Below are 144,179 nucleotides of genomic sequence, written 5' to 3'. Positions count from 1 at the left end.
AGGGGAGGAACATAATGAGTCCTGCTCAGGACATTTTGAGATGCCCTTGGCTGCAGAATACTCAAATGGAGACCCATCAGGTAGTTAAAATTCAAGCAAAACACTCACTGGCGAGACCAGAACTGAGGTGTAGAATTTGGAAGCATCGGAACCGGCGTGTTGACTTGTATATAAGCTAATGTCATCCTGACTCACTCGAGGGACTACACAGCAGGGGCCAGGAAGACGCGTTGTACCTTCTGTTATATGCACACTGAGGAGAGAGATGTTCCAAGTACATGTCAGAACCGTATGCCAAAGGGATGGCCAACTTTGTCTATAATTTCAAATCTCCTTCTCCAAGGGCAGTCTTTCCTATGAGACCTGATCTATAATGTCCTAAGATAAAACAAAGTTAAAGGTAAAACATTCTTGGGCTAATTACATTTTGCTCAACTGAAAAGTACTAAACACACACAAAAATAAACTTAATTATGTGGTTGATCCCAGATAATCATCTAGATGTTACTGAAGGGACAAACTGTCATTTTACCCTCTAGACAAAGACACAACTCTCACCTGGGAATCTCATAGGTTTTTAAAAAGATGTTGTTATAAGGCAAGTAATATTATCTGCCTTTGTAGAGGGGATCAGGCCACAAGAAGGTTAAGGGAATTCCCGAAGATTGAACAAAGTCAGAGGGCAACTCCGGGAACAAGTCTTCAAAATCTTGGATCCCAGGCCAACGTTCCCCAAACTGAGGTCATCCTTCTGGTCACAAAGGTTCAGGCAGAGTTATGAGGCCATCAGAAGAAAAGTCACAGCAGTGATGTTAGACTTCTTGGTTTAAAACATTAAGAGTTCACCCTTCTCTCTGCTATTTAAAACTCATCTCCTTTCATCTCTGCCTTTAAAAAAAGCCTAAAGTCTGTCTTCCACCTGCGTCTTCTGGTCCTGGACCCTTCTGGCCCAAACAGATTGGACGGAGGTGTCTTCCTGCTCTCTCTGTAATGGAAAAGGGGCTCCTATTTTTTGTTTCGTTTTGTTTTGTTTTGTTTTGTTTTCCTAGCAGTGTGAAGCAATGAGATCAGTAGCCAAAAACCTGAAATTCTGGCAAGGGTTCTGGTCCTAAGGAGCTGAATATAGCTGGGACGATTGGCCGTTTTTAGGCCCCAGTTTCTCACACTCAAAATGAGGAAGCTGACTGCCTTTGTAGCTGCGTCTTGCTCCTTGTCTTGCTCCTGAAGTCTATAACTCTGTGTTGGGTGAATAAGTCTATTTGAATGGCATGTCAAAATGTAGCCAACTCCATTCACATCAACCAAAATGAGCATATATAGATATATATTTTTTTTAATTTTTTAATGTTTACTTATTTTTGAGAGAGAGAAAGAGAGCGTGAGAGGGGGAAGGGCAGAGAGAGAGGGAAACAGAATCTGAAGCAGGCTCCAGGCTCTGAGCTGTCAGCACAGAACCCGATGAGGGGCTTAAACTCATGAACTGTGAGATTGTGACCTGAGCTGGAGTTGGATGCTTAGCCATCTGAGCCACCCAGGTGCCCCAGTATATATATTTCTATGTCTGTGATATTTTTGTCCACCGTAATCCTGGGGCTCCCTGGGCCAGACTGACCCCATGGAGCTGCTCCCCAGCTGGAAGAAGTGTGAGAGTTGGAGGCAGATGTCCGCAGCCATGGCAGGGTCAACATGAAGTGGGGAGGGTTGTTCCTCTGGCATATGGGCCTTGGGAAGGGTTGACAGCGAGGCTTGTGGGAAGTCTCTGTGGTACATGGTGGGGATCCTCTGGAACACCTCACATTTTCACTTCAACATCTCCAAACACGGAGAGGGAATATAATGCTTGTGGATTCTAAAGAGAAGGCAAACTACGTTCGGCTTTATGTCCACATTTATCTCAAGGTGGCACACCGAATATTCCATGGGCTCAGACACAGAAGCAGAGGAAAGTAAGAGCGAGATGTAGAAGTTGTGCAGAGGTCTGTGAATTACTCTGACCCTAAAGGAAGTTAACGTTCAACTTTACCTAAATTCATGTGTGGCAAGGTGGCCCCAAGGGATATGTAATGAAGAACTACTTTAGGCCAAAGCCAGAACTGTTTGACCCAAAAATTAATGTTAATTATAATATTTAGTATGTTCATATTATGCATTATTCTTTTAAATTTATATTTAATATAATGATTAACAATAGTTAATATTAACAATAAATATTAATAAATAGCACACCCAAGGAAATTTGAGTCCTACTTGAAGCATAAAATTAGATGAAATCATTATTCTTAATGACTGTAACTTTGTTCAAATCCAGTACTGAAACAATGGCACATACGTAGTATAAAACATCCCTAGGGGAGCCTGGGTGGCTCAATCTGTTGGGTGTCTGACTTCGGCTCAGGTCATGATCTCATTGTTCATGGGTTTGAGCCCCGTGTCAGACTCTGTGCTGACATCTCAGAGTCTGGGACCTGCTTCAGATTCTGTCTCTCTCTCTCCCCGCCCCCCCCCCCCAGCTTCTGTTCCTCCTCCACTCAGGCTCCCTGTCTCTCTCCCAAAATGAATACATTTTAAAAAACATTTAAAAAAAATTCCTAAAATCAAATACATGAAGTCATTACAGATGTTTGTGCGTATCTGTATTTATTGACAGAGAAGAATGACACAAGGTAGTGTTAAAAAAGAGAAAACCAAAACAAAACCCAAATGGCAGAGCAATTCGTGTAAATCTATTTTTCAAATACATCTGTGTATGTATTTGCTTGGGGAAAATATCAAGACAGGTTTACATGATATCCATATAGTAGCATCTATCTCTACATGACAGGATTTCAAGTTTTATTTTTTTTAATGTTTATCCATATATTCTGACCTTTTCACCATGTTTCTGTTTAGTTCAAATAGTTCATTACAACCTGAAATCAGAGACTAGAGAAACCCAGTTGAAGGTGATGCCTCCTCGCTGGCTTCTTCCCAAGGGGGCAGGGATAACCTTGTGTTAAAAACACAGGGCACCCAGGGCCACCTGGGTGGCTCAGTTGGTTAAGTGTCTGACTTCGGCTCTGGTCATGATCTCACAGTTCATGGGTTCAAGCCCCACATCTGGCTCTCTGCTGTCAGCACAGGGCCCACTTCGGATCCTCTAGCTCCCTCTCTACTCCTCCCCCACCCCCACATAAACAAACATTAAAAAAATAAACAAGTTACCCCAGCACCACTGTGCCCAGAGAACCCAGACCTGATTCCTGAAGCCAAAAGCCTACAGCTTCCAGCACTGCCCAAAAAGAGTGAGGAGAGGTGACCTCTCCGGCCCGAGTTCTTCTCTTCCTCCTCTCTCCCTAGGACTGAGTTCCCCACTGAGGGCTAAATAAAGTTCCAGGCTCCTCGGCATCTTCAGTGAACATCTTGGTTTAAGGGCTCTCCTGCCTCAGAAGCTGTTCTCCACAACGAAAGGAGAGGAAGCCAGCAGAGAAGGAAAACTGCCTGAAGATTATGGCTAGGATAAGGATGTGTCCCTTGGAGACCTATGGAAACATGAAAAGTAATGCAGGCTTTCTCCTCAGATTTAGAGACCTCTCATGTCAGAGTGTCTGATGTGTAGTCACGGAGGCCAGGGTTTAGGCTTCAAAGATGTTGGAAGTCCATGATTTATCAAAACAAAAAGAACTGATGTGATTTCAGGTCATTTCTGGGTTGCAGAAGGGCCAGTAGTCATCTTGGATGGAAGTTCCATATGGCCCTCACTTCAAGCAGAGCTAATTCATTTGGAATAGTCAAGGGCATTTATCAGCAATCAGTCAGTGAATATTTACTGAGCATCTTGGACAGGAACTGGCTCTCTTGTTTGAAACAGTAATGAAATGGTCCACAGTTGCATCAGAGAAGAGTTCCAGAAAGAAATCTCCAAGTAAACAGAGGGAGATGTAAAACCAGCCTCATTCTGCCCTATCTTCCAGCCTATAGAAGTTTATCTTCCCCTTAAGAATTATGGGGCACCTGGGTGGCTCAGTCAGTTAAGCGTCCAAAGACTGTTGATTTTAGCTCAGTTCATGAGATCATGAGATCAGGGCCCTGCATTGAGCTCTGTGCTGACAGCACAGCACGGTGCCTGCTTGGGATTCTCTCTCTGCCCCTCCCCTGCTCAATCTCTCTCTCTCTCTCAAAATAAATAAATAAACATTAAAAAAAGGATTTCAGTTACTTCTATTATAAAACCCACATATTCTTCCTTTAAGCCCCTGGTACAGACTTGGATTAAAATGCCCATTCTTTGGTTCCCTCAGTAAAGCCTAGACAGCTTGACATTGGCAAGAACAACTTAACCGAATGTTAATGCAGAACAAGAATAACATTTTACAAAAAATTCATCAGAAAACAAACAAAGAAAAAGGTCATGACTTCAGAGTGGGTCTGAGGCCACGATAGCTGTCCTAGCCACAGATAGCAGGCCAGACTTTGGGGCCATTTTACAGAAATTTCTTCGCTCCTGCTTGCCCCCCACAGCAGCCTTCGGCCGTCGCTGGGCATTCCTCATTCCGCTTCCCTGATGATTCCTAAGGCCTGTGGTTCTTTTTGTGTCTATATGCTGTTCTCTAGGGAAGTACAGAGTCTCTTTAACTGAGGCCATGACAAGTCATAATAGTTCGGGGAGCGTTAAAGGAGAGCAGTCTTGCCTCCTGGCCTTTCTCCTCATTTTAAATGTTATACAGGCTGAAGACAGAACTCAACTTCTTGAAAGATGACAGTTGACACTTTTTAAAATCTTGGTTCAGGTCAAACTGTAGTAGCAAATACTAACCTCAAATAGTATAAATAGTTTTAAATAGTGGGCATTGAATTCAAGTCAACAAACATTTATGTAATAACCAGTGCATACTCAGTAATGGATTAAATCTAGAAAGGCCTACAAAGAGAAGTAAAATGTGAATTTGTCCGTTAAGGAGTTGACAGTCTAATCATGGGAATGAGACACATATTGGCTTCACTGGAACATAGAGCAGAGGGTCAGTACTGCAAGAGTTTGGTTGTTTTGTTTTGTTTTGTTTTGTTATGGGCTGGGGCAGTTTAAGGGATAAAGACAGCATGTCCAGTTGGAGGCGACTTTTTGGAAGAAGGAATATGGAAGGATGAAGTGAACAGAAATGAAAGATTCTCCCAAAAGGAGGAAAACTATGAAGCAAGGCCCAGAGTTGAAAAGTGGGCCAGTAGCCCGGCCACTGGGTATGTGGGTGATTAATCAGGCAAGAGGCTGGAAAGCAGATTCCGAGTAAAGAGTTTATACTTCCCTCCGTAAGCGAACGTAAACTGCTAAAAACTTTTGAGCATGGGGACAGAGTGATCCGAGCTGGACACTAGGTAAAGTAACCACACATAAATACATAGGCCAGACTGCACGGAGGCGGGGACAAGAGGCAGGGAAGCCAGGTGAACTGCAGTCGTCCTGGTGAGAAGAAATCAAGGTCTGAACAAGGAGGTGCTTTTGGCCATGGAGGGGGGCGGGGGGGGTGAGAGCCCAGGAGAGCTGGCATCTGCAGGACCTAGAAACCATCACCCTGCGTGGAGGGCAAGGTGGAGTGAGGGGGCAAAATGATTCTGAGCTGCCCAGCCTGAGAGGCAGGGAGGGTACTGTGGTCTTGACATGGAAATCAGGAGGGAGCGCCTCTTTGGATTACTAAAAGTATAAAAAAACGGGCGCCTGGGTGGCTCAGTCGGCTAAGCATCCAATTCGGTTTCGGCTCAGGTCATGATCTCGTGGTTCGTGAATTTGAGCCCCACATCAGGCTCTGTCTGTGCTGACAGCTTGGAGCCTGCTTGGGATTCTCTCTCACCTCTCTCTCTGCCCCTCCCCTGCTTGCTCTCTCTCTCTCTCTCTCTTTCTTTCAAAATAAACTTTAAAAAAAATTGAAAGTATAAAAAAACAACCCCGCAAAGCAAGCTGAGGAGGACTTCTTACAAGGAACTGAGTTCCGAGGCAGTGGATTTTACTGCCTTTGTCTTTTCCCTCAGTGCAGTGTTCAAACACCATGACTTCCCGGTTTTAGTCCCTTTTTTATAGGGAGGGAAGCTGGAATGGGGACTTGCCATGGGTAGTTCCCATTCTTTCCATTTATGAACCAAGTTTGAGACTCTCGGGAGATTCAGTTCTCTCAGTTCAGCTCCAAGGATCACCTAATTGATGACAAGTGAGATGCAGCCTAGAGATTAGGTAATCAAAGCGTGTTAAAAGAAGTCATTGATTCAGAATCTCCTGCAAGAACAAATTTTCTGGGCAAAGATCTAACTTTGCAAATAGAATCTTCAAAGGAAGAGTCCCAGCAGAGAAAAGAGTAGCGTACAGGATGCTTCAGATTAGAGACGATCTCCCTCTCTGAAGTCTCTGATCCAGAAAATCAGCCCTAATGCCAGCATTACAAAGAACAACTGTCCTTCCAGCACTCTCTCCCACTCTCAGTGATGAGCAGGGTACCAGATGGGCAGACGTTCACAGACCTCATTTTTGCGATAACACCAGAAAAAATAATCAGGGCAGACCCAAAAGTCAGTGCAAGTCTGTATCATGAGAATCTCCTGCTTCAGAGTGGCCCTTTGATCACTGTCCCTCTTTGGTCCCTGGGGATGTGGGAAGGAGGCTAGTTTCTGTTCAATGATGAGCTGACTTTTTCCTTGCTTCTCCTACAAGGTGGGGACTCCTTGTCACTTTGCCAATCTCTTCTGGAAGCCTCTGGACTTAGTGACCGACCTTATGTCTCAGTTTCCCCAGGACCACCCAGGTTTAGGCATTGATCCCACATCTTTTGGGGTTTATTTGATCCCACATCTTTTGTAAGTTAAAAGTTGCGTACCGTAAGAACGCAGCTCATAAGTTCCACGACAGTAGGTTTTGACAAATGTATCCATCTGTAGAAGGAGCAACCGAGGCAAGATACAGAAAATTTCTATGATCCCAGAAATTTCCCTCATACCCTGGCCCAGCCAAACCTTCCCCCACACACATACATAGGCAATGACTGTTCTGGTCTCTGTCACCACGGATCACGTTTTCCATATCTTGGAATAGAAATGAGCTTCATATAAATGGAATCACGCAGCTTGTACTCTTTTGTGTTTGGCTTATTTTGCCCAACATAATGTTTCTGAGATTTAGCCATATTGTTGGTGTTCATTCTTTTTTATCGTCGAGTGTATTTTCTTGTGGATGGACATGTGTGTTGTTTCCAGTTTGAGGAAATTATGTACAAAGCTGCTATAAACATTCTTATACAGTCTTCCTGAAGGCGTATCTTTTATTTCTCCTGGATATCCACCTAAGACTGGAATTACCAGATCACAGGGCACGTGCAGGTTTAACTTTTTTTTGGAAGTTGGCAGACAGTTTTCCAAAGTGAGTGTCTAATTTTATACACTTAACCAGCAATATATGGGGGTATAGTTGCCCCACATCTCAGCCAATGTTTAGCATTATCGGTTTTTAAATTTTAGCCATCCTAGTGTATGAGAAGTAGCATCTCATTACATCTTTAACTTACATTTTCCTAACGACCAATGATACGCTTGTTGAGCCTTCACTCATCTTCTTTAAAAATATGTATTTAAGCTCTGGCCCATTTTTTAATTGAATTGTTTGTCTTTATTATGGTAATGTAGAAGTCTGTTACATATTCTTGATTCCACTTCCTCGTGAGATATTAATGTATTGGAAATACTGTCTTCCAATCTGTGACTTGAGTTTTTATTTTCTTACTGTCTTTCCAGAGGCAGAGGATTTTGTTGTTGTTGTTGTTGTTGTTGTTGTTGTTGTTGTTTTTAATAGAAACTCACAGGAAGGTGCAAAGATAGTACAGAGAGATCCCCTGTTCTCTTCAGCCGGCTTCTCCCAATGGTTGCTTCTTACATAACCATAGGGCGATGTCAAAACAGGAAACTGACATTGCCACAGTGTGCACGTAGTGTTTTATGTCACTTTAGCACAAGTGCAAGTTGCTGTAGCCACTGCAGAACTATCGCATCACTGCAAAGATCCCCCTCATGCTACCCTTTTACAGTCCATCGTTGCCCCCATTCCTAACCCTTAGCAATTTGTTCTCCAATTTGATCAATTTCTCATGTTGAAACTCTGTATCAATCAAATCATACAGTATAGGACATTCTGAAATTGGATTTTTTCACTCAGCATAACATCCTTGAAATCTATCCAGGCTGTTACGTGTGTCAACAGGTCACCCTCTGTAATATTCCATGCTACGGATATACCACAGTTTAACCTATCGAAGGATACTTGGGTTGTTTCCAGGTTTTGGCCAGATAGCTAGAGCTGCTATCAACACCCATCTACAGCTTTTTGGGTGGACATAAGTGTTCATGGCTCCTGGATAAATGCCCAGAGTGTGATTGCTAGGTTGAATAGTAAGTGGTATGCTAAGTTTTCAAAGAAACAGCCAAATTGATATCCAGAGTGATTGCACCAATGTTACATTCCCACTAGCAATGTGTGAGATCCAGTCTCTTCACTTCCTCACCATTTGGTATTGTCACTATTTTTTATTTTAGCTATTCTAATAGATGGAGGGTGACAAGATATACCTGGTGGCTAATGATCTTAAACATCTTTTTCATCTGTTAATTTGCCATTTGTATATCCTTCATGATTTGCAGGCATCTTTCTTGGAGCTTGTAGCTTATATTTTTGTTCTGTTTAACAGTGTCTTTCACCATGCACACATTTTTAATCTCGATGAATGTCAATTTATCATTTTTTTTTCTTTTACGGATCATGCTATTGGTGTCACATCTAAGAACTCTTAAGTAGCTCTAGGTCCTGATGATTCTCTTCTGTTTTCTTTTAAAAGTCTTATAGTTTCATGCTCTACATTTAAATCTATGATCACGGGGCGCCTGGGTGGCTCAGTCGGTTAAGCGTCCGACTTCAGCTCAGGTCACGATCTCACGGTCTGTGGGTTCGAGCCCCGCATCGGGCTCTGGGCTGATGGCTCAGAGCCTGGAGCCTGCTTCCGATTCAGTGTCTCCTTCTCTCTCTGCCCCTCCCCCATTCATGCTCTGTCTCTCTCTGTCTCAAAAAGAAATAAAAATGTTTAAAAAATAAATAAATAAATAAATCTATGATCAGTATTGTGTTGACTTTTATATAACATGTAAGAGTTATGTAATGGGGGTAGTGGGGAGTTGGTATTTAATGGATACAGGGTTTCAGTCTGGAAGTTAAGAAAGTTCTGGCGGTGAATGGTGGAGATGGTTCCCTAATGTGAATGTACTTAATGCTATAGAGCTGTGCCCTTAAAAACAGTTAAAATGGGAAATTTTATGTTACATATATTTAATAAAAGTTTAAAAAAATCATTTCATCCTGAAAGTGTGGGTATATTTCTGGATTTCTATTCTGTTCCATTCATTTATTTATCTATCCTTATGCCAATATAACATTCTCTTGATTACTGTATAAAACCAACATTTGTATAAAACAAGTATTATTATAGTAAGAATTGAAGTAAGGTAGTATGAATCTTCTAATTGGTCCTTTATTTTCATGATAACTTTGGCTTTTTAGGTCCCTTTCACTTCCATATGCATTTTGAAATCAACTTGTCAGTTTCTACATAAAAAAAATCTCGTTGGATTTTGGTTGAACTTGAGATCCGTCTTAGATCAGAAGAACTGGCATCCTAACAATGTTCCAGACCATCACGTGACGTATTTCTTCATTTATTAGGCCTTGTTTAATTCTTTTAAGCAGTATCTTGTAATTTTCAATGTAGCAATATATCTTTTGTTAAATTTATTCGTAAGTATTTTTGTTTGTTTGTTTTGGTACTATCGTAAATGGAATTGTTTTTATGTTATTTTCCAGTTGTTGCTATTAGTACTTAGAAATACAAACAATTCTTTGTCTATTCATCTTATATTCCTCAATCTTAACTGTATTAGTCTGGGATTTCCAAAGAAACAGAAGAAATGGTATATATAGAGAGATTTATTATAAGGAATTGGTTCGTGTGGTTATGGAGGCTGAGAAATCCCAGGATTTGCAATAAGAAAACTGGAGACCAGGAAACCTAGTACAGTTTCAGTATGAGTCTGAAAGTCTAAAAACCAAGAGAGCCAATGGTATAAGTTTCGATCAGAGTGTAAGTCCAAAGGCAGAAAAAGAATGATGTCCTTTCTCAGAGACAGTCTCACTACACCTTTTTGTTCTGCTCAGGCCTTGAGGTCACCCAGGTTATGGAGGGCAATCTACTTTATGCAGTCTACCAATTCAAATGATAATTTCATCTAGAAACATCCTCACAGACACACCAGGAATAACATTTAACCAAATATCTGGGCTCCCCATGGTTCAGTCAAGTTGACATTTAATATTAACCATCACACTGACTAAATCCACGAAGTAGTTGTTTTATTGATTCCTGAGAATTTTACACACACATTATTATATTATCTGCAATTTGCTTTCCAGTTTTATGCATTTTATTTCTTTTCTTCCTTCATTGCATTAGTTAGGACCTCTAATACAATACTGAATAGAAATGGTGATAGCAACATCTTTGTCTTGTTTTTGATCTGAAAACAAGAAAATATTCAATATTTCATCAGTAAGTATGATGTTATTAGCATGCTTTACTATACCCTTTAAATTTTTTTTTTAATGTTTATTTATTTTTGAGACAGAGAGAGACAGAGCATGAACGGGGGAGGGGCAGAGAGAGAGGGAGACACAGAATCGGAAGCAAGCTCCAGGCTCCGAGCTATCAGCCCAGAGCCCGACGCGGGGCTCAAACCCACGGACCGCGAGATCGTGACCTGAGCCGAAGTCGGCCGCTCAACCGACTGAGCCACCCAGGCGCCCCTACTATACCCTTTATAAGATGGAGGAAGTTCCTTTCTATTCCTGATTTGTGGGAGTTTTAATCATACATAGCTGCTGAATTTTGTCAAATGCTTCCGTATTTATTGAGATGACGATATGGTTTATTTCTGTGATGGTGAATTAGGCTGATTTTCAAACGCTAAATCACAAGCATATTTACTAAGATTTCTCTTGTTGCTCTCCAGAGTGTCCCATTTTTTACAACAAATTATATAGTTATTTTTTCTAGATTCCTCTGTTGGTTTTACTGGGCTTTTGTCAATTTGGAGCTTCAGAAATCTGCTCCTCCAGGTAAATGTGGGCTTATCACACAGCCTCAGGGTTCAGAGGCCTCCCTGACATTAGTGAGTAGGCTAGAAATTTGGGAACTTAAATAATATCTTACCTGAGGAGATATTAAAATACATAGAGTTTGAAATCCTACCCTGACTCAGCTCTTCAAGTGCTGCCATCTGAGTGTTGTTTAGGCCCACAGAAAAAATCCAAAATGTGGGCCACAAGAGAGAGTTAGTACTTATCCTTTTCTGTAGCTCCATTGCGCCTCACCCTATACATTGACAAATATAATAATCATAGTTACATATATGATTATTGTATATACACTTGAGGGTATACCATGTATATTATATTATATTATATTATATTATATTATATTATATTATATTATATATGGGAGGGACTACTCCAGAACTGGACTCAAAAGTGTCTCTTGGGGAGTCACTGTGGTCTGCTGGTGCTTCAGAGGTGAAGCCAAAGCCTTTGAGAATTGCTTCTTTCCTCCAGCCCCTAGTTTTATTGAGCTATAATTGACATATACACCATGTAAGTTTCAGGGGTACTGCATAATGATTTGACTTACATACACAGTGGAAAGATTGCAGTAAGTTTAGTTAACATCCATTCTCTCACATAGATACCACCCCCCGAAAGAAAAAAGAAAAACACTGTTTTCCTTTTGATGAGAACTCTTAGGATTTACTCTCCCAACAACTTTTATGTACACTATATAAGCATTTTAACTATAGTGATCACGTTGTTCTTTATAACCCCAATACCTATTTGTTTTATAACTGGTACATTTTGACTACCTTGATCCAATTCCCCAACCAGTCACACCCGCCTCTGGTAGCCACAGTCTGATCTCTTTTTCTAAGGGTTTGTTTGTTTTAGATTCCACATATAAGTGAGATCATACAGTGTTTGTCTTTTTCAACTGTCTGGCTTATTTCACTTAGCATAATGCCCTCAAGGTCCATCTGTGTTGTTATAAATGGCAGGATTTCCTTCTTTCTCGTGGTTGAATAATATCCCATTATATGTATTATATATTAATAATATCTCAGTATAGATATAAATATATTCATTCTCACAACTTCTTTATCTGTTTATCCGCCAGTGGACATTTAGGGTGTTTCCATGTCTTGGCTATTGTAAATAATGCCGCTATGAACATGGAGGGTGCAGATAGCTCTGTGACATAGTGATTTTGTTTCCTTCAGATACAGTTCCCAGAAGTAGAATTGCTAGATCGCATGGTATTTCTATTTTTAATTTTTTGAAGACCCTCTGTACTGTTTTCTACAGTGGCTGTGCACCAGCAGTGCACAAGGGTTTCCTTGAGAATTTCTTTTAAATACTACCTAAAATTAATATAAGAGAAATTACCTTCATGGAGTAAAGGTAAATGGTATTTTGATACCATCTTTATTTCATTTTATTTTTATTTGAGAGAGAGAGAGAGCATGACCCAGGGAGAGGGGCAGAGGGAGAAAGGGCTGGGGCCAGGAGAGAGAGAGAGAGAGTGAGAGAGAATCCCAAGTAGGCTCCACGCTGAGTGTAGAGCCCGACGCCTGTGTCAATCCCACGACCCAGGATCATGACCTGAGCCGAAATCAAGAGTCAGACGCTCAACCAACTGAGCCACCCAGGTGCCCCTTGATACCGTCTTTAAATGGAAACTTCTTTAGACTGAGATTTCAGAGACCTGGTTTCTAATCTGCTTTCTCAATAACTCAGTGTGTGATCCTAGGTAATTCTAGGTAATGATCCTTATATAATAATAATAATAAAATAGCTGCTGACATTTATGTAGAAGCATGCCAAGAATTCCACATATATTATTTCACTAATATAAAAGAGGAAAGATTGCCAAGGTGAATCCAAGAAAGAAATCCAAGAATAGAGATAATAAGAAATATCCAAAATAATAGCTTTCACTGTGATAAAGACTTGTCACAAAGTGTCTCATTGAAACTTCACAACAACTTGATGAGGTGTGTTCTATTACCCCAGGAAAGTGAGACTCAGGTTACCTTGCCCAAGGCTAGGCAGCTGGCATATGAAATTTGGCTGAAATTCAAATCCAGGCAATCTGACCCTACAATGTTTGTTAGTAATTGTGATGCTCATGTCCTAAGGAAAACAGATAGGCAGAAAAAATATATAAGCTTTCATCAGAGCATGATCACAGGGATGCAGGTCGAGGAACTATCTAAAACTCTTATTACTTTAACCATTTATCTCACTGCTGCTATTTATTGAGTGCAAATAGACAAAGAATTTTCCTGAAACACTTTACACGCATTTCTATTTTTACTTCTCAAACTGGCTCTTGCCATTGTCTGGTCTTACCTCGCTGGCTCTGTAACATTGCTCGGGCGCTATCTCTGACCCACCTTGGGTGGATGCCCGTTCAAATGCTCAGCTACTTAGGATTTAGCACATTTGCAAAGTTTTCCTGCTTTGCTCACTCCTGAATTTCTGAAAACCCATTCCCTTCACTGAGGACCATCCGATCCAGCCCTTGGTCCAGGAACCCTGACCACCTACTTTCCTGGCCAGTCTCCAGCCCTCATGGGTGGTGGGTGAGGAAATGATAAGGCAGTCTGCACCAGCATCTGCGGGAGCCCACGGGGGGAATGTTTAAAACCTGGGCTAAGCATTCTGAACTATATTTGACAATCTTGTGCTTCTCCTAAACCAGCTATGGAGTAGAACCCAGGGAAAACAGGCCCTCGTTTACTATCAGGTGGGGGCAGTAGCCAAACATCAAAGCCAGCCTAAGAGAACAGAGCACACAAAAGTACTGTTTTGCACCCTGCATCAGAGCAAGGTAGCCAGGTGCCAAGTGCAGTGACAGTCAGAGCCTGAGATGTAGATGAGAACCGAAATTTAGGTTCTGAATTTAAGTCCATGACTGATTTGATTTCATATTGGCAGACACCATTATTATGTAAAAACCCAGAGCCAGAAGCATAGACAAGTAGGAACCCAAGGCAGCACCTCTGACTGGGACATAACCTTGTTTTTTGTTTTTGTTTTTGTTTTGTTTTGTTTTGTTTTGTTTTGCTTTGTTTTTGTTTTTTGTTTTTTAAGGACCTATTTCCCTCAGCGGGTGACAAAAGAAAACATGAAATCACTCAGCGCACTTGAGCTCAGAAACTCTTGGGCTGGGGTGTGAGCGCCATTTTGGCCGATGCAAATTTTATGATCTTCCCACAATGTGTAATTATGGATTCTTGAAGGTCCCTGACTGTGGCCTGCAAACACTCTTTGTAAGCTGCAGCTGTGGTTGGAATACTATCCTAGAAGCGGCCAGCGTGATGATTTCTACATATTATTTTGGGATTCTTCAGATTCTAGTCCTTTAAGCAGCATGCCTGGGTCTCATTTTCATAGGGAATTCTCTCCCAAGTGTTTGTGGGTTCCTTGTAAAGTGATAGCAGGGACAAAACATGTCAAACTAGTCCAATGACTTTGGCATCTTCAGACCCAGAGCACATGTAAACATCTCCCTTGGTGGGGCTTCAAAGGGCTGAGGGGGTGACTACCAGACCTGCCCCTGTCCTCTGAGCAGAAGCGGATTCTGTCCCACAGACTCCTGGCCCAGACACAAGGCCTTTAGAACAGAGCCAGGAATGTTTCCTGAAATTTAATGCAGCCCGGAGGTCATGGGTGCGACGTTGTGCAATGATTAATGACAGGGAGCGCTTAGTCAGGATTATACTTAATTTATACTTAGGTGTTGGCAATTTCTTGTAGACAACTATTTCTCCCGGACATCTCCTCGTTGCCCCTGAACCAGATGATGATTACTGTTAGATGTGTACTTGGGATCCCAAGACTTTAATGAATGTTTGATGGAAGACACACACGACTGCCAGTGTGTCCCTGACAGGCACCTGTCCCTTATGATTCCTACGTTCATCCCTATTATATTTCCTAAATTGGTTCCACATTCCTCTACTTATAGGACTGCTCAGCTAATTGAATATTATCAGAAAAAAAAAGAAGGGAAAAAAATGAGTGTCCTCTTGTCCTGCCTTATTGTGAATGAAACGTGTTGTATGGTTCTGAGTGACTTTATCATTAGTAGCCATACATAATCTCATTCCTCTGACAATATTAGACTCAGCTCAAAATGTAGGTAGGTAATAAGCCAATCCCTTACATTTAAAAATAAATTTTTATATAAAATCTGAATCTCTGGATCTGCTTTTTAGAGGAAATGAGGCTTCTAGTAATTTCCTAAGGAAACTGAGAATTTCCTTAAGTTGTTTACTAAAATTGATTTATTCACTTAAGTAAAATAAGCAGCAAACAAAAATGATCATGGGTGAAAATCACTCTAACGTGATCGTATTGCCTTAAAGGCAGAAATCCTGGGATCTTTATGAAAATACCTGATAACATATGCTCCTATTGTTTAATTATTTCCTCAGCCTTCATCACCACATCTCGCTGTTATTCCCAGGCGAGAAGCCAAGTTTAGCGCTCACGCATGTGGTTTGGTCCTGATTTATCACATTCCTGTGAGGACCAGACTCCTTTCCGCATTCGTGTGGGTCGAGTGGAGACGTGATCTACTCCTTCCTCGCAGCACTGGAGCCAGACCATGCCCACAAGCATTTACTCACAAAACATTTGCTGTTTCATCTATGCGAGCTCATCCCATAGCTTTATTCTCTTAATATAATGAGGGTAATTTGGTGTTAAACTATAATTGATCTAACTGTTTCCATGTCAACTGACCTATGAGTTGAGGGGGAAAAATCAATCTCTAGAAATCTGAGGCAATGCATCTTATCTTCCTAGAAATTAGGCTCCATCCAACCCCCTCCAACCATAGGCGGTAGGTACCCTATCCTGGGGAAAATGAGACCAACTGTGTAGAAGTTAGTGTTTTAAAATAGTAGCTATTTTATACCTGAGAAGAGTTAATTGTCCAAATAGCATCCTAAGTTTGACTATGAAACCAGACTCATTATCCTTATTGAAACTGGAACTTCTGGATTAATTTTAATTACCAGGACTTTAGAGTACCTAGTGCTATGCAGAGGTAGAGGTACTAAAAAAAGTACCAATTGCCTACTTTAGACAAAGGAAACGAGTCTTGATTGCCTTCAGAAACTGGCAATATCAGTGGAGAACCAGGGCACCCAGGAACATAATGAAGGCCACCGAGATACTTGGAAAAGAAGGAACTGGTTTATTTGCTTTTACCTGTGGCTTTGTAGAACATATTTGGGTGATTCAGTTAACCTCTCCGAGCTTCATTTATTCATATATAAAATGAAAACATAATAGACCCTAACTCATTGGTTTGTTGTGGGGATTAAATAGGAGGATGCTTGAGTGGGTCATGGGTAAGTGCTCAATAAATATTAGCTGTTTTTTTAAATGAGGACAGAATAATGACATCTCCTGAACAGACTCTCTCTCTCCATTTCAAAGTGTCACGTACAATGTGACTCAAGTAGTAGGTAGCATCCCACTTGAAATTGAGGGTCCCAGGCTTTTATTCCAGAACTGCTCTAAAGTCCCATAGTGCTGAAGTCAAAGGGTCAAAGAGCTCCCAGAAGATTTTGGTCCTTTTAAAATGAGTCAGAGTAAGCTTTCTACTCTATCCTGGTAAAGAAAAACAGACGTAAGCTAAGCAGTGATTCATCACAGTTAGAGCTTATGGTACTCAATTCTAAGACATACTTTTTTTTTTTTTTTAACATTGTAGCATTTAATAAATCAATTTGCCTTAATCAATATTACTTTTCACCAATTGTGCCTTTAATCAATTTCCATGTGTAATTTAGAGTTTTTTCTCTCCTGCCTTACTCTCCTTTTGAATTGATGGTATGCCTTAGAATCATGTTGATGTAAAGTTAAATGCAAGGTGGGCATCTGTTATTTCTAAAACCTTTTGCAAGTTTTATAACTTTTTTAAAAGTACCTATTTCTTGGGGCGCCTGGGTGGCTCAGTCGGGTAAGCGTCCAACTTGGGCTCCGGTCATGATCTCGCAGTCCGTGGGTTCGAGCCCCACGTTGGGTTCTGTGCTGGCAGCTTGGAGCCTGGAGCCCGCTTCTGATTCTGTGTCTCCCTCTCTCTTTTCCCCTCCCCTGCTAGCACCCTGTGTCTGTCTCTCTCAAAAATAAATCAACATTTAAAAATGTTTTTAAATCAAAAAGTACCAGTTTCTTTTATTATGATTCATGGGTTATTGGCATTTATTATGATGACTATTGTAATATGGAGTTGATTCTGATGGAAATTTGACTGATTACATCTTGGGCCCATCTTGCTGTTAGTAATCCATGGAAAGCACACACATGGATGAGCCCCATGGGCACTTCTTTGAATCATAGGAGCAGTACTCAGGAGGAAACAATACTCTGGAAGGAAGCCTTGAAATCCCTGAAATGGTTCTCAGTGCCAATTCAGGTGATGACCCATCGTGACCCTGCCGCCTGCTTGTGCCAGTACCTGCCAGGCAAAACCTCACACCTGATCACGTCTCCGGGCTCTGCTTTTGCTCGCTCCTTTATGCTCAGGCCCAAGAAGAGTTGAGGATGGTTTTCCATAAAAACCAATATGTAAAGACAGAGCAAGACTCCTCTGGCTTGAAATATTTACCATTCCCTTCTTTTGGCATTAGCAACTCTTGGCTTTAGGTGATGTAACAAATGTGGATGAAAAACGTGTTGTCAATATAAGCATATTGATAAATATTAGATATATAAACTCTATGAAATATAACAACTATATATATCTAGAACTTAATAATAGATCTATATTGCTAATACTGTAGTAATCACATACACTCATTTTTATAATACCATTATGAGCAAATTCTACACCAGAATGCAGACATTACATGGATAAATACAAGTGAGAGTTATAGAATGTTAGATTGTATCACGTAGATCCATACACATCCTCAATTAATCCATAAACGTTTATCAATTAATTGAGGGTCTTCTCTCAATTTTCTTATTAATTTGAATTCATTCAATTTTTAAATGGGAACAAATTAAATTTTTTTTTTTCAACGTTTATTTATTTTTGGGACAGAGAGAGACAGAGCATGAACAGGGGAGGGGCAGAGAGAGAGGGAGACACAGAATCGGAAACAGGCTCCAGGCTCTGAGCCATCAGCCCAGAGCCCGACGCGGGGCTCGAACTCACGGACCGCGAGATCGTGACCTGGCTGAAGTCGGACGCTTAACCGACTGCGCCACCCAGGCGCCCCGTAAATGGGAACAAATTAAAATTATCAGTCAATGTTAAAATAAATATTACGATATTTGAGAATATTGCTTTTATTCTTGACTGTCAGCTCTATAAGCAGCAGAATACGTGACCAATTTTATAAGCAGTACAAGTCTCTGTTAGAATAGGAAGGAGACACCCTTCCTACTCCGTGGCTTAAAATTTTCACCTTGGGAGCAGAGCTCTGGTGAGCATAACAAAATTATGGATATGTAAAAATAACCTGAATCAAAAAATGTATAAGGAAGGATAATAAGTGAAAACAGAACAAATATATATGGTCAATTTATGTATGAAAAATGTAAACTTAATAATTAAAGAAATGAAATGAAAATCATAATTTAAAAGTATCACTTTAAGCTTTTCAAACACAAATGCAAAAAACTATTTTTTCACCTGATGAAAATTTTTCATCATGGTAAAAAAAATCTTTCATATATGTTCTAACCCCGTCTCATTGGAAACTTTACAGTATACTAAATGTCTTAAAAATCTTTCATCCCTTTGACTCCAGAAATCCATTCCTAGAAATGTATACCAAAGAAAAAAAAGAGAGAGAGAAAGCATGTTGGTATTTAAAGATAATCTGTACAATATTATTTGTAAGAACCAAAGTTAGAGGCATAATACATGTCTCACAATAGAAGAATAAACAAATTATAGAATATGCATATGAAATATTATACATTAATTTAAAACTATGTTTTCAGTTATTATTTAATGACATGGGAAAATGTTAATAATCCGTGAGAACTGAGATGTGTGAAGAAAGCAGTGACATAAACTAGATATACACACTATTTCCAATTTGTTAAACAAACAAATATGTAGAAGTTTGCCTGGGACCAACATTGTGGCCATATTTTTTAGGGACATGGGAATTTGTCACAATGGGTTAGATCCAGGTTCAAAAGTCCAAGAAGGCCCCAGGCACCATTTCAGGAGGACAGAATTGTCCTCCCTGACAAATGTCTTCCAAATAGTTTAGGTTTGTAACAACAGCAGTAACAACTTCTTATGCATGTGAAGCTCTTTAGAGTTGAGAAAATTTTTCAGATATATTTTCTCTCTGGATCCTCAAAGCAGTCCTTTGAGGCTGGCCACATAGTATTACCTCAATTTTATAGATGAGGAAATGGAGGCTCAGAATGTTAGAGAGCTGGCGAGCGACAGAGTTCCCAGCTTTATCGTCACCCCTCCCTGTTCTCCCGTTAGCCACTTCCTCCAGAGATATGATTCATAAATACCTTCCATCACCTGTGGAATGCATTTCTATTTCCGATGTGTACTGCCTCTCGAGAAGGTGCATTGCTTACGTTTAGTCTGCCCTATTTGTTCTCAGATTGCCTAGTTCCAGTGACAGTGGGTAGAGAATAGTTATGTAATTATATAATTTATAGTTAGACAGCAAGTATGGTAAGGGTGGGCCCCTAAACACCAACCACCACCATCAGCAAACATGCTTGCAACCACCTTAGGAAGAGGTAAGGTAGGTGGCAGGAAAGGCACCGTTAAGGGTACCTCGCTGGGGTCAGGAAAATTTCTAGGACAGCATTGGAGAATCAACAGTCATTATGAAGATATGCCAGCTAAAAGAGTTATAAACAAAAGCTGAACTTGGCCGTCTGGATGAAGCCTTTAGGAGGTATTCCCTACCTATGGTTATTCTGCTTCATCCTGTGGCTGTCTAGTTCAGGCTTCTCTAGCCTTGCTGTGCAGATGAATCATTTGGAGATTGAGTTGAAGCACAGACTGGTTCAGTAGGTGTGGGGTGGAGGCTGAGATTTTGCATTTCCAGCCCACTCCCAGTTGATGCTGATGCTGCTGGTCAAGACCGACCTTAAGTAGGAGGAAGGATCTAGATAACCACCAACTAGTGGGTTGGGGCAGAGGTTCCCCCAGATTCTCATTCCATAGGTGGCTCTTCTATAGCTAAGTCAGTGACAACTCACTTCTGTGTTTCTTCATCAGCAATTGTTCTATATTATCATGGAATTCCTTTATATGACTCTTGATCTATATTATAATCATCTAGGAGGCTTTTTAAAATTTCATTCCTAGGTCGCACAGTAGTAAAACCAAGTTAGAATCTCTGGAGGTGTGATGAGAATGTTAACCTCTCCCTGGGAGGGTGAGGAAGGCTGAGAAGATCCCCATAAATCTGGCTCCAGGCCATGCTACTGACATTTTTAAGTCTGGGCCTTGTCTTTGTCTTTAATGTTAACCTTCAAGTCGGCTAGAAATAATTCTCTCAGAAGCCTGTTTGCAAACAGAACTCACCTTCTCTGGAGACAGAGAAGATAATTTCAAGGAGACAACAGCAGAAGAAAGTCCAAACAAGACCTAAAGACTGAGTTTTTCCTTGTTTTTTTCTGAGATGGAATTATATCATAAATTCATTCAGGATTTTACTTCTCATTTCTGTATCTTATGGACCTACTCTTTGAATCGTTTTGGAAGAAACGAATGATTTTTTTTTCTTCAAGAAGGTACAACACTTTAAGACAAAAATCCAACTAAACATCCAGGTAATTAAATAATCCTTATAGGAGTTGATAGCACCATGAGACAGGGGTTTCAGATAGATGAACCATAAAAAGAGAAAAGCCTTTTTTTTCCTCTGAGGTTGGCTCATTCAAGCAAACTGAAAATTGAAACCACATTATTTTAAAAGCAAAACTGAGATGAGGAAGAGTCTAAAAAATGTAAAACATGATATTCATTACAGTTCTCCAGTTTTTCATCCATCTTTTCAAGTATCCCTGATTACTAGGATCATGACTCCTTGCAAACAGAAAGAGAAAGAAAGAAAAAGAAAGAAAGAAAGAAAGAAAGAAAGAAAGAAAGAAAGAAAGAAAGAAAGAAAAGAAAACTCATTTTCTACAAATCAACCATATGCGATACAGTATATATTGTAAATTCCAGTAATTCCTTTAAATCTTTTTATTCTTATGACCCTCCAGTTTTTTTCATAATGTCCCCATGATGTAGGTCACTAATTCATTTGTCTCCACTCAACAAGGGAAAGAGCAAGACTTGACAAGGAAACAACCACACCCAGGCTGAATAAAATAGCCTCATCTCAGGAATTAGAGGAAAGTTCACAGTTCTGAGCCAGTGTATTGTTCAGCCCGTTGAGCATCTCTAGCAATGACATTCACTTGATACCTGAAAATTAAGTTTTGAGAAATGCCCCAGAAAATATGCATTCATCCATCCATTCATTCATTTAGCAGGTATTTCTTGAGGGCCTGTTATGTTCCAGGCACTATTCTTGGGTGCGAAATATGGAAGTCACGGCCCTCCTTCCCAAGAATTAGAGACTATTGTGAGAAGCCAACTTATGAGCAAAGAGGCAACATGGTATAAAGATGAACTCAGATGCAGGAGTCAGACAGATGGATATTTGAATCCCAGCTCTGCCACTTCCTTTCTCAGCTGTATTATGTTATTTGCAGCCTCAGTTTCCACATCTGTAAAATCGACATAATAGCACTTACAACAGAAGGTTGTTGTGTGGGATCTATGAAACCTTCTACGTAAAGCCACTTAGCCCAGTACCAGATACAGACTAAGCAAGCCAGGAATGTGAGACCACGTAGAGCTGAGTGGTAGCACAAAGAAGAGGGATCGGTCTCAAGAGTTTATGAATATAAATAATACTGTGTTAAAGCCAGCTAGCCAAGAACAGAGGGGGGGATATATCTAGAGTAACTCTGTAGCCACAGAATATTCAACTTCTGAAAGACAGAGATACGTAATTATCTGTGGGGCTGAAATCAGAGTATTTTGATTAGCCTCAGAAGGTATAATAAGATTTGTCTCCTTTTGAATATTTCAATTCTGATAGTATATACTTCCTGCATATGTATATCCTCTTAGAAAATGGATATCATAATAATGGGCCTCATCAGAGTGTCATTCCTGTCAAATAAGAAACTGCATGCGAAATTCTAAACAGTAAAGCATTGTACAAAATACATGACTGCACTGATTATGCAAGATAAGACAAAGTTCTCTCTCCAAGAAGTATGCCAGGCAGTCCTGATCGTGGTGGCCATGAGTGCTTTTCCAGAGCCATCCAGCTGACCTCTGCTCTTCCCTGCCGCCCCCAATTCCCCGCCCCATCCAAATCTGAGCTTTCAAAAAAATCAGTCTTCTCACCTAGGGGCATAGGGCACAGCTGATGAGGAGAGGCCCTGAGAATAAGATAATAGAGTAAGAAAGAATGAGTAAAGAAAAGTCCACAGAAGTTAGAAATGTCTTAGGATGCAAGGACCCATTCCCCTGGAGACAAAGGGGGAAACATGCAAGGAGTGAGTGGCACCTCCATTTGCCTCAGGAGAATGAGTCCAAGATTAGAAGATTAAAAATACACTTTTCTGAAAATGTAAGAGTAACAGCCAGAGTAACAGTGAGCTAGGGCAGAGGGGACCCCAAACGAAAGAGCTCACATTAAATAGCTATAAAACCTAGGGCTGTGCTGGGACTCGTCCATAGACTGACAGGCCAGGACACTGTCACCAGGCCTGCCTGCCATCTGAACACCTGTGGGGAATCCACCATCCAATGAGCCTCGGTAGGAAGGGAGGTCCTAGGATTCTGAGTGTGGAGCAAGGGAAACAGTGCCAAAAGGAGTATGTTCCCTGCCCCAGTGTGGGGACATCCAGTGGCCAGTGACAATAACAGCATTTCCTAACCAGCCTTGTTCTTTGGTCTGGCCTGTGCAGAGTAGAGGTTCTGGATGCCAGTCGTTGTCTTATCTGACCTGGGGATCTGGCTTCTTCATGGACTCAGATTCTAGGCACTGGCTTCTTCCTCAACTTTTCACCAGCGCCCGCTTCGTCTCTAAAGTGCCTTTTTAGACTTTTTTTTTTTAATGTTTATTCATTTGTTTTGAGAGAGAGAGAGAGAGAGAGAGAGAGAGAGAGAGAGAGAGAGAGAATGGGGGAGGAGCAGAGAGAGAGAATCCTAAGCAGGCTCTGAGCCACAAGTGCAGAGGCCAACTCAGAACTTGATCTCATGAACCATAAGATCATGACATGAGCCAAAATCAAGAGTCAGATGCTTAACTGACTGAGCCACCCAGGTGCCCCATAGACTTTTTTTTGTCCTGATCATTCCCCTGACCTGTGACATTTTAATACCAGATACTGAGTATATCTGTTTATATACTACGGCCCTTTGTAGAGCTAAAGACCATTGTAATCGCTCAGCTTGTGTTTACTCAGCCAAGAATAATATTCACCTGTTTTCTGGTGGCCACCTGTTTTCAAGATTGCCCCCACAGAGAAGGCATGGAATCCTTCTGCTTATGTGGACCAGAGTCAGTCTCTTATATTTGCAATCATGAGCTTCATCTCTTGCTATTAAACCCAAATCCATAAAGTTGATGTTGTTCTCATGTACCCTACATCAGAGCTTTATAGGATTCTGTTAAAATTCTAAAATTTGGAAGAAATTACTTTTTTAAAAAAATGCTGATAACAGCTCCTTCCATGTATCTCTGCCAGTATTGTACACATTCCCTAGTTCAACCCCCATGCCACTCTGTGTATGTGTTATGAGCTCTGCTTTACAGATCAGGACCCTAGAGTTAAGGCAGCCCAGTAATTGGGACAAGGTTAACCCTGCTTGTCAGTACAAGAGCGAGAAGGTGGGCCTTAAACCACAGTGCAGAGTAAGACGTACTGCCTGCTCAGGTCGCTTCACAGGAAGTTTGCTTAGGAGCTTGAAATGGAGCTCTGCTTGCAGAGGAGGTAGTTGTTTTAAAAATATTCATTTGCTTTCTCATTTGCAGGCCTGTCTGCCTTACCTTCCCCTCTAGGCAGCCTGGCATAGGGAAATGGGGTGGGGGTGAAATTTCATTCAACGACTAGTGCTGTGCAGGTACCAGCCAATCAGAACAGACCAGGCAACAGCCAATCACAATAGGCTGGTCATCGGCCAGTAACAACAGTCCAGGCATCAGACAATCACAACAGTCCAGGCCAGTCTCCAGATGGAAGAGTCCCGTTGGCCCCTGATGTGCCCGGTGCTACCCTGGCCCTTTCCTCTTGAGGGGAAGGCACGTGTGGGGACCTGTTCCATGGGCTTAGGGCAGCATCTAGTCCGCTACCAATGTGGAAGTATTTTAATGTTTACCAGCTGATAGAGTCATACCTACTGTTTGTGGTTACGAAGGTATGTGGTATTTATATGAAGGCACTATGGAAGTTACAGTGAATGCAAAGAAATTTAGGAGAAAGAAAGTAAATTCCTCTTCTAACATTCACAATGACATCTTGGAGGCTCCTGCCTCTCTCCATGGTATACGGTGGCCCAGAGGGGATCCAGAAACTCCAGGAGTAGAGGCGTGGCAGAGTCCTGGCATTAAGACAGAGAAGCTGATAAAGGCAGCGTCTTTTAAGATGTGGAGCAGATATTCAGAACCACGGGTGGTGGGTGCAGTACCTTGTGGAAATGGATGAAACCACCCAAAGGAGAACAAGCAGAGGCTATTTATCAGAGTTTGCTGGAGCAAGAAGTGCTGTGTGACTGGCTAAGAGTACATGCTTGGCTCTCTCTGGTTGGTCCTAAGTTGGAAGTGATGGGGGTCGTGGGGTGGGGTGAGGACAAAGTGCAAGCTATGCATCCCCTCCCCCCAGGTGGGATGTGTGTGATATTCCTCAGTCACTCGGGCTGCCCAAGGACAAAGGAAAGAAAAGAAAAAAAAAAAATGGCCAACTGATAGAGACCACAGTCGTACAGGACATGAGTCTCCATCAGTTTACAAATATCTTAGTAAACTATAAGAAAAAGGCAATCTTATCAATAGCCTGATCTCTAGAAGCCTGTGGACTACTTCCTGGAGCCTCAACATCACCCCTCCATAGTGATGTGGGGAACAAAGGCAAGAAGAAAATGGCGGGTAAAATTAAATTTCCTTATAACCTGCAGCCCATTGACAAATATTTGAGGCAAATACAAAATATAACATTTCTCCAGGAAAGTGCCTTACTAGAGAGAAAACGACCTTAGGTTGACGATAGCAAGGCCTTAGAGTCCTCTTTAGCATATCCAAGTTCCTCTGGAGGCCTCATTTTTTACTTTACCTCCCCAACTCCGTAGTATAAAACTGGCCATTCTTCACAGCGCCAGCACAGCTCTTACTGTCCCCGGGTCCTGTCCCATGCTTTAATAAAATCACCTTTTTGCACCAAAGATGCCTTCAAGAATTCTTTCTTGGTCATCAGCTATGGACTCCCCACCATCAACCCAAAACCTCATCAGAAGCAGAGACAAAAATTAGAGAAGCTGTCAGTTTTTAATCAAGCCCTGGCCATTTGGGACTGATTCTTATGGAAGCTATTTTTTGGCTCCCTGAATTGTTACTAGAGGTTGCAGTCTGACTTTCTTCAAGTCAGACTTGAAGCAGGCTGGCTTCAGGGGCTGGTGATTGTGCACATGGGGTGGTTTCCTGGGCAGTTTGTTGCAGGTGGTAGGTCAGAACTCTCTTTTTATATATGGCCTGCCCATTGTCCGTTTGTGTGTTCTGTCTCCCAACCTCAACCCAGAAGCCCACACAAGATCACTCATGACTTCTGGTCACGAATTGGGTTGAGGACAGTCCAGCCTGTCCCCAGGAGAGAGCAGTGAAGATCCAGTGGAATAATGTAGAGCCAAGAACATTCCTCTTCAGCCAATACATGGACCACGATGTGGAACAATGCCCTTTCAGAGAGATAAGCACCATAGGGTTGGCAAAACTGTTACAGAGACTCTGCAGAGGACAGCCCCCCCTTCTATGTGTCCCTCCACCTCTGCCCACAACCCCTTTTTAGCCATCGGGCTCCTGCTGCCTCCCTGTCTCTTTGTCTCAGCTTAACGAAAAGACTCTGATGTTGGTCATTTGTACTCATTTCAAATGAGGGTAGGCACTGTCCTTTATTTTTTATCTATATGCTGTTTACTATTATTTTATAATTATTATTTCATTTAGTTATGAAACAGAAGGTCTTATGTGATATTAAGGCTATGGGTCTTTTTTCAAAGCTCCTGAAATCACAATGCACAAGCAGGCATTAGGCTCTTAGCTGATTTATTAGGTTGACTGTTGTGAAATTACCAATATTCAGTAGTTTCTCCCGCAAAACAGCAATCTCATAGAGTCCAACCAAAAAACAAACTAGTGTCGTGACTTTTACTTCCAGGAACCAACTGGGTGACTAGAAAATACTTTTAAAAGATTACAAAGCCGGGGCGCCTGGGTGGCGCAGTCGGTTAAGCGTCCGACTTCAGCCAGGTCACGATCTCGCGGTCCGTGAGTTCAAGCCCCGCGTCGGGCTCTGGGCTGATGGCTCAGAGCCTGGAGCCTGTTTCTGATTCTGTGTCTCCCTCTCTCTCTGCCCCTCCCCTGTTCATGCTCTGTCTCTCTCTGTCCCAAAAATAAATAAACGTTGAAAAAAAAATTAAAAAAAAAATAAATAAAAGATTACAAAGCCAATTTAAAATTCTCATTTTTGTGTAGGAAAACTGCTGATCTGTTGTGCCCTTCCCCCCTTCAAAAACACACGCAGTGTAACGGATCGCTCCTATTAATTGTGTAAAGTGTGGAGGGAGGGACACACTAAAAGCAACGGAAGGACTTAACCATTACAGGGGAACAATTTTCTGGACCATATTTTACTTCTTTCATTCAACCATTCTGGAGTAGAGACTGTTTTAGGCCTCACAGTGGTACATTTGAATTTCTCTCCACGATGTGATAATGAATAAAATTAAATGTAATCTCCTCTGCAGAGAGTTGGCGAAGGGAAGGCAGAGGGAGGTTAGAAACCGTGTTGTTAGCTGGTAAAGAAATATAGATGCTGGTATTAGGTAAACCACAAGTAATCACACGTTCCTCCCTCAATTCCTTCCCCTCAATTAAGGGGAAGCCATCACAACTCCCTGATGTTGAAGGGTGTTCTTGTCATTGATTTTCTAATGTGCTGGTGGAAATTTTGTCAGCCACTGTCAATTTAAAGCCCCATGTAATTACACTTCTTGCAAGAGAGATTCTGATTGTATTTTCTGTGCCAAAGCCTCGTCCCCAAGTATTGTTTCATGGCAAATCAAAAGGGAGGCTGCAGAAATTGGTATGACAAGGAACACATAAAGCTCCCTGAAGAATTTTCCTTTAATTAAGGAATTAGACACTATATCCCATGGACGGAGGCCATCTGAGCCATTTTTCTTTCCTTCTGGAGTGAAAACCTTTCACGTGTGGGACAAGTTCAAGGTCAGGGAGTACCGGCAGTGAAGTTCCTGAAGTAGCTTAGCTGTCTACCAGGCGACATCACATTTTTGTTTATAGATAGAAGGACACTCCATTGACACGATGATAAAGCTTTGATTCCTCTTGACTCTGATTATTTTAGACATCAGACTTAGCATAGATTACTATGTCTTCCATTCCCCCAATACTTAAAAGCAGCCTTCTGATGTCTTATATTGTTCATTTTTCATATTTCTCTTATATTGTAAATCCAGTGAGAGAAGAAACCAGGTGCTCTACCCCCGAGCATCTACTTCAATGCTGCCTGTAAATACATATCTGTCGCATAGTAAGTGGACATTCGTCTGCACAAGTAGGACTCCATGCAAGTCCAAGAACCCAGGATAGGCCACAAGTTAGCACTGTAGCTAAAAGGTATTGATTTGAACCCTGGATTCAAATTCTAGGCATTAAGTTTGACATTTTTCTCACAATAATGGGGGATTTTGAGGAGCCAGTGGAAAGAAAGCTATACTATGCGTGGATGTTAAAGAGAAGCTCCCGGGGGCCTTAGCCAAGGTTAGATGATTTTCAAATGCAAGAGTCAAAGGAAAGCAGATAACTAACACTGTCTCCTGTGTCCTCCCTCAGAAAGGAGCCCTGGGGTTCTGGCCTTTCCACATCTCTCCCACTCACAATGCCTGCTGTGTGCTACAAAACGGATTTTACTCTGGCCCCTTGGCAAGATCTCTTCTCTCTGAATCCTCTAATAATGTCTCTACGAGGTTTCTATACACCAAAGAAATAGAAAACCAAAGATATCACAGGAAAAGTCAGAAAAACCTCACCCTCAGCTTCACCCCTGGGGGCCAAACATTCCATTTCAGAATTTGGCACTAAAAAAAAAAAAAAAAAAAAAGAACACGTAAAGAAAAACAAAGCAAACAAAAGCAGACCATTGATTCTTTGTTCCTGTTTGTTCTCTCTTTGTTTGAAATGAAAATTTCACCTTGGAAATCAGGAACAAATAAAATGGCCAGAAAACATAAAATTCTGCTTGCTTTGCTTCCGGCACTGAGCCTCCCTCGGCTGCCCATTTGCCAGATAACCCATTATAGGCGTAAAAACCTCCAAACCCTGGCAAATACATCATTCTGAAAGCTGGGGCTTCCCAAGGGTAACATCAGAGATTATCAGTCAGGCAGAAATGTTAACATCCATTTTCCCATCATTGTGAAGCCTTTTGTTAATGCTGGGTTTTTTTCCCCCTCTATGCAGAAAAGGCACAATGGCCTGCATTCTGGGAACATTTTATGCAAAACAGACTATGTGAAACTGCTCTGTGTCAGTCGCTGTCCCTCAGGCAAATACCCCTCAATGAGGGATTTTGATCCCAGCGCAAAGTCACCTCCTATGGCCCTCAGGGACATTAAAGGGTCCACACAGCATGTCTCCACTCCCAGGTGAAAGGATCAGGCTTTGAGCTGACTGAGCTCTCAGTGGTGGGCCAGGTGAGGGGAGGCTCCATCCAACAGCAAGAAAGGGAATCTTTCCTGGCTCCATTCTGGAGGCTGAGAAGCGGGTCAGACCTTGGGTCAGTCTAACACGAGGAGGAGGAATCGTGGGATTTTTTAGCTGGCAGCAACATCTCATTTTATCTACTTCTATCTATAGAAGAACTGAAGCCTGGAGAGGGGGATGGGGCTTGCTCAAGGCCAGAGAGCCCATTTCTAGTGAATCAGAATCTAGATTTAGTGGGCCACATACTGTCTATACTCATTCATTTCTGTAATAAGTAAAAATACTAAGGCTGGATCACTGTGCAGTGTTCTGAAGAGATAATAATGAACCAGATACAATTTCTGCCTGCAAAAGACACTCACAGCCCAGAAGAGGAAACAGAAGTAAAGAGAGAGAGATGATGGCAACACATGGAACCTCAGTGCCTCTTATCAGGGAACGGGTTAAATCAGTGGTGGTACATCCATACCGTGGAATAATACGCTGTCGTGAAAACAGTCCTAGGCAGATCTCCAGTGATGTGGGAAACGAAGGCAGGAGGAAATGGCAGAAGCGAATAAATTTGCTTATAACCTACAGCCCATTGACCAGTCCTTGAGGCAGGCCAAGGTTTCTCCAGGAACTCCCTGCTGTCTTAATGTTAATGCTTTGCTAGAGGGAAAAACAACCTTAGCTTGACAACAGCTAGGCCTCCAGTATCCTGGGAGTCTTCTTTAGCATATGAAAGTCTCACTGGAAACTTCCCCTGGACTTTACCTCCCCCAAACTCCATAGTATATAACCAGTCTCTCCTCATGGTCCTGGGGCAGCTCTTCTTGTCCATGGGTTCTGTCCCCAGGCTTTAATAAAATCACCTTTTTGCACCAAAGATGCCTTCAAGAATCCTTCCTTGGCCATCGGCTCTGGACCCCACTATCACTCCAAAAAACCTCATCATCCAGCACCAGTGTGGAAAGATCTCCAAGTTGTATCGCTGGGTGAAAAGAGCAAAGTCTATTTTTCAAATGTAAAATGAAGGGTTTGGATTTTATCAGTGGCTTTCCAAGCCTTTTTCAAAATTATGGTAAAATAGGGGCGCCTGGGTGGCTCAGTTGGTTAAGTGTCCGACTCGGTTTCTGCTCAGGTCATGATCTCACGGTTTTGTGGGTTCAAGCCCCGCATCGGGCTCTGCGCTGACAGTGTGGAGCCTGCTTGGGATTCTCTCTTTCCTTCTCTCTCTGCCCTTGCCCGCTTGCACTGTCTCTGTCTCTCTCAAAATAAGTCAATAAACTTTTTAAAAAATACCATGAAATACATGTAACATAAAATTTACCAGGTGAGCTACTTTTAAGTGTCCAGTTCACTGGTGGTAAGTATATTCCCACATCGGGCAGCCATCATCGCTGTCCATCTCCAGAGCTGTTTTCATCTCCCCAAACTGAAACTTTGAGCCCATTAAACATTAACACCTCATTTGCCGCCACCCCCCCCCATCGCAGCCCCCAGCAGCCACTATTCTAGTTTCTGTCTCTATGAATTTGCCTACTCTACGTACCTCACCTAAGTGGGATCATACAGTATCTGTCCTTCTGTGACTGGCTTATTTCACTCAGCATAATGTCCTCAAGGCCCATTCACGGTTGTAGCATGTGTCGTAATTTTATCCCTTTTTAAGGAATTTTTAAGGCTGAATAATATTCTGTTGTGCCCACACACCACATAATATCTCATCCTCTGTCAGTACTTGGGGTTGCTTCTATCTATTGGCTATTGTGAATGATGCCCTTATGAACTTGGGTGTGCAAAAATCTCTTTAAGTCCCTGAGTCCAGCTATTTTGGTTGCACACAATCATTGGATCATAAAGTAAATCTATTTTTCACTTTTGGAGGAACCTCCATGCGGTTTTCCACAGTGGCCGCACCAGTTCACATTCCCAGCAACAGTGCAGGAGGGTTCCAGTTCCTCCCTGTCCTTGCCGATACTTATTTCTGTGTTTTTTTTTTTTTTTAATAGCCATTCTAATGGACGTGAAGTGAGCTTTTATTGTGGTTTTGATACGCATTTCCCCAGTGATTACTGATGTTCAGCATCCTTTCATGTGCTTGTTGGCAATTTGTAGATCCTCTTTGGGGAAATGTCTGTTCAAGTCCTTTATCCATATTTTAATTGGGTTGTTTGTTCTTGGATTGTTGAATTCCAGCCTTTTAAAAATCTGTGGAAACTACTACCTTTGATGAAATTGTTTACCCAAGCCCAATACACAACATGGGAAGAGGCAACGTTCCTCTGGTAGAATTGGATTCATGTGGAAGGCTTAGAGCTCTGGCCAGACCTTCCCAGGGGCTTCTTCATCCCAACTCTGTCCCCTCCCTCCCTCTTGTGCCTCCCTCCAGCAGGAGGTGGCCCCTGGGACACCTCCAGGTTATCTCTCAGGTAACAGGCTATGTGTATGTGAAAAACTTCCAAAGTTTCATTTGCATAAAGGAAAAGCTATTTAGAGTAAGGGAACTTCCACCAACACTTACTTTCAGAGACATTGCTGTGATGTTCACTTCCTTCCGGGAAGACCTTTTAGTTTCACGTGTAGGCCCGATTTATACAATATTTTAATGACTCTTTGAAGGTTTTAACTTATTCATGTATTTCCATTCTTGTAGTGAATCTGAATGCTCATCGTGGCCTTTGGAGTGGAGTGCTTCGGCACGTCTGTTTGCAAAGTGTTTTAAAAAGTAATATGCTACTAGAAATATCCCTGTACCACATTGATTGCAAATTTTCCTTAATTTCATCTCCCTTCCCTATATCCACCCCTCTCACTTTGCAATGTGACTTTGTGGTTCCTCCCGTTAAGAAGAGGGTCTGCTTAGAGCGCCTAAGTGTCCAACTCTTGATTTCAGCTCAGGTGCTGAGATTGAGCCCCTGGTCATGTTCCACAATGGGTGTGGAGCCTGCTTAAGATTCTCTTTTGCCCTCTGCCTCTGCCCCTCCCCCACTCACAAGTGCAAATGCATGCTCGCCGTGTGCTCGCTCGCTCGCTCTCTCTGAAAGGAAAGAAAGAAAGAGAAAGAAAGAAAAGAAAGAGAGAGACAGAGAGAGAGAAAGAAAGAAGAAAGAAAGAAAGAAAGAAAGAAAGAAAGAAAGAAGAAAGAAAGAAGAAAGAAAAGAAAGAAAGTCTGCTTTTCCATTCCCTGAGTCTGTGCTGGCCTTGTCATTTGCTTTGATTAGTGGAAAGAAGTGGAGACTGTTGGGCCAGGTCTGAGCCTCATTTCTGCCCTCCTTCTTGGAATCCTGTCCAGAGACAATGAGAACAAGCCTGGTCTAGCCTGCCTGGTAATGAGAAACAAGTGGTTTCTATCACCTTGTTGCCCCAGTTCACAGCCAGCCAATAGCCACACGTGTAGCTAAAGCCATCCTAACCAATCCAGTCCAAACGCACCCTGTTCACTAACCACAGATATATGAGGGAGCCCAGTGCAGATCAATAGAATTGCCCAATTGACCGGTGAGTAAAGATGAATGTGTCTTGTTTTAGGTTGCTGAGATGTTGTACAGTTTATTATGGTGAGACCTAACTGATGTTATCACCAACTACTGCTGATAATAAAACACAAAGTGACAGAGAAGGTGGTACATATGAGATAGACGTTCTGAGATCCTTTTGGATCCTCTACAACTTAAATCTTTCTCTTAGTACCTTGTTCTTCAATAGGTGTTTGGCCTTTCAATCTCAGAGAGAAAACATTACAAGTTGAGTTCAAGGGGATTTGCATAAACCACAAAAGAGCCTGGAGAAAACATCACATTTCAAAATTCTCAGCGATGGATAGAAACAACTTCTGGGTCCACCAAAGAAGCATGCCTTGGAGGGGTTTGGCCCCCTAACACCATGTGCTTGCATTTGATAAGCTACATTTGTGCAGGATATCCTCAAGCTTCACCAGTGTTTCAAGAAAACATCATCTGAAGTCACTTCAGAAACACTATGCATGTGTTTCTATTTGGCTATAAAATGTAGTTAAAAACAAAACCAAAAAGCAAGCAAAAATAACATTATATCTAATGCCCTTTCCACATCAGAGAGCAGAGGGCCACAGTTGATTCCCAAATATGTGCTGTCCCTGCAAGAGGGAGTGAGAATCCTGAAATATGTCCCCTCTGCGGAGCCAACAAGAGGTTACCCTTCTCTGTGTCAATAGTCCCCCTGCAGTCATTACCATGGTTAATTACAGGCCAACTCTCCCCAGTGTCAGATGGTCACCACAGCTCAGCCTTATGGCTCCCATCTTCCCAAAGGCTGGGAGGTCTTTCTTGTGAGACAGCTAAGCAGGAAGAAGGAAAATGAGGCTAATTTATGTAAATGCATGCCACATAAATCAGATTGTGTCTGCCAGATAGCACAAATCGCTGGGGTGATTTAGTATTTTCCCACTGGGCAACGAGAGAGTTCCAGACACCAGTTCTTTAGTTTGGTGTCCGTGTACCTGGGTCACCAACTAGGTTTCCACCCGGTAATTTGTTTCTTTACCTTCAAAAACTAAACAGGCATATCGGTCTAACATCCAACTTGAATAAGTGAACCCACAAAGGGACTTCAGTGTCTGGAATTAACCAGGCCTGCAGAAAGTGAGAACATTTTAACTTAAGATGAAGTAGAATAAGGAAGAATTTTCAAAGGAAGAGTTGGGAAAAGGAGATGAGAGCTTGGTCAACATTGGCAAATATTTCAGGGACACCGGAGATCAGGGGACCTCAAAAGAAGCGATTGCTTTTTGTGAACTTTGCAAGCTCACTGGCAGTAGAATAATGGTGATGGACACCAAATGACAGTCACTTTAGAAATGAGCAGGAATTGAGTGAGTAAAGATAGTGTGTGTGTTTATAGGAAGTTGAGGTAGGAGAGATAAGAAATGCAGATGTAGCTTAAGGGGCAGGAGAGGTCAAGAAAAGGGGTTTTTTTTCTTTTTCTTTTTTTCTTTTTCTTTTTCTTTTTCTTTGTGTGTGTGTGTGTGTGTGTGTGTGTGTGTGTGTGTGTGTGAGCAGACTAATAAATTGCAGAAGCGTGACTAACTCAGAGCAGCTAGCAGACAGAGATTAGCTGTACCAGAGAGAAAGGGGTAAAATATTGTCCCAAAACAGGCAAGAGGAGACACTGTGTTTAAGATAGAACAGGTTTAAAACTTATACCTCAAGGGTGCCTGGGTGACTCAGTCGGTTAAGCATCTGACATCAGCTCAGGTCATGATCTCACGGTTCATGAGTTCGAGCCCTGCTTCAGGTGAACTCCAGTTCTGCACTTCTGGTGAGCTTGAGCCTCCCTTCAGGAACACGAGCCCGCCACTTCTCTCTTTCCCTCTCTCTCTTTCAATCTTTCAAAAAATAAAAAGTAAAACTTATGCCTCAGGTGTTTAGAAGTGTAACTTTATCTCCATGTGTGTCATAGAACCTAATTTAGCGTATTAGATATTTCAACTCAGGATCTCTGTCACTTTTGGTTTAAAGTAAGGTCAATTCAAGATGTAAACTCAGACCATTGAATATTAAAGATTGGCCTCCCCGTCTTCTTCTCTCTTCCCCGGGATGGACCTCAGTTTCCTTCGACCTGACACATTGGCTTCCATGCAGTGTCTGTGGATGTGCCCAGTCATGGGTGTCATCGTGTCCTGACACAAGCTGTGATGTCCATGCACCTACATTCCCACAGTTTCTGGTTTCACGTTACTTCTCTGCCCCTCCTCCGCTCTACCCCTCCTCTGCTTGCCTGTGCGCATTCTCTCTCTCTCTCAAAAAATTTTTTTCTTTATGTATATGATAGAGTTTAACATGTCACACAGGTTTACCATTTCTTTCATTCCATATACTTGCGATTGCATTTTACCCAGACGCCCTGGCGAATGTCACCCACCGTGTCTATTGCTTTAGCTGGAAGGAGAGGTTGAGAGAAACTGCCTTTGAGATTAGAAGGGTCATGTGGAAATACAGTAGCCTTGCCTCAGTCAGGCTGTGGGGACTATTGTGTCAGATGTCCCCATTTGAACCAAAGTTCTGTAAGAGGAGAAAAGTCTGCTTACGACAGTGGAAGAGAGGTACTGATTTCTGGAGACAGAGAAAGGGTGAACCTCGGCTTTGCTCAAGCTGCCCTTTTCCATATTTAATATGGCAAAATCTTGGTTTCACTTAAGGGGAAAAAGTGGTTATGTTTCCATCATTCCTCCCTAAACCATCTTCAATGGCTTCTCCTCTGACATCCCTGGAATGTTAAGTTCTCCAAGTTCCCTCATCCAGACCTCTTTTCTTTTGACTGTCTCATTTTAGTTGGCCTTATCTGTTCCCAGGAAATCAGTTACCTCATGGACAGCTCATGTACCAATGTAGTTCCTCCCCAGAACAGGAGACCCATCCATTGACTTTGCCAAGTCACTCCTAGATCAGATGATCTACCAGAGTTTAGGTTGGTTTTATGGCATGCTAAAGGTTGTGTCATCTAGCTCCTGTCTTGTATAAGAGGACTAACCTTTCATGTATGAACTTTGGCACACAATGGAATGGGCCTTTCATAACTATTTATTGAATGAGCGAATGAGCTAGATAAGAAATGAGGGACCTAGGCTGATAGTGGTTAATGATCATGTCTTTATATGTATATCATGCTTTGATATAGTGTAATTTGAAATGGACTGTCCTTCAGACACATAAATATCACTGCTCCAGTATTAAATGCATTTCTTTCCATCCCCATGCTGGGGATGAATTTGTAGTGAGTGATCTACCATTACTCTTTCGTCTGGTCCTCCTTGTAAAACGAATGGTACATACTAGTGGGCCAATAATAGAAGCTTCTACCTCCATTCTTCCTTCTTCCCAAGGTCTCCTTACACCTTGTACCCTCACTGTCCTTACACATACCAATTCAGTGGAGGACAGGGTAGCCTGGTAACGAAGCCAAATGCAATTAACTGTGTCATAATGAGGGTTGAAATCAGGACCTCATGTGTATAACACTTGTAACCAGTTGAAGACATGATGAACCTTTGTGTTTATAAGAGTTAGCTAAATTTCCATCTTTACATTATCTACAATAGCCAAACTATGGTAACAGTCCAAGTGTCCAGCGACTAATGAATGGATAAAGAAAATGTGGAATATTACTCAGACATCAAAATGAATGAAAACTTGCCATTTGCAATGACGTGGATGGAGCTAGGGAGTGTATTTCTAAGTGAAGTAAGTCAGAGAAAGACAAACACCATATGATTTCACTCATACGTGGAATTTAAGAAACAAAACAGACGACGGGGCACCTGGGTGGGTCACTCGGTTGAGCATCTGACTTGAGCTCAGGTCATGATCTCATGGTTTGTTTTTGTGAGTTCGAGCCTGACATCAGTCTGTCAGCCTGTCAGTGCAGAGCCTGATTCAGATCCTCTGTCCCCCTCTCTCTGCCCCCCCCTCTACTTGTGCTGTCCCCCCAAATAAGTATTTAAAAAATTTTTAAATTAAATATAATTAAAAAAAATAAAACAAATGAGCAAAGGGAAAAAGGGGGGGGGGAGAGGCAAACCAAGAAACAGACTCTTAACTACAGAGAACAAACTGATGGTTACAGAGGGGAGGCAGGTAAAGGAATGGAAAAATGGAGAATATTGGTGGCTCCCAGGGGCTGGGAGTGGAGGAAATTGGGAGATTTGGTCAAAGGTAAAAACTTTCAGTTGGAAGTTGACTAAATTCCGGAGATCTAATGTACAAAGTGATGACTATAGCTAACAATGCTTATTTTATACTTGAAAGTTGTTAAGAGTTTAGATCTGAAAAGTTTTCACCAATTAAATAATGGGAACAATGTGAAAAAAAAAATGTTCAGCTTTAATGAGCATGCTTTGGGAAAGGGCCCTAAGAACTGACAGGTAAATACTCTTAACTTTTTACTTAGGGCCAAATTTCTGAGCTTTATACTCACTATCAGTTGTAAGGAAAATCTTAAAATATCACTGCAATCCCCTTAATTTCCTAAACGTATATATCGTATGTCAGATGGGAGAGAAGAGAAGAGAACGTAACAAAACTGAAGCACGCATGCAATGTTTGCATCTTCTGCCTCAGAAGTCTGTGTCTCTTTTGGCCCAAATTACTTTTAGAAAATATTAGCTCCCTGTAGTCAGCTTAAAGCCTTCCTGGAATGTCACGGCTAAAAACGAATCAAATTCCTGGCTAATTTCCTCCAAGACAAGACAATACAAGATGATATTACACTGCTTGCTTCTGCCTGGAGCCCCTCCTATCTAAAAATAAATAAGCGCATTGAACATGAAAGAAATCCTAAGCCTTTAAAGAAATCTTGATTTTACTGGTTACATGAAACTCTTGTGTGCGTATGATCATTGGCTATATTTGTCCTCACTTTGTCCTGGTTGTAGGCGCTTCTAGGCATACCAAAGAGACGTCTTGCTTAAATTACCAAGGTTTGGTGCTTTTAGGAGACATGGGATTAGGAACAAGGCGCCTCCGCCAGACTCTCCCTGCTCCCTCCGAGCGTGGTCGCAACCTCCAGACAAGCCGTCTACTCCGAATGAATTTCAAGTATTTGAGAAACTAAGATGGGTGGATCGCCATCTCTTCACTGTTCTGTCGCTCAGGCCTCGATTGTGAGGCTTACCTTTTTTTCCACTCTATTTTTCGCGATTTTATAAAAACAGAGAAAACATTTTCTGTGTGTTTATACACATTTCTGTAGTTATATATATTATTCAATTAGTTGGTAACCCATTTTGGAAAGCAAGTTGGTAAATGTGTCAAAAGTCCTAAAGGGTTCATAGCTTTCCTCCCCAGTGAATGAATTCATGCATGGGAATCTTTCCTAAAGAAAGCATGCTAAAATTGTAGGATTAAAGCATGCTACACAAAACTTTATCACAGCATTATACTGTTGAAAAGGACCCAAATGTTCAACAGGAGGGTGCTAATTAAATAAAGCATGATCATATTTACAAAGGGTTTTTAATAATATTGGCAAATGTCTGTTAGTCTATTAACTCGAAGCTGGATACAAAATTATATTTTCTAAATAATCATAATATACACAGTCCTGGCACATAATAAGCATTTCATAAATATTCATGAAATGAATAAAGGAATGAATCACAATTATGTTAAACAGAAAAGATTCTTGCGTAGAAAAAGAGACTGAAGCAATATTTATATGTTGATATGATTATCTCTAAATGATGGAGCTAGGCATGATTCTTTTTCTGTATTTTTTTTTATGTTTATTTTTGAGACAGAGAGAGACAGAGCATGAGTAGGGGAGGGCCAGAGAGAGAGAGAGGGAGACACAGAATCCGAAGCAGGCTCCAGGCTCTGAGCTGTCAGCACAGAGCCTGACGTGGGGCTCAAACCCACGAACTCTGAGATCATGACCTGAGCCGAAGTCAGACGCTTAACCAACTGAGCCACCCAGGTGCCCCCTTTTTTCTGTATTTTAAAGTTATTGCAATGTTTAAAAAAGTTATTGTAATTAACACCTAATATTTCCATAACCAGGAAACATAAAATTTATTTTGTAAAAGAAATATGTTCAGGAGAGTTTAACACACAAGAGAAATTCAACTGTATATTCAGGCTTTCGTTGTTTAGTAACTTTTTAAAAATATGGACTGTAACTTTTCCACCTAAGGTAGTATTTCAGATACTAGTTGAGAAATGTCATACATGATGTGACATCATTTGTTACCTATCATCATAATCAAACTACCCTTTATCGAGTACCTCATTTATCTCAGGTGCCAAGATAACGTTTTGTACCATTGGTGTGTGGGTCTCAGCCTATTAATAGCGATGCTCTCAGCCTGAGACACTGCCCTGGGCCCCTACCACTTGTAGCAGTCCCGACAGACCTTTCCGACCAGAGCCAGGGTTGTGACTGGATTGTCTCTGGTGGTTCTTATCGTGATCACAAGACAAGCTTGGCAATAACCATCAGGGAACTTGGAAGAACAAGATTTGTTACACGCAGCTCCTGGAGGGCACATGACACACCCAAGGGCCACAGAAGGAGGTCATGGGTGGAAGGGAACGTAGACCGACACTCTGCCTTTAGCAGGGCCAATGGTGAGGTGCCTAGGGTTTCACTCTTTATTTGTGAATTGAAAACATAAGAGCCGGAATTAGGGAATGGGGAGAAGTGGAGTCCCTCAGGTGGCCAGGTACCCAGGTCACCCAGGGCTTTCTAACAGGGGAGCTTCAGGGTTGAGGAGATGGTTCTGGTTAATTATCTAGATGTTTTGTTAGTTGCGGGGTAGATAATATGTTTATTCAGGGTGGGTGTCTTGGAAATGGATGCTGGGGCAACCAAATTTGCACTACAGTCATTTAATTTAATTTTAGTTTTATTGTATTCATTTGAAATGTTTTTTGAGCACCTGCTAAATACGGGACACTGGTTTAAGCACAAGAATATAAGGATGAATAGCAAAGAGTCTTTACCATGAAGGAAGCTATAAGGAGATTTGAACTTATGCAAGGACAGTAGTGTTATAGGTGCTGACAGACACTTGTGGGGGGCACAAAGGAGGGGTGATCACATCCAGGTCAGAGGTGAGGGTCACAGGAAGGGCTGACTGAACTGTAACTGTGGGATTAAAGCAAAGGCCCTTCTGCCTGACCTTCCAAGGCGGAGGGAGAGAAGGCAAGTCTGGGACCCAGGTCAAGGGTAGCAGAGGAAGGGCCTGGCCACCCCTCCAGAAACCACTGGTCAGGAAATGGGTTTCTCCAGCATCCCAGAGTTCCCTCATGCAGACATTCTAGACATTTTCCATTTTGTAATACATATGTTTTTGTATTTTCATGTCATCTCACCAGCAACATGCTTTTTTACAATCTTTGCTTCTCTTCTAGTAATCCTCTAAGTTTCATATCCTTTTTTATTATTAATGTTTATTTATTTGAGAGAGACAACACAAGCTGGGGAGGAGCAGAGAGAGAGAGAGAGAGAAAGAGAAGGAGACACAGAATCTGAAGCGGGCTCCAGGCTCTGAACTGTCAGCACAGAGCCCGACATGGGGCTCGAACTCACTAACTGTGAGATCATGACCTGAGCCGAAGTCAGACACTTAAGCCACTGAGCCACCCAGGTGTCTGCTTCAATGCATATTCTTAAATGGCTATAAAACACCTGATCTTTTTGAGATAAAAATGGCCCACAGAAACTTCAGGCCCCTATTAGATATTAAACCAAATGGCTTCCTTAAGTTAAGGGCCTAGGAGAGAGAAGGGTGGAAAACAGTGTTTCTGCAGATTCTCTCCAACACTAGAGGTTAGCAGACTGTCACAACTTCTTGAGACCAGAGTTTCTACTGACTACAAAATGTCTCTAGCACTCATCATAGACTCATGCTCACTTACTAGCGATGAAACAACACTACCTAACATTTTTTAAAGAATTATCTGAATGCCAGGCACTCTTCAAAATTCTTTACCCAAATTGCCTCCATTAACCATTATGCCAACCCCGCAAGGCAGAAAGGTCTTTCTAATCCTCATTTTACCGATGGCTAATTGTGAAAATTCCATTCGTGTTAACTGTTTTCATTAGCCGTTTGCTATCTGCAGTAAACAAAACCAGACATCCTATAACAGGCAGCTTCTAAAGAAGTGATTCCATGGCAAGTAAGCTCCAATCTTCTCTGTAAACATTATGGATTCTCCTCAGATTATCAGAATGCACTAGCACCTACACATGGCAAATATAACAGAGCTTAGACTAGGGACAAATTAATATTGCATCTTTATATACTTATAAGATATTCTGCCTCCAGTGCACTGTAATCAAAATACTGTTACAATGATCTATCTTTAAAGGACATAGTTCTAAGGAAGTGACTTGAATTTGTTTAAATAAGTGAAAGAGGAGGTAGAGGGCTTTCCAGAGGGTTCCCACACTCCTGTGTACATGAATTTTACCTGGAGGCCATCCAGTAACTAACTCTGGGCTGTTTTCAGGAACTGCCAGGTACACAGAGTCCGGGGATCTCCTTCTTCCTATTAACTTGACTATAATGGTTTCCAGGATGAATAAACAAACTCAGAATTTAGCACAGGAAGCAGCTATCATATCGTAAATTATTATACCCGCAACTTTATCATCTAAATAGATAATGTATCCAAGTCAAGTATTTCTATGGGATGGATTTTAATAGTTCTAGCAGAGTGGAATTTTTACATTCTGTCCTTGTCTTCAGAGTATTATAAACCCTTGAGACCTCCTCCAGTTTTTCCTTCAGATAGATGAAAAAATAGTACAGCTCTAAGGATGAGTAAACCTTATCCAGTCAAGTGCAAGTTCAACAGCCAGATAGGAAACTGAGTTCCGGACTGTAAGAGTCAGGCTGCTATGGAATGATCAGCTTTGCTTCTTCCTTTGCTTCTTCCTTCCTTCTTCCATGCTTCAAGGAAGAATGTCTCCAATGCCTCCTAATTGACAAAGGAGAATCAGAATCCCTTACTCCCAGAGCAATGTCTCTCTGTGATACCACACAAACTCGTGGGAGACGGAACATGGAAAGGGGGTGTGGAGTCTTCAAACCTGGGCCTGAGAAGAGCTTCAAAACAGTTATCTATTCAAAACCAGAAGCCATTTTGATGGCCAAGTGGAAAAAAAAAAGATAACTGATCTTATTTTTTTGTTTTTTACAAGGTATATGTTCTTTTTTAAAACATTTTTTTAATGTTTTTATTTTATTTTTGAGAGAGAGAGAGAGAGCATGAGTAGGGGAAGGGCAGAGAGAGAGGGAGACACAGAATCTGAAGCAGGCTCCAGGCTCTGAGCTGTTAGCACAGAGCCCGACGTGGGGCTCGAACCCACGAACCACGAGATCATAACCTAAACTGAAGTCGGACACTTAACCGACTGAGCCACCCAGGTGCCCCCACAGGGTATGTGTTCTTGAAGAATGGATAAAGAATAATAAAACCCACATGTGTCAGTGAGGGCTTCTTCTCTCACCTTTATACACAAGAAATTCTTTAAAAATGTGTCTACCATACCATATCAATAAAAACCAAAAATGTCCAATAAAATCTATTTGAGAAATCCTAATGGAACTTTGAAAACATCAGGGTACCTGCGTGGCTCAGTTGGTTAAGCATGACTCTTGATTTCGGCTCACTTCTTGATCTCACAGTTCATGAGATGGAGCCCCGAGTAGGGCTCTGCGTTGACAGCTTGGATCCTGCCTGATATTCTTTCCCTCTCTCTCTCTCTCTGCCCCCCACCACCGACTCTCAAAATAAATAAACTTAAAAAAAAAAGAATATTAAAAACATCTTTCTGATTATAATTCCATTTAGTAGGCCCACCTTGAATACCAGGCTGATACATTTGCTAGCCAGTAACTCATCAATAAAATAATGACCACAAAATTTAAGCTGTCCTTTGAAATAGGAGCTGGATGCCTCTTCATATCCTGAAGGATTTGTTGGCTGATTAGTTAAGAAAATTGTAGTCAATTCTCCTCATACTTTTTCACTAAACCAGTAAAATGAAGAAAAGTAAATTGAGATTAAAATAAGGCAGTTATTTTCTCATCTATTCACCTTGAGAAGGGATATTTGCCATGTATGTGCCCCTCACAGTGAACTTTTATTGAGTGACTATTGGCAGGAGATAGCTGGCCTAAGGCCATTAGATGAATCATGTCAAGGCCCAGTGTGGGAAAGAGCTGGCCAACCAAGTAGTGACGAGAGACAGAACAAAGACGCCATGATGCAGGCAAATGGCAGAGACAGTCTTGTTCCACAGTGAGCTATGGGGCTGCAGGGTTTCTCCATGAGGAAGTGTCAAGTGGCTTGTGGGACTTACGTGGCCTGAGAGAGTTTAGGTCCACTTCCTAGCACCACAGGAAGGGAAAACAAGATCTAAGTCTGGAACTCGCTGTCCCACAATGGCTATAACTTTTATGGCACCTACAGGTTGTGAATTTGAGAAAGGAAATGGCTAAACTCCCTCATCAGGAAATGTAAAGGGGCACTTGCTAGTATGTATTTTATAATAAAATAGGTAGCTATTAGAAGTGGAGGAGAGTCCTTAATATATCCTCCTGAGATGTACAATAATGTATCTCCAACTGAGAAGGCACTTTGAGGCCAAAAAATGAAGCAAGGCACTCCATACCATTAACAGAGTCTTATTCAGTATAACTTACTGTCAGGTGGACAGAAGATCTATGGCAGCTGCTTCTCCACCCCACCAGGACCTCAAGGCACAGCTTTTATGGAGCAAGGGGCATGGTGGTAAGGTCACGGGGTAGTTACCTAAAGTGGCACTGTCTGTGCATCAGTCCTCTCTGGTTACCTCAAGTGGGGCCTTCTGTGCACCACTTTAGGGAAAATCAGAAAAAGCCTTCCCATATTCCAGTCAGGGCATACACTAACCTCCTCGAGGCTTGGAATACATGGCCCTTAGGGAGGTCACTGCACGGGCAAGAACAAGATGAGGGACCAAAGATGGAGTCAGTGTAGTCAGCACTCCTATGGTAGCGCTTAAGTGAGACTTTACCTTGTGCTATGTATAATCCTAAACTCTTTCTACGCATTATTTTATTTAGCCCCCATTGTAATCCTACAAGGTAGGTATTATTGTCATTTCCATTGCTGGCCACAGAGATGTTAATTTACATATCACGATTGGTATGGTCTTCTTCAAAATCTGCTCTCTAGGCCCTCCTGCTGCTATGCATATTATTAATAATAACGATTACCTAACAGGATTAAAATAATAGTGTCACAAAGTATCTTATATAACCAAAAGGCTTCTAAGCCTCTGCATACCTCTATTTTAAGTAACATTAAATAAAAAGATATTCTAATATAATCAGAAAAGTCGGGTAATCTTCAGAGCTTCCTAATAATGGAATTTGAATGATGGTCAAACTACTAATAATATGTTAAACTATCCAGAGGAAGAAGTCAAGGATTGGGGTGTGATTTACTCTTTCCTTGGACAGCCAAGGTAATCTGACAAAACAAAACCATCCAAACTACAAGTCAAGAGGCTTGACAAGCTCTTCCTGGCTTCTCTGAAATACAATTCTGGCAGCAACTTTTGAAAGGACATCAATTCAAATACATAAACAGAAGGACGTGGATTATTACAAAGAGGACAACCCTGAGCTCAGAGAGTTCCTATTTACATCTCAAATAACCAAAAAGTTGTGATCACTTTTTAAAAGTGTATGCACTGTGGGCCCTTCATTTCTCTTTTCAGGTCCCTCTGTGGGAGCAAATAGCAAGGGGACCGGACCTGGTGCAGAGTGTGTTGGAGGGATTCCTGGTGAAAGGGACAATGACACGAAGGCTGAAGGCAAGACCTTGCAGGTTAGAAGCTTCCATCCTGAGGTGCGACTGGAGGTTAGTGTTTGAGAAAGGGTGTGGAGAGTGGAGGAAGAGGTAGCTGCAGGGGAACTTTATCCCCAGGGCAAGAGGAAGCTATTGGGAGGTTTCAGCAAATGTTAAGTGTATCCATTATTTTTCTCAGGCTTGGTTCAAAGGAGTCATGAAATCATGTTTGAAAAGTACATTTGCAGCCTTTAAAAAGGAGTATGAAGGGGGGGTGCCTGGGTGGCTCGGTTGGTTGAGCGACCGACCTCGACTCAAGTCATGATCTCACAGCTTGTGAGTTTGAGCCCCACGTCAGGCTCTGTGCTGACGTCTCAGAGCCCGGATTCTGTGCCTCCCTGTCTCTCTGCCTTAACCCACTCGCATTCTGTCTCTGTCTCTCTTCAAAATAAATAAACATTAAAAAAAATTTTTTTTAAAGGAGTATGAAGGAAATACAAGGTGTTTATATTTCTTACTTGAGATGGTAAGTGCCCTTCCACACACATCATCCATAAAGTCTTCAGGAAAGACACCCATGATTTCCTTTTAATTGTGAAAGGGTTCCTAGACAATTTCCTCAGGGCAAATCCCAAGAAACCCTAGTCACAGATCAAAAATCCACATGGCAAATCTCTACACATTTATAAACGGCTCTGGTAGAACTACACTTCCAAACATGCTTTTGTCACTTTCTCTGTAAAGTGACAAAACCATCACCTGCCTGTGAATTAATTCTTCTGGAACACCTGGAGTCTACCCAGGTAGCCACCGAGGGTTCACAAACCACCCTCAGTGACTGGCTTCTGAGGCACACAGCAAGCAAGGAACCACAGCCCTGACCCTTGTAGCCCCTGTAACCAGGTAAAGCTGTAGCAACGACAAAGCACTTGAGAGAAAAGTGGAAAATCCATGGTTGTTAAAGGCAGAAGACTAAAAACCCCAGTCCAGGACCCAATGGGTCATGCCACAACGTGCTTAGGTAATCACTACTCTGACAACAAGGACACACAATAGGTACACACGAATCTTCATCTTTCTTTATCCCTTCCTAGCCTCAGGACAATGATGGATGATTATGATCATCCCTCTCTGGAACTTATAATCACGATGCCTATTCATCCATTCACCAAATTTTATTGAGTTTCTGCTCTGTTCTGGGCACTGTGTTGGGCACCAGAAAAGAGAAATTAATAAAACCTAATCCCTGCCTTTGAGTTGCTCACAGTGAGACAGAAGAAGTAGGCAGGTTTAAAATACATACGTATTTGTAATACAGAGTCAGGCCTAACACGCGTTGGAATATACAAGGCTTTATTTGAAACTATGAGATGTATGTTATCCCCAGAACCGGGGTCAAAATGGAAAATAAACAGGAATTCCCAGCTGCAAGTTCTTACCAAACAATCCCTTTTACCCAGGACAACAGTTAATCTCTAATAGGAAAACAGGAAGCATCCTATTCAAAATCCTGGCTGAAGGATGCAGGCTGAATATTCATTAGGATGGGGGGGGGGCGGGAGGGGAGGGGAGCAGGAGTGAAAACACAGCAGGAAGCCAGGAACACCCAGGGCAGGAGAATTTCTCAAACTGCTGAGATGTGTTTCCTAGACAGCCTCCCGGAGGAGGAGGGATGTTGAAAATTTCCTCTTGTGAAACTAAATACAACAATGTACCCAGTTTAGATAATAAAATGTTCTGTGGTTCTTGATATGGTCAGTTCACAGACTCTATATACATGTTCACATGGAGGCATGCGTCAGTGAAAGCATCATTTGCTTTCTGTACTCTCACCTGAAGTCAGGTTAAAGGAGCACAGACGCCATAGGAAGTAATTACGATGTAGTCAGCCAGGGAAACTAACAAAAAAGAGTACGCTCTCTTCCAGCTCGTTCTGGTGCTGGAATTAATCTGCTGCTCTCCTGCTTCTGATAAATGCCATCCTTGGGCTTGGCTGAAAGGTTGGTGGACAAGGAAAGCTAGAAGCAGACTGCCAGAGAGGGGTCACGTATATACAGTAGTGCTGTAAACCCAGGACAATGACAGCTCTAGAGGAGAAGGAATGGCTGTCTGTTTCTCTCTACTCTCCACAAAAGGAAGGAAGAAATGCATATCGGCAGCATAATTAACAGTCAGCCGCCTATTCTGAATTGAGACGTCATCCCTGAATGCAGCTCCTCAAAGGGACAGCTAGGGAAATTTTAAAGGTGACCTAAAAAGAGGGTTTGATTATAAGACCTGAAAAATACTTGCTGGCAATATTTAAGTGGAAGCTGGATGCATTTGGCTGCGCCACATAAAGGAAATCAATGTTCTCTATTAGCTAAATTTGAGGTCATTTGCGTTTGCTTTCCCAGCCCCTGAGAATGTAGAAAATCAGACAGCCCAATTCTTTCGGAGTGAGTCACACGCAGCCTCCTCACCTTCCTTCTCCCCTCCCTCCCCCTGCCCACTCCACCTCCAGCCTGCACCCTCTAACTCTTGCAAACACACAAAGCCTGGCAGGACCAGCCCTTTGTGTTCAGGCTCTTTTTCCCACATCTTCCTTGGAGGAACGGGCTGGAGCGAGGGTAGCACGCTGACTCCCACACACTGCCACTCTGACACCAGAGGCTCTTCTGTGCGTGCAGAGAACACCCGGCTCCAGTAAGGGGGGGTAGCTAGGGGGCAAATGGCACTACATACTCTAAAGTCACCTCCCCTTAAAACAGATGAAACCTTAAGGCAGTTAAAAAGGAGTCACTGGGAGAAAGGCAGCCTGCTGGAGAGAAGGACGTGGTGGGGTGTTCAGTAAGGTGGGCAAGGCTGGAAGACGGAGTCATTGATTCAGTTTGATTCCATTCGATTTGAATGGAGAATACATGTCTTCAGGTTTGTGGTCTGCATTTCTTTCAAGTTGCCCCAGCTCCTCTCCTCCCTACCATTCTTCCTGACTCCCCCCACCACACACACACACACACACACACACACCCTTCCTAAAGAGTGGAGGAAGTCTTTGGGAGGAAAGACCCAGTAGTCACCAGCCCTTATAGCCAGGCGTTCTCTCCCCCAGAAAATGAACATACGGGTGACATGTTTGCAAAACAACTTGAGATTTGGCTCTCCCCCAATTCTTCCCATGGTTTACTTCTTCAAGTCAGAACTCCACCTCAGAGCTCCCGAGAGGAGCTGCCGTCTCGCCCCGTCTTTGCGTGACCTCGGCAGGAGACACCAGAATGTTCCCTGGGTACAGTGCTGACTCAGAAATCTGAACTGCTCTCTCTCCATACCTCAGACACAACCGTTTGCGCTGCTTGGTGACTTTGCCCTTTATAAAGCACTGCCATATACTTTATTCCCTTAGAACCCTCTGGAACATGGTGTGGTTTGTCATCCATGTAGAGATGAGACCCAGGGGCATGAATGCATCTTGCCGGAGGTTGTACCCCTCGTGAGAGAGAGCTGGAGCTCCCAAATGTGTCTATTACTTGCAGCTCGTTTGTAGGGATATGGATGTTTAATCCCTCATGACTGGGCACTGAAAAATGAGATTCTGATCCAGATATTTGCCCAAGAATTTGGGAACCCAGGCAGTTCCCCAGTCAGAGTGAAAAATCCCCCCCACTTTTAATTTAAACATTAAATTATTTATTCAGTTCGATTCCATTTGATTTGATTGGAAAATACATGTTTAATTATTTAAATGATTTATTTTATTTTTTTAATGTTTATTTTTGACACAGAGAGAGACAGAGCATGAACGGGGGAGGGTCAGAGAGAGGGAGATACAGAATCGGAAACAGGCTCTAGGCCCTGAGCTGTCAGCACAGAGCCCAATGCGGGCTCGAACTCACAGACTGTGAGATCATGACCTGAGCTGAAGTCGGACGCTTAACCGCCTGAGCCACCCAGGCGCCCCTTAAATGATTTAAATAATTTAAAACATTCTTTGGCATTGCGTAGCATGAAAACAAATACTTTGGGGTCCACACCCTTCTCTATTGGCAGATTTTACATAAAGGGGTCCTTCAAGATTCTTGTGAGACTTGGCTCAGCATTACTCTTCAACACTCCCGGATTTGCTACTCATTTGTACTCCATCGCCAAGAACAGGGCATCCCAAAGGCCCAAACCCTAAGATGGCACGGAGCACTGAATGGGAGGTTAACAGTAGGCAGACAATTAGCATGTGGCCACAGTTAACTTTTCCCAGGTTCGTTGTTGTTGTTGTTGTTTTTTCCCAAGGGTTTCACCAGAAAGCAATTTCAAATAAATTGTTTCATCTCTCTCGGATATAGTTTCTCCGTCTATAAAATAGGCATGACCTGGCTGGCCTTTCTGTAAAAAGCAGAGGTGTAAGGAAGGCCAGGAGGTCTTCCAAGGTCAGAAGGCTCCTCAGTGGCGGTGAGTGCATTCGTGTCCTAGAGCTGTCCCTATGAAAGACCACAAACTGAGTGGCTTAAGCAATAGAAACGTATTGTTTCACAGTTCTCTAGGCTAGAATTAGAGACCCAGGTTATCCGCAAGACCGTGCTCCCTCTGACGGCACTAGGGAAGGATCTGTTCCAGGCTTCTCTAGTTCCTTGGCTTGTGGCAACATCACTCCAGTCTTCGCGCAGTGTTCCGTGTGTGTGTGTGTGTGTGTGTGTGTGTGTGTGTGTGTGTGTGCCTGTCTCTTTGCATGGCATCCTTTTTATAAGGACACGGGTCATCCTGGATGAGAAGCAGGCCCTACCCTAGGGGGACCTCATCTTAACCAATTACGTCTGCAAGGACCCTGTTTTCCAAATAAGGTCCCATTCTGAGGTGCTGGGGATCAGGACTTCCACGTATGAATTTGAGGGGGATACAATTCAATCCATAACCATAAGCGATCATATAGCTGACCGTGGAGGGCAGTCCTGTATTTACATGCCCACGTCTGTTATCCGTAATGCTGATCAATAATTCACGTTCAGTATTCAGGGAAGAAAAAAACCGACAACTCGCACCGGCACATAGCTTATACGTACGCGGAGTTCGAGAACGGCTGTCCAGTTGCAAGTAACCCAGGGAAAGTGACCAAATGCCATGTGTGGCCTTACAAGACAGTCGGCTTTGCCGGCTGGTGGCCGCAGCAGTGGGAGGGCAGAGTGTGACACCACGAGGTTTGCAGGGTCACGACGAGAATGTTACACAAAGCTTCTGAGGACTCCGGCAGATGGCCTTAGCTCCCTGCCTTTGCCCTGCTCAGGGGCTGCCCCTCAGCCCGACGGTGCCCTTTAGACAGATTCCCGGAGGCTGACTCACCTAACACCCAAGCACGCACACTGAAATGCCAGTGTTTCATTTCTGCTGAAGGTTATTTCTTTCCAGTAACAAAAATGCTCCCATTCCTGTCAAAGGCCCAGAAGCTTAACATCCTAACATTAATCAGAAGGAGGCTGAATGAGCTTGGAGTGAAGGCAGGTGAGACCTGACACATTATCCTCACCTGGCCCACCATTGTCAAGGCCTTTCCGGTGGGGGACCCAGGTGGGGGGGGCCTCTCTCCCCTGGACATTCCGGGGGAGCACTACCAAGCCCTGCTTCATGCCGTCCTTTCTCCGCACCCCAGGCTGGCGGCTCCCTTCTGTTCCCATGGTCTGGCTCCACAGAGGCTGCAGGAGAGTCTTGTGAGGGTTCATCCAAATGTCCCCAAGGGAGCCGAGGGAGGGAAGGGGGAATGGTGGGCATTTCTAGTCTCCACGGATTAAATGGAGAAAACTCCCAAGCGCTCCCCACCTTCTTCAGCCCCCAGTAATCTCAGGTTCTTTCAGGAAATCTATGGGCCATGCTCCTGAGGATGAACACAGCTGCCTGGGAGCTGTGGATCCAGGATCCGGGCAGGTCAGAGGTCAGAGCAGCTCTAGGGACCGCCTGAAATAAGGGTACAACATTTCAGATGCACTCTCTTCTCCCCTCCTAACACACACACACTTTCTCAATCTCTCTGTCTCTTTCTCTTCTGGACTCCAAAGAAGACCGGCAGTATGAGCCGCCCTCTTTTGCAAAGCTGAGCTGCTGGAGCCCCCTATGTGTAATGCAGCGCTAAGCCCATTCTCCTAGAACTTTCTGCCTGCCAGGATTTGGAAGAACATCAAGAATTAATTTGGTAATTCTACTCCTAAGAACATACTCAAAATAATTCCACATACCCACACTACACGTGCGCACACACACACACACACACACACACACGTGTTCACTGGAGCCTTTCCTTTTTAAAGTTTTTTAACATTTATTTATTTTCAAGAGACAGAGAGTGAACACAAGTGGGGGAGGGGCAGAGAGACAGGGAGACACAGAATCCGAAGCAGCCTCCAGACTCTGAGCTGTCAGCACAGAGCCCGACGTGGGGCTCGAACCCACTGACTGTGAGATGGTAACCTGAGCTGAAGTCGGATGCTTAACCGACTTCACCCAGGTGCCCCAAGGAGCCTTTCTTTTATAGTAGAAAAAATTAAAAACCTAAGTGCTGGGGCACCTGGGTGGCTCAGTCGGTTGAGCGTCCGGCTTCAACTCAGGTCACGATCTCTCAGTCTGTGAGTTCCAGCCCCGCGTCAGGCTCTGTGCTGACAGCTCAGAGCCTTGAGCCTGTTTCGGATTCTGTGTCTCCCTCTCTCTCTGCTCCTCCCCTGCTGGTGCTCTCTCTCTCTCAAAAATAAACATTAAAAAAAAAAAGCCTCAGTGCTAGCATTAGGAAATGATTTTAAAATGTATGTTTTATCCATACAAGGAAATACAATTCAGCTGATTTTAAAACATATTGTTTTTTTTTAATGTGTATTTATTTATTTTGAGAGAGAGAGAGGCCAGAGAGAGAGGGAGAGAATCCCAAGCAGGCTCCTTGCTGTCAGTGCAGAGTTTGATGTGGGGCTCAGTCTCATGAACCATGAGATCATGACCTGAGCTGAAATCAGGAGTCAGATGTTTAACAGATTGAGCCCCCCAGGCACCCCTTACAAACATATCCTTGCAGATGTTGCAATGTCTTTGGAAAATGCCCACAAAATAATTACTAAAAGAAAAAAAGTAGGCTATGAGTCTATACGAAAATAACATTCTCCAAAAAGTTGGTGGTATTTATCCTTCAGTTTTAGTAGATGAGTATTTTAGTTTCCTTCTTTAGGCTTTTCTGTATTTTCTAGCTTTTCAATAATGCGAATATGTTATATTTATAAACAGGGAAAAAAAAAGCGCCAATAATGGAAAGTATAAGAAAGAGCCCACGTTTCATTCTTTTCCTTACATCTTCTGCCTGGACCCTAGGCCTCTTGTGCAGGAATTTCTGCATTTCTTCTACCTCTGGCCACCTAAGAAGTAAACGGTGCTGAATCTGATACCTAGCCCAGGCCAGCCCCGCTTGTCTTCACTAAGAGAAGTCGCTCTGGCTAAATTCCTCTCCTCATCTCTCCTCCCACTACCCTTGACTCCCAACACAGAGAATCCTCCCAAACGCAGCAAACAGCACCCTAGTCTTTTCACCATGGCCCTGCGTGGTTCAGTTTGTCCTAGCCAGAGTTAAGTTTCACCAAAGAGAACAAGCAAAGGAGGGAGACAGAGACAGGGAGAGACCGACAGACAGAGACAGAGACAAAGGGGGTGGGGGATAGAAATAGACTGATCTGGCATTCTGCCTTCCCAGATGGAATTTGTCCAATCCCGGCAGGATGGATGAGGAACACAGACCCATTCCTTCCCACGTGTTTGGAACCCTGGCCCCGAGCCCTGAGCTGAGCATTCCATTTATCCTCTTTGTGGGCTGAACTGATGAAATTGCTTTAGCTGAAGGAAGTGGTATGGATTTACTGATGTATCAGATCTGCAGGATGCATCCATCATACAGACCTTCGGGTCAGCTCGAATCGTGAGACAGGTACGCATTCAGCAGGCAAACGCTAGCGTGGTGCTTGTGCCTCCAGGCCAACAGGGTGCAGCGAGACCCCCATCGGTGCACGCGGGTCGGGTCAGCGGGCTGGTGGGCTGGGCCACTCCCCTTCCTAGATGTATGGTGGGTGGGTTGGCAATGCCCACGAGGTCCCCCAATTGGAGAGAGGGAAGGCTGGTCACTGGGACCCAACTTCCCATCTGGCCACCACTGTGAGATGAGGTGGGGAGGGGGGGGCAGCCGGGGACTGGAGGCTCTGGGGAGAGCTTCAGGGTCCTCAGGACAGTGTGAGACTGAGACTCGTTAAAGTGAACCAACCCAAAGGTAGTTCTTTGTACTCTTCTTTCCTTTCTCCCCAAACCCTGTGCTCCCCTCCCCGCCTTTCCTCCCACAGACAATAAACCATTTAACAGAGAAGGTGGCTTTGTTTCCTCTCTCGCCTGTTCTGATACATCTTAGGCTGAAATGCCACAGGGCCCACCTCTGATGAAAATTAATATTAAACTGCTCTCACTCCCAGCACCAGCCTCTCCTCCGGACCTGAGAAGTCAGCACCCCCCGCCCCTGCGGAGGTTCTCCAATTCCCCGTTCTCACGCCCCCACCATGGCTGCCTTCCTCCCTTGCCTACCTCCCTTCCCAGACAGACGCAACGTGTTAACGTGTCCCCACCTGAGACAAAGAAAGGAGGCTTTGTTATACCTGTGTGATCCTAAATATTATCATCATTTAATTACTGCCATTCTCCCAAGCCAACTTCTTGGCAGCGAGCGCTCCTTTAGTTAAGTAGGCTTTTCATTTTCCCAGGGAGGCCGCATCAGAGGTGATTTGTGAATGGAAACTAATTTGGGGTGTTGCTGCTGGTATAAAGAGGGGACTCCAGGGTAACGGAGCCTTAAAAGACAAATCGGGGAAAGGTTAAGCATTCCCTTCAGGCACAGATCGTCTTTTGGAAAGGGCCGCCACACGCAGATTCAGTGTCCTGGGCACAAACCAGTGGACTGCGTTATTAACTGGCCCAGATTCAATTCTTCTTCTTTTTTCTTTCTTTCCTTCTTTCCTTCTTTCTTTCCTTCCTTCTTTTTTTCTTTCTTTCCTTCTTTCTTTCTTTCCTTTTGTCTTTCTTCTTTCCTTCTTTCTTTCCTTCCTTTTTTTCTTTCTTTCCTTTTGTCTTTCTTCTTTCCTTCTTTCTTTCCTTCTTTCTTTCTTTCCTTCCTTCTTTTCTTCTTTCTTTCTTTCCTTCTTTCTTTCTTTTGTCTTCCTTCCTTCCTTCCTTCCTTCCTTCCTTTCCTTCTTTCCTTCTTTCTTTCCTTCTTTTTTTCTTCCTTTCTTCCTTTCTTTCCTACTTTCTTCTTTCTTTCTTTCTTTCTTTCTTTCTTTCTTTCTTTCAACACAAGAGAGCTGGGTCACATTCATTATGCCTTCGGTTGCTCGGAATTGTTCTCCTGGTTGTGTGCTCAGGCAAAAAGGACAACTTGACTTCAGTCTTCTGGTATGTGAATCAGCCAGGAGTGTCTGCTTGACCCTAAAAGGTGTCAGAAGCTTTCAGATTCTAAAACGGGCGCTTGATCTGCAAAAAGTACAAAGTATTCTGTACCTGACTTGATGACCCTGGCCAGCTCCCAGCCTTTGGAAATGGGAACCCAGGTTTGCCGCAAGTGTTAATGTAACTCGGATTCCGCTCGCACTGCCTGGACATTCCTAACTTTATTTGGTTAGGTCATAACGCTGCTGTTTCCTCATGATGTTCTCCTAGAACATCTCTGATTATGGGTTGCTCTAATGCTCCCAGCTGGAGCCATTCTTGCCCTCATTTTTGGCCACCTAGGCTGGGAAGAAAACCAGCCCAATCAGGTCAGTGAGATCATTGACCATCCCTGATGTCGGAGGACTGGAGTTAACGCCCGAGTGCCCAGCTATTCTTTCTCTGTCCTACTCCTTTTTTATTATTGCTGTTATTGAGATATAAGTGACATATACCATTGTGGAAATTTAAGGTGTACAACATCCTGGCTTTACACATTTATATACTGCAATATGATTACCACCATAGCATTAACTATACCTCCATATATCACATCACTATTCTCTTTTGTGGTGAGAACAGTTAAGATCTAGTGTCTTAGCAACTTTGAAGTTTATAATACAGTACTGATTACTGTAACCTCCATGCTGTGCATTAGATCTCCAGTAACTATTTGTCTACTAAATGCGGGTTTATATCCTTAAGTGACATCCCTCCCAGCCCCAGCCCCTGCTGACCACTGTTCTATTCTCTATTTTTACCAAGTTTACCTTTTGAAAATTCCACATATAAGTGATATAATCCAGTATTTGTCTTTCTCTGGCTGACTTATCTCAGCATGATACCCTCAGGGCCCATCCATGCTGGGGCAAATGGTAGCATTTCCTGCTTTCTCGTGACTGAATAATATTCCGCTCTGTGTATTCCAGTGGAATACTTACGAGCAGGGTCAGGGAAAAGTCGTCTAATTGAACTTGGAGAAAACTCTGTAGACAGAACGACAATGTGGCCCAAAAAGTTAAAAAAAAAAAAAAAAGAGGGAAAAAGAAAGTGCACATCACCTTGATGACAAAACATTTTTTTTTATTTTTTAAAAAGATGAGCAGCTCATCTGTTATCTCACCATTTCTATCTCCTTAAAAGATCTATATCAAGATCATCTGTCATATGCATTTTTTCTGTTTCCAGACCGAAAGTGACCATTCTTTGTAAATATCTGTGGAAATAACTATGCAAAAGTGTTCCTTTGGAACCTGTTCAGGTGGAGCTGTGGGGTGTAGGGTACACATGGAAAGAAATGTAGGACGAGTCAAGAAGAGGGTTTAGGAGCGTGTAGGGACATTACCAGAAACGGCACCCCAAGAGGCCCTGGGGAGGAAGGTGAAATGGCAGGTTTTGGGGCTCGTGCTTAGAGAATTGCCCCCACTTGGAGTCCTTAATGTTTATTTATTTCACCTTGGCATTGCCTTCTTTGTTCTGGTACTGAAACCACCGTGTAGTAGAGGGGACTCTTCACATACCGCCTGGCAAGGGATCATGCACGTTTGTGTTCAGTGAAACCTTCTGATGCCAATGTGCCTGTGTCAGTGAGCAGGTGCTTCGCAGGGATCCTACAGTGTCTGGGTCATCATTCTCTCTCTTTTTTTTAATTAAAAAAATCTTTTTAATGTTTATTTTTGAGAGGCACAGAGTGCAAGTGGAGGAGGGGCAGAGAGAGAGGGAGACACAGAATCTGAAGCAGGCTCCAGCCTCTGAGCTGTCAGCACAGAGAACCTGGTGCGGGGCTCCACTCAAGAGCCCTGAGATCATGATGTGAGCCGAAGTCAGACGCTTAACTGACTGAGCCACGCAACCGCCCATCATTCTCTTTTGGAAGAGACTTGCGGCTCCTGGACAGCGATGCCACACCCTGTCATCTCTGGACAGTGCAGGTGATGCTTTTCTAAGAGAAAAATCCACCAGTGAGCGCACACCTCTGTAGTCCCTCTCCTTACATTAAGAGCATCAATTATTGGACTGTTTACTCCTTGCCAAAATATGGGATAAGTTTCTTCCATTTACTGTAATATATCAATATCTTTTAATATGTTCAATCAACCTTGCCAGTTAGGTGTTATTATTCCCATTTCACAAATAAGGAATGAGCCCTTAAAAGTTAAAAAAAAAACCCCAAAACCAAACCTTTGTCCCAGGTCACTGGTAAGAAGTGGCAGACCTGAGATTTGGAGCTGTTCTTCTAAGCTCAAGGCTCCCACTTTTCTTTGTTTTCCCACTGCTGGGCTTGATCCCAGGACCCTGGCATCATGATCTAAGCTGAAATCAAGAGTCGGACACTCAACTGACTGAACCGCCCACATGCCCCTTCTTTCATTCTCAGGAAAGTGGACAACTTCCTTTTGTGGGTGGCTTGTGTTCCTTTTATTATGAATGAGATTGAATGGTCTGCAGTTACCCTTCCCTCTGTGGGGGGCATCCCTGTATCTGCTTGGCCACGTACAGGGCCTCTAAGCACCTTTGCTGAAAGTTTTCATTGTTTTCTTGAAATACCCCTTTATAGCACAGCAAAACAGCTGTGCCCTCTCTGAGGCTCGAACTCAGGACCTTCAGATTATGAGACTGACGCGCTGCCCACTGCGCTAAGAGGGCTGCAGTGCAATTTCTCAGCATGAGTAATGATGCCTCCTGAAGTGGTAAGCTCCTTAAAGAGAAAGGTGTCAGCTCATCTTCGTAGGTCAAGCCAATGATCGAGTGGATTTGGAATAGCATCAAAAATGTTCTTTTCCCACATCTCCTCCCACAGCAGTAGATTCCTAAGTAATCTAGGAGGTAACTCAGCAAATGATACATGTACTTTGGAAAAATGAAAAGACCTCATTATGTTCATTGTAGCCCATAAGCAGAGGAACCAAAATGTATTAGGCTTGTCTAAAAGAAGGGGTGTATAAGCCTATAAATATTAACAAAAATTAAGTACTTGTCAACTTTGGCACCAGAATCCCTTCTTCCTTGGGTATCAAAAGCTTTTTCATTCTGGAAAAACCAGAGTCAAGGTGCTAGACAGTGGAGTTCAGAAATTATCAAACAAAACTTCTGACTGAAACTAGAGCAATGAGCGTATCTACCTGTGGCCGCTCGTCCGAAGCCTCACGATATAACAGTGAAAGGATTTTGAAAGACATAAGTGCAGAGCCCCCGGGGGGCTTAGTCAGTTAAGCTTCCCGCTCTTAGTTTCAGCTTTCAGCTCAGGTCAAGGTCTCGTGGTTTCTTTCTTTTTTTACTTTTTTCATAAATTTTTTTTAACGTTTATTTATTTTTGAGACAGAGACAGAGCATGAACGGGGGAGGGTCAGAGAGAGAGAGGGAGACATAGAATCTGAAACAGGCTCCAGGCTCCAAGCCATCAGCACAGAGCCTTACGAGGGGCTTGAACTCACGAACCGCAAGATCATGACCTGAGCTGAAGTCGGATGCTTAACTGACTGAGCCACCCAGGTGCCCCAAGGTCTCGTGGTTTCATAGGTTCGAGCTCTGGGTCAGGCTCTGCTGCCAGCGCAGAGCCTGCTTGGGGTCCTGTCTCTCTCTCTGCCCCTCCCCCACTCACACTGTCTCTGTCTCTCCCAAAATAAATAAACTTAAAAAAAAAATGACGTAAGTGCAAAAGACACAGGGAGAGGAGAGAGGACAAATAGCAACAAATCTGGAAGCTGGAAAGCAATGTCATGGAAACCCTGTCTTTGTGGAACCTTCCAGAAACTCAAGAGCTGGTGGTGCCAGATACTTCTGAAAGTAGAGGTGAAGATGGAGCTGAAGACAGAAAATTGGTCTAGTTAGTTTGCTGAAAAATTAGTGAGACCCTTAGGTGGCCTCCCTAAATCCAAGCACCAGGCATATTCTCCTGCCCTCACCGGGAGATGCCTAGAGGTGTCTTCTCTAAAAGGTAAAACAGAAGAAGGTCTCTGGACAAGAAACATCACGTCCACTGAAGGTAGGGAGCCACACTGAAAATGGGGCCACATACCAATGTCCCATGTAAAGCTTCTCTAGCCTTTCCCCTAGTTGGCTCCCAAAATACTGGGAGTCAGGATTGGACCTCAGCCTAAAAGTTCACTGTGTGTGGAGTATGACCAGCTCCAGACAAGGAGGGCAAAACTAAGGGTACTAGCATCAGGAGTCTCCTCCAAGAAAATAGTGCAGCAAGATCATCCTACAAGGAAGACCACCCGTGAACACAGAGCTCTAGCAAACAGCTGTTTAGTACCTCATGCATAAACATGAGCAGAATGCAGGGATCACTAGACATTTGAGGAAATCATATAAAATAAAATACAAAGATTTAAATCTGTATTTTTTAAACTTTTTTAATGTTTATTTATTTTTGAGAGACAGAGCACAAGCTGTCAGCACAGAGCCTGACATGGGGCTCGAACTCACAAACCATGAGATCATGGCCTGAGCGGAAGTCAGACACTTAACCAACTGAGCCACCCAGGCATCCCACACACCTGTATTTTAAAGGAACTTAGAGGAAGCAAAGTTTAGATGGGGGTAAGAAAAAAGTATTTAATTAATATGAATATTCTCAGAGAGATAAGACAATATATTGGATCCATAAAGAAAGAATGGATGATATACAAAATGAGCATTTGGGACACATAATTGATTTCATTCATATAATAGAGTTATATAAGGCAATGAGACTGAATAATTATTACTGTGTATTGTGATGAATCTCACAAACATGATGTTGAATAAAAGAAGCCAGACACACAAAAAAGTATATATTCTGTGATTCCACCTATATAATGTTCACCAAAAAAGTCTACAGTGATAAAAGCCAGCATGATGGTTACTCTTTAGAGAGAAGGTGTGGAGAAAGTCTTTTCAGTTTCTAATACAAAAATAAAAATTAAACAGGTTTTATACAAAGGATGGGGAATCACATTGATACTGAATTTCTCAACAGCGACTGAAAGGTAGAAGATAATAAAGTGATGCCCTCAAATTTCTGAAGGAAAGTGACCTCCGTATCCTGCTAAGTTATCAATTAATTGTGAAGTCACACTAAAGATACTTTCGAACATACAAGGTCTTTAAAGATTTACCTTCCTTTTACCTTTTTTCAGGCAAGCAACCAGAAGCTCTCAGAAGCTAGATACACCAGAAATATGCCCAGGAAAAGGGATACAAGAGATCTAGGAAATAGATGCACCAATGGAAGAAAGAAGCAATGGTAAGTCCCAAGATGGCAGCCAAGAAGAAAGCTTAAGGTGACAGGTATGCAGCAAGCCTAGAGAGCTAGCATACAGTGATGTCCTCATGATTAACTGACAGAATATAGAAGGGGAAGATTTACACAATAAGGGAAAGTTTAAGATTAAATATGTGTATGTTAGATATGTACTATTGTGTATATATATTTTAATTGTTTATGTATATTGTAACTAATATATTATGCACATTATGGAACAAAGTATAAATCAGACAGGGTGAAAGAAAAATAAATATACATAAGAATTCTATTATTTTCTTCCCTCACCCTAGTCAGGATCTGACACCACCCACTGCACCCTTAACACGAGGGATAACTTTCTTGTATTGGTTGATCAGATTAGCTGGGGGAGATGGGACCTTGAGGAAATAGGTCACGAGAAAGGTCAACATTGACAACTGGGAGAGAAGATCAAACACTCGTAGGGTCTTGCCGGGCACCACAAGCGGGGTTCTGGGTGGCCCCCACCAGCAAAAGGAGATCACCGTCCTCCATTGCCTGATAGCCAGTGTCTTGGCTGGTTGCGCCATATATTTGCTTTTTGTCTGTGTCTGTGTGTGTCTGTGTGTGTGTGTGTGTGTGTGTGTGTGTGTGTGTGTCTTTCAGGCAGCAGGCAAAATCTGTCCTTTTGACTCCATCTTGAGTGGAATTCCTCTCAAAAGGTGTGGCTTGAGCATCAGAGAATCATAAACTCTTGGGAAAAGCAATTGCCTTTGAGACCATCTCAGTTATAGATCTCAGTTTACCAGTGAGAATAATTTATACTTCAGAATCTTGCTTACGTCTAGTTCTAAATCCACTTAACATAGCTACATTTTATGAATGCCCAAATGAAGGTACGAAAAGCAAATATAAAGAATTTTTTTTTTAATTTTTAAGTAATCTCCACACCTAACGTGGGGCTGGAATTTACAATCCTGAGATTAAGAGTCACATGCTCTACCGACTGAGCCAGACAGGTGCCCCGCATATATGAAGAAATCTGCTGTGTGTTTAATTTCTTGTCCTAATTGTCTCCCACTGCCTACCCATGCCACCAACTCTCCTGTTTGCCACTGTCCAGGATACAGGGTTTCTCCTATCCATGAGTCTGCAGTTCCTATATAGGCTCTGGGCTGGAGCTGGGTGGGTTCTTCAGAAAACATCCTCTGAAATATGTCTGAAGAGCTTCACAGAGTCTTTGTTATCTAGTAAATAGGCCAAAAATCTGACTGCAGGCACGTTTTCCTTTTTTGTTCCATCAAAGGAAAATAGAGATGAAGACTTTTTATAAGTGCTTATGTCTCATTAGGATATTTTTAAAGTAAATAGCTTTAGTTATAAATGTTACAGGCAATCTGCCTAAAACAGAGGTATATTTAAGTGGCTAGATTTAATAAATTCCAGTTTACAAATTGAACTCATTGACCATAATTGCTTGCAACAGTTGGCCCTAAACAAAGAGATTAGCATAATTGCGATTGCAACTCCTATTAGCATTTATAAATATGATTAGAGCCAAGCATTGGGCTGAGTTGGAAAGATTCCACTGAAATTTCTCTCATGAAGACATGAGAAACACATGTTCTCCACCAGGAGGCAGCATCATGATTAGGGGATGGGTCGGTTTGTGACCTTTAACCTCTCCATTTCCCACTTTCTCATTAGCAAAACACTGTGATTATTCAGTATGCCCTGGAAAAGAGTACTGGTTGAGAAATTCCACTCAAGATGGAGTCAAAAGGACAGATTTTTGCCTGCTGCCTGAAAGACACACACACACACACACACACACACACACACACACACACACAGACAAAAAGCAAATATATGGCGCAACCAGCCAAGATGCTGGCTATCAGGCAATGGAGGACGGTGATCTCTGAAAGACAGGAAATGCATTCAGAGAGCTCTGCTATTGCCCCAGCTTACTACCTTGAGAGAGCTTTTAAGCTGCAGCCTAGGACGGGGAGCCCAAAGGAAGGCAGAGCCTGGTGGATTCCTGGAGATGAAAAGATGCAGATGAGAATCCAGGGAGACCAGGCAGCTAGAACGTACAGAATACCAGACAGGAGATCGTGGCACCAAGAGAGAATGCTGGAGATCTGGAGGGGGTCCCCTTGAAGATTCAGCAGAGTTCTCACCATTACACACATGCGAACATACTACCCGATGCCAGAGGAAGAAAGAATATGATACGATCAGGTAAAGGCACCTGGCATCCCCAAAGGGCCAAGAACATAGCCTGTTCCCGCAGTCGGCCAAGAAAAAAATCAGATGTTTCAGGACACTGGGCAGAGTACCCCTGAAGGTTGTGCCTCAGTAGTGAGAAATATTTAGACCCCGACCAAACACTGACTCAGATCCACCTCATAAATCAGAAAGTAGATCTGAAGAGCTCAAACTGAGCTCAAACTGTGTCTAAGTAATTTAATGGCATCCCAGAGCAAAGCTCAAGAAGGGCTATAGGAAAACAAAATATCTCGCATCCAAAGAAAGTAATAACACAATGGCTGGCATCCAATCAAAAACTGCCAGACATTCAAAGTATAAGGAAAATGTAACCCATAATGGGAATAATCCATCAAAACTGACACAGAACTGACATCGATACTAGATTAGCTATTAGACAAGAATATTAAAACAGTTATTATAACTATGATTCAGATATTAACAAAGTTAAGTACGGACATAAAGAATGATTTCAGAAAAGCACACCCAAATTGAACTACAGATGAAAACTGCAATATCTGAAATGGTGAACTGATGGAATTAATAGATAAAACATTGCATAAGAAGACATTAGTAAGCTTGGAAACGTGGCAATAGCAACTATGCAAAATAAAACCCAAAACGAAAAAAATCTGAAAAAAAAATTAAGAGTATCAAGTGGCTTAAGGTATGTGTAATTGGAGTTGCCAAAGGAAAGCAGAGAGAAAGAGAGATGATGGGACAAATATTTGAAGAAATAAGACCAAAAATATTCTCGATTAAATTGAACTTGTGAACCAATGTCTTTATTCCTATTTTTTGCCATCTTTTGGATTGATTTTTTGTATGTGTGCTTCCTGTATCTTGGTGTCTTGTCTTTTTTCATATGGGTAGAGGTTTTTGTAGTTCTTCATTTGTCAGGTAATTTTGTTTCTCATCCTGAACGTTTTAAGTATTATGCTATGAGGTGATCTTATTGATATCTGCTAGTTTGACAATACTTAGAATTCCGGGCTCCTCCCCAATGTGCCTGCTGACTTATTTTTCAGAGTTCCCAAATAGCTGTTCTTGTATTCTGTCCAGGTTTTATAGTTGAGTTTAGTAGAAAATAAAGGGAGATGTGTGTTAATTTCACATGATCCATAGACTTCTATAATAGGTCCCAAGATTCCTACCCCAATGTAGATGCCCTTTATAATCTCCCCCGCCCCTTGACTATGAGCAGGATTCATAAATATGATGGAATATCACTCCCATGAGTAATATTTTATGGTTTTTTGAATTTTGGTGTAGTCCCATAATTCTTTGTATTTCTTTTTTAAGTAAACTCTGGGCCCAACATGGGGCTTGAACTCACAACCCCAAGATCAAGAGTCACATGCTCTACTGACTGAGCTCTCCAGGGTCTCAGATTATGTTACTTTATGGCAGTAGGGATCTTGCAAATGTAATTAAGGTCCCTAATCAGTTGACTTTAAATGAATCAAAAGAGATGATTAGATCAGGATGTTCCTGATCTAATTAGAAGAGCACTTAAAAGTTGTCAAAGAGATTCAAAACCAGATAGATTCTCTGGCTAACCTTGAAGATGCAGGTAGAATGTGGCTGAATTCTGCAGCTGCAAGGATATGAATTCTGCCAACAGCCATATGAACTTGAAAGAAGACTTCAAGCCTCAGATGAGACCTCAACCCCAGCTGAAACTTTAATTGCAGTCTTGTGAGACCCTGAACAGAGAACTCAGTTGAGCCCTGCTTGGATTTGTGACTTACAGAAACTGTGACACAGTCCATAGTTTGCTTTAAGCCTCTGTGTTTGCCATCATTGTTACACTGCAAATATCTAATATACTTTCTCTTACCTGGAACAGCATTGGAAACGAAGTGTAGGTACAAATGTTATTCTAAAAGTGCTGATTATTTCTCAGTATGTTTGTTTGTTGTTTTGTTTTGTTTTTTTTTAACAAAGCTCTTTGTTGGATTTTCCTTTCTCTGAATTCCCGGTATAGTATTAGAGGGATATCTCTACATTTCAGCTCTTTCTGGCAGAGTTCTATGTAGCAACTCATCTCTGTGCAATCATAAGCTGCTTTATTACTTTTGTTTCCTTGGCACCTCTCGGTTCATCAAGTTCATTGAGTTTTAGGCAAGAAAAGTTAATCTTACTATATGACTTTATTAATTATTACATGAATCACCCAACAGGGACAAATAGCGAGCCTGGTATAATTAGTAACCTAGAAGAAGTAATCGTTTATAGCCACCCATCAGATAGGCCAAGTGAAAGTCACCATGAACTGACAGGTTCCCCCGCTCCCCAAATTTGACAGTTGTCAAAAGAAAGCATGATCTCCTGGTGAGAGATGAGTCATGTCATACCCATCTAATCCACATATGGGGACATGGGACACATAGAAGCAAGAGAGCATATCTTTTGAGAAAAACCAAAAAACGAAAAACCTCTACTCACATATTTGGAAAACACTAAATACAAACAAGCCCCTCTTAGAGATTCACAACACTTAATAAAGTCAATCCAGGTTTGTACAGTAAAGAAACCTATTTAAGTTGGTTTATGCCAGAATTTCCCAAACTTATTAGCTATGTATCCTGTCCAGGTTTTGTAGTTGAGTTCGCTGGGGGGCAAACGGGTGCGTGTTTCATTCCCCTGGCAGACAGAATCATTTCTTTGGCACACCTATTAATCCCTAGAAATTCAAATTTTTTTGCACGGGAAATGTGGATCTACAGATTTAATTTAATTGTGTGTTTATTTATCCTGTCCCCTCTTTCTGATGATATTCCACACTAGGCCAAGTGTTGATAACATGTGAATTGATGAGAAAGATTCCCAGCATAACTACTCTCAAATAGAAATTGCCGCCCCAACCTCACCTCAAGCTGATGTAAAGCACTAAATGCTCCTGAGATAAAATGCATCCTCTGTGACTCAGAAATTTCAGGCATCCCTGATCAGTCGTGACTTATCACACCAAATTCAACAGACATCGGTTCAGCACCTACTTTGTGCTAGGCTCAGTGCATTTACTGGCATGCCAGCAGCACGTTGGCTTTGCAAGTTCACAGAAGATGTAGCCGTAACTCAGCCCCCAGAGGCTTTTGGGGGAAAGAAAATGAGCAGCCAGGCTTGAAGGTGACATTCAGCCCCAGTACAGAGAACCTCAAGCAAGATAGTGGGGTGAGAGTTGCCCTGACTGCCCAAACAGGGCCCTGGATGGGACTGGATGGGATAGAGAACTTGTGCCCAAAGAGCAAAGCCAACTTATGGCAGATACTAGGTTACACCAACCCCTGAAGGAAATTTCTTCAAATTAAGAGGGGGAGAAAAAAAGAATAGGAAAGAGAGAACGGAAAGAATAAATTACTTTCCATTTTGCATTGATTCCAAGATGCGCATTTTTTTCATACATTAACATCTCTACAGCTTGACATTGGAATGTATCTTCTGATCCAAAACATCTTACAATTGCTGTCCTCCGGTGTCAACGTGACTTGCATGTGCCAACTCGTTCACAGCTGTTGCTGTTGTCATCACGTCAGTGGGATTATGTGTATTGTTGGTACTACATGTGCAGGGCTTAATTGCCGTGTAAAATGTCTTCAGAAAGATTACACCATGATTCGGTCCCGAAAGGAAAACTTACGAGGCGACAGAGCAGTGAGGCATATGTTTGTTATTTGTGAAGTGAATGTTCATTACAGAAGAAATGCTTGCAGTTCCGTTATTTCTTGCAAAACCAACCGAGTGCTTTACACTTGCTACGGAGACTGTGGTCCACGATCGAGCAGCATCACCTGGGAGGTCGTTAGAAATGCCGAATCTTTGGCTCTACCCTAAACCTACTGAATCAGGAGCTGGGTTTTAGCAAAATCCCCAGGTGACTGCGCGTCAGAGTTTGAGAACTGCTTTAAAGGACATAATGTGAAGCTAAATTACACTGAATTATTGAGATGCATGTAAAGCAATGCTCATTGAAAGCCAAGCAGCGCAGCTGAAGACGGGGAGACTGTCAGGTGGTGCAGAATCGATGAAAGAAATTTCAACACGAGAGGCCCATGTGACCATTTCGCTCACAGGCAGGGCTGTCATGAAGACACAGTGTCACAGCCTCGGCAGTTTTTTTTCTCTCTTTGGGGTACATAAAGGAATGATATGACTTAAAATGGAGGGCATTTTAGATTCGATTAAAGGTGGCAAGGAATGCTTCTCCAGGGGCATGCAAGAAATTAACATAAAGGGACGGCTCAGTCAGTCAAGCCTCCGACTCTTGACTTCGGCTCGGGTCATGGTCTTGCGGTTCTCAGACAGTGCAGAGCCTGCTTGGGATTCTCTCTCTCTCCTTCTCTTTCTGCCCCTCCCCCCTCTCAAAATAAATGAAAATAAACTTAAAAAAATTTTTTTTAATTTAAAATAAAGGCATTGTCCTCAGTGAGGGGGAACTAGCAGTCAGCAGAACAGGGATAATGGAGCTGGAAATCTGAGAGAATTAAGGATACCAAGAAACTTTTAAGCCCCCTGAACCTGGCTGGGGGAAGGGAGGGCCTGAGGTCCCTGGGGTGCTGCTGGGCATGAGCCATCCTGTCTGCACGCGGCTGTAGCTGTGGGCTCCAGGGCTGTGAAGGACCCTCCAACCAATGACAAAAATGACATTTGACACCTTAGCCTTTCAAGTAATTTTTATATCCACTAGTTTGTATTTTTTCTTTAATAGCTGGTAGTGTGTTTTATCATCTCACTGAGTCTCACAGCAATCCCTGGGGAGATGTGGCATGAGCTGGAATTCTGAAGTTTGGGGTGATACTGTCCTTTCCATGGCAGAGATGAGGAAAATGGGTCCACAATTGCCCTGCTGGTAAATAGCAGAACTGGGGTTAGAACCTCAGGCTTCTGACTATACTTTGAAAACTCTAACAGGTGGCGTGCCTGGGTGGCTCAGTTGGTTAAACCTCTGTCTCTTGACTTTGGCTCAGGTCATGATCTCGTGGTTTGTGAGGTCGAGCCCTGTGTCGGGCTTTGCTCTGACACCTCAGAGCCTGCATGGGCTTCTCTCTCTCTCTGCCCCTCCCCTCTTCGTGCTGTCTCTGTCTCTCTCAAAATAAATAAATAAAACTTAAAAAAAAATTCTAACAGGAAAACAGGTATTATCAGCATTTTGTGCAAGGAAAAAACAGGTCTCCAAAAGTTCAAGGGACTCGCCCACGCATGGCACTGTGACAGTGTGGGGACTACAGCCCAGTTATCCTGGCATCTAACTCGCTGCTCTTCTATTCCTGACTCCTTGGCAAAAGCTGCCTAGTTATTAATGATTTGAAGAGCTTTCTGTTACGGCTGTAAAGTAAATCGCTTAGCGGCTATGTTAACTTTACTAAAGACAATAGATATGATTTGAAAATACTGAGGGTAGTCACCAGGGAGGTGTGTCACTCACGGGGACCTTTGAAAGCACTTAGTGCCAGGAGTGTTGTGGGTGCAGAGTCTGCACCTGCCACATCTTTGATCCCCTGCACTTCTATATGGTTTTTGTTTTTAATTTTTGAGAGAGAGAGAGAGAGAGAGCATGAGCAGGGTTGGAGCAGAGAGAGAGAGAGAGAGAGAGGGAGACAGACAGACAGAGGAGCCGAAGCAGGCTCTCTGCTGATAGCAGGGAGCCCAATGTGGGGCTTCAACTCATGAACCACGAGATAAGATGGGAGCCAAAGTCGGATGCTTAACCGACTAAGCCACCCGGCGTATGTATGTATGTATGTATGTATGTATGTATGTATTTGCCTATGGAGGTCCAGTCGCTCTGGAGCCATCTTTTCAAAAGGCTACTTGTAGATCTTCTATTGATGCTGCACTTTTGTTGAAAATCAGTGGGGTATATTCGTGTGTATCAGTTTCTGCATTCTCTCTCCTCTTGCAGTGATCTATACGTCTATCCCCTGCCCTTACTACAGTTTTGCTTACTGTAGCTGTAAAGCGTGTCTCAAATTTAGGTAGGCTGATTCCTCCCACTTTATCCTTTTTCAAAGTTGTTTTCAATATTTTCATTCCTTTTCTGTGTGAATTTTAGAATAATTTTGTCATCTACAAAAGTGTCTTGCTAGGAGTTTGTTAGGAATTATGTTGAACCTGTAAATCAATTTGGAGATATTCACACCTTTACCAAATTCCATCTTCCAATTTGTGAACACAGTAGATCTCTCCATTTATTTATACCTTCTTTGCCTTTTTTATTAGTACCTGTTGCTTTTCACATACAAGTCTTGTACATATTTTGCTAGATTTCTACCTGTTTTTCTGTCTCTCTCTCTCTCCTTTTTAGCAAATGGTAAAGTAGTGTGTACTTTAGCAAGTAGTGTTTTTAATGTCAGTGCCCCCTTGTTCATCTTTAGCACACAGAGATAAAATTGCTTTTTGTATTGTGATCTTATATCTTGTAGCCTTGCTAAGTACACTCATAAGTTTTAGGAGTATTTTTTAGATGTGGGGAGATTTTCTATGCGAGATGTTCTAGCACCACGTTGAGTAAGTCATGAAAGCGAACATTCTTGCTTCATTGTTTCTTTCCTTCTGATTTCCCAAGTTTTATCGTTTTGTCATTTCTTTCATGTTTGGAGAACTTCCTTCAGCCATTCTCTGAGGGTAAGTCTGAATTTATTTTACAAAAATCAGAGCAGAGGTATAGTCCTTTCTTTATGTATTGTCTGTAGCTCCTTCACCACTCTAGTGGCACAGTTGAGTAATTGGAGGCAATGTTTGTCGAACCCTCTTCCACTCTGTGCATTGGCCCAGATTGCAGACTTTGAGGGCCTCTGTGCAAGGCATTCCATTTCTTCACAGAAATATTCCATGCCCCTAACACTTCTTCCATTCCCACATTTGCCAAGCCGGAAAGTTTCTTGCAAGTCCCCGAACACCCCCTATCTTGGAATGGAGGAAGAGAGAGATTACTGCACAATCTCTGCTCAGGTAACCTCACTTCCTGCATCCTGGGGGTCATGCCTGGGCCTCAAAGAGCGCACTCGCTAATCCCCTCTGCGGTGGGCTGACAACTGGTTTCCCAAAGATGTCAGGTCCTCATCTCCGGAACCCACAAAGGTCACCTTATATGGCAAGTCTTTGCAGATGTGATTAAGGACCATGAGATGGAGAGATCTCATGGAGGGATTATCTGGGTGGGCCCTACGTACAAACACACATTTCCGTATTAGAGAGAGGCAGAGAGCGAGTCTGCACACAGAGGAGAAAAAGGCAATGTGACCCTGAGGCAGAGTGGCCTGGAGTGGTGTTGCCACCAGCCAAAGAATGGAGAACAGCCCTGCCAGATTTCAGGCTTCCAGCTTTCAGACTGTAAGGCAATAAACCTCTGTGGTAATTGGTTGTGGCCGCTACAGGGGATTAATAAACCCTTCTATGACTTGTCTATGCAGAGACTATAGATTACGTTTTTAATGTAAATTGATCTGTTGTCAGCTCAATGAATGAGAGGAGGCAGTCACTGATGTTTCTCCCCGCCATTTTTTTTTTTTTTTTTTTTTTTTACCAACACTCTACTTCCAGGGTGCAATAGGGAAGTATAGGAAGCTAACACATTCTATGGCACCTTATCCTGAGAGGTTGGTAGGGTTTGTTCTCATTTTTACAGGCGGGGTAGTAGTGGCTCAGAGTTTAAGTCACTTAAGTAACAAAAGTGACGAGGCCCCTGAAAGACTTGGGCTGATATTTAGACCCCGATCTCAAGCCATGTCTCAAGGACGACACTGTGTCCCTTTTAAGGAAGCGCACTCCGATATCGGCACAATTGGTACATCACTGCCCATTTTCTTCATCCGTCTCCTCTCCTCCCCAATTTTGTGACAAAAGACTGCATCTTGGTACAGTGCATTTTACTCCCTGAGATTTGCCGACACCTGCTGACAAATGGAAGAATAGCATAGGGTAAAGAAGGTTTTGTGAAAAGGCGACCGAGCAGCTGTGCAAAGCCAGAGGCCAGAGGTGGACGTAAACTTCACCGAAGAAGACAATGAAGATAAAAGCAGAGAGCACTAGAAAAGTCACCAGGAGCTCTGAGCCCGCCCACTGGTCTCAGGCCAAGCAGTTAGAGCCACAGGACTCCCAGTTGTGCCAGATAAACACTGTATTACCTGTGGGATGGTCTGACGCGAAGTCTCGGGGTTTCTGTGTCCTGGGCAGCATGGAATAGATGATTAGTTTCTTGCAAGACAAGTATTAAACTCACTGAGTAACCCTGGGCAAATTACTGCAGTCCCTTGCCTCTGCTTTCCTGTAGCACGCATATGAGACACATTCTAGAGTTATCCTAACTAAATTCTTAATGATACAAGGCACGTTTAGATTAAGAACAACCATAGACATAAACACACAAACACCACCCCATTTACAATTGGGTCTAAAGACAACCACTACGTCTGGCTTTTAAGACAATGAAATACCACTTCACTCCATTAGGTGGAGCCAAAAGATCAGTCGAAGCATATCTTGGGCCTTGACAAGTATTTTCCAGCAACAATCATATTTGGTGGGATCAGTGAACAAGGTTTTACGAAGCCCATATCCATCCTCATTTGTAGGCGCCCCACATCGATCATCCTTTTAGGCATAACTTACGCCTCCACCAAGTCACCCCTGTATATAGATGGGAGTGCAGACCACCCACGCCTTGCCTCCCTCCTGGTTATCCTCACCAAGTACATCTCTCTCTAATCTCAGCCCTAAAATTGGCAAATCGTGGTATCAAAATACCAAAATATTCCACCTCGTAGATGCTACGTCTACCTCAACTGTGGTGACCTAACAGAGTCAATCACTCAATCAAGGAAAGAAACTAATGTTTCTTGAGTACCTGCTATATTTCAGGCATTTTCACATGCCATCCACAGGTGAACGGATAAGCAAAATGAGCTACATACATACAGTGGAATACTATTCATAAAAAGGAATGAAATTATGGGGCGCCTGGGTGGCGCAGTCGGTTAAGCGTCCGACTTCAGCCAGGTCACGATCTCGCGGTCCGTGAGTTCGAGCCCCGCGTCAGGCTCTGGGCTGATGGCTCGGAGCCTGGAGCCTGTTTCTGATTCTGTGTCTCCCTCTCTCTCTGCCCCTCCCCCGTTCATGCTCTGTCTCTCTCTGTCCCAAAAATAAATAAACGTTGAAAAAAAAAATTAAAAAAAAAAAAGGAATGAAATTGTGATAAGTGCTACAACATGGGTGAACCTTGCAAACGTTATGTTCCGTGAAATAAGCTAGACACAGAGAACAAATATTATAAGATTTCACTTATAGGAGGTACCTGGAATAGGCAACCTCATAGAGACAGGAAGTAGAAGAGAGGTAACCTGGGATCGGGGTGGGGGGAATTACTGTGTAATTGGTACAGAGTTGTGGCAGGATGATGAGAACTCTGGAGAGAGAGCGGTTGAACAACACTGCGAATGTACTTAATGCCCCTGAATTGTACACTTACGAATGGTTAAAATGATCAATATCATATTATGTATAATAAACACATATATATATTTACACAATTTTTAAAAACGTCTATTGATGTGCCTACCTCACCTACTAGATTACACCTTCCCAAAGGACCAGATTTCACTCATTTTGAGATCCTCACCCCCTAGCCTAGATGCTAACACGTGGAGACCACAATAAAGGGCAGCATAATAAAAATATACAAAGAGAAGTCAGAGGTTTTAAATTTATTCCCCCAAAATAAAGGACAGGAGGAGACAAATCTACTGAATGCTTACTGTTTATAGGCATTTTAAAAGTTTCACTCATCCCACACAAATGTCATGAGCATGTCCTCTGTGTATCATGTAGAATAGGGATTTCTCTGTCCGTTCCATGGATCGGAAACATACCGTTGTCACACTGTCACATAAAGAGAGAAGTACCAGGTATAGTGTCAGATGGAGCTGTGTTCTGAGAAGAGGGTAAAATGAGGTAATGGAAAGCGTTGAAATGGGGTGGAAGGCCCTTCCTGCCAGGCACGTCAGGACAGTCTCTGAGCAGGAACCATCGAAGACCTACATCATGAGGAGAGAGCACACGACAGTCTCAGGGAGAGAGTTCCTGCAGAGAAGAGAAGTGCAGAGGTGCTAAGGAAGGAAGAAGCATGACACGCGAGGGAGACAGACCGGTGGCCACTGAAGCTGGGTCTGGATGGATGAGGAGGAAATGCTAAAGATTCAGGTGGAGAACAAGACTGGTGCCGGGTCGTGTCAGAACTACAGGCCAGGCCAAGGACTTCGTATTCCATTCTGGCGGCAGTAAGAGCTACTGAGAGGCTTCAAGCAGGAGAGTGACGTCATCTGATTCTCGCTTTCTGTGTGGATAATGGACTCTCGGGTGACCAGCCACCAGGCAGACACCAGGTGGAGTCATGATGGTGTTTGGCATTACAGTTTTAGCCACGGAGATGGTGGGAAGTGGTTGGATTCAAGATACGTTCTGGAAGCAGCCCTGATACAACTTTGATGGGTCGGACATGGAAAGGGACAGAATGGGAGTCCAGGATGGCTTCTGGGTTCTTTCCCCAGCAACTCGATGGAAGGGACATCAATGGAGTCAGAAGAGGAAGACTCGTGGAGGGCGATGAAGACTGGCGAAGGTTCAGTGGGGCTCTGGGTTATGTTAAGGTTGAAGTATCCTATTGACCTCTGGGTGGACGTGGCCACATGTAATTCCCAGGGTAAGGCGACAGACCAAGAGTCGTTGGCATATGCGTGAGATGACCTGATGGCCTAGGCAGGGAGGGGAGGACAGGAGAAGGCTGTCCCCGAGCGGGGGCCTGGAGTACTCTCCCACTTAGAAGTCCACAAGGAGAAGAAAACTACAGAGACACGAAAAAGGACTGTGCAGTGAGGGGAATTCCAGACAACTGTGAAGTCCTGGAAGCCTGGAGAAACGTGTTGTCAGAAGGGCAGAGCGCTCAGCTGGGAAATGTTGCTCTGAGGACAGAAGGCTGAGCATGAGGTAGCAGATGGAAGTCACTGGTGAACTTCACGGGGGCCGTGCCTGCAGAATTCCAGGGACAGAAAACTGACTGGAGTAGGGTGGGAAAGGACCCGGGTGAGAGCGCAGGTGCGGTGGCAACTCTTTTGAGACTTACCCTGGTAGGAGGCCAAGTCCTGGGCCAGTCTCTGAAAGGAGAGGTGGGTGGGATCAGAGGACGAGAAAAAGATGGCGGTGTGTACCGTTCTAGCACAGTTGCCATCGCATAGTGCATATATCCGTAATGCCAATGTCATTGTCTTCGCTTAATGCACGAGAAAACTCAAAGCAGGAAAGTTTATTTCCCACCCGCCAAAATTTTTTTTTAATTGTTTATTTATTTTTGACACAGAGAGAGAGAGAAAGAGCATGAGCGGGCTCATGCCCCAGGAGGGGCAGAGAGACAGGGAGACACAGAATCCAAAGCAGGCTCCAGGCTCTGAGCTGTCAGCACAGAGCCCAACGCGGGGCTCGAACTCACAGATCGCGAGATCATGACCTGAGCCGAAGTCGGACACTCAACCAACTGAGCCACCCAGGCTCCCCTACCCGCCAAAATTTTTAAATGAACAAACAGCAAATGCTAATATTATACAAGACCCAAATTATTTCCACTAGACCCAGTCACCTCCCATCAAAATACAAAAAAAAAAAAAACAAAGGTTAAGTACCTTTGTTTTCCTGTTTAGCACAATGACACGGTTGAATGCCAAGCAGTGTAAATGGCTGTATTTTTTATATTCCTGTTATTTGTTGACATGGAACCATTCATTAAATACAGAAAGGTTTTTGTCACATTTTAATCACTACCCCGTGTTTGGTTTACAAGCTGGCAGTCCCCCCCCCCCCCCACCTCTAGCTTTACCTCTCAAATCTTTTATAGGAAACAACACAAGTTTTTAAGGCATCAGAAATTTCTTGTTGAAGTCTGCCTGGGTGGCTCAGCCTGTTACGCATCTGACTCTTGATCTCAGCTCAGGTCTTGATCTCAGGGTCATGAGTTCAGGCCCCACACTGGGCTCCATTGCTGTTTTAATTCGTAAAAGTAGTGATCTTCATTCCACTCCAGATTTCAAGGCTCACACAGTCAAATGTTGCCTTAAGAGTTATTTATTCGTGGGGCGCCTGGGTGGCGCAGTCGGTTAAGCGTCCGACTTCAGCCAGGTCACGATCTCGCGGTCCGTGAGTTCGAGCCCCGCGTCAGGCTCTGGGCTGATGGCTCGGAGCCTGGAGCCTGTTTCCGATTCTGTGTCTCCCTCTCTCTCTGCCCCTCCCCCGTTCATGCTCTGTCTCTCTCTGTCCCAAAAATAAATAAACGTTGAAAAAAAAAATTAAAAAAAAAAAGTTATTTATTCGTGTGTTTATATAGCAGCCTCTGTATAGCAGGCACGGTGTTAGATGCAGCGGGAGGTAGACACAAGTTCACGGTGCTCCTGCAGAAGTGGGAAGGAGGTACCTCAGGAGCACCTCTGAGAACGAGCCAGAGAGTCTGCCAAGGCTTCAGTGGCACAGATCGGAACACCTTCTTCCCAGAGAGCCGTGGATCACGTCCACCGCTCCCAAAGGCTAAGCCCAAAAACTTCCTGTTGGCATTTGCACCACATAAAGCACCCGGTACTTCTGGCATCATCTGCTTGCTGGGCTATGAGATCCAGCTGGCTTTCTCGGGGACTGGAAACTTATTTTACGATCCCCTTTGTAGATCTCAACTCCACCAGCTATTTCCTCAGGCAGGGCAGCCTCCTGATCAATGTGGACATCAACATCTCTTTCTGGCAGCGATTCTGTACATAGGAATCGCTTTCTGCACTGCGGCCTTTACCGGAGGGAAATCCTGTTTCCTGCAGCAAACGATCATTCGGAGCGCCGACAATTGGTACAAACCTGGAGGACCGGGCCATCCAGGATCACCCGGTGCCTGGTTGTATCCTTTACCACTTTGCCGAGTCTCTGTTTTGCTCCATTCAGCAGGTCTGTAATTAGGTCACCTCTCACTCTGAGGACTTTGAGCCTAGCTTGATTCATTAAATTAGACATCTGAATTTTTGTCTGCTGCTCAATCTGCTTTTCTTCTCATAGTAGTCCATCCTTTTCAGTCTTTGGGTTTGTGCAAGACGACCTTTCTCAATGTTGAGCTCTTCCTTTGCATCAATTTCTTCTGCTTTCTCATCAGCTTCTTGTTCAATAAAAGCCATCACATGCTTAATCTGCTTCTGCACATCAGCATCGCTGAGGGCCACTGGCTGGAGAAGAGGTTAGAAGGAGGCGGTGGAAGGAAGGGATAAATGGTTTTAATTTTGGATAACAAACGTAATCGGTCCTTCTTGGGAAAATGCCACAAACTGTCAGTGCTGGAATGCCACCTGACCGTGGCTCCCAGATGGGGTCCCTCTCTGCTGCTGTCCGTCCTCTGGTCGGTGCACAGCCCCGATTGCTCCATTCAACCCGCTAGCATGCGTCTCGGTCATACTCAGCAGAGATAGGGTGTGATTGACAGGAGTGACTTTCCACAACTGCCATTCAGAGACCGATTTCAACCCACGTCCATTTTGCCAACTCCGTCCAAAGCAGCATACAGAGGGCCGGGTTGGTTGGCAATGTGTTTCTGAGGCATTCCCGTGCTGCTGTGGCATCCTGGGGACTTTCTCACTCCCCTGCTCCTTTCTCTGCCTCTGCTCTATCCTGAAGCGTTTTTCTTCCAGCTCAAGTCAAATGGTTGACATTTATAAAGTAAAGATTCTAGGAGGGATACCCTACATAATTCAGGGCCAGCAGTGGATGAAATCCCTTGTGTCTTGGTGGGGGATCTGATGCCCAGCGGTAGAGCAGACAGAACGGGCCCCCAGGAGAAGACAGGCTTCAGAGGCAACCTTAGATTTCTTCGCAAAGAAGAAATTCTGCTTCCAAGTGGACTGGAAACGTGATTGGTTATTGCTATGGGTTGAATTGTGTCCCCTTCTCGCCCGACAAAAAAAGATATGTTGAAGTCTTAACCCTCAGTATCTCAAAATGTAACCTTCTTTAAAAATAGGGTCCTTGCAGGTATAATTAACTGCGTTAAGATGAAGTCATACCGGAGAAGGATTGGCCCTTAATGCAATATGACCGGTGTCCTTATAAAAGGTGGGAAATTTATGCACAGACACACAGGGAGAAAGCCACGTGATGATGGACATAGAGACTGGAGTCATGCTGTCAGAAGCCGAGGAACACCCGGGGCCACCGGAAGCTGGAAGGTGCAAGGAAGGATCCTTCCCTCTGCTTCAGAGAAGGCACAGCCCTGCCAGCACATTGACTGCAGACTTCTGGCCTCCAGAACTGTGAGAGAATAGATTTCTGTTGTTTTAAGCCGCGCAGTTTGTGTTACTTTGTCACGGCAGCCGTAGGAAACTAATGTAAGAGTTAACTGAAAATTAACAAACTCCAAATGCCAACATTACACAAGAGCACTACAAGAAATAAAAAAGCTGTGGGGACAGCGGGGAGACCTGCATGGCTCAGTAGATTAAGCGTCCAACTTCAGCTCAGGTCATGATTTCATGGCTCATGAGTTCGAGTCCCAGGGCTCTGTGCTGACAGCTCAGAGCCTCAAGCCTGTTTTAGATTCTGTGTCTCCCTCGCTCTCTGCTCCTCCCCCACTCACGCTGTGTCTCTCTCTGTCTCTGAAAAATGAATAAACCTTAAAAATAATTTTTAAAAAAATCTGGGGGGTAGGGGGTGTTCATAAGCTAGCGTCACGCTATCCTTGTATTTCTTATTCTAGGGAACTGTTAAGAATATACTACTTTGCCACTTTTCTTCACTGGGCCTATTTACCAATTCAGATGGGAAAATGGACTTTTGCAGTTGTGGGGTCACCTGAGCCTTTGCTCCAAACTCTGAGAACCAAAAAGGACTCGTGTAGAGTCTGAGGGGCTTTGGTTTTCCTAAGAAATAAAACTTGAGCTAAACCGAACCATACAACAGATCAAGTCTGACACGCTTATAAAGAACATGGCTCTCTATCACGGCATAAAATTGCTGAATGACAAACTCAAGCCGTGATTTTTCTCAGTGGATTTTTTCACTTTGTCTTGCAGGTGGGTGATGGGTGATGGTGGCAGAACAGGTTCTACAGAAATGTCTGGCATCCCTTGTTCCCAAGCTTTGAAGCCTCTGCCAAATACATAGAGACGTCACATTTAACATCCTGTTACAAAGGCGTAGAATGAGTGGGTGTGAGCTAAGGATTTTGCGCCGGACTGGCACACGGGTAGGCACCCAGAAAATGGGAGCCATTGTTCTTTCTTCATGAAAGATATATAATCTCAATTTTATAAGAGGCAGAATCGTTGCCGAAATTCACCAAACTCTTCAACCGTGCCTATAATCTGCAATTCTGCCTGAATAATAAAGTTTTGGTGTATCTTTTTGTTTCAGGGATCAACGAATGGGGATGAAAATGCTATCAATCTGAGCTCCCAATGCTTCAAGGAGACACCTAAAGAAGAGGAGAGTTAAGTTTTTCTGTCCCACTGCCTCCCAGAGGTGGTAGTTGACCAACCCTGCAGAACACAGATGGGAAAGATGTCCCATACTCTTACCCTCTAAATGGAAGATTGGAAAAGAATATCGAGAGAGGGAAAAGAAGTGGATACATACGAGCTATGGGTGTAAAGGTAAAAACAGAGCAAGGGAGACAGGAAAACTGACAGCTCTATACTCTTCAAAAAATATATATATATATAGTTAATATATATATATATATATATATATAGTTAATATATATATATATATATATATATATATATATATATATATATAGTTAGTCACTTTTATTTTCAAGTGAATTGACCTGATATTTTGTTCCATTTCACTTTAAATTTTAGGGGCGCCTGGGTGGCTCAGTCGGTTGGGCGACCGACTTCAGCTCAGGTCACGATCTCACAGCTCGTGAGTTCGAGCCGTGTGCCGGGCTCTGTGCTGACAGCTCAGAGCCCAGAGCCTGCTTCTGATTCTGTGTCTCCCTCTCTTTCTGCCCCTAACCCACTCACATTCTGTCTCTGTCTCTCTCAAAAATAAACGTTAAAAAAACTGTGTAATTTTATTGTTGTATACAGAAAGCAACACTAAAAATCTAGGGGACTATAAGTTGACAGCGAGATCACCCAAACGGGTGAAGGAAAGTCTGAAGAGGTTGGCAGACCTAAGGGGTACTGAGCTGGCTGGAACCAAAGGCATCACACCTCAGCCTGACCCCTGTCAGATCTCTGAGTCATCTGTGGAATCTTTTTCTTTTTTAATTCATTTTTTAAAAATTTTAACTCCAATACACTTAACCTACAGTGTTATATTAGTTTCAGGTGTAAAATGCAGGCTCCAAGAATTCTCTACGTGACTCTCTGCTCATCTGGGAGGTGTACCCTGAATCCCTTTCACTTATTTCATCTCTTTTTTCTTTGCTTGTTTTGTTTCTTAAATTCTGCCTGTGAGTGAAGTCATATGGTATTTGTCTTTCTCTGACTGATTATTTCACCTAGCATTTTACTCTCTGGCTCCATCCACGTTATTGCAAGTGGCAAGGTTTCATTCTTTTTTATGGTTGAATAATATTCCCTTACGTATATATGCCACCTCGTCTTTATCCATTCATTTATCAGTGGTCACTTGGGCTGCTTCCGTAATTTGGGTCTTGTAAATAATGTTGCTATAAACATAGGGGTGTGTGTAGTCTTTTGAATTAGTGTTTTTGTATTTTTTGCTCAATACCCAGCAATGCAATACTGGATTATTGGGTACCTCTATTTTTTAACATTTTTGAGAAATCTCCATACCATTTTCCACAGCAGCTGCACCAGTTTGCATTCCCAACAAGAGTGCAAGAGGGTTCTTTTTTCTCCACATCCTCACCAACACTTGGTTTTTCTTTGTGTTTTTTATTTTATTATTTTTTTAATGTTTATTTTTGAGAGAGAGAGAGAGAGAGAGTGAGAGAGCAGGGAAGGGGCAGAGAGAGAGGGAAACACAGAATCTGAAGCAGGCTCCAGGCTCTGAGCTGTCAGCACAGAGTCCAACACGGGGCTCGAACCCACCAACCTCGAGATCATGACCTGAGTTGCTGTTGGACGCTTAACCGACTGAGCCACCCAGGCGCCCTCACATTTTTTTATTTTAGCCATTCTAACAGGTGTGAGGTGATAGCTCACGGTAGTTTGGCTTGCATTTCCCTAATGATGAATGATGTTGAGCATATAGAATCTTTTTTTTCTTTAACCTCCAAAGTCTCCAAAGGCAAATTTACCCACACCCACATCTCAAGCCCTGGCCGTCTTCCTTCACCAACACCCCAGCGTCGAGTCCCCATCTTAACTCTTGGACGTGGCTTTCACCATTCACCCAGACACCAGGCTAAGCATCAACCTCACCCTTCCCCCACCACGTTAATTTTGCTTTTCTCTTCTCCAGTACGATCGCTTCTGTCCCAAGTCTGACACCTATCACCTGCAGCATTACAAAATCAGCCTCCTAGCCAGTCTCCCTGCTGTGTTCCCTCGGTCCTGCTGGAGAGATGGCTCAAAACCAAGTCAGGCATTCCCTTTCCAGCCACGGTACTTTTCTTGCCTGCAGAATGAAGACTACGCCCCTCAGATGGCAGCTTCTTCCAGAAGACATCTTAGCTGCTGCTGCTCATGAGATCACACGTGCACACATTCACATCAACACACATTCACTGATTCTTAAGAACCAGTCCGTGGTCTTGGGCCTGCCCGTTCCTCTGCCTGACACCCTTTCCCCTTTACCTGCCCGAAGTCTCATCTTCCAAGGACCGGTTCACCGTGTGTCCTCTCACTGGCTTCCCTCAGGCCACCCCCTGCCCCCTCCCCTCTAGGAAGGGGGCTCACGGCCCTGCGTGACAGGTAGGCATTGTTCCTCCTGAGGACCCCACGCGGTACCAGACAGAATCAGTGTGTGCGCCTTGGGATGGCAGTGGCCTGGGGTGGATTATGCCACTAGAGAAAGTCCAAGAAACAAGAGAACATCGTTTTCAAGTGACAAGCATGGAAGCAAACTAAATGAGTAAGGAAAGAGTCACTGAAATGAGAAGAAAGAAGTATGTGGGACAATGGGCACATACGTTCAGCTCACCAAATGAGACGAGATGATGTCACGTCCTTCGTTGTTTTCAAGTGGCTTGACACGACATTCTGTCCAATTTGACTTTAAGCACTGGAATAGTACAACATATCCTTTAAAAAAAAAGAGAGAGCCATTTATTTCCATTATTCACCAGGAACTGGTAATTGGTCCAGTGCTCAGAAAAGAACCTGATTCCCTTGATACCGCCAACAGTTCAACTTCTGAATAAGGATGTGGGTTGAGTAAAAATAAAAACAATGTTTGATACATTTTTTCCTTTTTATCTGCAGGAATAAACAGATTAGCTAGACTATAGATTGGAATTTTAAAACTCCCAGGAAACACATTTCCTTAGTTACATATCTAGACAATGAGAAACCCTTGACACTGGGCCACATTCCAAACAGTGATGTTCAGACGCACTGCAAGGAAGTTCAAGGGCATGCTTTGATGACAAAGAGGAATGTGCTGAAGCAGATAGGGGGCTAATTTATAAGGTTCTCCTCTTCTGCCCGGAAGGAAATCCATCTGTTCATTTCCCAAGGGCACATCATCTCCAAAAGTCATGCTGGGAATTATGTTCACCTGTCCCTTAGGACAAAGTTAATCAGCAGTGAAATTTATGTCTTATTGAAGAGAGAACAGCAGAAAAGAGACCAACTGTAAATCCTGAACCCCTAACAAAATATTATAAGAGTTGTCCTTTTAACTTTACAGGCCCTGGCTGGAACTTTTTGCCAAAGGGATGGTGAAGAGGTAGCTGCAAGTAGGATTCTTTGGGGGAAGTCAATCCAAAGTGGGTTGGAAGAACGAGGCCCGCAACAAGCAGGTAATAGCCCCAGTTTGTTCTCATCTCTCTCTATCCATGCCCTGGGCAATCCCTTCCCACACTCACTCTGGCCTTGGCCGTGTGACTTGACAAAAGCGAGCAGAGACTTGCAGAGTACTAGTGCATTAGAGCGGCCCCCTCTTGCTGCCGGAACCCCAGAACCACACACAAAGTGCCGCCGGCAGCCTCCAAGATGCCGAGAGACCCTAAGGCCAGGCCAGGCTGTGTGGACACCTCAGCTGCCCCAGCAGCCCCCAGCCCCCATGTCAGAGGGTAAGGCCAGCAGAAGCGTCACCCAGCCAAGCCACAGAATGAAGAGAAATAATAAGTTATTGTTGTAAGCCATGGATTCTTGATATACTCTTTATGCAGCCAAGGCCCACTGATTCAGTACTTTCAGGCTTGAAGATAGAAATCATGCTGTACGTAAGTGCGGATTAGTCATAATTCAATTATACGTGAATGGAAAACACATTGTCAGATTCTCTAAAGTCTACAAATGGATTTTAAAGTAGCCAAATTTCTCACCAGGATGTCATTTCTTACCAATGTCCTCCTTTACTTTTACCTGCCTTATCATGCAGTTCAAAATTCAAATACTTTATAGGTATCCCTCAAGGAACTTCCTCTTCTCCTAACCATTTATAGATAAGAACTCTTGCCTCCAGGAGGTGAGTTTTATTGCCCCCACGATAAGCAATAAGCAACGTTTTACAGGCGATGTGACTAACAAGTGGCACAGCCGGGGCTTCTAAATCCTGTGTCATTGCTTCCCCTGGAAATCTTCCAGCTGACCAATCCCCCAGTCAGCCTGCTCTCAAAGGGATCAGTGCGTGTTCCCCCAGCCAAAGTGGGGGCACCTTTTCCAGTTAATTAAGACTGTTATTTACCACACAGCCAGAAGCCATTCGGAATATCGTGATGAGTATTGTTCATGAATTGCACTCTAGTAAAATCAAATGCCCAAGAAATTTTAAATACACTTAAATCAAAACACAAACAACATGTGGCTGGGGTTTGATAATAGCATAGGGCATCAACTGACCATCTTTCTAACGATCATGCAGAAAGATTCCAATTCTGATGGGGTCATTTTCTTTTGATTCACTGCCTTCCTCATTCTACCGACTGTATCTTATGTATCCTCAACAAAGTGCTATTCGAATTTAGAATTTACATTTGTAGTCTCCAATTATATAGCAACATTCTACTTTAGAAATGCTCTATTACATTTTCAGTGACCAAGAAAAAATATTTTTATTATTATTTTTAAATTTTTAAAAAAAACATTTATTCATTTTAGAGAGATATTGGCAGGGAGAGGCAGAGACAGAAGGAGACACAGAATCTGAAGCAGGCTCTAGGCTCTGAGCTGTCAACACAGAGCCCAACGTGGGGCTCAAACCTTCGAGCCATGAGATCGTGACCTGAGCCAAAGTCAGACACTTAACCTAGTGAGCCACCCAGGTGCCCTGAGAAAAAATATTTTTAATCAGCTTTAGAGTTCTGTATCAAAATTAGCCTGAAGCAACTTCTAAGATTTTTTATGTAACTCCTTCTGCAAAACTAACTGAATTTTAAAAGTGTCTAGGTTTTCAACACTTGCATTTGACTTACAGAATGACTAACTCAAGTCTAAAGACAAATGGAGCAGGGGCTAAGGATTTGGGTTATCATTAATGCTACATTGGTTTGTGGACTGGACACACTTTTTTTAAAATGTTTATTTATTTTTGAGAGAGAGAGAGAGTGTGAGCAGGGGAGGGGCAGAGAGAGAAGGAGACACAGAATCCGAAGCAGGCTCCAGGCTCTGAGCTGTCAGCACGGAGCCCGAAGCGGGGCTCGAACTCACGAGCTGCAAGATCATGACCCCAACTGAAGTCGGACGCTCAGCCGACTGAGCCACCCAGGAGCCCCTAAACACACTTGTTTTAATGCCACTGCCTCATGTGTTGGCTCTTGACCTTATATTCCGTAGCTGGAATTAGAGAGATAGATACACCTAGAGAACTAGATGCACCTAAATGCCGCCTTTTGTTTCGAGTCACTACCACGTCATCACTGTGAGCACACTACTTCCTCTCTGTTACGCTCTGGAGACTTACAGGTTCCCTTCTTTATTATATTTTCGAAATGCTAGGGAAGGAGTATCATGGGGTTCAATCTCTACGATCACCCAGATACAGATGAATCTAGTCTCATCGATGTTAATAAAAAATATTATTTTAAACTGCCTAGTATATGTTACATATATTATGAAGGTTCGTTAACTCATTCATCTTTATAACACTCCGGTTGAGTAGGAGCTAATCGCTCCATTTTATACTTGGAGAAAAAAGTTAAGACCCTGAGAGCCGAATGTGCCCAAAGGCAAACAAAGCATGGCCGAGCCAGGCTTACACTCACGTCTGTTCAGTGTCAGAGCTGGCACTGACTGTCTTCACTGTATAGGTCTGAAAGTCGCTTCTCCTCTCCACACCTCTGAATCCACATCAGGAAAATAAGAAGATTGGAGCCCACCTTCTCATGGCCCTTCCAGCCCCAACAAGCGTTTCTTTGGACACACCATGGTAGGCTCGTCCATTTCCCCCTTGTTGGGTTTTGTCCGGGTCAAGAACTGAAGTGTACCTGCTCTGTTGTTAACATGATATGTTGTTATTGATCCAGGTGAACCGAAAAGCTGATTAAAATGCCTGACCGATGGCATCCAACTTCACAGACAACTGACAAGTTTTACAGGTTTAACAGGTTCTGTTTTGAATGGCTTCTACCAAATGGAGGTGGAGGAGAATGTTGGCCTGATGGGAAAATGAACTTTTTCTCAAAAGCTCATGCTCAGAAATTGTTCTGTGTTACGGCATTCATTTTCTAGCTCCTGGGCTAACCAAATCCCATGCAACCCAGAGGTGAACAATACACATTTCTGCACCTTTCTCAACGATGTGCATATGAAATCACTATCCACATGTCAGTGATACATAACCTCTCAGTTCCTCATACTCAAGTTGCCTCAGTGAAATTCACCCCATCTCCGTCTGTTGATGTGAAACATAACTGTGAAAAGGAGCAAGATAGGACACAGAACTTTCCAGGGCGGTCTAGAGTGTTTTCTCCTTTTAGCAATGAGTGGCAGAGAACAGAAATACAGACAAGAGAGTTTGCCAAATTTATTAACTTTTACTTTATGCATATAAATTGAATCCTATGGAATGGGGCAACAGTTCCTTTTAAAGCACTATAGCTTTGATATCTCTAGGCTAAAACTTCCCCTTGAATCTAGGGGCGCCTGGGTGGCTCGGTCGGTTGAGCTTCCGACTTCGGCTCAGGTCATGATCTCACGGTTTGTGGGTCTAAGCCCCACGTCGGGCTCTGTGCTGACACTTCGGAGCCTGGAGCTTGCTTCAGATTCTGTGTCTCCTTCTCTCTCTGCCCCTCCCTGCTCACAGTCTGCCTCTCTGTCTCTCAAAAATGAATAAATGTTAAAAAAAAGATTTTTAAAAAAAATTTTTAAAAACTTCCCCTTTAATTTAAACTTCCTAATTGAAGCTTAATGCCTAGCAGTATACAGTTTTTGCCTGTTACTGGGTTTAAGGGATTTCCCACACGTATTTAGACATAAAATAATATGGTAAACAAAACATTGAGTCATTCATAGACTTGTACTATCTGCTTAGCAACCATAAGAAAGTGTATTCAGAGATCCAGGAAGAAAAAGAGAGAATGTGTTTCTTACTATTTGTAAGCATACAACATTGACTACAGTTACAGCCATGATATTATTAAAAATGACCTTCCAAAAGAAGAAATAATGTAAAAGTAGGAAAATGGGATATAAGGTCATCTGTTTACCAATCTACACTATAGTTACCAAATATATTCTGGAAGTTCAAAGTGAAGTTCGAATGTAAATTTTGAGGCTCATGACTGATTTAAGTGTTGAATTTTGCCCTTGCTGTTTGTCACTATGTAAAGAGTGCTTCTATATCATGCATAAACATGAAAAACACTTGGAAATATAGAAAAATAGCACCCAATTTTCTTCCTGAAATAAGTGCATATCATTTCTTGTGTGTGCATTTCTGGGAACTACTGAACATCACGTCACAATAGAATTCAGCTTTATTTTTCATCTAAGAGTAGGTCTAGTTGTGGCCATTTTAAAAGGTGGCGCATTCACAATTATGGAAGAGGTGTGTGTCAGAAGAATACGCAACTTGACTTTCAAAGTCCGAAAAATGGAGAAACTTAACTGACTGTAAACTTGCGAAAGTTGAGTTTTTCAAATTGGGTTGGGGTGCCTGGGTGGCTCAGTTGGTTGAGCATCCAACTCTTGGTTTCTGCTTAGGTCATGACCTCATGGTTCATGGGTTCTAGCCTCTTGTTGGGCTTTGTGCTGGCAGTTGGAGCCTGCCTGGGGTCCTTTCTCTCCCTTGCTCTGCCTCTCTCCTGCTTGTGCCCTCTCTCAAAATAAATAAGTAAACTTTTTTAAACTCTAAAAAATAAAATAAATAAATTCTACAGAAAGGAAAAATTGAAAATGTATAAAATCCCAAAGAAAATAAAAAGCAATAGTAAATCACACCTCTTCAAGAACAGTTAATATTTTAGTGTATCTCCTTCTACTGTTTTCCAATACACATATATATCTTTTTAACCTAATTGGTTTCATATTGCAATTTGATTTTATAATGTGTTTATTATAAAGGGTACTACAGTGGACATCCTTATAGCTACATCTTCCCACATCCTTAGTTTATTTCCTTGAAGCAAATACCTAGAATGTTAATTGATAAATCATTGAGACAGCACATATCTAAGTCTTTAAAAAAACAAACTGCAACATCACCTCTGCAAAAATTCACTGTTTACTTTCCCTCCGGTAATGACTTTTTCCCCAACTCTAGCCAAGATTGGGTAGTATTTTTCCCCTTAACATTTCCAGTTCAAGAAGAGAAAACTGGGGACACCTGGGTGGCTCAGTTGGTTAAGCATCTGACTTCAGCTCAGGTCATGGTCTCAAGGTTCTTGAGTTCGAGCCCCACGTCAGGCTCTGTGCCAACAGCTCAGATCCTGGAGCCTGCTTCAGATTCTGTGTCTCCCTCTCTCTCTCTGCCCCTCTCCCGCTCATTCTCTGTCTCTCTCTCCTTCAAAATAAACATTAAAAATTTTTTTTAAAAAAAGAAGAGAAAACTGGCTTACCCATGTTTGGTTTTGGATTTATGTGAATAAAAGAGTCATTTAATTGATCACTTTTTAATTCTTATTTTATTTTATTTTTTAGAGAAAGACAGAAAGTGTGAATGGGGGAGAGGGGCAGAGAGAGAGAATCCTGAGCACTCCACACTCAGCGCAGAGACCGATGCCACAACCATGAGATCATGACCTGGAGTCGAAATCAAGAGTCAGACGCCCAAACGACTGAGCCATTCAGGTGCCCCTAACTGAACACTTTTGACTATACTTATAGGTGTTTATTTACTTCTATGACTGTGCATTTTCTTTGCCCAGTTTTCACAGGGGTATTAAGTGTTCCTATTGACTTGCCATATAGACGTAAAATATCGACTACTCTTCTGCTACAAAAACTGAAAAAAAATGTGTCCAAATTTTGAGGCATTACTAAAGTTAAAATGTTAAGCTTCCATACAGTTAAGTCTGCCAAGCCTTTTCTCTATAATTGCCATCTTTGATGTTTTGCTTAGAAAGGCTTTGCACAGCCTATACATTTAACCCCCTCTCTACTTCCTTCCACTTCTTTCAGAATTCCTTTTTGTATGTAACAATATCGTCCACCTAAACTTGTTTTCCTTGGTTCTCTATGTATTTTGTGATGCAGACATATGTTTTTTTTCTTCTCCCAAAATTCAGGGGTTGCCACAACACAACTGAATTTTCATGCCTTTCTCTATAAGTTGAAATTCCACCTTATCAAATTATAAGTTTATATATAAGTAGGATCTGTGTTTTTACTATATTTTATACTTTATTTAAAAAAATTTTTAATGCTTCTTTATTTTGAGAGAGACATGGAGTGAAAGTGGGTGAGGGGCAGAGAGAGAAGGAGACACAGAATCCAAAGCAGGCTCTAGGCTCCGAGATGCCAGCACAGAGCCCGACGCGGGGCTCGAACTCACAGACTGTGAGATCATGACCTGAGCTAAAGTCAGACACTTAACGGACTGAACCACACAGGCACCCCTTGACTATTTTTATTAATCCGTCTTCCTATTCTAGTACTACATTCACACTTGAATTATTAATTAGACCTTTATAGCACATTTAACAGCCAGCATGCATGCACTTTACATTTTGCTCTTTCAGAAATGTCTTAATGTATTTCATTCATATATATTTCCAAATGAGCTTTGCAATTACCTATTCAGTCTTAGCATGACTTTTTATTGGATTTGCACAGAATCTTTACATGAATTTGGAAAGCATTACTATCATTATAGTTCTCGGTTTTTCCATTTAGGAGTTTGCCATGGTTGTGATGCAGCATAAATTTTTGCACATGCACACACACATGTGTGCACACATGCATGAACTTGTAAATAAGAAAATACCCAATCTCAAAATGAAAACTATGTCAAAGACCTACAGGAATCTAGTCCATGGCATGGCAAATATGTTTGCTCTGCAATAGACAGGAATGGACAGGGTTGAAGAGAAGCAGGCTGTGTAAGATAGCGAATGGCAACTGGGTCCTGGGAACACCCCACCCATACCATGCAGCCTTATCTTTGTAAAGCAGCATCCTAATGCTAAGCCAAGAAAGGTTTGGAGCCCTCAGAAGATAAAACTTAAGCAAGCTTTTTTTCCTATGTGGCATGATACCCCAGAATGCCTTCTGATACATATGAGAGGGATGGAAAATAGATTCATGCTTTTGTTTGTTTTTGTGAGCGAGAGCATGAGTAGGGGAGGGGCAGAGAGAGAGGGAGAGACAGAATCCCAAGCAGACTCCACGCCCAGCAGGGGTGCAAACGTGGGGCTTGATCTTATGACCATGAGATCATGACCTGAGCCAAAATCAAAAGTCAGACACTTAACCATCTGAGCCACTCAGGGCCTCCAATTCTTGCTTTAGGTAGGCAGTCACCATACAGAGTGAAATATGATAGATTAGAAGTGATATACCATCATAGGAGCCTTATTCACAAAAGCCAAAATGTGGACACAACCCAAATGTCTATTGACAGGTGACTAGATACACAAAAGGTGGCATACACATACAATGAAATATTAACTCAGCTTTTAAAAAGAAAGAAAACTCTGGAGGCACCTGGGTGACTCCATCAGTTAAGCATCTGTCTCTTTATTTCCACTCTCCTTGTGATCTGGCGGTTCATGAGATCAAGCCCCAAATCAAGCCCTGCTTGGGATTCTCTCTCTCTGCCCCTCCCCCACTCACGCTCACTCACACTCTCTCTGCCCCCCCAAATAAATAAATAAAGTTTTAAAAATCAACAAAAAGAAAGAAAATCCTGATGGATGAACCTTGAGGACATTATGCTAAGAGAAATAAGTCAGTTATGAAAAGACAGTGTAGAATTCCTAAGGTGCACAGAGTAGTCAAATTCACAGATTTTTAAAAAAAAATTTTTTTTTTCAATGTTTATTTATTTTTGGGACAGAGAGAGACAGAGCATGAACGGGGGAGGGGCAGAGAGAGAGGGAGACACAGAATCGGAAACAGGCTCCAGGCTCTGAGCCATCAGCCCAGAGCCCGACGCGGGGCTCGAACTCACGGACCGCAAGATCGTGACCTGGCTGAAGTCGGACGCTTAACCGACTGCGCCACCCAGGCGCCCCACAGATTTTTTTTTTAAGTGATGAATGCTGTAACCTCCATATGTGTTATAGTGTGGGAATTTTATGAAACTTCTTTCATCTATGTAGTACACATTTATTGAGTACCTACTGTGAGCTAGGCAGTATCCTAGGTGCTGAGATACAGCCACGGACAAGTGTAGCGAGGTTCCTAGTGTTTGGATCCTCCAATGCGATGGGAGAAACACAGACTATAAACGGGTCAATACATAATTAATTTGAAAAGTTTTGGTAGTGATAAGTTCCACAAAGAAAACAAATCTGGGTGATGTGATACTGAGCTGACTGGGCACCACTTTAAATTAGACACCAAAAGTTACATATTTTTTACAACTTTGGGCACAAAGACTAGAAAAATCACTGTCGGGCTAGTTGCCAACAAGGTAAGCTGATGCTAATATCAAAGGGACCCAGTTCAGCTCAGGCTGTTTTAATGCTGTTTTACAATACAGAATGATTCTAATTTAATTTTTGATCAGTTATTTTTTATTCTATAACCTACTGAAGTAGATTGGCCGTTGAAAGACTAGTGACAGTGTTTAGGGCCTTCGTCTGTGGGAGTAAAGTATAAGGACCTTGTATAGAGACTCTGAGGACACCTCTGGGAACCTCTTGGCCTGCTGAAGTCTGTAACGTGACTTCCAAGATAAGGCACTGCGGAAGACTAGGATTTTGTACTAGGTGTTATCTGTGAGCCACTCTGTGAAGGCCGACAGAACACCTAGCCTTAGTCCCTTTAGAATTAATGGCTGGGAACTCACTATTCATCTGGAAACCTAGGGCACTGTAAATAGAGTCTTGTCTTACCATAGGGCCCGTCTTCAGAAAAGAAAGCTATTATAGGGTCTGGGGATCAGCTTACACTGACAGGTACTAATCTTAGCAATAATTCATTCCATGCCACGATTCGTGCTTTGTGTCTCACTCAGCCTTACGGTGAACTTTGGAGCCCACAGAACAAAGAGCTCAGGTCTATAATCAGATACTACACTAAGTGCTATCATTTCTTTCTCTTATTATCATAGAGAGTTACCCCCACAGGGCTCCACTTCATCATCCTAAATATCTGGAGCTATCCTATATTTCCTTGTTTTCTATGCTGAGGATTAGTAAGCATTCAAGCAACAAACCAGCAAATTTCTTTACGGAGATGCGTTGACAACCTGTTTTGGCCAGACAGTCATCTGTAAGAGCAGTCTGTGGATACGATGTCTAAGAATGCAGGACAGAAGGAGATACAATTGATTTGTGAAGTGGATACGGTAGCCAGGCTCTAACATGGATTTCAGGGCAGAACAGAACAAGAGGAAAATGACCCCTGCCCTCAAAGAATTTACAACCTAGCTAGACAACCAGGTGATTCAAGTAATGAGGAATTGTGGCAGGTGCTATAATAGAAAAGGGTGTATGGCAGGACCCAATAGGAAAAGTTAACTCAATCCAGGAGACTGAGAAGCCCTCCCAGGAAAAATAGCATTTAAGCAAAGGTCTGAAGGGTACCTTGGGGTTGGGAAAGGGCAGGCAGGACTCTAGGAAAAGAAAACAGAAGAGGCAAAGATCTTGGGACAAAAGGGAACACAATGCTTTGGAAAAGAATGGGATAAAAATCCAGTTTTGGGGGGTAATGGTGTGAGAAGGAGATAGGGAGAAGGGAGATGGGTAGGAGTGGGTAGCTGGGGCTGCATTGTAGATGGCATTAAAAGGGGTTAATTTAGGCACAAGATTCAGCTTTGAAGGCCGGTGTGGCTAAGAGAAAGGGAGAGAGGAAGCACGGGTGTAGGAAACGAGTTAGAAGCCAGTTTAAGGGAAGATGGGAGAACGTCACAGGCTTAGGTAGAGGCAGTGGGGAAGGCGGAGGAATGGAAGGGCAGGAGATAGATATAGGAGGCAGAACATACCGACTCTGGCCCTCCCAGGTCACACAGCCTGGGCTTCATTCAATCCACACAGGAATCTACATGAGAAGGTGATTCAGATCCCATAAAGTCTTTATGAAGTCTTTTTGCTGTCCTATACAACAAAAAGTTAGGTTCCAAGGTAAAGGCAAACTGTGAAATGCATTCAAAAGAAAAAATATCCTCTCAGAGCTGAAAAGGATTTCAATTGTGGTTTTTGTTTTTTGTTTTCTTTTTGGCTGCACTGGCTTTGTGCCCTATACTTCCCTAAGCCTAAGAACTCCGTGGGGCTTGTAAACACAAATGTCATCACATTACCCAGAGGAGTCCCATTCAGTGGGAATCTGTTTTCCCTAAGCGATGGCCCCAGGTGATCTTTAGTTCAGACAAATTAGGGAGCTGCTGGGCCATGGGAGACATGCTGATATTCTCTTGTATGTGGTCTTTATTATTGGACTCCACTTACACAAAACTCTAGAAAATGCAAACCAATCTATAGAGACAGAAAGCGGATAAGTGGTTGCCTGGAAATAGGGGTGGCAGGCGGAGATGCGAGGGAGGAGTACCAAGGGCAGAAAGAAACTTCTGTAGGTAGTGGATAGGTTTGCCATCTTGATTAGGGTGATGGTTTCACAGGTGTGTGTACATGTTGAAATCAAGGCTGGGGCAATATTCTTGCAGGTATTGGGTGTCCTGATTCCAACACCTGTATCTGGAGGGGCAAGGATGCCTTGTTGGTATATCTAGCCGACCCACAAATCTCAGACAGGAATGATTTTACCAGTGAAAGAGTATTAGTAACAGGAACTATGTTCATCATCAAAGTCTCTGATTGGAGACTGGAGACAAACATAGGTAAATAGCTGAAGACAGCTGAAGTGTGTATATTCTGGAGTGTGACTTTGACTCAAGGCTCTCTAATGTCATCTAATCACCGTTAGAGCAACTTAGAAGGTGGGAGCAATCAAACTGTGCATCAAAGGATGAATGGATAAACCAAATGGGGCATATGGATACAGTGCGATATTATTTAGCCATACAAAGGAAGGAAATTCTGGTATGCGCTACGACATGGATGAATCATAAGGACATTATCCTAAGTGAAATGGACCAATCATAAATACTATATGATTTCACTCATATGAAGTGTCTCTCGTACTCAAATTCACAGGGACAGAAAGTGGGATGGTGGTTGCCGGGGCTGGAAGCCTGAGGACCAGTGGTGGGACGGGGAGTTTTCGGCCGATGGGTAGAGTTTCAGTGTGGGAAGATGAAAAAGTTCAAGAGATGGTTGGTGGTGAGAGCAACATAACAGTCTGAATGAGCTTAATGCCGACGGGCCGTGTACTTAAAAATGGTTAAGATGGTAAATTCCATGCCATGTGTATTTTACCACAACTTAAAAAATACTTTAAGTTTATTTATTTTGAGAGAGAGAGATCAGAGGGGAGCAAAGGGAGAGAGAGAACCCCACGCAGGCTCCTCGCTGTCAGTGCAGAGCCTGACACGGGGCTCAATCTCATGAACCAGGAGATCACAACCTGAGCCAAACAAGCATCAGCTGCTTAACCGACAGAGCCATCCAGGTGCCCCTAAAAAAATTTTTTAAGACATGAGACGTGATTCCTTTCCCTGGTATTATCCACTCTAGAATGCTCAAAATTGTTTCAAATCAACACTTAACTTTGATTTTTAGAAGTATGTGGTTTTAATTTTAACCAAGTATAAAGGTAGTGCACTTCCATTGTAAGAAATAGGGGAACTGAGAAAAATATTAAGAATTTTTAGTAAAATGTAAGATCATGACTCTCACACAAATATAAAATGAACAGCTGTCAAAGATGTTGTTTACTTTATTATTAGTAAGAGAAGAAGTATGTTACATTGACAGGTAAACAGCTAACATGAATTTACAAATTGGTCACTATCGACTAGGCAATAATCACTTAGGTTCTACTGACACAAACTTACTTGCATTAGGATGCTGTGGTAGATACAACTGAAAAGTGTGCTAGACACGACACCCAGTAGCACCCTTCCCTTGTTTGGTCTCTTCAGAATCTTCCACGGGGCTAAAACAACAACATCATCATCATCATCATCATCATCATCATCATCATCATCATCATCCTTTGGAAACCCTCATCCCAGGAAAACACTCCCTTTGATTCTTTTGAGTCAAACTTAAACCGGAGCATGAAGCTTTTACGAAGCACACTGAGCAAGTGTTATTAAGCAAATGAAGTGCCTTCCCGGACGCCCTACTCGACCGGACCCTCCGTGCGCACCTGCCGGCGCATCTCGCGAAAGGCAGGGAGCGATGGCGCCGCCCACTCGGCCTCGAGCGCCCGAAAGGCAACGGCTCAAAACTTGGAGCTGACACCGGACCCCGCCGGGAGCGGAGCGGGGAGAGGCTGGCTGCGCAGGGCCCTCGGGCGGGAACGGGAGAGACTCTGGCGAACCCAGATCGGCCGCGAACGAGGGCAGCGGCGCGGCCACCGAGCCTGGTGGGGCCGTCCGGGCGGCGCCGCCTCTTCCCTCCCCCGCGCTAGGCCGGCGGGGCCGCGGAGCCGCGCGAGGAGCAGGGGCGGGGCGACCTTTGCTCCGTCTCCGGAGACTGCGGGGCGGGGTGTCGGCGCCGCCCGGAGCCGGCCGCGCGCGAGGTTCCCCACCGCCTCCCGCTCGCACCCCCTCCGCCCCTCCCACCGGGACCTGCTTGGCCGCGGCGGCCGCCTCCGGGCGTCCGCACCTCGGCCCTCGGTTTCGGTCAGACCCGCCCGCCAGCTGGTTTCGATTGGGGACGGGAGGCCGGAGCGGCCGGGACGCGCGGAGGGAAGCAGAAGCGAGCCGCGGAGTGGGGACGGTCCGGCGCCGGAGACAAAGGGCGCACGGGAAGGAGCGGGGCGCCCGCGCTCACTTCGGGGGCCGGAGCCGGGGGCGCAGGGGCGGCCAAGGAGGCAGGTGCGGGCCCCGGGATGCGGACGCCGGTGGTGATGACGCTGGGCATGGTGCTCGCGCCCTGCGGGCTGCTGCTCAACCTGACGGCCACGCTGGCGCCCGGCTGGAGGCTGGTGAAGGGCTTCCTCAACCAGCCCGTGGACTTGGAGCTGTACCAGGGCCTGTGGGACATATGCCGCGAGCAGACCAGCCGCGAGCGCCAGTGTGGCCAGCCCGACGTGTGGGGCTACTTCGAGGCCGAGCTCGTGCTCGCGGCGCGGGGACTCATGGTCACGTCGCTGGCCGCCACGGCCCTGGGGCTGCTGCTGGCGTCGCTCGGCGTGCGCTGCTGGCAGGAGCGGCCGCGCTTCGCGCTGGCCGGCCTCTCGGGCGTGGTGCTCTTCGCCGCCGGCCTCCTCAGCCTCATCCCGGTCTCCTGGTACAACCACTTCTTGGAGGACCGCACCGTCCTGCCCGCCGACGCCAGCCCGGTCACGGTGCACGTCAGCTACAGCCTGGTGCTGGGCTACCTGGGCAGCTGCCTGCTGCTGCTGGGCGGCTTCTCGCTGGCGCTCAGCTTCGCGCCCTGGTGCGAGGAGCGCTGCCGCGGCTGCCGCAAGGCGCCCCCTGGCAGCCCGCGCCGCGGCAGCATCAGCACCGTGCACGTCGACTGGCCCGAGCCCGCGCTCGCGCCCGCCATCAAGTACTACAGCGCCGGCCAGCACCTGCCGCGGCCCGCCGACCTCGGCGCCGCCCGCAAGCCCAGGGTCGGCTTCCCCATGCCGCGGCCTCGGCCCAGCGCCTACACCAACCCGGTGGACGTGCTCCGCGGGGAGAGGGCCGACACCCCCGACGCCTCCTTGCCGAGCACCGGGTGCTGCCAAGGCTCGCTGCCCTGCGACTCCGACCTGTAGACGGCGGCCCCCCTACCTGCTCTGGCCAGGCTCTGCCCGGACAGAGGACTCGCTCCACCACGTCCAGCCTTGAACTTGTCTGTTACCTTGTAGCAGGAAACACCTGGCTCAGAGTCTGAACCCGGACACGTTCCTGTAACCGGTTTGGAGGGTGATGTTCCTTTCTTGTGGCCAAACTAGACTCCTTGGACAATTAGTTCAGGGTTTGTTTGGTTTTCTTTTTGTAGAGTTTAGTCTTCCTCTCCGAGGGATCAGGGTCCTCATATGGAGTGACGCGTTTTTCATACTTTAAGCTGAAGGAGATATAGAAAGGGTGCTTTTGCCTCGTGTTGACGTGGGACAATAACAAAACGTCAAAATCAGCAAACAGAGGCCCCAAAACCCTGTTTTAACACCTCGAAACAGTATCCGGAAATACCAGTCAACCTTACATCAATATAATTTTTTTTTCTGCTGTATATAATTTATTCTTATGCAAACTCTCAAGAGACCAATATACTGGCTATGTTTGAACGAAGCTCTTAAAATAAATGTAGAGCCATGCAAATACCGGCAGTTTTTGTGGCTTTCATGGAATAACTTGTTTAACTCATATTTACATTTCTTCAAGTATGCATAGGATTTGTCTTTATTACTTTTTTTTTTTTTTTTGGTGGTCACTGCAGAGTTTCTGTATTAGAAGCCAGGTGGGATTGAACAGACTAACCTTATATTGCTCTATTCCTTGGCTACCTCACCCTGGACTTAGAGGACCATAAATTAAATATTTGGTACCAAGTGGAACCTGTTAATCACATCAGATTAAGGAACATGGGCATAGATCTCTTATTTATGAATAAAAGCTGAAAACGAGTTTCAGTATATTCCCTCAAGCTGTTTTGTCTCCAGTACAACCTTTAGGAGTTTAATCATTCATTGCTAACAATTTCCTGGCTGCTTAAGCACTGTTTCTGAAATCTAGCACTCAGATCTTTGCCCCTCTTAGCATAGGATTGCTAAAAGGAGCCAACCCCCCCCCCCCCACCACCACCACCACACACACACTAAATCCCTGATTGCTTTATTTTCAGGTTTGGGCTGGTTTCTGGGCAAAGCCAGGTCTATTGTTGAAAAAACTAGAAGCACCAGTTTCCGACACAAAGTGAGCCTAGAAATCTTTTCCTCTTGTAACAGCGGTGCCTAAAATCACAGGTAGGCTGCTAAGTGTTCCATGAGGGAGACTAAATCTCCAACAGGGCCGGCTCTCATTTCAAGCTGTTGATTTAAGGGTGCCTTTTACTGAGCCGAATCTCATCTTTAAAACTTACCCTTGGCATCCAATTCAGAGGTAGGAATGTTCAGTTCAGTAGTGAACTGGTAACAGAGAGCTGTACCGTAAGTAACTAAACGGCACCTGCTGCTTATTAGCAGTGGAAAGGATAATATAAATTCGCTTCCTTTGCCATTTTGTACCAGAATCACCTGTTTTTTGAGATCAAACCTTAAAGTGCAGGCGTATCATTTGGTGACCTCTTTCAAATGCAAATTCTCATTGAGTAGGCCTGGAGTGAGGCCTGGAACTGATTTCCTAAGGAGCTCCCAGGAGGTGCTAGAGCTGATGGGAGGCCCCCACTTGGGGCTGCAAAGGCTTTCGTTGGGACTGTGCCTGGCTCAAATTGCAATCCTTCCCAACTGACAGCACAGAATCAGACCTTTGAGAGCTTGCCCCCTAGGAGAGCTAGGGCACTTGCTCCAGGGAATGGGGCCCAGATGGAGAAAAGGCAACACTGCTTTCTCAGCTAACACCTCAAAAGGCAGGGATTAAGGGCCTGGGAAATCAGGACCTAGCAGACAACAAACACAAAGATACTGGGTTTCTAGCAAGTATTGAATTCACTGAATCCTGCCTGCATAATAATTCCAAATATTTCTTAGAGAAGCCTGAGTGGAAACAAAACTAGTGTTTTGTATGTTTTCACTTTTCCTCCCTGCCCAATTATTCTCCTGTGGCTTATATTCAAAACAGTTCCCTTCTGGTGATTAAGACTTTGTTTTCAAGAATTAGAGCTCCATTTTTGCCCTAGCACAGAAATGAAACCAAAACTGCTTTTAAAAATGCAAACTGGCTTTTGCTATAAAAATATTCAAGAAAGCCTGGAAAGGCACTCCTGCATCAGGCTGGGATCTGTTTGGAGACACACGGGTCATTCTGTGCCACAGCAGGATAAACGGACAATGGCTTTGACACACAAGACGCTGGACCAGGCTGGAGCCTCAGGAGTGGCTGTTGTGGGCCTGAACTTCTCCGGAACTTCCTATGGACTAGCCAGGCGATCTCCCCGCAGGGAAGACACTAATGGGGAACAGCACAGCCGCTCTGCCTCAAGCCTCCCCCTCCCCCACCATCATGTACCAACACAGCTTATTCTGAATAATCCCAATCACATACAAAGTATGTGTCCCCAGTTACTGGCTGAAGTCTTCTCAAGATTACTCCAATTATGCCTGGAGGGCGGGGAAACACGTGGAAGTGGAGGAGATACTGTGTTAACAGGCTTCCGGCTCTACCTGTTCTGCAGTGAGGCTCTTCTGGGAGCATGCCCTCACTAAGGAGGGGTGAGGTTTTAGCACACAAGCCTTTGTGGAGGCTGTAGGAGGGCCGTCAGCGATGCTTTGCAAACCACCCTCCACTGCACAGATCGTCCAACTGATAGTTTTGGGGATGACTGTCATCTCGTCAGCACCTTTGTGGACACTTTGGAAACCCACCGTTCCAGGCTCTGCGTTTGTGGAACTTACACACTCTAGCAGGAGAGCTGTGTACAAGGAAAATGAATAACAGACCAGAGCCAAGGGCTGGGGGAAAAAAAGAGTGGGATTTTAGGAAAGGCAGCCAGGAAGGGGGTGATGGCTTGACCGGAGAATGGAAAGAAGGGAGAGGGGAACGTTGTTGGCTGAGAGAACAGTGATGGCGCAGCAGTCCAGGCACCAGGGTGGTTTGCTTCTGTCTCACTCTAGAACAATCTGCTAAGGACAGGAAGAAGTAGGAGGTACCTTTGAGCAAGCCTTGGGAAATCCTGCCCTCTCCCTGTTGTCAGGTTAACCGCTTCTCTAGGAGGGAATACTGTCTGGAACAAACGCAGTCTTTTACAGAACGTTGTCCGAATCAAGGGGCACCTGGGAGGTTCCGTCGGTTAAGCAGCTCACTTGGTTTCAGCTCAAATCAAGAACTCATGTTTAGTGAGCTCAAGCCCTGCGTCGGGCTCTGCACTCACAGAATGTGTTCAGAATTGAATACGATTCGGTTTGTGACTAACTGGTGAGAAACATCCTGTTCTGTTGATGTATATAGATAGCCCACAATGCAGCAGGCAGAGAAAGACATTTGAATCTCAGGGCCACATCACATCCCCAGGGTTCTGGATCTTACCCCCGTATCTTAAAATGAAGACCTGTCAATCATGGCTTTAAAAGCCTCAGGATGTTCCTTGTGTGTCATCCACTCTTAGCTTAAATGCCATTCATGGCTTGGCCAAAGCCTGTGTTTTTTCATAGTTTTCCCCTGTCCCATCGCACCCTAAATGGCTGCTCTCCCCCATCAGCTTCAAGGTGTCCTATTTGAACACATCATCCACATGTTCAAGTGTGCCGTTTTCTTGGGGTACTTTCCTGTTTCACCTCTAAATTGAAGGTAAGGGCATGGTTTCTATGCATTTTTATAGTCCCAGAATGGGTACTAACACTTGTTCAGGGCCTGTTAGCAATTTATTAAGTTAGGGGCGCCTGGGTGGCTCAGTTGGTTGAGCGTCTCACTTTAGCTCATGTCATTATCTTGCGGTGCATGAGTTCGAGCCCTGCATTGGGCTCTGTCCTGATAGCTCAGAGCCTGGAGCCTGCTTTGGATTCTGTGTCTCCCTCTCTGTTCCTCCCTTGCTCACAATCTCGCCATCATTATTCCAAATAAAAGCTTGTGTGAGGGGCCAGGGAGGAAAAAACAAAAACAAAAACACAATGTGTGTGCAATTCTCATCCAGTCTTCCCAATGACCTCCACCCACATTCCTCTCTCCCCACACTGCAAGCTGTGAAATGAGCCCCTCCAGTAAATCTCCATTACACAGGACTGAACACAGGAAAACAAGGGCTTTGGTCCAAATCAAGGAAAATACAGACAAGGCGTTTTGGAGTGGGGGTGGGCATAGGGCCTGGGAGAGGCAGCGCTGACTAGGGAGTTTATTCTCCTGTGTTGGTGTGTGGAGAGGAGGGCTTAAACCTTGAGGTAGACACAGTTCTACAGCACTCTTGTCCCACCAGCCTGCCCAACACGTCTGACAGGGAGGCGGGCGCCGCTGGGGGGTTTTGGGGTAACGGTGGGGTTTGGAGCTGATGGCCAGGAAAGAATTCTTGAACATGTCTTTGGTGCAAAAAGGTGATTTTATTAAAGCACGGGGACAGGGCCTGTGACAGAGCTACATGGGGGTTGTGAAGAGTGACTGGTTATATGCTATGGAGTTGGAAGATAAAGTCAAGAGGAAGTTTCTTAGAGGGATTTCCATATGCTAAAGACTCACATTACTGGAGGCCTTGCTATTGTCAAGCTAAGGTCAGTATTTTTTTTCCCTCTAGCAAAGCATTATGATTAAGACCTAAGAAATGGTATAGTCTGTATTTGCCTCAAGTATTTGTCAATGGGCTGCAGGCTATGAGGAAATTTAACTTAACCTTCCAGTTCCTTCTTGCCTTTTTTCCCCCCATCACTATGGAGGGGAGGGTGATGTTGGGGCTCCAGGAAGCTGAGTCTGTAGGTTTCTGAAGATTAGGCTATGGATAAGATTGCCTTTTTCTTATAATTTACTAAGATATTTGTGAACTGATGGAGACTCAGATCCTGCACGACTGTGATCTCTATCAGGTAACCATTGGCTTTCTTTCCTTTCCTTTGTTCTTGGGCAGGCAGGGGTCCCTGAGGAATATCCCACGTAACCCACCTGGGGGATGGGTGTGCTAGCTTGTGCTTGGCCCTCCGCTTGTCTTATGCTCCCTCATCATAGCCACATTCATAAACCAGCGTGAGGTCCAGGCACAGAGCCAGGCAGGGCAGGCCAACTCACCGGTGAGGAGCACCTCTGCCATTCAACATGGCCACCACCGCTCTCCCCCAACCACCTTGGCTTCCAGTCGTGCCAGTGCCCCCCAAAGAGCTGCCACTCATCACAGGGCTGAGGGTCCCCGCAGTTTTACTAGAATTTGGGGGGGGGGGTGCGGCTGGCATATGCTTCCTAATAACGTAAGGAACCTGCCCTTGCTGGACTTTGGCTTTCTTGTCTGTACAACGGGGAAGAATGGATTCGATGTGATCAGAGGACCTTTCTAAATTTAGTATCTTGAGAGTGAAAGGTAAGAGTTAGGTGCAGTGAAGAGGAGAAAAATAAGTAAACAGTGAAGGTTTAGGAAGCTCATTGACCTGTAAATTGCCTGATGGCAACTAACTCCATGTTCTGGCTCTTGGTTTCTCTTGAATTTCAGAAGGCTTTCAGCAGTTAAAATAGTAGGAACTTGATGGATCCCTCCCATTATCAATGATCCCCCATTTATTTCCTAAAGAGAGTATACAGTGTTTAACTGCTGGCTATAAACATAAAAGGTCAAGTTTTGCATAGGGCTCCTTGACTCTAAAGCATGAGCCAGTTAACTTTGGTAAAGCTCGTTGGTCTCTCCAGAAGAGAACCCAAACCTCCCAACAGATTATAGATGCTGAATTCCTATAAGGAAATTCAAATTTTATATCTGCCACGGGGTTTACTACTCCAGCTCTTTATGTGGAGAAAAAATTAAGAAATTAACACCTAATACAGAGACCATCACAAAAGGCAGCTCTTAGAGTTAATATGACATTGCTCCAAACAGGTAAGATTATGAAACTGATATAATTAAACCCAGTTCTGGGGATAGGGATGGTTAGGAATTGTTCACCTTATGAATGGGTACTTAACATTTATACTTAAGTCTTTCCGGTGAAAAGGACATTCAGATGTGTCTTGTAAACTCTTAACTATAGGGAAAGCGTAACAGGATGTGTTGAACTAGATTCAAGTGGCATAATACTTAGACACACATTCATAGGGGAACAAAGAGAAAAGACATAACTGAGCCAGGGCAGAAGGTGGAGGGAAGGGGTGCATCCACAGACACACAGATTTGGCTGCAGTCAGCAACCCTTTTCCCCAGGAAGAGGAAACGGAGGTCCTATCTGGGATCTAACCTGGAAGCGAGGCCCGCAGGTTAGAAGGTGCGGCCAGGAGTTGCACTCTAGTGGACAGCTTGCAGAAGTAGGAAGTAGACGGAGCTGGCCAGAACACGAGCCTTGGAAGTCCCATGGAGGCTTGAGGTCCACAGGAGGTGAAGGCGACGGCTGAAGTGTGTCCAGGCAAAGTGTTAATACTGCCACAGGTCATCCGTGCATGGTTTCAAGCCAGATTCTTGTGTGGCATTTTTACTCACTTTTGCACAGAGAGGCAGAGCCTTGCCAATGGCCAACTTGGCAGTGAGATGGTTCTCGGGAGAGGTAGCAAATCTAAGATTCCCTCTGTGGATGAGAGAGGTCTTAGGCACTTTGGTGCTGAAATGGTTTTTGCCAAATACAGCTAAGCACCTGATCAACTTAATGCTGCTCTGTGCATCTCCCAGGATCAGGAAAGGCGGAGCCCACAGTGGTTGTTTATTTGGTCAAGTACTTGGGAATTTTTATACTTGACTGCAAAGCACAGTCTGTTTTGGGTACCACACTCACAGTAAGAAGCCCAGGACTTCTCTTTATGCTCAGTGGCCTATACAAACCCATTTTGTAAGGAAGTAAACTAAACATGTTCTCAGTCTCTAGTGTGCAGGCATTTTTGTATTTTCATGGGCTGTTCGATTGGCCTCAGAGAGGTTCTGTTAGCCCCCTTGTTATCACTGGGGAAACAGTTTCATGATTAAGTGATTTGCCCAAGGTTGCTATTTTAGACAATTTTAGACAATACTGCAGTTACCCGTCTCCCATCACTGATACAGTGCCCTTGATTCCTTACATAAGTGTGAAGGAAGATGTCATCTCGAAGGCAAGCGGAAGTATTAGTGGCCAAAGGGACTTTGGGATCTAAGTAGCATCTACATGTTTCCCCGGCAGGCAAGAGCTATTTGAAATGCATCCTGATCCACACCTCTAACTCTGTGTTGAGAACAGTGTCCACCCACAGCCTTAGACAAATCGTCTGGTCGAGTTTCTACATCTGTGAAGTAGATTCACCTGTACAGTTGATTCTTGAGCAAACAGAGGCTGGGGTGCCCTCCCCCGGCAGTAGAGAATCCACATATAACTGGGCTCCCTCAAGACTTAACAGCCTCTTGTTGACCAGAAGCCTTACCCATAACAGTCAATTAACATATTTTGTACATTGTATGTTTTATATGCTGTAACCTGACAAAATAAGCTAGAAAAAAGTTACTAAGAAAATCATAAGAGAAAACACCTTCACAATATTGTACTTATTGGAAAAATCTGCACCTAAGTGGACGGACGCATAAGTGCAGTTCAAACCTGTGTTGTTCAAGAGTCAACTGTACTTGGTTTTAGAGTCAAATGAGAGCATTAACGGTTTTTATAAATTTTCAACAAAAGCGAGTGCTAAGTTTGTAGGTATCAGAGAGTGGTAAAGAACTAATACTTGAACGCTTGCTACACTGCAGAAACTTGACCTTTACCTGAAAGGTAAAGATTGAGAGAGATCATTCCGTTTGCAAGACTGAGAAACCGGTTTGGAGCAATTAACTACACCTCAAAGTTAGTGACAGAGAGAAGATTCAAATTCAGAACCTCTGACTAGAACTGGGGCCAGGCACGCGGGGATTAGAAAGTTTCTGTGAACAAGCCACGACCTAAATCACTTGGGGCCTGTACTGACGTCCACCCCCGCTGGTGATGAGTCTGCCAACACCCACTAACAAAACCAGATGAACTCTCCCAATTTTAAAGAGCAGTTATTTTAATAAATTACCATTTTAGCACATGCAGTTACAGTAAGTTGCAGATGTTAAAACAGCACACAATACAATGTATAAACCATTTTTATTGAGATGTTCCAGCTCCTGTATTCATCAGGTTAGTCAGTTTGTAAAGTTAACAGTTCCTGTTGGAAAAGAGACTTGAGGTTAGAGAATACCCTATAACTATAGTTGTTTTGTGGCAGGGGTTGGGGGGGACGGGGGGTTAAGATTTTATTTGTAAGTAATCTCTGCACCCAACATGGGACTCAAACTCACATCCCCGAGATCAAGAGTCATATGCCCCACTGATTGAGCCAGCCAGGTGTCCCTTAATATATATATATATTTTAATTAATTATTTTTAAGTAAGTTCTACACCCAATGTGGGGCTTGAACTCATGACCTTGAGATTGGGAGTCATGTGCTTTACTGACTGAGCCAGCCAGGTGCCCAAGAATACTCACTATGTTAAAACAAAGCAAAACACAGAGATGGTCAAACAACAAAGATGTTAGCACAGCTCACAGAGGGATGTAAATTGTAGGGGTAACTCCAGCTAACTCTAATGACATCCCACCCCACCATATGACTGAGCTCCTTGTGGAAGTTCACCAAAAGCTGAACGTCTAGGTTACTGTTTCATGCATATTTCACTTCAGTTTGAACTAGAGATTGAACAGAGTCTAAACATAAACAAGGGACTGGACATCCATTTGACACACATAATGGCATCATTCACCAATTACAAAAAGCTCTGTAACTTACCACTGCCTAGTTTTGCCCAGCTCGGATTTTTCAGAAGGGACCTTCTTTCACTGTACCCCCACAATCTGTTTTCCCCAAAGACACTTCCCAGGCATACCTGCTCGTCATAGGCTTCATTGACAAAAGTCTCACTATTCATTAGATTTTCCTCTTCTTGGCCATTTTCATTATGGTGGGTCATATTTCTTGATGCTGCTGTACTATTTCTAAAAATCAAAGAAACAGTCATCAGAGTTGTTCCTGGAGATTGAAGCTGGGATCGGGCTATGATTAGAAAGGCCAACTCATCCCCTATCAAACAAAGGCTATCATTATGGAAATGATGTTCTATTTTGTCTTTTGAATGAATCAAATGATCTAGAATGGGCAATACTTGAGTCAATTATGATTTGTTACCAGGCATTCACTTAATTTCCAAAATAATACATCTTCTCAACTGGGGGAAACTAGGTAATTGGGGTCAATGAGAGATCGGACACAGGTGACTTAAGAAAGCAGATTAATGGAGCACCTGGGTAGCTCAGTGGGTTAAGCATCCAACTTTGGCTCAGGTCATGATCTCACGGCTTGTGGGTTCAAAGCCTGTGGCCCTGCACTGGGCTCTGTGCTGATGGCTCAGAGCCTGGAGCCTGCTTCAGATTCTGTCTCCCTCTCTCTCTGACCCTCCCCCACTCATGCCCTATCTCTCTCAAAAATAAACATTAAAAAAAATTTTTTTTAAGTAAACATTTTTTTAAAAAAGCCAATTAAGGGGCGCCTGGGTGGCGCAGTCGGTTAGGCATCCGACTTCAGCCAGGTCACGATCTCGCGGTCCGGGAGATCGAGCCCCGCGTCGGGCTCTGGGCTGATGGCTCGGAGCCTGGAGCCTGTTTCCGATTCTGTGTCTCCCTCTCTCTCTGCCCCTCCCCCGTTCATGCTCTGTCTCTCTCTGTCTCAAAAAAAATAAATAAACGTTGAAAAAAATAAAAAATAAAAAATAAAAAAGCCAATTAATGTGGTAGAAAGACCTGAGGTGACCATCAGTATCCCAAAGGTAGAATTTCAGTCTGTTTTAACATTAGTAAGCTATTAACCAGTGTTACCTTGGGCAAAGATACACCATTTCTCCTGGCCTTCTCTTCATTGTGTGAACGCTGGACAGAGACATAACTTTTAAAACTTTCCTTCTCTCCATATTTCTTGATACACAGGCTGCTTAATGTTTTGGCCCAGTATGTGTAACCTAATCAGTTTCTTCAGTTTCTATAACTTCCTATACTTAAGCCGATTTCGTCATCCTTTCTACCCTTAGCCAGCAATTTGTTATCCTCATTTGTTTCTTTAATCCTGTGACTCTCTTGCTTTTACGCAAAACTTTTTGTTTGCTTTAAATCTTTCTGGAGTTGATTTCACCTCCTGTTAGGGGCTGAGTTGCGTCCTGTCTAAATTCAAATGTTGAAGTCCTAATCCCCAAGCACCCCCAAAGAGGTAATTATGCTAAAGTGAGGTCATTAGTTTCGGCCCCAATGCAATATGACTGGTGTCCTGATAAGAAGAGATTAGGACACAGACATGTAGAGGGAAGACCATGTGAAGACACAGGGAGAAGTCTGCATCCATAATTCAAGGAGAAACCAACTCCACGGACACATGGATCTCACACTTCCAGCCTCCAGAACTGAGAAAGTAAATTTGTTAAGACACCCAGTCTGGCAAACTAACACACCTCTGAATTTGCCTCCAAACAATCATTGGCACTAACTCTGCCTCGTTGGTAAAGAATCTCATCACTTCATCCCTGAGATTATTATGCCACTAATGGCCGTTGAGGGCAGTCTTACCTCCATCAGTGCCTCATAAATCCCTTACAATCTCATTTGCCCCAGGTCTGACTCAAAGACGTCGCCTCTGTTGTTTTTCTGTAGGTCATCTAACAGGTGAGGGCTGCTTCATCACCCAAATCCTTTCTCAGAGGACAGGCTTCTAGGATGGAGCCATACCTCCAACCCCATTAATCTTATTTTATAAGCCTTCTTGGGAATAAACTCTCCCGTGAGGACATTAATAACTGCTCACCTTTTTAATTTGTGTTCTCTTCTGAAATAAACAAATGCTCCCAGAGCTACCAGGACAACTGATAAGGCAATGGTTACACCGAGGGCGATGTGGCCAGGGGCGGGTCCACGTGCTGGCTCTTCACAGAACTCTCCACCATATTCCATCAGACAGCTGCACTTTCTCAGCTCTCCTACCACCGTACAGACTCCCCGCCCATTACAGTAGTCGGTGCTACACGGCAGATGTTTTGCCCTCTGTGAGTCCTTGGGATGAACAGGCTCGCCTTTTCCCTTGGTCTCTGAGGTCTTGCTTTCTCTAGCAGAAATTGGAGGGATGGGTGTTTTTCTGAGAGGATAATTCATCCCTTCTGGCCCCGGATATCTAGCCTTGGGAGACTCAGTAGCTTGGAGAGGTAGCTCAGCTTTTAGGGTCCACCTTTTACCGGCCTCTGCATTTTTCGATGTTGGTGCTGAATGGGTTTTATCTGGATAGGTACCTACAAAAACAGGTAGGAGTGTGGGTATATACACATATGTGTCAGTTGAGAACTATTTCAGAAGAGCAAGAATTCCAGAAGACTTAACCAGAGAAGTCTGAACTTATCATTACCATAACCTTTGGACAGAAAATTAAAAACATACAAAAACCTGCATATGGTAAGGCACTTAAAATGTTTGGTTTCAGGAGCAGCCTATCATACCAATCTATTTATAAATGACGGTGTGCCCATTTTTAGCCAAGGTAGACCACCTCCATTACCAAAATGTTTTATTCTATAAGGAATAGTGTGGTGGATCTAAATGGTAAATCTCTAGAAAGATTTTTAAGATGTAAGTTTATCTGTAAACATGATTTTTTTTTTTTTGAGCCCAAGTAAACTGTTGGCTTAGCGAGATCTACTAGCTGCAAATATTGGACTGGACTTGGTGGCAGTGGTGGGCGCAAGAGGGTGGGCAACAGGGCGCTTCTCACCAACAGTCTGAAAGTTGGGTTTGCGTTGAACACGTTTCACCATATTCTCCATCCCTGTTGGCACAAGCATTATTCCACACGAAACTGCTAAAGACCAGACTCCTGGGAGGGAAGACAGCAGCACCTGCTGTCTCTGCCTTAGCTGGTGTTACAGGCGTGTTTCCACTCCTGGGCAGTTTAGGGTCTTTGACAGTTGGGTATATCCAGAGGAAGCCAGTCTAGCTTTATGTGCCCAATACCATCCCCTCCAAAGAAGCTTCATGTGAAAGTCAGGGTGAAATACTGATTGAGGAGTAGAGCCAACGCTTTGTCATCAGGACGGGAGACAGGAGAGTGTATGTTAGGTTTCTGGTTTAGTTTTAAAACCAGATGGTGAGGGCAATGCATTTCTCACTCACTGACGTGTGTGCTTGAGTCACTGTAACACAAGGCGTTTTGTAAAACCACTCTCATTCACTAGACCATAGAATCAACTCCGGGAGTCAAAACCTATTAATTTTCCAATTTAAGATGAATTGATTAGGGATAACAACTGGTATTCCATCTAGTCAGCTTTCAGGAAGATGAAGGTTTAAATTGAGCAATAAGAACCCTTGGCTATAAGACTCCTTTTCCAGTTTGTTTTCTTACTAGTTATGACGGGTTTCAGTGCTGAGCCCACTGTTTCTTCAATTCTACAGCTCACGTGACTTGAATACCATTGGAGCCAAAGCTGTAGATTTGAGGATAGTGACTGCCACAGCATTAGACATCACAGTCGCTTAGCTGACTGGCCAGGACAACAACTTTCCATGAAGGCCCTATGTGGCAGCAGCATTTCTGTAACGACCATCTACCAGCTAACATTTAAGAAGTAACATGACAACAGTATGTACTAAGATGGCGGCTTTATTTGCATGCTCTTGTATTCCTTAACTCTTTGACATAGAAAAGTGCTTTTTCCACATTAACAGCGGGGAGCTGAACCAAGACAGGTCAAATCGTTTGCCCAACCTCCTCCTCCTGGGTTATGCTCACTATGTGATCAATTTAAATGCACAGAATCAAATCTAAATTGAATGAATGTTCTTTCAGACAACATACAAACTGTCGGACTCCTTGCAGCTACCATAATACCTGTTCTAAAACTGAATGGGAGGACACATTAGCTTTCCAGAAGGTGTCTATATAATTTGATATCCAATTTCCCATAGAAGTTTTATGTTGCTGTTCGGTTTAAAAGTGCCTGTAATAACAAGGCTATGGTCTAGAGAATAAAAGCTTGAGGGATACTACAGAATTAGATATTAAGAATTAGATTGAGATATTAAGAATTATTTTATTAAATATTGAAAGTATGTCATGCATGGTGATGAACAGTGGGGTCCTGGATAGGAATTACTCACAGCCCATTTCATCAGATCCATCCAGACAGTCAACATGACCGTCACAAACTTGCTTCATGGAAATGCACTTCTGACCATCCTGACAGGATTGTGATGGCTCAGAGCACTGAACAGCTTTAACACATCTGCTTATGTTAGCCAAGTAGTACCCACTGGGACATTTACAAGTCGGTCCTTCAGGGTTTGGCAAACAGATATGGCTGCACCCTCCGTTGTCCTTTGAGCAGCTGTTACTACCTGTAGATACCCCCCCCCAAAAAAAACATTGATTTAGATGGTTTCAGAAGGGTCTTCTGCAGACGTTCTACAAACAGACTATCAGAGTTATGGGACCCAGATGTGTTTTTCCAGAGTAGATAGCTTTTTAGTTTAACTCCTTTTGGTCAACCAGGTGCTGAGTGTTTGGTGATTCTTCTTCATGGATAATGATGACTTCAGAAGGCTAGGAGTTCAGACAAGTGAGAAGCTTAAGAAAAATCGCTCTGAACTCTGGCCCATCCAAGACCCCCTTGTGAGTTCTCCTTTTTCTCTCACATCAAGCACCCAACAATAACACTAGAAGGGCCTTAGAAATAAAGCTGTCTTTAGATGAAAACATGAAGGCTGTGGTGTCTATTCTCCCTCTGTAAGATTCTGAGTAGAAGTCAGCCATTTATAGCTGATCATGGTTTTGCAAGGCTTAGATCTTAAGCTTTAACCTCTAGTAAGGTTTTATTTTGAGATATTCCAGGAATAGTAGACTAGGTATGTATATAGTGCAGATAAAACTTGCTTCAGGAGTGACAGGGACCCTTCTGCTGCTTCTCAGACCTAAGCCACAGATTATTATCACTTGGGTGACCATTAATCCACACTGAAGAATTCTGAAAAGGTTCTCTCTGGAAAGCCTTCAGAAGTTTAAGCATGACTAACACCAGTTTTAGTCATGTTTAGCTTTCCAAAACAAAGCAATGGGGCAGCAATCACTTAAGACCAAAATACTCAATATACACGGCAGTGGTAGATGTGGTTAACTATTTGAGCTCACATTGTTGGTGTTAATCTCAACTAGGAAAAGACTTTTATCTATTACTATTTTAACTAAGCCCATCATCACTCTACCCAAACACTGGAGAAAAGAAAACATCTGGGTGCCCCCAGGTTGGTATTCCAAGGATTAGTTAACACCACAAGTAGATACAAGTGACAACAAGTAGAATAAAGACCAGTTCCACTGCAGAGATAAAAGACAATTCCCATTATACCACAGATGTAATTCCATCCACAATAGAACCCAAGTATGTCAAACCCCAGCCCAATATACTTACCACTGTGTTTTATCTCCTCAGTAAGTAACAGGACTAGTTATATACCAGAACTATACTGCATAGAACTTCATAAAGACAAGAGAGTTATGCAGATCCACAAGAATTTGCCAAAGTAATTTAATGGGAAACAGAGTTATTTCAAGGAGATATTGTGGGATGGAAGGCCCCTTCGTGGGGGAAGCACAGCAGGCTTCAGTGTTGTCATAATTTTTGCTTACCCTGTTGACTAAGTTTGCTGGAAACTTTTAAATCCACAATCTTCTGGTCTGTTTGGAACCACCGGTTTTCAGAAAGTTCTGCCTTGCTGTACCAAACCTTAGTGATTTGGGCTGAAACAAAAGCCAGTGAAATATCATGAAGAAAAGTAAATTTAAAATTTTTTTTTTAAGAAAAGCACATTCTACTTCTAAGACAACTTCCTGTGCAAAAGAAATTGCTCAGTATGGAAACTGTCACCCTATCTGCATCAACTCCAGTTGAGTAACAAGAGTTTTACCAGAGAGACAGGTGTTTTTCTAAATCTTGTTTCTGGGAAGAAATTTAAGATAAATAAAAACAGTTCTATGCCTTCCTCCAAAATAAAGTCAGGTGTAAATTATGTTGAGCACATTCGTACACATCCTGATATACAAAGACAGAAAATTAGGACATGAGACATTTAAATATAGCCCATGCAAATAATGGGTAATGATTTTAAACACTGTTCTAAAACATTTCTGAAAATGGTTTTCTGCGATAAGCATCACCAGGGGATCTTACAACAGAAAGCAAAGATCTCACTACATACCTAATAAATTAGCATCTCTGGGGTAGGATCTGAAAACTTGTTTTTGCAGTTGTGATGTGGCCAGCCCAAGTGGTCAATGGACCAGCATTTGGAAATTATAAAAGAGACAGCTTTTAAATAGCGTTTTCTAGTTTTACCAAATCTGGATGCTAGCCAGAAACGACATACTAGAACACTTGTGGTTTAGGACAATCGCTTTAAATTCTAGAAATTCCCTGCAAGTACAGAATGTTCTGTAATTCGCTTAGTACCTCCATGCATATTTAGTCAAGTGAGTCATGTACTGTCCTCATTTTACAGGTAAGGTGTTATAGCTACCAAGCAGCATAGCAGTTATACTACCTGGTTCCAATTCCTGGCCCAGTTCTCTCTGTACCATATCACAATGTCCTCTAAGGCAGAGAGCTTTTAATGAAAGCCAGAAATTTCAGGTAGAACAGGATTAAGCCTGTTCGTATATACAGAATAATATTTTTTCACATAAAAGCTTCCCCAAGTCATAGAATCTCTGTTACATATACATGTTAGATTAGAGAAGTTGCTTAACTATTCTTCCAGAAGAAAGACCCTACCAAAGATCAATGCTAAGCATTAACAGATTTGCTTTAGAGATCCAGGAGTAAATTCAGATCACAAAGACACCCACCATCATCAACTGTTGTCCAGAACATCATGCCTTGGCCATATGTAAAGAGGTTAAGGCCCTCAATTCCTCTGCGGTCTACTCTGTATCTAGAGCCATCTTGTTGAATACTTTCTATGAGTCCTCTCCCTAGAAAGAGAGGCTTAGTTAATCTCACTTAGCCTGAACAACCATACTCTATCCTGTAGCTCTTTGGTCTTGTCCTGCCTCCCCTCCAGGAGGATATGATCTACCATGCATTTTCTGAAGGACAGCTCTCCTTCATTCACTCCAACAGAGATACACCACGATTTGCTCGTGCACATTTGTTAAGTTCTTGATTTTATTCCATCACAAAGAGGCAACTGCATGATTCTGGGGCCTATTACTTTCTACTCAGAATGGGGAATCATTGTGTTTGTTTGGAAGGTGGTACAGAATATATAAACTCAGACCTAAATGCTATTTGAAGGTCTTCATGGCTGAAGACCAGAAAGCAGGACATCACTATTTCACTCTGGCCAAAGAGTCCTTCGGACTCACATTTAGGGCATAGGTTATAATTGCTTACCAGTGTCAGCCCAGTACACTCGGGTCCCCGAATCCGAAAAGGTCAGGCCTGCAGGGACCTGGGATTTCTGCCACAGCACCTTCCTCCTGCTGCCGTCCATGGAGGCACATTCAATCCTGGACCCACGCCCACCATCCTCCTGGGAACCCAGGTCCACAAAGCACATGACTGCAGAGGGTGGGTGGAGCACAACAGAGGCAGGATGGTAGAGGTTTTCACTGAACAGGACAGTGGGACACTGACCTTCTGAGGAAGCTACATTGATGTGGGGATTCTCACTGTCAATCCAATATATGTTTCCACTCAACCAGTCCACAGCAAAGTCGATCACGGTCCCCTCCACGGATAGGATTTTCCTCCAAGAGAGTTTTCCAGATTCTTTGAGCCTCAGTAGCCTGATATCACCATTATCCAACTCTGAAAGGTAGAGAGCCTTTTCTTGGACTAGGTAGTCCAAGGATGCAAGCTGGTTCACAGTGGCAAAGGGAAGTATCCTATGTTCTGGTAAAGTTGGCTGTCCTAGTAACGCTTCTAGATTTTTCAGATAAATCTGTGGGGAAAAAATTAGGTGGATGGCACCAGCTGAATCTAGTGTCATTCTTCACCTTGATTTTGCATTAACGTCACGCTGCTTGGAATATATGAGAGTTTGAACTTATCTTCTAAAAACCGATAGCAGTTATTTTTCTCCCTTCATGGAGCTTTAAGCACTTAAAAGTCCTTGAATCCATGGGTTTTAAAGAGGTACTCCTTCATTAAATGCCCTCCCCTTTATTTTGTAAATTTTGGAACTATAATTGACCTATGACATTTGTGTAAGTTTAAGGTGTCCAAGGTGTTGATTTGATACATTTACATATGAAAGGCCCTCTCCGTTAAATGAGACTCCACTATTAATATCTTACTGAAACTGAAGTCAATCTTTCACCCCAACATTTTTCATTTTCATCAGCTTCTTTGCGAGAGAGACAAAGAGTATGTGTGTGCACACACACAGGGGCAGAGAGAGACAGAGAGAATCCCAAGCAGGCTCCATGCTACCAGTGTAGAGCTTCTTGTGGGGCTCGATCTTGTTACAAACTGTGAGATCATGACCTGAGCCGAAATCAAGAATCCGATGCTTAACCAACTGAGCCACTCAGGCACCCCTCAACATTTGTCACTTTAAAGTACCAAAGTTGACAAATCGTCTCTATAGGACAGAAGTTAGAAGTGACTTGTTTGTTGGTACCTCCTATGATTTAAGAAAAGTTCCCTCACAAAATGTACTCCCCCACCCACTCACCCTCCCCCACCAGGCTAGAACCCAGCTGAGCTGCTTGTATTTAGAATTATTCCACACCACCAGTGAGATGCTTGGACAACTAAACGAGATTAATCCCACTCTCAGATCCCTCACCTGTGTTCTGATGTGCTATTTCTTAAGAAGTGGTCTTCATTTCATAGCCTCTTTATTTTGGTCTTTATTTTGGTCATGATAGCTCCCAACACACAGTGAATGCTAGAATTTAAATTGTATTTGAAGAATATCCCAAGGGGGGATGGGGGTCATGCCTGACTGGCTTGGTTGGTAGAGCATGTGACTCTTGATCTCAGGGTTGTGAGTTTGAGCCCCAGATGAAGTGCAGAGACTAAAGAATAAAAAATTTAGGGGAGCCTGGATGACTCAGTCGGTTAAGCATCCAACTTTGGCTCAGGATATGATCTCGCAGTTCATGAGTTCGAGTCCCACAATGGGGCTCTGTGCTGACAGCTCAGAGCCTGGAGCCTGCTTCGATTCTGTGTCTCCCTCTCTCTCTCCCCCTCCCCTGCTTGTACGCTCTCTCTCTTGCTCTCTCTCAGAAATAAACAAACACTAAATAAAAAGAGAAAAAATTAGAAAAAAAAAAAAAAGAACATTCCAAGGGCAAGGGCCCCTACTATGTATAACTGTGCGTGGGGAATGCAAATTACTCGGTCTGAAATGGACTGTGGCCCAGGCCCAGACACGTAAGGCTGTGGAACAGTACCTGCATGATAACTGTGGGCAACACAAGGAACATAAATGCAGACTCCTCGAGTGGAACGCAGGTGGTGCCATCGTCTGCAAGCAGGAGTCCAACTGGGCAACGACAGCTTCCCTTGGGGCGTGGGCTCAGAAGGCACAAGTGAGAACATCCAGCGTCCAGACAAGGATTGGTAGACTTGGGCTGGAGCACTTCATGCATGATCTGGAAGAAAGCAGCCAGATGTTACTACGCATCACCTAATCCTGACAAATAGCTAATGAGTAAATCTTGCTTTCTAATCATGACAGAAGGATGTCACTAGTTTGCACTTGGGAAGTTCATACATATGGCCTTTTTAGGGAGACTGAGGGGCAAACTTTGAAGAGTACACTGTAGACCTTGAGTCCGTACGGCTGTTCAGAACGCTTGATGAGGACAGCCCTGTCCTTGCCTGTTGTCTTCTTCATGCGTTGTACAGTTCTCGTCTTCATCTCAGACCAGAAGACTTCATCTTCAAACACAGCGACTGAAAAGGGGCTCTTGATTCGAGTTAGCTGCAGCATCTAAAATGGTGGTGATGAGGTTTCTGGGATGAGTTTTATACAAGGCATAAGACATTACATACAGCCTAACACCAAGGGACACTTACAGTAATACCAGTGCCATCTAGATTAGCAGAGCCAATACAGTGAAATTTGTCATCAGACCAGAATATCTTCCAGCTAAACTGGTCAAGCGCTATGCTGGTTGGCGAGCCAAGACCTTGATCGATGAGTACTTTTCTGCTGCTACCATCCATCCCGGCTTGTTCTATTTGAGGTTCTCCTCCGATTTCAGACCAGTACATTAACCTATACAGATGAAAGTCAGCTTTAAAGTATTACCTCACAGAAAATATTGATTCATTCCTTAAAACACTGATCTCTAGCCCAATTATTTTTTTTCCTCAAACTTGGTCTATTCCTTATGTGAAATTGTGAAGTGGTTGGGGCGCCTGGGTGGCTCAGTCAGTTGAGCGTCCGGCTTCGGCTCAGGTCACGATCTCACAGTTTGTGGGTTCGAGCCCGCATAGGGTTCTGTGCTGACAGTTCAGAGCCTGGAGCCTCCTTCGGATTCTGTCTCCCTCTCTCTCTGCCCCTCCCCAGCTCACACTCTGTCTCTCTCTGTCTCTCAAAAATGAACAAATGTTGGGGCGCCTGGGTGGCTCAGTCGATTAAGTGTCCAACTTCAGCTCAGGTCATGATCTCACAGTTTGTGGGTTCAAGCTCCGCATCGGGCTCTGTGCTGACAGCTCAGAGCCTGGAGCCTGCTTCGGATTCTGTGTCTCCCTCTCTCTCTGCTCCTCCCCCCCCCATGCTCTGTCTCTCCTTCAAAAATAAATAAAAACATTTTAAAAAATTAAAAAAAAATTATGAAGTGGTAAAAGAAAGTTTCCCTTGAAATTTTACAGTGCTTGTTTATTCATTACTTGGAGATAAAATATCATAACAGCTATAGAAGCAGCCAAGGAATACCTTAGTTCTGGGCCTGGAAAACAGCCAGGGAACCTGCCGATCTTCTCTGGGCGAGAAAATAGGCTAGTTCTATGGGAAGATGTGTGCCTTAGACCTTATTCTTAGTCACAATTGAAGCCATTAGATGCATCAGGAACTATTGCCAATTTCCTGAGGACCATGTTAACAGATTCCTGGTTGAAGGTGTTGAAAGGGTGAGAAAAGCAGAGGGTCCCTGATATGGGTCACCTTTGGATCCTAAGTTTTGCTCTATCTTGTTCTTACATTTGATACACACATGGCCATCCCAGTGAAGGTTTGGCTCTGACAGATACAAAACATGGTCTCTAAGTTCTTGGCCCTTTCCACAGAGAAAGGACTCTGGATGGAAGAACCTAGATTCAAGCCCAACACATAATTATTTCCTCCACTAATACCAAGCACATCAGTATAAATTAAACACTATCCCTAGTTCCATTCTCCTTCCTCCTGCCATTTAAAGCCATAAAATAATATACCTCTGAATGGAGCATTATTTTAGCAGAAGAAAGTGTAGGTGGGCCAGCAAGTGAGCATACCTATACCTCACTTCACTGAAATAAAGGACTTTTACCAGAAACTTTTACGATTACCATGTGTATGGTTGACCCACATCACCATAAGATCTAAAGTCAAGTCAGATAGGTTTTTACTCATTCTGTGTTGGGTGAACACAACCAAAGTAGAACTAAGGAGGAATGACAAACCTAAAGGACCTCACTGGCATTGTGATCCCCGGACTCACCCGTTTAGGGGATCTAAAGCCAAAGACTGTGGTTGAGTCACGTCATCATCCAGGACAATCGTGTGCTCAGATTTTCCTCTCCAGACGGCAGTCAGCCGAATTGCCAAAATCTGGCCAGCCGTCCCATCCACCCAGTACAGATTCCTTCCGATCCAGTCGACCACTATACAGTCTGACCTTATCCCTGAAGAGAGGAAGCCATTCAACATGTGAATCGAGGTTAAATTACAGCCTTTACTGGGTTTTGGCTCCTAGGCTTCAGGCTTGAATGTCATGTTAATTCATTTTCCTACGAGTACCTGCATCCCCATCAGAGCAATCTTTAAAATACTCCCAAGTTCTATTCCTAGAGGAAGACGGCCATTAGAAATAATGGCCTCTGGCTGACAGTTTGGCTCCCACTGTCTTCTGGGGTGACAACGCATCTTTCCATTTCCAGCCAATTAGCAGGCTTTGATCTCTTTTAGTGAAGAAGATTTAACGAAATCAGTGTTTAGAATGTTAATGGCCACTCATTTTATTTTTCACGCTATATGTAATTCACAAGGGCAGCATGAAGTCTGCGCAAAGGGACATACCTTTCACCATGGTCCCTTTCTTCTTGGTGTCCATACTTATCCACTTAATACTTTCCGTACCGACATCCGTCCAGAAGACCTTCTGCCCCACTAAGTCATAGTCAATAGAGAAAATCATCATGTTCTTGTCTACGGTTGCCAGAATATCTTCCTTCAAGCTCCTCAAGCCATAGAGGAGTAGGCTGAACTGAATTGCCACAAGCAGGATTGGTTCGGTACCTGCCAAATTAGAACCGCTTTCAGCACAGCCTTAAGGAGTTTGATTGCTGAACCCAGCATGGGCTAAGGAATAAGAGAACAAAGTCGTCTTTGCCTTCTCACTGCCAGGGCTGGGACACCAGCCAGCTGGTATGTAAGTAGTTCTCCCCTCGATGTTATTAAACTTGAGCTAATACCCACAGTTCAAAGATACTCAGAAGAAAGGCATGGCTAGCGTAAACTGAAAACAATATTTCTAACTAAGGATTTGTGCATAGTGGGCAGGAACAAAGTGCCTATTGGAACTTTTGACACTCATTCTAACTTCAGGTAAGGCTGACCGGTGGCGACAGAAGCCGGAGTTGTGGTTCTGTTATAAGGATGCCTTATCTGTAGACACCTTCAGACTCTAACCCAACCTAAATGGCTACATATAAAAAGGGGGCTTGGGGACCGTGCTAGTCCTGCTCTGCAGACAGAAAGCAGGCAGGGGCATTTAGGACTTGAGAAAGGAGATTTGCACTTGTTATTCCTGGAAAATTTAGAAGCTCAAAGCTCCTGATCCGGGGCTGAGGAGACATCCGGGCTCCAGTTTACCTGCTGCTTTACAGGTATGGCCATCAGGCTCCAGGGAGTAGCCAGGGTGACAGGTGCAGCCATAGGAGCCCTCGGTGTTGACACAGGTCTGACTGCAAGGCTGACCACCTGGCTTCTGGCACTCATCCACGTCCTTGCAGACTTGGCCGCTGCTCTCCAGCTCAAAGCCTCGCTCACAAGCACACACCTGAATGAGTTTCAAAAACATGAAGACTTCCTGAAGACATCGATACATAACATTGATGAAAAGGCCTCACCTTGCTATTAAAAGCACATGGTGATACACTCAATTTCAACAGCTGAAAACAAAAAAGTTCTTAGAACCAGCTTCGTTTAAAATTTTAATGTTTATGTATTCTTGAGAGAGAGAGAGGGAGGGAGAGGGAGAATATGAGCTGGGGAGGGACAGAGAGTGAGGGAATCTCACGCAGGCTCCACACTATCAGTACAGAGCCCAGAGCAGGGCTCGATCTTACAAACTGTGAGATCGTGACCAGAGCTGAGATCAAGAGTCCGACGCTTAATTAACTGAGTCACCCAGGTGCCCCAGAACCAACTTCATTTTAAATATAGTCATTCTCGGGGCGCCTGGGTGGCTCAGTTGGTTGAGCATCTGACTTCTGCTCAGGTCATGATCTCACGGTTTGTGAGTTTGAGCCCTGCATCAGGCTGTGCTGACAGCTCGGAGCCTGGAGCCTGCTTCGGATTCTGTGTCTCCTTCTCTCTCTGCCCCTCCCCAACTTGTGTTCTGTCTCTCTGTCTCTCAAACAATAAGTGTAAAAAAAATTTTTTTTAATATAGTCATTCTCTGTCTTATCAACCTTGCTGCACACCTCACACCCTTGCCACCACCATGGTTCCTGAATCAACAAAGGGGTCCAAGTTCAGTCCATGACACCCCAGAACCCCAGTAGAATCAGTAAGAGGCATGGAGACTTAACTGGCAGACCGGCAGTCTGCCAACAGAGAGAGACATTACTATGATGGGACATCAGAATACCGTTTTCTTCTACTTGCCCATCAGAGTCAGGCAAGTTCATGATGTTCGGCCAACTACTAATGCCAGACCAGTGCATGGGCTGTGGCTCTCCTCAGTTTAAGGGCAGGTCACATCCAAATACACACATGGAAGGGAATTCCTTCAAAACTTCTGGCTCAGTCCCACGTGTCCCCCTGAGCTCACAGCTCGCAGGCAGTGGAGTTTCTACAGGCTGGGTGCTACGGTTCCAGGAGACACGACGTGGGGAAGGAGCTCAACGGGATTCCCTAGGAGCTGGCAAGGACTCAGGGGACATCAGAGGATGGGTCGGGGCGGCTCTGCCACATGAGACTTAGAGCCTCCGGAGCAGTCAGGGACAGCCTGAGTGAGGACGTAGCCCCCTTTCGCTAAACCAAGTCTATGGCTGCTGGAGAAGAGTAGCTGGACGAACTCACAGGCCCGTGCGGGGACTGGTAGCAGGCGTGGGAACACCGCGCTCGGCTGCATGCTGGCCACGCGCACTGTCCGCCTTCGTCGGAGCCATCGGGACAGTGCTCCTTCCCGTCACACACCAGGCGGAGGTCGAGGCAGGCACGGGAGCCGCACTGGAACTCAGAACTCTGGCACTTCTCGGGGGGGCCTGGAGAGGAGGACTTTCTACTTTTATAGTCCGCCCCCGACCCCCGAACACCCCTCCTGCAGCAACGACGTGCCATCAAGACGCCTCCATTCTGGTAAGGGGGTAGATGTCAGTGCCCGCACCGCTTGCTTGTGGAGCTGGCTTCTCACGCCAAGAGGAGGCCGGCATCCGGCGCCCCTGAGGCCTCCCCTGCTCAACCGGAGCCCCTGCACTTACACCCGGCCTCGTCACTGCCGTCCCCGCAGTCTCTCTGCCCGTCACAGCGCCACGCATCAGGCACGCACCGCTCCCCGCTGGCACAGGACCACTGCCTGGAGCCACAGCGAAGCTCCTCGGGGTCACAGTCCTGCGGAGACAGTGGCTCCGTCAGCGACACCTGCATTCAGAGCCCAGGAAGCGGTTTTCGGAGGGAGAACAGGCCTGGGTTACGAGGCAACGCTCAGGTCCCCTCTGCAATGAGGCCAGAGAAAGCCCCAAAACTCAGAAACACTCTCAGTAGCCAGAGTTTAGGTGAGGAGTTCTAGGTAAACTGAACCTGGGTGGAAGTGGGAAGAAAGGTCTTCGTTTAAGAAACATAAGAATGGGAACACCTGGGTGGCTCAGCCGGTCAAGTGTCCGACTTCAGCTCAAGTCAAGATCTCTTGGTTCATGAATCTGAGCCCCTCGTCGAGCTCTGTGCTGACAGCTCGGAGCCTGGAGCCTATTTCGGATTCTGTGTCTCCCTCTCTCTCTGCCCCTCCCCCGCTCATGCTCTGTCTCTCTCTCAAATATAAACATCAAAAAAATTTTTAAGTAAAAGAAAGAAACATAAGAATGTGCTCTAGAAACTTTCTTTAGATTGTTTTACCATATCAAACCCACACCCTAGCATGTTAAAAGTTATAGCACCAATTTGCACCTAATCTGACTTGGACACTTAGATCTGGGACAAGAGGGGAGGGGACATCTGTACGCCTGCTGTAGCCCCGAACCTTCAGATGCATTCTCAGCCCCTCGGGTACCAGCAGCCACATCTTCCACACATTTGAGAGATGAGGGAAAAAACACTCAGGAGTAAGTACTTTCTTAAGGTCCAACACAAGCCGTAGGATTCTAGCCAGGCTGCACCTCACATACAATGTGGCAGCCTCAGTGCCCCTCATGGTGACAGGTGAGCGGAGCTTCTGAGTGGGACACTTAAGCCACAGCCATTAAGACCGAACATTTGAAAACCTACAATAAAAACCTCTTAAACATTTTTGTTTCAACAGGAGATCTTCTCACTTTGGACACTTCAATGTAGTTACGAGTAACTTTCTGAGCAGTAAGGAGGAGAGCCTTCTCTGTTCTTGTATTTTCTCAAGTTTTCTAGAGGGAAGCACATATTCCTGTTGTGAGGAGAAATCTGTTCTTCTAAGCTGCTTTTTTTTTAAATCTTTTTTAATGTTTATTTATTTTTGAGAGAGAGAAAGAGCATGAGCAGGGGAGGGGCAGTGAGAGAGGGAGACACAGAATGTGAGGCAGGCTCCAGGCTCTGAGCTGTCAGCACAGAGCCCGACGAGGGGCTCAGATTCATGAGCCAAGAGATCTTGACTTGAATCAAAGTCAGACACTTAACCGACTGAGCCACCCAGGCACCCCTAAGTTTTTTTTAATGTTTGTTTATTTGGGGTGGGTGAGGGGCAGACAGAAAGTGGCAGGGTTGGGGGGGGGGAGAGAAAGAGAGAGTCAATCCAAAGCAGGCTCCACGCTGTCAGCACAGAGCCCAGCATGGGGTTCAAACGCACTAATGGTGAGATCATGATCTGAGCCAAAATTAAGAGTCTGACGCTTAACCGACTGAGCCACCCAGGTGTCCCGAGGAGTCTGTTTTTTCTGAAGAAGGGTACACTACCTTCTCGTCGGTTCCATCTTCACAGTCTACGTCACGGTCACATAGCCACTCTGCTGACACACACTCTCCACTCCTCCGGCACCTCACCTCCCCCGACGGGCACCGCGGAGGCAAATCAACAGGACAGCCCTCTTCGTCGGAGTGGTCCAGGCAGTCTTGATTGCCATCACAGCGCAGAAAATTAGATATGCACTGGCCGCTCTTGCATCGAAATTCAGGTGTGCTGCATTTTGCATGAACTGGAAAATAGAACTTTAGGTAAGAACTCAGCCAGAGGTGGAAGCAGTTTGATGGCAAAAGAAATGGTCTGAAGACTCTTCAGTCTCCTGCTATCACCTTGGGAACTAAACCCTGGCCCTCAAAGGTGGTTCGAGCAGTGTTAGGTCAGAAAAGGCCTACTAAGCTTGCCCGGAAAAATCCTGTCTTGGAGAACAAGGGCTAGAGGACAGGGACGGAGACATGTGGAAGGACACTGGGATAGGCTGGGGAGGAAGACTCTCCTGCAGGACCTTAATGTCATCCATGAAAAGAGAAAGTCTCTCACAACATCCAACATACCCTACATGTTCTGTTCATGGGCTCCATTCCTACAGACAGAAGTTGCTTGGTCCAAGAAAAAAGGTCAGATCCCAGGCAAAACCACAAATACGTATTGAAAAGTAAATGATACCTTGGGTTCTTCCTCCTAATGTTCTTCTCATAAGCACGAATACAGTCATATCATCTGGCTACCCAGTCACCTCCACATTTAAATCCATCATGGTACCTCGACCAGCTCCCTCTTCTGCTCACTTCAATTTCTCCAAAATCTCTCTTCTACCCCATTCCCACAAAATGATCAAGGTCTTTGGAACAAGTCATTGGGAAGACTAAAAAGAAAGATCGTGTACCCCACAAAAAAGAGGGGAAAGTGGTAACACCTATAGATGAGGATAGCCCGTCACATGAGAAGACCTAGGATCAAAATTAAAATCTTCAAGGAGGGAGATTCTAGCTCAAGAAATGTGCTGTCAAGTAGACTGGTTTCCCACTAATGGGAATCTTGTCCCTCCAACTTGGAACCTTCCGTCCTAGTCTGTTAACTTTGTGTTAAGTACAGTCCATCTTTGTTATTTGCAGATTATTTGCACATTCGCCTACTTGCCAAAATTTGTAACACCCTTCCTAAATCTGTGCTCCCACACTTTTTTGGTCATCTGAGGATACACATACACGGGGCACCTGGATGGTTCAGCCGGTTAGATGTCCGACTCTTGGTTTCGACTCAGGTCACGATCTCATGGTTTCACGGGCTCAAGACCAGCATCGGGCTCTGCACTGACAGCTCAGAGCCTGTTTGGGATTTTCTCTCTCCCTCTTCTCCGCCCCTCCCCCACTCACACGGTCTCTGTTTCTCTCAAAATACGTGAGTAAACTTAAAAAAAAAAAGATGCACATATACAGCAGCAAAACATTTGTGTTGTTAACGCACATTTCCAGTTGCGATCAAACAAGGCGGCGCTCTGCCTTCTTGTTTTGGTCCTTATACTGGAAACAAGTGTCCTTTCTGCAGTCTGTTTAGGGCCATACTTCCCACATTTTTGTATCTTTGGTGATTTTGCTGTTTAAATAGGCCCCCAAGTATAGGGCAGAAAGGCTGTCTAGCATTCATGAGTGCAAGAAGCCTTACAGAGAAAATATATGTATGAGATAAGCTTTGCTCAGGCATGAGTTAAAATGCTGTTGGCTCTGACTTCAGTGTTAATGAGTCAACAATATATTATCTAGTGGTCTCTAAACAGCAATACTCCTAAAACAAGGTTACACATGGATTGGTTGACAAAAATATTATCGCGATAGATTCTCCGAAACCTCACCCTGCATTTTTTTCTACGAGCAATGATGTGACACCTGCTTATTCAGTGTTTGTGGCAACTTTATAGAATATAACTATCACAGATAAGGAGAATCAACCGTAATGCATTTTCAAACACTCCAAGGGAGCCATATGGCACTTACTACATCCTTGTTCGTCTTTCCTGTCAGAACAGTCTGGGTTGCCATCACACAGCCAGCTCTTAGGGATACAGCGGGTCTTGTTGTCACAACGCAAAGAACAATCTTCAGTGGGCTCCCAGCAGTCCAGCTCATCGGACCCATCAGAGCACTGCTGAGCCCCGTCGCAGTGGTACTTGCCCTCAATGCACTGGTTTCTGTTCAGACACTGGAAGACTCCTAAAATGGAAAGGACCGGAGGCTCTCATCATATACTCAGTCATACTGAAGACTTAAAATTAGATTAACTCGGGGTGCCTGGGTGGCTCAGTCGGTTAAGCGCCAGACTCTCAGTTTCGGCTCCTATCATGATCTCACGGTTTACGGGTTCGAGCCTGGCATCAGTCTCTGTGCTGACAGCATGGAGCCTGCTTGCGGTTCTCTCTGTCCTCTCTCTGCCCCCCACCCTTGCTCTTGTTCTTTCTCTCTCTCAAAATAAGTAAACATTTCAAAAAATAAATAATATAAAATTAGATGAACTCCCCCTCATCCTGGAGTTTGCATCCTATTTGTGTGAGCTTTAGAGCTTATCTAATCCATGAGCAAGCTTTAGTAAAGTACTCAGTCCAATTATATTAACAAGCTGAACTAAGTTGTTTCATAAGCGCTCATATTGGTTTGGTTACTTTAAACACTTGTTGGGACACTCCAAATCTGTTACAAGTGGTCTATTTAGGTCACTTTATGGCTCAGCCTTTCTAAAGGCAAATCCTGGAACACTTATGCAAATATGAGGAAGCAAGGAAGCACCAGTTAAATTACACCCAGTAGAACATTTGCCTTCAATGTGATAAAACGGATACTGGTAGAATCCACATTCTGACAGACTCTGACCTTTATTGATGACAATTTATCTAAGAAAGCAAAGTGTGATTAGAATATAAACATGGTACCTCATAGCATGTGCCCGGCCAGAGTGGCATCATATGCCTGGCACAAAGGACTAGACAGGAGACCGTGACAAACCTGGTCTGTTGCAGAAGTGGGAACAGTTCCCTTCATCCGAGCCATCCTGACAGTCCCGTTTGCCATCGCAGAGGTACTCCTGAGAGACGCATTCCTCCCCGTTCTGACAGGGGACAGAGGATTGGGGGCAAAGCAGAGGGGGCGCCGGAAGAAGGGCGGCGGGGCCGTTTGTGGCTGCCCCTTCCAACTCAGGATCTAGAATAAACAGTTGCTTCAGGAAATCAGTCCCTAAGGTTTCAGCAACAGAGATGTGCTCCCATGGTCCCCCTCCTCCAAAACCACGTGACGGTGGGGTAGTGCCATTTCTCCACCTCATCAGGACAAGCAGGGAGATGGACTCAAAGCCTAGATCCTTAGATTAGATGTGCTGCGTTGGCCCATCGTCTAATGGCTTCAAATTTCGGCAAACTGTTCTCTCCTTTCAGGCCTACCAACTTTTTTTCACTGCCTGATGCCATATGCTAGGAATAAAAAATAAAGTTTCAGCCAGACTTGTTCTGTCTGGCTCCCTGCTATAGCGTCTTGTGATCTGGGACAGGGACCAGCATAATGTGGACACTCCCTTGTTGTGATGTTTCAGTTTCACTTCTAAAAGTTACCAGTTAGTACGTTCAACAACTAGCACAGCAACCTAACAGATCAGTTTGTAGGATAATCAAAGTTGGATTTTTACCAAAACGTTAACCTTTCCTTGGCACACTTTATTCCCTAAGAGATAGGTTCCTATGCCTCATGTTTCTCAGCCTTGAAAATCAGGCTAAACGAACCAATGAATCAAAAGGTAAGGCAGTTCAGACAGAAGAGGGAGAGGAGAGATCTCTATGGAGTGGGCACATCGAGGACAGAATGAGTCTGCCCTCCTTGTTTCTACCCTTCCTTTGGACTTCTGGCCACTCTTGCTGACAAAGCCCCCTGAATCCTGTGATAGGATTTCTTCTTTTTCTGCCGCAAGATCCAGGATCAGATTTTTGGGCTCCAGGCCAAAGGCATAGGTGAAAAGAGAAAGGTAAGCCAGCCTTAAGCAGGGCAATCTGAACTACAGGTACAGCTTCAACAGCAGGAAAGAACCGCTTCTCCTTGTACCCACAGCCCCAGAGCAGCTTTGCACACGATGCTCCGCAAGATGTTGCTGCCTGGAGGAAGGGGGTTCCTTGGTAAAACCTGTCTGGGAAAGTAGTTTAGAACAAATTAAATGGATCTCTTTATGGCCAGAGGTTTATTATGCATTTGCTCAGGGTCTTGGGTCATTTAGCAAATTTTAAGAAACGTGTCAGCTTCTTACTCTTCCAGGATAGGGAAGTTAGGAGAAGGCCTGCTGACCTGTGGGTCGGGACAACTGCCAACATAAGATTCCTCTGAAAACACACTGATAAGAGGCAGGTAAAGTGGATTTCAGAGAATGACCCCACACAGGAAGACTCGCCTGAAACCTGCTGATTCTCTGCCAGGATGATCATTTTCCTTACGTCTGGCTCTTTTGACACGGAGAAGGGCTCCGGCATCCTCCTGTTCCACAGCAGTAGAGCTCCTCTGTGCACGGTCACCAGGTAGGGCTCGTGGGCCGCTATAATGCCGTCACTCCAGGCCTTGTTCAAAGCGTATGTTCTATTTTTTAGGAGGCTCAGACTTTGCAACCCTAAGGAAGAGTCAAGTTCTTACCAGCTGACGGAGAACATACAACCTGTGATGGCAGGGGCAAGGGGGGTCATGGGCACCACTCAACTGAGGTTCAATGATCCCAACTGAAAATAAGTCCAAGGAAAGTGTTCAAAGCTCCAGGAAAGTGAGATCTGCCACTTGGAAGCATCAGGTGTGGTGTTACTGCCTCACATGCGGTCTGTGAACACGCTCAGGCACCAGCTGCTGGAGATGGGTTCTGGGTGAGAGGACCGTCAACAGCCGCGAGGCAGAGGCCGTATCTGGTGTCAAGTGTAGCTGAAGCATCTCTGCTCCATTTGCAATGGAAGTTGGGTTCTGTTACTTCCACTCACGGGAACAGAAACAGATTCTGGACAAAAAGCTATTAAGCATATTAGCTCTGAAGCTTACTACCTTTCAAGTCAAGAATCCAGACTTACAAATGGAACCAAGTGTGAGGTAAGTGACACGGGTCCCAGCTTTGCCTACGAGAGTCAGAATCTGAGCCTGGGTCTAGCCAGTTCTAAGAATGGCCAGAATCCTTGTGCTGAGACAAGATTCTCCTGCCACCTCCCGTCCCAAGCTTCTTCCAACTGTGCTGCTTGGTGTTGCACTTACCTGACCCTTTGGTAGTCCAGAGGATGCTAGACGAGCTAAGGTCTAAGGCCATATGGGTGTCGGCCGTCCAGGTGCCCATCCAGACTTCCTGTCTGCTTTTGCCATCAAGGGTCATACTTTGCAAATGTTTCCCACTCTCTACCCAGTAGATCACCCTCTTTGGCCAGTTGAGAAGAAGATGCAGTATAATGCTGCCTGTCCTGTAAAGGGTATGTGTGTCTGGGCCAGTAATGTTGGTCTTCTGAATAGCACTTCTGTCACAGGGCAGCCAGTACAAGTCCCCAGTGGATACATCCACATTTGCTGAGCAGACTGTAAGGAGGAGAAGGAACTTCCATTAGAAAGGACACTCAAATACACTCATGCATGGTCTTAAGTTTTGAGTTAAGGATGGACTCAACTAGAAACAATTAGGATGCAAAGACTGGTTCCTAACAAGCCTACATGGCTCATTCATCTGAGTCCCATCATACCTATCCTGGATCCAGCACCTTGTCTGTAGCACCAGCTCATGTGACCCTTACAACCAGCTGCTAAGGGAGAGATTCACCACCTTTCAGGAGTTGGAGATCTACGTGGCAACGCTGACACTTGAATGCAGGTCTGCAACTTTGGATTCACATCCCTCTTCATCGGTTAAGTATGAAAATCAATCGATTACATGTCAAGTGCCTAGGACTGAGATTGCTGCGGGAAAGCAGAGACTGAGTAAAGGGAAACCACAACGGTGGTATCAAAGGTCATTCGTGGGATGGACACATAGGGAGGTGACCCACAGCCAGAAGACACAGACATGATAGGCACCAAGTATATGAAAGCCACAAAGCGTTAGCTTCTAAGCGTGACAGCTGGGCACGACCCTACGAAGCACTCCCTGCTCCCATTCCGCTCACCATAGCTGGACAATTGGGTCTAAGCTACATAGTTCCTACTACTGGGCTGCAGTATAGCATAAAAGTTAGGAGCAGTATCAGGCTCGCGAGTCAGATCGCCTTGTTTGAAACACGTTCCAAAATAAGGTGCCCGTTAATTTTTGTGCCTCAGTTTCCACAAATGCATGGTAGGGACACTGCTTCTCTCAGTGTTGAGGATTAGAGTTAGTATGCATAAAGCTTAGGACAGTGTCCAGTATTTTATTATTTTTTTAAGGTATTTATTTTTGGGAGAGGGCAAGCAGGTGAGGGGCAGAGAGAGGAAGACAGAGGATCGGAAGTGGGCTCTGCACTGACAGGCTGACAGCAGCAAGACAAATGTGGGGCTCGAACCCAAGAACAGTGAGATCATGACCTGAGTTGAAGTCAGACACTCAACCAACCGGACCACGCAGGTGCCCCACTGTGTCGGGTATTTTCTAGCGCTGTGCCGGAGCTAGTTTGCACGAGCCTGTAACGGCCAGTTGTTAAATTCAGGGAGGCTGCAAATTTGCTGTCCAGTACGGTCATTATTGAAACTAAATTACATAAGCCTACTTGTATTTGAAACAAAACTAAAACACTCATCACTTACTTCCCCGCGTTTTGTTACTGCACACCGGCGTTAAGGGACATCACATTGGTGGCTTGAAATCTGGCACCGTGGGAGTATTTTCAAGCAGAGAAATTGGCAAACGCTGCACATCAGGACTTTGTGTTAGGTTTTGTTTTCTAGTCCAGGGACTGACAAACAACGGCCCTTGGGCGGATTCCAGCCTGCAATCTGTTTTCATAAAATTTGGTGGAGCACACCATGGTCATTTTACAGTACATGTTTTCGGCTGGTTGGTCATTCTACTGTTGTATCTTTTCAGATACAACTGGCCTTTCAGAGGAAGAGGTTGAAAACCCCTGGTCTGGGCTGAAGTAGCGGAGAAAGATGCTAATATTGCAAATTAAACTTAACATGTGTCACATCTACAGCCATTACCTTTTAAATACCACAAAAATTGGGAAGATATTTTTCTAGTCCTTGAAAACTATTATCCAATTCCACACATAAGTCCTTTGTGTCAATAAACTAATTCCAATTAGTCTCCATTGCTACACTTTTCACTTGTTTACAGAAACACATAGCAAACAACACTTCAGTAGGACTATATTCACTCAACGATGGCATCGACATCTTTGCCAAGTCAGATAGCAATCAAGCATTTATTCACAGTTGGATTGTGTTAAATCCTGATTGAATTGCAACTATAAACTGCTTTTTTTATTTCTGAGTTCTTGAATCTGTAGCCAATCTGAAAATCGTGTGGCTATATGAAATTTACAGTAAAGAATGTCGTCTATTTTATTATTTGTAAATAATGTCACATCCTTTATGCCAGCTTTATTAGAAACATATATAATGTATATATGAACATATCCCCCAACCTCCAGAAAGCTGGTTCTTAATATAATATCCAGTGGTATGCTGGGATATATTTAAGAACTCAATTGTTAGGACTCCTGGGTGGCTCAGTCAGTTAAGCGTCCAACTTTGGCTCTGGTCATGATCTCAAGGTTCGTGAGTTCAAGCCCCACGTCAGGCTCTGTGCTGACAGTTCAGAGCCTGGAACCTGCTTCAGATGCTGTGTCTCCCTCTCTCTCTCTCCCCCTCCCTGCTCACCCACTGTCTCTCAAAAATGAACAAACGTTAAAAAATTTTTTTTAAAAAAGAACTCAAATGTTAACTACCAGGAAGGTTGAGAAACAGACAAGGCATGGAACTGGGGCGTGGTACCAGAATGGTGAAGCCAGTACCCACAGGCTTAACGTGTGTTAGTTTTTCCCACTTCCTGGGTGTTAGGGTAGGAGCATATCTTAATATCCCTCACATTTTCTTTTCTTAAGTTTATTTATATTTAGAGGGGGGAGGGAGAGGGGGCAGAGAGAGAGAGAATATCCCAAGGAGGCTCTGTGCTGTCGGCACAGAGTCTGACTCAGGGCTCCCAGTCACAAACTGTGAGATCATGACCTAAGCCAAAATCAAGAGTTGGACACTTAACTGACTAAGCTACCCAGGCACCCTTATTCCTCATGTTTTCATGAGGAGAAACTGGCATAGAATTGTCCCCATGTTCCTTAAGTCTCACTCCAGGAAAGAAGGGACTTAAGGTTGGCCAGTTAGCAAGAACAGACTGGCCACACCTGGTTCAGCTTCGCTCTTCTCTATCGGGCTCTGACGTCTGCACAGAAGATGCGCTCTCTCTGGCATGAGATTCAAGTGGTGCCGTGCAGATTCAAGGTTGAGTGTCCAGTTGCCAGGACCACGGAATGTTCTTTGAGCGATTCTACATAGGTTCTTAAAGACACACTCTTTCCTAAAAGAGGATATTGAAGCCCTCCCATTTTTTTATTAGCAATCTCAACTGTATTTACCAGCTTCGCTTCTCAGTAGGACAGGATTAACACATTCAAGAGAAAATACTGATGTTAGTATACTTTGATGTGAGGATAAGCTAGAAGCTGGGTCGTGAGGAGTCCTGGAGATCTGTAAACAGGCCTTGAGATGTAGTAACCAGCCCTTTCCCTGCTGTGAATGGCCTGCCTGGCTTTGTCAAGCTTTCAGCCATCATACACGAAAAACACACCCCTGTTCTCCAGATACATGTGGGGTTTCCCTACGCCAAGCAATCTGCAACACGAGAACGTCCTACAATTCAGGGGCACTTGGGGGTGTCTCAGTCGGTTGAGTGTCCGACTCTCGGTTTCGGCTCAGCTCATGATCTCACAGTTTTGTGGATTCGGGTCCTGCGTCGGACTCTGCACTGACAGTGTTGAGGAGCCTGCTTGAGATTCTCTTTCTCTCCCTCTTTCTCTGCCTGTCCCCCACCCATATTCTCTCAAAATATAAATAAACTTAAATTGTAGGACATTCTTAAAAAATGTTTTTAATTCAGTTCTGACACCATCTACCTGCAGTTGGCATCAGACCCCACAGGGTAAGGGTTCCGTCCCAATACTGCCCCCACTTCTGATGCCAACCGTAAGTACAGGTTGTCCCCGGACTCTGAGCCAATGGCCCTAAATCGGGGTTCCCACAACCCCCTCGAATTTGATCATTTGCCAAATGGCTCACAGAACTGAGGGAAACATACTTACTGGTTTAGCGCATACAGGATACAAATGAACAGCCAGGTGAAGAGATTCACAGGGCCACATCCGAAGGGCCCACAAGCAGGAGCTTCTGTTCCCATGGACCTGAGGTTTGCCTCCATTCCGGCACACCAGGTGGAGGCTTCGTCACATAGACATGACTGAGCACCGATTCCATTTCCAGCCCCCCCTCCCCTCTCTGGAGAATGGGGAGTAGGGCTGAGAGGTCTAAGCTTCTGGTCATGGCTTGGTCTTTCTGGCTAACAGCCTCCCAGGGTCAGTGATAAAGGTTTTAAAGTTTTTCTGGCCCTAAGTCGTGGAAATGGACCTTAAATTCAATTTTGCATTCTTGGCTCATTCAAGCCAAAGCTATTCCTCTCGCCCAGGAAACCCCAAAGGACCTAGGAGCTCTGTGTCAGAGCTATCACTCAGGAAGTTACAAAGCTCTGTGCCAGTAACCAGGGTCAGATATGTGTATTTTTTTCCTATTATTTCAGAGCCACCTACCCCAAGGACTCAGTGTTCCACACGAGAACCCAGCTCAAGTGAAACTGCCAGTCTCCTAAAATTCCTTGATATAATCATTGTAACACTGAAACCTATTAGCTAAGATTAGCCAGTGGAGCAAAGGTGGCATTTTTAATTAAATGGGAAGAAATTTAAGGCCACAAGTTTCCTCAGACAGCCATCAGCTGTATTGCAAGATCACTGCCCGCTTCACTTTTTCCTGAAAGTTCTCCAGGGCAGATACCGGAAGTTGCAAGGCACCAGGCACTGTGCTTGCCCTCAGGACTCAGCAGAGTCCACTGCTCTATAGGACGTCCCAGGAGCACGTCTTTCACGACAGCACTGCTTGTAGTAAAGCTTATTGTTGGTACTTACAGTACACAGGGAACATCCGGAAATCAAATTACTCACCCTAGAGCTGTAGCCTCAGTTCCTTTTTATAAAGTAGATGTTTGCCGTTAGGCAGAGCACAGGGCACTAAGCTTGGGGTGTAGCACCCAGGAGTGGGAGAGAAGAGAAAGTATATATTACCACGGTAAGAAAATATCTTGCTAGTTCTCTCAGAAATCTGCATTGCAAATCACTTCTAAATTAGTGCAAGAAAAAAATCTGCATTGCAAAACTGAAGGATTTGAGGTCTATTTCTGTCCTACCCAAACTTAAGGCCAGGAAAATAGAATCTCAAAAAACTTACCACTGACCCCAGGATTTGCCAAATCATGGTAGCCTTTTAACAGTCTGCACAGCTCGCCTAAGCATAAGGGTAACTGATACTTCATATGTAAGTTAAAAACCATTCTTTCAGAGGTGCCTGGGTGGCTCAGTTGATTGAGCGTTGACTTGCTCAGGTCATGATCTCACGGTTTGTGGGTTCGAGCCCCGCATCGGGCTCTGTGCTGGCAGCTCAGAGACTGGAGGCTGCTTCAGATTCTGTGTCTCCCTCTCTCTCTCTCTCTGCCCCTCCCCTGCTCTCGCTCTGTCTCTCAAAAACAAACACAAAAAATAAAAATAAAAAAATTCTTTGGCATTAAGACGGATTCAGATCAGGAATAGGTACCTTTTTTTTTTTTTTTTGGCTCTACTTAATTTTAGAGCCAGAAAATAAAGGGAAAAAGCCAAAATAGCCACCCAACTTACCTGTACGCTCTGTCCAAATCTCTCGCTTTTCTCCCGAATAGCCAGTTGAGAAGAACAGACGTCCCTGGGCATTTGTCCAGTAGATGAGGTTTCTTTTCCAGTCAATATCCAGTAAATAGATGTTCCTAGGATGCTCTTGAACCAGGGTTCGCTCTATAGCAGTTCCCATAAAACCAACTTTCAACAAGTAGAGACGTTTGCCAGAAGAAAACACCACCTTTAACTCTACCAAGGGAAAGAGGAGATTTACTGTTTGGCCATTTGCTAGGTAAGCCCAAATGCTCCCTTCTTGAGCAATCCCTCCAGCTGAGGTACACCTAGAAAGGGGTCTTATCAAATTCGCTTCTGAGGCACACATACAACCCAAATGCCCTAGCTTCCTTAGAGAAGGGAGCCATTTGGGCAAATGAAGTGCTGATCAGCTTTCCCAAGGCACAAACCCTTTGGATTTTCTGCTGAAAGGTCCACACAGAAGCAGGAGGATTAGGGCTGGGGTGGTGCCCCATTTCATTCAGTAATGTCCTCAAATCCTTGCTCGTGGCACTCAAGTCTCAGTAGAAAGAATTTTAAATTCAATTGCCCACTTAAAGAAAAGTTACTTGGGAACTTAACTGGATATATAATGTTCAAGGTACGATTTAAGCTCAAGTCCTGAGTCTGGCACAATAGTGTATTATATACACCACGAGTGCATTCAGTGGCTACCCCTGAGAATTGTGTTCTTTAAAGGTAGTTAGAACGTGAACATACTCATAGCATTTTTTTTTAATTTTTTTTATTAGTTTTCTTTATTTTTGAGAGGCAGAGAGAGAGAGATCGCGAGTGGGGGAAGGGCAGGGAGAGAGGGAGACACAGAATCCGAAGCAGGCTCCAGGCTCTGAGCTGTCAGCACAGAGCCCGATGCAGGGCCTGAACTCACGGACCGTGAGATCATAACCTGGAGCTGAAGTCGGATGCTCAACCGATTGAGCCACCCAGGCGCCCCCACCATGTGTTCTTAAAGCCTCAATGTTCTTTAGGAAAAAGCAACTTAGATAGAGGGGTTCAATGGAGCATGTAGCCTTAATATTTCAAAGACAAAAACCAGCAGGAAGACTTTATGTTAACAATATTGACATAGACTCTCTGCTCACAAACAGAAGCCAGAACACATAATAGTTATAAGACTATGGAGGATTACTTTTCTTATACAACTTAAATTTTCTGGTAAAACTGAGTGGTGTAAGCTATGTTTTTCTAGTTTAAAATCAAACCCAAATACCCATGGATGGATGAATGGATAAACCAAATGTAGTACAGATAAAATGGATTGTTATCCAGCCTTAAAAAGAAATTCTGGGGGCACCTGGGTGGCTAAGCGTCCGACTTCGGTTCGGGTCATGATCTCGTGGCTCGTGAGTTTGAGCCCTCATCAGGCTTTGTGCTAACAGCTCCGAGCCTGGAGCCCGCTTGGGATTTTGTGTCTCCCTCTCTCACGCACTCTCTCTCTCTATCTCTCTCTCTGCCCCTACCCTGCTCACACTTTCTCCTTCAAAAATAAACAAACACTAAAAAAATTTTTTTTTAAATTCTAACACCTATTACAACATGTATGAACCTCAAAGGTATTATGCTAAGTGAAATAAGCCAGCAACGAAAGGGAAAATACTGTATGATTCCACTTAATGAGGTTCCTCAAGTAGTCAAATTCATATGGACCGAAGGTAGAATGGTCATCCAGGGGCAGGCAGAGGAGGAGAGGAAGGGGGAGTTATTGTTAAATGGGTACAAAATTTCAGTGTAGGAAGATGAAGACGTTCTGGAAATGGATGGTGGTGATGGCTGCACAAAAATATGAACGTGCCTAATGCTACTGAACTGTACACTTAGAAGTGGTTAAAATAGGAAGTTCTAGGTTATGGACTTTTAACACAACTGAAAAAACTAATCAAGATCTTTGAGAGCGAAACTTAACCAAAGTAAGGTTGTCATTGCAAAAGTGATTGATCCCAAAATGGAAGCCACGTTATTTCCAGGCCTACCATGGAATGTGACTCCCAGAGCCAAACCCATTTCACCCAGCAGACTTACCACTACATGTACCAGAAGGTAAAAGAAACATTCCCTCTGGACAAACACACTTATAGCCCTTGGGATGGATGGGGGACAGGAGACATAAGTGGCTACAAGAGCCTGGAGCACATTCTGGGTATCTGCCTGTTGTAAAAGAGAAATAGGTTAGATACAATTTCAGAATTCTCCATATACTAGTTCAAAACTGAAGACTCAAGGGAATTAAATTAGTTTTGCCTTAAGAGGAATCCCAGTATCTTCGTTTCCTTCTAGGTTAGGCATGCTGACCTTTAAACTCCCACGATCCCCTTTCAGATATTGGCAATTACTTATCCATGTTGAGCTCAAGCCAATAAAGCTTCAACCACCAGCATCTTCTCCCCCCAGAGTTAAGGCAAAATGCTGCCTAGTTCGCTTATAGGAAGACTCCTTTAGAAGTAAATAGTAGTCTAAGTTCTCTACTTTGCTTAGTCTCTCAGACACAGTAAGAACCATTATCTGAGTTGAATCTGACATATAATTGCTGATTGACGAAAGTTTTTAACTCCTACTCTTCTATAAATGGGATACTGGGCTTTCTTCAACTTTCTATCAAGAGCATAAAACTTTAAGGTCAACGACAATTAACGTGTCTGTGAGTAAGCTATTGTAGCCCTTATGTGAATAGCTTATTACCCCGTTTCATGTATTTCAGACTTCAAGAATCTGGTTACTACATTGGACTTGGACAAAGCACAAGGTACATGCTTGGAAGGAGTTTCCCAGAAAAGGATTTTGTTCATTTTCTCTTATTTAGAAGTCCTATAGAATTCTGGAATAATACCCAGAACATTTTCCCTGCCTAAAAAAGTAGCAAGTTCCAAGAGCAGACCAAGGTAGTAATTTAGGCCATTTCTGTTTAGTGTACATTCTGATGCATTAGCATTTCAAAAGCAAGTCCTTGACATACCCTTGGGCTGCTGGGATTTGTGCAGGACAGAGAAAGCAGATATGGAAGCATTCAGCAGCACCACTCTCTCCTTTGGGGTGTGGGGTGAAGTGCGAAATAGCCGTATTTTATTTGCCCAGAAGAAAGAGTTCTCAAATACAGCTAGTCCTATTGGATTGTCACCTTCCAAGAAGATCTCAGGAAAGGTGTGCCTCCCACTGCCGTCCACGTTTACCGTCTCTATGGACTAAAGGGTTAGAGTCATGAGAGTAGTGTACCGTTAGCAAGAGATGCCGAGGTCAGTGCACCTCTTTCATGCACACTGATTAACATCTTCATGAGCTATCAACTTGACAGAGATGAAATCATCTTAGGATTCACGGAAGGTAACGCCAAACCCAGTGGTGCAACTGCATCTTGCACAAACCGGGTCACAGATAAGTTACAATAGTTACTTGTACAACACATTGTCTGCATCCAAACGTTGTGCCAAGTTCTTTCCCTACATTTTCCAATTGTCTTTTGAAGAAAAACATTTTAGCTGTTTTCAGAGAGGGCAACGGGAGCCCAAAGAGGTGCCATAAATTGCCAAAATCACAGCTGATGTGATAGGCTTAAAAATATGATTCCCCAGGGCACCTGGCTGGCTCTGTTGGTACAGCATGAAACTCTTGATCTCAGGATTGGGCCACACACTGGGTGTTGAGATTACTTAAAAAAAAAAAAAATTGATGTCTTTAAAAAAAATGACTCCTAAGCCTATGCTTTTGGCCACCGTGTCATATTGGTCTGTCAGTTTGATGCTTCCAAAAATGAGATTACACAAACTGTAATATTAAGACCTCGAAATAGGAATATAAGTAAGTACTAAGTACTTAACTATGTTATTTCAAGGAGGTGGTCTGCCATCTTAAAAGGTTTTACATCCTAGGCATGACATAGAATATGCCCTATACTACCAGTGCCAATTTTGACTGTAGTATTTAAGAAAGTCACAATAGGGGCACCTGGGTGGCTCAGTTGGTTAAGTGACTCTTGATTTCAGCTCAGATCGTGATCTCATGGTCATGGGACCAAGCCCTGCATCAGACACCGCACTGAGCATGGAGCCTGCTTGGGATTCTCTCCCCCACTCTCTCTGCCCCTCCCCATTCCCTCTCTCTCTTTTCAATAAACCTAAGGAAAAAAAAAAAAAAGGGAAGTCACGCCAAGTCTCCCAACCTATGTTGATATCGTCAGACTCTACCTAAAGACACTGTGCAATCCTAGCTTGCTTCTCTCCGTTTTCACAGCCAGAAATATTTCAGTGTTGATGCAAGACCAAAGAGAACTTCGCAGTTGCCCACAGTCATACCAAGACCCAGGTTTAACAGTTTATCTTCTCTCCCGGACCCATTTCCAGTACCTCTTTATAGTCACTGATCCAGTAGAGCCTGCCGGTCACGTGGTCGAGTGTCAGTCCTACAGGCTCCTCCATGTTTACAGCTGCGAGCACCTTCCTATCTGAGCCATCCATTCCTGCAGTCTCAATAGTTCTCATGCCTTTCTCACCACGATTTACCCAATACAAGGACCTGAGAAAAGTAAAAGGGGCAAGATGTTAACAGTCCCCTCCACTGAACAGCCAGGTCCCCTTAGCTCTCTTGTATAGGTCCCAGATCACCACACTGCTAAGAATGCAGGAGATTTCTGCCCTCAGACTCAATAGACTGAAAAGTTGGGCCTCAGAACATTCGATTTAGGCTTTAAACTCAAGATTTTTTTTTTTTTTTTTTGGAGCAAATAGGTTGAAAAAGTTGAAGTGTTCTCTTATCGACTTAAACTTCTAAGATAACCAATGATTTGGGATATAGTCTCAAAGAAACACTACTCACTTCTTTGTGGGAAACACGATGAGCTGCTCTGGCACCAGATCCTTTTCCAAGATTTTGACGTAGCCTCTGCCATCACTTAAACCAGCACAGATGACCCTTGCGAAGCTGCTCGCCCAATACAACTGTCCCGTGAACCAGTCCAAAGAGACACTGTTCACCGTTTTAAGTTCTGGGGATACAGGAGACAGTGTTCTGTTCCCACAGATTTGGACCGAACTTGTCTACATGTTTTGATTTCAAGCTGCACAATGAGGCAAATAGGACACAGGGAAGGAGGGCCAGAGATGTGCTATGTCCAATATGCAGTGTGCAGCAGGGAAAGAGAAAGATCTTAGCAGAAACATAACCAAGAAATCGAAGAGAATGCAACCTCAGTTTGGGGCACTATCTATTACGGAAGTCTCAGGTGCATTGTTAGGAACTGTACCTCTTAACCGCTCGCAGAGGATTTCTGGGCACCCGGGACAATGCTAAGCACTTCCGCACATGTACCAACTCTGGTTTAACCCCCACACTTACCCAATCAAGCAAGTGCTATTCCCTTCATCTTACAGACGGTGGTTCAAAGGAGTTAGCAACTTGCTCAAAGTTACATACCTAGTAATAGAGTGGAGACAAACCTTGGCCTGAGCCCACATCCCCAAACTTTCTGGACTACTTAATAGTGACTTCATTCTCCAGGTAGACTCTACCAAAGCTCCCATGGAGCCAAATTAGACAGCCTTATCTCAAATTGGGACTGTATAAACTCTCATGATTCCCAAGGAAGTCACAGAAGATGTCCAGATGAGTAACACAGGCTGCTTATACTCTGTTGATGTGGCTTTAAGAAGCTATAGGGTTCTTCACGTCAAGAAATATACCTGGATAGAGAAGAACCGAATTTGGCTTCCCAAGGACAAACACATTTAAGATTCCATCCACCCAAAAGTACATGCTTCTCTCAAGATCATATGCAACGGAAGTAGGCCTCGATTTTATAGGTACAAGAGGTTCGTAGATGCCTGTTCTTTGATCCAGGACACCAAGTTCTCGATCTGCTGCTATAAGAATTTTAACAGCATCATCTGTAATAGAATTGGAAAAGGAGTAGTGACACATTCCTTTGAAACTTTCTTTCATGCCATTCTCTTTAACCAAAGAAGCTGTCCCTGCTGAAATGCACTTACCCTGAAGTCTGGACTCAGGAGTGTCCAGAGGAGATCTCGGGGACCATCTTAAGTCTTAATTCCTCCTCTAAACTCCAACACATTCAAACTAATCTTTGGAATCTCTTGGCCCATTTGATTTCAGATTCAGCCCTTCCCCCAACCCTAAACGGACGTCCTCTCTATGCCTCATACACAGAAGCCAAATAAATGAACTGTCCCATCCTTAAAGAAACACAGGCCCAGAAACAGTTAGGATTTTATCAGTGGGGTCTCTGGAGCCCCTAGGTGTATAGCCTAGAGAATACGTCATTTTAAAGACACTTAATAGCAACTGAAACTCAAATTGGCCAAGGAATGTTGTCATAGCAGCTTCTTTATGGAAAGAATAAAGTCTTCTCTAATACTAGACCCTAAAGGGAATCACCCATAGTATTTCTATCTATAATTACTGCTAAGGGCACAGCAAGAGCTAGGCTTTACTTAGGGTCTCAGAGCTCACCTGTAACTCGGCAACTGGTACCATTGTAGAGCTGGTGACCTTGAATACATTCACAGGAGTAAGAGCCTGGTGTGTTGTGACACAGCTGGCCACAAGGACTGTAGGCCTTGGAGCACTCATCTAGATCTAATGATAGACAGTCGTAAGTCAGAGATGACCAAGGAGCAATCCCTTGAGTATTTTTGTTCCTTTGAGCTACTTTTCAGACGCTCACTGGACATGTATTATGTGGAAACCACTGCACTGGGTGCTGGGACAGACAGTCCCTGCCTCTGTTGAACTGCCATCCACGTAAGTGTAATTCAGCAGAAACATCAATATAGAGACCCCAGAAGATGGATCTAGGTTGCCCTAACAACATTCTTGGGGGTGTTGCTGATTCAGAATGAATGGTAAGATGTGGAAAAACAAAGACTTGTGCACTGCTGGTGGGAAAAATCAAATGGGCCACCCCTGTGGGAAATAGTTGGATGGTTCCTCAAGTTAAACAGACTTGACCACATGATACAACGATTCCACTTCTGACATATACCCAAGAGTATTGAAAGCAGGGATTCAGACATCTGCACACCAATGTCCATAGCATTGTCCACAATCGCCAAAAGGTAGAAACCGTGGCAGTGTCCATCAACAGATGGATAAACAAAGTGAGACATATACACACAATGAAATATTATTTGGACTTAAGATTTTGGGGGGCCTGAGTGGCTCAGTTAAGTGCCCGACTCTTGGTTTTAGCTCATGTCATGATCTCACCATTTGTGAGATCAGGCCCCACATCGGGCTCTGCATGGACAGCACAGAGCCTGCTTGGGATTCTCTCTCTCCCCTACTCTCTCTCTCGCTCTCTACCCCTCCCCCACTCACTTTCGCTCTCAAAATAAACTTAAAAAAAAAAGAGAGAGATTCTGACACATGCTAGGACATGGATGAACCTTAACAACATGCTAAGTGAAATAAGCCAGACACACAAGGACATTTACCACATGATCGTATTTAGATGCAGGACTAGAACAGGCCAATTCATAGAGACAGGAAGTCGGTAGAGGTTTCCAGGGATTGGGGACAGAGTTATTATGTCACAGGTATGGAGAGTTGCTGTTGGGAGGATGACAAAGTTCTGGAGATGGACAGTGGTGATGTTTGCACATGCTGAGGCCACTGGAGTATACACTTAATGATTAAGATGGTGTATTTTATATCATATCCATCATCCTGCAATAAAAACTTTGAAGATGAGCCAAATGAACGCTGACCTGCACAGCTCTGAGCGTCCGGCTGTAATTGCCACCCGGCTCCACACGAACACTGGACTCCCCAGTATGTGTCCCTGCACTGCCCCTCACAGCCCCCGTTGGCCAGAGAGCAGTTTTTACCTGGTAGAGACAGGGCAGCGGTCAGGACGGCTTAACACGGTGCAGATCAAACATTTCATAAACCGTTGTGTTACAAACCCCCACACTGTGTAAGGGCCATATGACTGTTTTGACCCTGCTCCCTGACCTAGGAATGTGGAGGCTTTGGGAAAAGACCAGAAGACAGGGAAAGTTAGGAAACTTGGAGCAGGGGAAAGGAATTTTTAGGTGGACAGTCCGGACAATTTCAAATGTTGGCATATTGTTCTGCCCACAGAGGGGCCAGCAACCTCTTCCTTAATTTCTCCAGAAATGTGGGTGGTCAGGACCCTTGCCTCAGGAAGCTTTATAGCAATTTATTAATTTCAGTGAATTATCTACACAGGACCAGAAGCCTGTGCTTTGTCCCACTGTTTATACTTTTACGATCTTACTTGTTCCTTTAGTAGAAAGCTGCTTTCACAGCCTTTAGCAGCACTAAAGAGGTTTCATTGTACACATCTAATACCAGATTTGAGGAGGAAATAAGACAGATGACAAAGTGCCTGGGGTCAGGTGCCCCCTCTCCCTCCACAACAACTTGAATCAACAGTGATTTTTATAGTGAGAACTGCAAGGTATTAAAGTTTGAGAGGCGCCTGAATAGCTCAGTCGGTTAAGCATCTGACTTCAGGTCACGATCTCACAGTTCATGAGTCTGAGCCCCACATCAGGTTCTCTGCTGTCCGTGTAGAACCCGTTTTGATCCTCTGTCCCCCTCTCCTTGCCCCTGCCCCACTCTTGCTCTTTCAAAAACAAGTAGACATTCAAAAAAAAAAAAAAAGTTTGAGTTGCTTCCCTCAGTTCTTTCCATCCTCACCAGGAAACAGTCTTCCTAAGTCTTTCTTCAGTTAAATCCTTAGAGAATTCACCATATGGTCCTGAACACACGATGTGCTTCTCAGTAGCAAAGTATGCGTTACTCCAGAATTTTAGGAGCCATGTGGTTTGGGGTATTTAGCTAGTCTATTTCCCTAAAGCCATAACAGGAGAAGAACTCTCAAAGTTTCATGGCGCAAGTAACATTGGCTCAAACTCGGGAGACCAAAACCAAGGCTTGGAACCTGTCACCTGGGATGGAGCCGTCACTGAAGGATTAATAGGTGTTTTAGTCCACGCGTTCCCAGAGTGTAGACCCTCATGACTACCAAGCAGCATTGGCTTACTTGGTCCAGTTCTCCCCACCCCTGCATCGGGCCAACCCAGCAACAGGGTCCTCACCGCATGTGGCGGGCTCATCGGTACCATCTGCGCAGTCTGCTTCCCCGTCACACATCAGGGATTCCAGGATGCATTTCCCTTCGTCACACCTCACAGTGCCTTCTGGACAGGAAGCTGTGGAGGCAGGAAAGCATTCTTTTCTGACAGCACTTGGGGGGAAGGGGTGATAGAAACACTTATTACAGTAAGGTGGCCGCAGTATTTCTAGAACCCAAAGCAAGTCTAGGTAGGAAAGGACGTTGTGTCATTTGAAGCAGGGTTTTCAGGAAACTGGGACCTAAGACTTGATAACAAGGATGTTTTGCCACTTGGGCACTGGACTGAAAGAATATTGAATTTGAATTCAATTAGCATTAAGTAGTTCCAATTGAAATGGTGTTACAGTGAGTTAACACGCGCCCTAAAGAAGACTCTTCTTAAGCCAGTTTAAACATTACAAAAATGTTAGAATCTGAATATATTCAATACTGCAGATTTAATTCTGGAAAGATTGAAGTAGGATTGGGATTTACTGAGAATTTGGAGTTTCTACCACATTGTTGGGGGTGGGGGGGGAGGGTGTAGAGAAAAGGAACGTAATACTCATCAAGTGCTTCGTAAGGCAGGGCAGTGGGGGGGGGAATCCCCTTTTAATGAGAAATTTTCCTCTCCCGTCTTCACTACACCAGGACGGGAGGCACCTGTTAGGAGACTGCCTTCATAAGCCGGTGCTCGGGTGTTCTGTGCATTGGCCACGTTGAGTAGTGGAAACATTTGAGGCAACACTCAGAGCGTCCACCACAGAGCTATTATTTGAGCACTGCTTTAGGTTTCCATGGATAACTAAATCTCGGTTATTGCTAGGAAACATCCTGTTTTTAGATATAGGATGGAAGTCTCGGTCACAGGAATGAAACGCAGCGTGCAGAAAGCGGGGAGGTGGGCGGGGCAGGGGACTCACCACAGGCTTCCTCATCGGAGGAGTCACCGCAGTCATTGACGCCGTTGCACTTCCAACTATCCATGACACACACCTTGTTCCTGCACTGCCACTGCCCGGCCAGGCAACGGATCGGGGAGCACGGTGCTTCGTCAAGCCCGTCGCCGCAGTCCTTATGCACGTCACAGAGCTCCCAAGCATCACGACACCGAGAATTTCCCGGACACTGGATTTTTCGGCCAGGACATGCTATTGGTATCTCTGTCAAAGGCAGGAGTGGGCTCAGGGGGGCAGTGCCCCTGAACTTGCTTGTTCATTCAGGTTTATTCAGGTATTTATGGTCTGCTTACAGACCATAGGTATTGCTTGTTTATTCAGGTATTTATGTCTGCTTGTGGATTTGGTCTATAGAAAACCCAGAACTGAAAGGGATGGTAGCGATTAGCAGTGTGGCCCCAACTTTGTATACTCAATTTCATCCCAGAGGAGCTTAAAAAGGCAACGGAGGCAAGAATCTTTTAGGTAATTTTGCAAAAATGCAGAAGTGGATAAAACGTCCCCTCTAATAACGGAGACCATATCTGGAGTGAGCCCGTGTGGCATAAGGCTGTTTAGTGACTTGTGTGTTACACTCAATCCTGTGGAGGTTCCTCGATGCCGCAGACACAGAGAATACGTGTGAAGATACACGAAGTTGTACGTACCACAGTTAACCTCATCGGAGCCATCCAAGCAGTCTCTGGTACCGTCACAGAGCCAGCTAATAGAAATACATTTCCCGTCATCACACTGCCAGGCCTGAGGATGTCCACCGCATACTTCCTCTGCAGGCCAGGGGCGGTATCCGGGGGGCAGAAAGGAAGAGGGGTTTGTCAGGGCACACGCAGCTTTTAAATTTGGGTTTCATATTAAGTCTTGTCATTGGCAAAAGAATAATTAATTCCTGATTCGCCACTGAGTCAATCCTGAACTTGCCTGTCCTTTTCAGGTTATCCTTAAGAACACATTATACCCCGGCCTCAGGGGTAATCACCTAGCAGCCCGATAAAGCTTATGCTCCCCAACATGCTTCTAGAACACAGTTGTCCGGTAAAGCCTGTTGTGACTACAGAAGAGTGTTTTGGACCCATGCTGCCCAAAATGGTAGTCACCAGTCTCCTGTAGCTGTGGAGCAACTGTAATGTGACTTGTATGATAAAGGAACTGTATTTATTTAAATAAATTTAAATCTTCACATGTGGGGGACACCTGGGTGGCTCAGTCAGTTAAGCATCCGACTCTTGATTTTGGCTCAGGTCCTGATCTTGTAGTTCGTGAGTTCAAGCCCTGCATCGGGCTCCACACTGACAGTGTGGAACCTGCTTGGGATTCTCTCTCTCTCTCTCTCTCTCTCTCTCTTTCTCTCTCTCTCCCTTTTCCCCTCCTGCACTCACTCACTGTCTCATGCTCTCTCTCGCTCTCAAAATAAACAAACTTAAAAAAAATCTTCACATGTGGCTAATGGCCACTGTAGTGGACAGTACAGTTTTACAAGTTTGCTTCTTCAAACCCCTTTGGTGTTTGAGACTATATCAAGAACTCAGACAACCTGGAGACTGTTAGTTTGGGGGTTAATTAGATCTTCAAATACTTCGAAGTATGCCTTTGGGCAAGTAAACCTGGAGAAGTGGGGTGAAGTATATGGGGGAGCAGAGCACAAGGCATTGATGCAAGTATGAAATTTAATTCTAACCTGCCCTATTACAGGTTTTCACACCAAAGGTTTCACATTAAATTAGTTTCAGTAAGTGACCAGTCCAGGAATGTGCATGTGGGGTACAGAAAAGGAATACAGCGCTCCCCAAGTTCTTTGCGGGGGGTGGGGGGGATTTCCTCTTTTAATGAGGAATTTTTTCCCTCCATATTTACCGCACAAGGACGAGAGGCATCTGTTAAGAGGCTCTCCTCATCTATAGGTGTTCAGGTGTCCCTTCTGGGACTGGGAGCACTCTTAGCACAGAGCCGTTTGAGCTTTATTTCAGGAAGACATTTACCAAGTAGCTAACTTGGCTTCTATTGGTTTTGTAGTTTTCTTTATACTCAATTTGTAAAGATATCTTTTAGTTGAACAAAATCCCTAAGCAAAGCTGAACTAACTTACTGTATATATTTACAAGTAATTGTGTGCGCTGAGGTCTGCCAAGGTTTCCTATACAGGAATCTGTATGATTGCAGTTTCAGGAACTGCCACATGCTTCAGCCAGAATTTAAGGCGAGAAGCCAGACCTTTGCTGGTTTTTCTATCCCAACCAGCCCTCCACACTCATTTCGATAATAATGCTACCAACACCTACATCCCTAGGTTTACCGACTGAAAGCCCGCAACAATCCAGAAGGCCCAACATTTCCGGATACCCCCAAGAGGGAAAACCACCAAACCTGGCACCGTCAGCCAGGCACACAGCCCGAGGGGCCATCTAGGAGTCCAGACACGGGGAGGCCGCTCACCACACTGCTCATCAGTTCCGTCGGGGCACTCTCGCTCTCCGTTGCAGAGCCAGGCCACGGGAATGCACCTTTCCCCACAGGTAGCTTGCCTCGTCATGTTGCACCTCACTTGGTCTGCGTTGGATGAAAAAAAGCAAATCCGTGAGAGTTCCTGGCTACGTTGGCTACAAGGGAGCACCTTTCCATGGTAAGCTGCCGTCAAGAGGTCATTCAGAAGGCCTTCCGTCAACTCATACTCGGGAAGACACTTGGGGGGATTCAGTATCATAAAATCGCATATGACTTCTGCAGTCGTTACTACATCGGAAATAGTTCTTCAGGTGGTATAAAGTTGGGGAATGGCCATCGCCTGTCCCCATTAGAATAAGGGGCTGGCGTGCACTCTGCTCAAAGAGACACAGGCACTGCTTTCGCTCCGGTTCTGTCTTAAACACTCAGTATGAATAGTTGCACATTTAGAAGTCCAAGCTCAAAGACGGCACTCTAGTTTACTTTTAAGCATGTGCAGACGCATCTGAAAATTAGATTAGCATTGCGGGTCCCTACATACCATCTTGATAAGAATGCCTCTCATAGGCTGGTTATAAGCATTTGTTAAGTCTTCAGTTATTTGCAGGAGATTGATTTACACTCTCAGTTTGGTTCAAGTTAGGAACTTGTGTTTGTCAACCTTGAATGATTAATGGTCAAAAATCAGCCTGTTATAGAATGTGGTCCCCAGAGGGAGGCTCCAGGAAGGCCTGATTATACTTAGTTTATTATGCTGTCATAACTTTGAAAAAGAAAGAGCCAGCCTTTGGTTCCTAGAAAAGATGAGCCACATGGCCCATACTAGAAGACTCTGCAAGATGCACTGAAAACCCTGTGCAGTCCTACTCCCTGGGACAATTTCAATATGGAACGGAAAGCGGTGCAAAGTTGTGTAATGGAAGTTGACAACAGAAGGTCGTGTAGACCACAGCTTCTTTGTTAAGGGACCATTTCATAGTCTTACTTGTATCCCTCTAACATAGCGATTTTAGCATAGCTACTCAAGGTATGTTTTTTTTTTTTTTTCAACGTTTTTTTTTTTTTTTTTTTATTTTTGGGACAGAGAGAGACAGAGCATGAACGGGGGAGGGGCAGAGAGAGAGGGAGACACAGAATCGGAAACAGGCTCCAGGCTCCGAGCCATCCGCCCAGAGCCTG

General features: G+C 44.0%; 3 protein-coding genes, 1 non-coding gene and 1 pseudogene across 4 annotated transcripts; 1 reads left to right on the top strand and 4 right to left on the bottom strand.

Moving 5' to 3' along the window:
• Positions 1 to 56,503: 56,503 nt before the first annotated feature.
• On the bottom strand, positions 56,504 to 56,576 carry TRNAM-CAU (transfer RNA methionine (anticodon CAU)). Its single transcript has one exon. It is a non-coding gene; the product is annotated as a tRNA-Met (tRNA).
• Positions 56,577 to 73,756: 17,180 nt separating this feature from the next.
• On the bottom strand, positions 73,757 to 75,044 carry LOC124521231 (V-type proton ATPase subunit E 1-like; annotated as a pseudogene).
• Positions 75,045 to 92,756: 17,712 nt separating this feature from the next.
• Positions 92,757 to 94,472, top strand: CLDN23 (claudin 23). The gene has a single exon (XM_047091905.1). The coding sequence runs from the start codon at positions 93,060 to 93,062 to the stop codon at positions 93,933 to 93,935; it is 876 nt and encodes a 291-aa protein (XP_046947861.1). The 5' UTR covers positions 92,757 to 93,059; the 3' UTR covers positions 93,936 to 94,472.
• Positions 94,473 to 102,030: 7,558 nt separating this feature from the next.
• Positions 102,031 to 110,982, bottom strand: LOC124521230 (prolow-density lipoprotein receptor-related protein 1-like). Its single transcript, XM_047092331.1, has 7 exons — positions 110,385 to 110,982; positions 109,838 to 109,963; positions 108,623 to 108,733; positions 107,098 to 107,334; positions 104,759 to 105,236; positions 102,801 to 102,909; positions 102,031 to 102,081 (listed from the first exon to the last, which is right to left on the bottom strand). Exons 1-7 carry the CDS (start codon positions 110,980 to 110,982, stop codon positions 102,055 to 102,057), a joined length of 1,686 nt encoding a protein of 561 aa, XP_046948287.1. The 3' UTR covers positions 102,031 to 102,054.
• A 7,025-nt stretch (positions 110,983 to 118,007) lies between these two features.
• On the bottom strand, positions 118,008 to 122,837 carry LOC124521229 (very low-density lipoprotein receptor-like). The gene is made up of 4 exons (XM_047092330.1): positions 122,515 to 122,837; positions 121,513 to 121,728; positions 119,515 to 119,753; positions 118,008 to 118,091 (listed from the first exon to the last, which is right to left on the bottom strand). The coding sequence occupies exons 1-4, from the start codon at positions 122,828 to 122,830 to the stop codon at positions 118,008 to 118,010; spliced, it is 855 nt and encodes a 284-aa protein (XP_046948286.1). The 5' UTR covers positions 122,831 to 122,837.
• Between the last annotated feature and the right edge of the window lie 21,342 nt (positions 122,838 to 144,179).

Source organism: Lynx rufus, unplaced genomic scaffold (genome assembly GCF_022079265.1).
Source record: "Lynx rufus isolate CCGP_SWC_20201006 ecotype Redwood Valley unplaced genomic scaffold, mLynRuf1.p SCAF_3, whole genome shotgun sequence".
NCBI classification, from domain to species: Eukaryota; Metazoa; Chordata; class Mammalia; order Carnivora; family Felidae; genus Lynx; species Lynx rufus.
This window is presented reverse-complemented; position numbering and strand designations above follow the sequence as displayed.

Excerpts from the sequence above, each read along its gene's own strand:
- CLDN23 (XM_047091905.1), top strand. The coding sequence starts at position 93,060 with ATGCGGACGCCGGTGGTGATGACGCTGGGCATGGTGCTCGCGCCCTGC.
- LOC124521230 (XM_047092331.1), bottom strand. The coding sequence starts at position 110,982 with ATGACACTAGATTCAGCTGGTGCCATCCACCTAATTTTTTCCCCACAG. Across the intron at positions 109,964-110,384 it reads AGTGTACTGGGCTGACACTG|GGAGAGGACTCATAGAAAGT; the intron begins GTAAGCAATTAT and ends CTCTCTTTCTAG. Across the intron at positions 102,910-104,758 it reads AGAGAACACAAATTAAAAAG|AAATAGTACAGCAGCATCAA; the intron begins GTGAGCAGTTAT and ends TTTGATTTTTAG.
- LOC124521229 (XM_047092330.1), bottom strand. The coding sequence starts at position 122,830 with ATGAGGTGGAGAAATGGCACTACCCCACCGTCACGTGGTTTTGGAGGA. Across the intron at positions 121,729-122,514 it reads CCACTTCTGCAACAGACCAG|GAGTCTTCCAGTGTCTGAAC; the intron begins GTTTGTCACGGT and ends TTTCCATTTTAG. Across the intron at positions 119,754-121,512 it reads GAAAGACGAACAAGGATGTA|TTCATGCAAAATGCAGCACA; the intron begins GTAAGTGCCATA and ends TCTATTTTCCAG.